We start from the raw sequence: 144,179 nt of genomic DNA on the forward strand, positions 1-144,179 counted from the left end.
AAGTTGGAGAGCGCGTCAAGGCCGACGTTTTGATCGGGGCCAATCTCCGTTTGGCCACCATTGGGAATTTTGAATTCTAGAGTTCTTGGGATGAAATTGGGGCTTTGCTTGACTTAATCTCCATTGAGGTAGGAGTCTTTTTAATGTGTGAAATTTTGCCTTTCAATTGAGTAAATTTCTATTACATTTGTTACATGTTATGAATCATGAAATTTGACATAAAAATTGTCTGAGTTATGAATGTCTATATGTGTAAATTATAAGTTGTTTCAATAATGAGTTAATGGCTTATTTTAACCTTGTTATATGAAAAATTCTGAGAATTCTTGAACATGCCTTACTTGAGAAAATGATGTCTTTGTTGTGTTGATCTTTTAAGTATGCCATGGATTTTTAATTGACTTTTATAAGATGAATTGATAATATTGTTAGTGCAATAGTGATGAACTTATGATTTAAGATTGAAAATCATTACATTGCATACCATGGCATAGAAATGAGATTTAGAGGAAATTTGAAAGGAAAGTTTGTTTTCTTAAAAAGTGGAGTTTCTTTTAAGGAAGGGAAGTCTTTTTTTTTAAAATGAACCGGATTTCGCAAGTCTGGGGATAGCTTGACCTAGAAGAAGCGCGGCCCGGTGTAAAAAGTTGATACTAGGCCCTTTAACGGTAGTCAGGTTTTGCCAGAATTGGAATAGGGGATAGTTATCAATCTCGCCTGAGTAAAGTCAGTTAGCGAGTTTTCAAAAACTGAAAGATGGGTCAGTATAGACTATGGGTGCTTCATATTTTATATCATGCACATCATTTTGTAGAATTGTGTTATGTGATGACTTTGGGATATATTTTTAGACGTACAGTTCTGGAACTACATGTCTGCTTCATCATGTTTAAAAGAATGTAATTATATTTATTTCCTGTAACCCAATTCAACAAAGCCTTTTCCAATTATTCGGATAGGTGACATGATACTGTTTAACCATGAATTATATTTGTTTCCCTTATTCAAAGTAAATTGATAGTTGTGCATGTTTCTCAGTGAAAGGTCTTGGCTTGATTCCTGGCTTAGTTGGACGTTTTGACTCGTCTAATGGTTACAGAGTACCTCATATTGGCTGGAATGCTCTGCAAATAGCAAAAGACTGAAATTTTGGATCATATTGGAAATCATCCTGTCTACTTTGTTCACTCATACTGTGCCATACTGGTATGTTTTTTCTTACTTTTGTAGTTGTTGCCGTGCCATCCCTCTGCTATATCTTTCCCTGATAAACATTTAAGTTGCTGATTCAACTTTGCCCGTATTTGCTATATAGTCAGATGATAACAAAGAGTGGGTTTCATCTACTTGCAACTATGGTGACAATTTTAAGCTTCTGTCAGCAAGGGAAATGTACATGCAGTTCAGTTTCACCCGGAGAAGAGTGGAGGCAAGATAATTTTTTACTTCAGCTCTCTTTTTATTATTATTTTAAAGTAAATTTCTTTGCGAGCTGTTTGGAAAATTTTAGTCAGGTGCAGATGAACCTGAGTGATCTAAAATTATTATTATTGATTCACTCCTCACTGAAAGTCACACTTTATTGTACCGGTTTACTCAATTGGCTTGTCTGCTGAAAAAATGCCTAAACCCTTATAGATTATATTTTACCAGTAACTAAAAGGTTACTATCCTATATTGGTCCTACCAATGTGGGGTGAGCCATATAACATATCAAAGTTATGGTTAGTGTTGTTCTATGACCCTGAGATCCAAAGTGAAACTTGAATGATAGGATGAAGAAAACATTCTCAAGTTAAATAATGGATGAAAGATGAACAATAAACAATTTTAATGTGCGTGATAGGTGCATTCGACTCATCCCTAAGTTGAACAAAAAATTGGAGTTGGACATGATTTATAAGAGGAAAATAAAGATAAAGTAGAACACATTTGATTAGTTGCTCCAGTATTAATAATCTATACTCAATTAGAGGGAATTGTAAGGACAATTCTTGGTATATGAACATTACTTTATTTATTTATTATATGTATAATGTAATTGAGTTTAAACTTTGGGTCAGTCCACACTGATTTAGTTGGACAGCCCGCAATACATGATCCTAATAGTGGGTTGCTACAAAACGGGCCTTAAACGATTGTACCATTTTTATTTGGGTTTGGTCTTACGCAGAGTCCATTAATTCAACAGCAAATAGCGCAAGTAATTGACAGGAAGATAGAGAGCAAATGGAGACACCTACATTTAGTTATGCACAATTCCTGACTGTTGGATCTTCAACGTCTTTCTCGTCCGGTACCAATTCTCTACAGTTCAGGCGTTTCGAGTACGATAAAAAGGCTCTCAAATTCAGATCCTCTTCAAGATTCTCAGTTCTCGCCTCCTCTGCTGGAGCCGGAGATTCTGGTACACACTCTCCGTAATATATGTATATATGATAATATTTACTTGTATTTTTATACGTGTCATTTGATCAAACATTTACTGTTTGTATTTTTTCTTAATTGCAGTGGTGACTCTTCTTGATTACGGGCTGGAAATGTTCGGAGTGTCCGAAATGCTATTCGTCGTCTTGGCTTTGACATCAAAGATGTAATAATTTTTTCTTATTTTATTGTTTTTGTCTTTATTTTCAGTATGTGAATGTCTAATTATTTATCAGGAATTGTAAGATTGAAAATTTATTTTATTTTACTTTTTTGTGGTCTCTCAGCAACCAAATTGAGCATTGTATCACTCATTTTAGGTTAAGTATGTGGAATTCTTTGAAATGAGCAGTTGTGTTGCATATTGAGCTTGAAACATGAAGGGGGTTATTCTTTTAGCTATACGTAAGCATATAATTAAGCAAGAGGGATGAGTAGTTTTATGTTGTTTGGAAGTATTATGAGTATGGCCTTTTGTGTTAATCCTAGTGACGATTTTACATGAGGCGACTGTAAAAAAGTGAATCCACAACTCAACTCTCTACTGACCTAAAAGAAATTCTTCAATCCCGAATATCCTAGGTGTGCTTGGATGCACCTTTGAAGCTTCTTCTGTATTTTCAAGATTAAAAAAGAAGACATATTAGATATCTGTTTTATATGTTGAGTTAATGAAAAACAAGATCAGTATGACTGGAAAAAAAAAAAAAAATCATCACAAGATTTTTAAGGAAGGGAACAAAAGTAATGAAACACGTTAAATATTGACTCCTTATTTTTATTGAGTTTTGTTTCTTTATTATTTTCCTATTTACTTTTTGTTTTTTTTGAAGGTGCAAACACCAGATGACATTTTAAATGCAAAAAGCCTAATTTTCCCTGGGGTTGGGGCATTTGCTGCAGCTATGGATGTGCTAAATCAGAATGGGTAAGCTTTGTATATATGTTTCTATATATTCTAGTAATATTTGTAATGGGAAGTGTTTTGGATATAATATTTGTAGGTAGTAGGGTTCTTCGTATAATAAAATAGGTAGTAAATAAGAGGTATCCAGAGAGTGATTCTGGTAGAAGGAGAAGTTGACCAACCAAAGGAATTTATGGTGAAGGTATGAATGTTTGTGCTAGTGATAGAGGGTGAATAGGCTAAGGTGGTTGTGATTCTCAATTGCTCGAGTCCTACCTTCAATGCTCCACCATGTCCATATTTATAGCCTCAGGACATTTGGTTATGCCTAGTGGTTCAAGGCTCAGTTCGGTATTAACCAATGCCTAAACCTTTAGGCTATTATGGACCCATTGCACGTTTGCCACCTAGGGTGTCAAGTCCACCTTACTGCCCCATGTCAGTGTGCCAGCGGCACATTAAATGGATACAACCGGTATTTAATGCAATTCGGCTAATGGACAACTTGCTCGAGATTTTGGGACTCAAGGAATGTCCTTCAAGGTTTTCCGGACTCAAGTCTTGTGGTTGAGGTTTTCTGGATTTGAGCTTTATACTCGAGGTTTTGAGACTCGAGAGTTGCCTCTCGTGGTTTATATTTTGACCTGAGGTTTCTGTAGAGTTTTCTTTGAGTATCAATGCTGACATGGTCACTGTTTTGACTTTTTTGCTGATATGGCTTTCGTTTGACTTTTTGTTGATATGGCTTTCGTTTGACTTTTTGTTGATGTGGCTTTTGTTTGACTCCACATAGTCAGCGCATGATCGTACCCACAATATTTATACAATGTTTATAAGACTTTTGTTTAACAACGTCATTTTTATTTTCCCTTATAGATGTTTGTAGATATTTGTTCGGGTTATAAGATTGAGGACACAATCTATGTATTTACACACAAAAAGTTATGAATAGGAAACACAACATGTCCCAACTGAGATTTGTTCCCTGCACCCTCCCCTTAAAATGGTGGCAGGAGATGCTATTTAGGATGGACAGCTGGTGGCAGGAGATACTATGGAACTGTATGCTTTTATTTAGGCGTCACATGTAGTAAAAGTATATTGCTGAAGATTCTATATAAGCAGGTCTTGTTAGGATCACTTGCATGTTTAGGAGGTTGACGTGTGTCTAGTGCAAAGAAGTGAGATGCAATTCTTGCGAAACTTTATTGTGGCAGTGGTTGGTAAAACTTTCACCTCAGCTTGGAATCACTTACAAGTATCATTACTAGCCTCACACAAACAATTCGGTTAAGTGCTTTATATTATTTTGGAGCACAATTTATTGATCTTGTATGGACATTTTGAGTAGTTTTTTGCTTACTGAATGTCTAAAACCAATTATGTTATTGTATATTTAAAAATATTTTCACCATTTATTTTTAGTTCATTGAGAAGCTGTTTTCAAGTCACTTTGTGCAAAACTAATGTTGGAAGTTAGGTTTGTCTCTGGCCTTCCCCTCCCAGTATTATGTGTAGGTTGGATTAACACTGTGTTTGCCCTTTGGATTTTTATGGTTCAGTGTGAAATATAGTCATGTTGTTGATCCATTTGTTCAGGCATACAAAGTTATCAGTTTGTCATTGACTTTCAGGAAACGGCATATTTTATTGTTATTTTACCTTTGGTTTTACTAATATGTTTGTTATTATTTAGACAACTTGTACAAAATTCATGCATGAAAGTTTATACATAATAGTGTTCTACAGGATGGCGGAAGCACTTTGTGCTTACATTCAGAATGATCGCCCGTTTTTAGGCATTGCTCTTGGATTGCAACTACTTTTCGAGTCGAGTGAGGAGAATGGACCAGGTATTTTCTGGATACCTGCTTTGATCACTCCTTATGGTTAGTGTTGTTCTTTTCAGATTACATTCATCACATATGACTGTAGAGTAAGCATAAGAAAGGGTGAATACTTCCTGTTCATAAACGCGACAGATGACATAAACACTTCTATATATTATTCTCATAGTATAATTGATCTTCGTTGCGTATCTCTAAGAACTTAAATCAAATATAATGACATGTATAGCACTATTGGCTAGAATGAATGTAGTTCACTATTATTGCAGTGTTTTGTTGTTGTTATTGTTTTTGCTGCTGTGTTCACAAGCTATTGTCATTATCTTCATTATGGTTGTCGGCATCATTGTCTTCATAATATTTATCATGTGATTAAAAAAAAAATGAAAGATTTGTATTTGTGAGAGAGAAGTGCAATAGTGAAGGAAGTAAAGAGAGTTTCCAAGGAAGAAGAGAAACTATGGTAGAGCTGTAACCAGATTAGTATGGAAGGTATGGTTGGTAGAGTTGCCCTTAGAAGTCCTTGTGAGTTGGGGAAATATTGAAAGGGGTGTGCTTTATTAGACAGGCTATGATTTGGCCATATTATCATATGATAGAAGAGAAAGAACAGTAAATGTTTGCATAAGTCAGAGGCAACTGGTGCATGATTTTGTTGGACAGGCTTTGATTGGCAATAGTATCATATGACAGAAGAGAAAGAACAGTAAACTTTTTGCATAAGTCAGTGACAAAGAGATGGCAAGGGTTCAATGACAACTGGTGCATGATTTTGTGCTGTCTTTCAGCCCGCCTGTACTGTGCCCCTCCTTCAAAGATAACCCCCTCCCCCCTCTTAATCCTCCTCTTACTTAATTACTAAACCTGAAAATTCCTTTTCTCCAACTATTAGGGACAGCTTCTTTCTTAAAAAAGTATGCCTATCCAAGGAGTCAGTTTTGTATGTTCTATTTGGAATTCTACCTAAGTTGGAAAGAACTTTAACATCTTTGCATTCTGGCAAGATTTATGTGTCAAATGATTTAGACCTTTTAGTCTGTAGGAGGGGCATGTTGAAGTTTATTCACACAGTATATCATCCTTTTCTAAAGCGAGTTGATGAATGGTATACAACAGTGGAGCTAATTGTTCTACTTGACTTTGTCGCAGTCATTTGCTGTCCTTCTGATCTCATGGGAAAGATTTGCATTGGATAGGTAATATTTTTGTATGCTTCAATACTTCTGATAGCATACTTGACTTTGCCCCAGTTATTTGGTATCCTTACTTTTTATATATTTTTTAGATGCGCAGTTCTGGAACTACATGTCTGCTTCATCATGTTTAAAAGAATGTAATTATATTTGTTTCCTGTGACCCAATTCAACAAAGCCTTTTCCAATTATTTCGGATAGGTGACATGAATACTGTTTCACCATGAATTATATTTGTTTCCCTTATTCAAATTAAATTGATAGTTGTGCATGTTTCTCAGTGAAAGGTCTTGGCTTGATTCCTGGCTTAGTTGGACGTTTTGACTCGTCTAATGGTTTAAGAGTACCTCATATGGGCTGGAATGCTCTGCAAATAGCAAAAGACTCTGAAATTTTGGATGATAATGGAAATCGTCTTGTCTACTTAATTCACTCATACCGTGCCAAACTGGTATGTTTTTTCTTACTTTTGTAGTTGTTGCCGTGGCATCCCTCTGCTATATCTTTCCTTGATAAACATTTAAGTTGCTGATTCAACTTTGCCCGTATTTGCTATAAAGTCAGATAATAACAAAGAGTGGGTTTCATCTACTTGCAACTATGGTGACAATTTTATCGCATCTGTCAGAAAGGGAAATGTACATGCAGTTCAGTTTCACCCGGAGAAGAGTGGAGGCAAGATAATTTTTTATTTCAGCTCTCTTTTTATTATTATTTTAAAGTAAATTTCTTTGCGAGCTGTTTGGAAAATTTTAGTCAGGTGCAGATGAACCTGAATGATTTAAAATTATTATTATTGATTCACTCCTCACTGAAAGTCACACTTTATTGAATTGCTTGTGCCGGTTTACTCAATTGGCTTGTCTGCTGAAAAAATGCCTAAACCCTTATAGATTATATTTTACCAGTAACTTAAAGGTTGCTATCCTATATTGGTCCTACTAATGTGGGGTGAGCCATATAAAATATCAAAGTTCTTTCTCCTCTTGGTTTTAATCTTGTTGGAAGGACCATTTTAACATGCTTTCTAGTTTTGTTTTATTTTCTACTTGATCGGATTATCCATGATTCCTAAATTGGTGGATTGCGAAATCTGGTTTGCTTTAGCATTATACTCAATATTGGTATTTGTTGCAGTGAAATCACAGTATATTCATTCCAATACTGATTGACATCTATAACATCAACAACTTCATTTTTTATTATACTTGTATCCTGGAAATGATTGACGTCTATAACATCAGCAACCTTATTTTTTTATTATACTTATATCCTGGAAGTGAATGTTTCAGATGTTGGTCTTTCTATATTGAGAAACTTCTTGTATCCAAAATCTCACACGACGAAGGTAGCCTTTGAACTTCTTGATTGCATAAATTTCTTTTGCTACTTAATTTCTTCACCAAACCATCTAATAAACAAAAGCTTCATGTGAAGACAGAAGCCAGTTGAAGGGAAGGCTGTAAAACTTGCAAAGAGGGTGAGTGTTTAAAGTTAAAGAGTTATTAATTATCTTAATTTTTTCTATATTTATTTATTTATTTATTAAATGCTTAATTTATTATATTCTGCAGTATAGGCGCTGAACCATATTGCAGCTTCATTAATTTTTCTGTTCTAATGCAATTGACTCCTGACTTATAGAAGCTCTATGTTGAATGATTTTACTTCAAGTCAGGTAATTGCTTGTCCGGATGTAAGGGCAAATGATGAAGCGACCTTCTTGTAACCAAAGGAGATCAATATGATGTCAGGGAGCATACAGAAGAGAACGAGGTATGCCATATATAGTAATTGTTGATCAAAGCATTAAATTTTTGTATGTTTTTTACCTTCATGGTTTTATAATTTGTGATGCATAGACAGGGTTGGATGTTGAGATAATCAATGTCACTTACCATTTTGCATCAATGCATTCAAAGGGAAAAAAAAAAAAAAAAACAACAACTTAATAATGATGAATGTAATAACTTCACAAAGCCCCTTCCTTAACAACACCCCCCTGTAACGACTCACTCAATCGTCCCCTTTGGGCCTGAGCCTGCACGGTTTTACTCTTGGGCTTTATCTCAAAATATATCATACCAATTGGAGTGACACACCTACATATAAGCACTTTACCTTTCCTTTGCCCAGACGATGTGAGATTGTGTACCCGTAACTCACCTAGTGTGGTAGCCTGTCAGTATCTCGCACCCGCCCACAGGGTCATCACAAACCACCTCCCTTGGAGGCCCAACGTCCCCGTCAGCACACTTCCAGTTGGGTCAGGCTCTAATACCATTTGTAACAACTCACTCCATCACATGATATGATATTGTCCGTTTTAGCCTGAGCCCGCACGGTTGGAAAATTATTTAAACCGATGGAGTATTAATGGGAAATTATTTCTGAGTGCGTAAACATAATTCATTAATAATTAGTGATGGAATGAGGTATATATACATATACATATATATTTATATATGTATATATATGGTTTAATTAATTTATGTTTTGTATGGAAGGAAGTATATGCATATATATATTTATATATATGTATATATGATTTTAAATAATCAACGATTATTATGTAAGGTCAAGGTGTTGTACATATATTTATAATATGTGTATATATGTATATCATTTAAGATAATTAATATTATTATTCTTGTTTGATATATCATGGTTGATAGGTAATATGATTGATATTACTGTATTAGGCTAGTTGTCTAAATTAATTATATGCATATGATATGAATGGAATGCCTAGGTATGAGTTTGTTTTATTATTTTATTAATTCTAAGGTTTGGTACATGGTTGAATTGTAGGTATGGATGAATTTTCAAAGACTTAAATATATTGTCTTATTATTTGTTTGAATAAAATACATACATAGGAAGTATGGATGAGTTGTTAATTTAAAAGTATAAATATATACTTAAGGATGCATGGTTGAGTTGTCAATATATAAATAAATATATTTATAATGGCATGGTTGATTTGCCAAAGCATAATTAAATTACTATGTGTTAGATGATTAAAATTTATCTATGGTTATTGTATGTATAGGTTGGATTATGATTAGATATTCTTAAATCAGAATAATCTAGTAATTACAAGTTAATGTATTATTTTATGTATATTAATAAAATAATATTGGTGGAGACATAGATGATTGATATTGACTGTGTGATTTAAATAATTAAATCAGGGTTTTGGATTAAATATAATATTCATTTAATTATATTATATTGTTTAAATGATTAAATAATTGTCTAGGATGGGATTAAGGTTAAAGGAGGTTTTTTTAAAAAGAAAATAAATTGTGAATTGGTTTAGGAATGATTATTGATTTAATCATTATTTAATGGGTTTGGAAATTTAATAAACCTATTAATGGGTGTGATTAGTGTAGTATATATAATTATTTATATACATGTGTATATTGTATTTTAAAGATAAAAACTTTAATAGGATTGGTTTTGATCAAAGATGATCTGCTCATTGGTTTTCAGAGGCCTGGTAAAGAGGAATTGCTCGTGGGTTTGACCCACTTATTTTTATCTTTCAGGTAATTAGAGGCTCAAGTCTCAAGATTGAGGATCCGCAATTGGAGGACTTATTATTTCAAAGTAGAATGGCCTTCCTTCCTATCACTCATTGCTTTAGGTTTCTTTTCTATTTGGCATGCCAGCGGATCTTGCTGAACAGTACTACACAAAAAAAAAGTACACCCACTGAAATAAAGTTCACCGAAAATAAGAAGCACACCCACTGAAACCCATCTAAAGGTTAAAGTTCATCGTGTTAAAGTTCACCATCGCCAGAACAGAAGCTTTCTCCACTGTTAATCCCTCTCTCTCTAAAAACCCCATCAAAATGTTTGTGTATATATATTACGATAACAAATTGAGGACATTTCAATAAATTAGATAGTTCTGTTAGTCCATATATTTGATGGTTCATCATTGCGAGAGGAGGTTCGTGTGGGTTAGTTTTATTTTAGTGGAGGTCCATGTAATTTTGCAAACCATAGGGGAAGCCCATGTAATTATGGCAAACCATAGGGAAACTAATGTAATTTACCTAATTTTTATTTTCTTATTATTTCTATCTAATCAAATGAAGCCTTAATGTAGTCATTATAGTTAGGACAAAATTATCACTCAATGTGGAGATGATGACACACAATAGCCACTTGAGGAAAAAAACTTAATTAAACAGCACCTCACTCACAACAGTGTGTGCGCCGAAGATATGGTGCACCTCACTCACAAAAAAAAGTGGACCTCACCAGTAAGTCCCACCACTGCGGTGTCCCATTCCTTAAGCTTAAACAAGTTTTTTTTCTTCACTTGTGACATTCCCAAAGCCTTGTACACCTTTCCTACGTTTAGTAAGACATCTAAAAATGTCGGTTTGAGCTTTACTACTTGAAGAGCCCCGTTTGGATCACCTACCTCCATGAAAAGGCCAGCAAAGATTGGACCATGCAATAACAGAAGTTTGTTGTTTGTAAAGAGCCTACATATGACTCTTGCACTATGATCACACATTTGCTCATGGATTTACAAACTTGGTGGACGAGTCTAGAAGCGGATAGTGTCTTTGATAGTCCCATTCATGACATTAATACATCCATATCCCTAATGAAAAAGCAACCATACAATAAAATAGGTTAATTTTTGTATTTTTTTTTAAGCCAATGGGTCTAATTAAGTAGTCAAAGTTGCTATTTACCAATTATCCGTATCGGGTGGTAATTAATGATTGACATAAATATTTATTAAAAATTTTATTTTTAGAAAATTAATAAGAGTCTTCATTTGCACTCTATTTATTAGAATCACTAACATTACTCAAATGAATATGATTTATTTTTATTGATTAGGTGCAATAATTTTGTAATAGTAGTGATAAAGACTGAATTGAACTTTTATTGAAATCAATTAGGTTAACTTCAGTTACACCCCCTGAGGTATGTCCTAACTTCAAGGAGACCCCCCCACGTTTACAAAATTTCAGTCAGACCCCCTGTTAGACATTGTCGGCTGGCAAAAAATAATAAGTGAATGAAATGACTAAATTGCCCTTTTGTCGTTTTCCTCTTTACACTTAACCAAACCAAAGTTTGTATAACTTTAACCCAATTTTGCTTTATCTTGTGAACCAAACACCTTGTAATCACAGTGGCCAAACACTTCAATCCACTTTACTTCGTTAACCCAAACTTAGGTTTTGGAAATTTCATTTTGTCGACTAACCCTAGATAGAGAGGTAGAGAGAAGAGATAACAGAGAGATATAACCCTAGGTTCGTATGTGAAGACATCGATTTTGGTTGATACGTACACCGAATACGCTTGATCAAACAACATATTTGCAGATAGTTGAAGGTTTGAAGGGGAAACATTTGTTTGATTTGAAGCTGTTGAGAAAAAATCGCGATTTAGAGGTATGGATTTTGTCTTTCTAAAAATTGATTTTGGTTTTAGTTGATAGGGAGTTTCGGGTTTGGAAAAATGGGTTTCTTTTTTACTGTTTCTTTGTTCGGTTGTTTTGGTTTGGGGGTTTAGGGTTTGTTAAATTTATATCTGTAATTTAGGATCTTGATTTGGGGGTTTAAGGTTAGTTTTTGAGTTTCTTTGTTGGGTTTGTTGAATTTGTTGAATTGTTCGATTGTTTATAAATTTAGGATCTTGATTTTTTTTCAATTTGTCTGTAAATTGTTCAATTTGGGGGTTTAATTTGAAAATGCATGAATTTGTTTAATTTATGTTAAAATGTCTGTAATTTGAAAATGTATGAATTTGTTCAATTTGTCTGTAATTTCTTTGTTTCAATTGGCCAGTGCCTTATTTATGCCATTTATTTTTATATTTCTTGTTATTTGAATTATTGACAGTGATGGGAGATATTTATCATAATTTTCACGTACACTACAAGTCAAAATGTAGAACTATTAATCATGTAGACCCTGATAAGTATGGTTTGTATGATTTCCTGGAAGACATAAGTAGAGCTGTTCTTGAGGATTATCCTGGGGGTTTGGGGTTTACTTATTTTATATACTGTGATGTTCCTGGTTCTTATTCTAAGATGTTGGTTGAGAATGAAGCTGATTTGTTGGACATGTTATACTTAAATAGTGAAAGAATTAACATTAATGTGTATGTTGAGATAGAAGAAGTTGAACCCTTAAATATATCAACTGATATGGATGACGCTTATGAGGATATGGATTATGGAGTGGATGCTGAAAATAGTGAGGGAGATGAAGAGGATAGTGATGAGGAAGTGGGTGATGAAAACAATGAGGAAGAGGATAGTGATGTGGAGAAAGATGGTGTGTATGATTTTAGGAAAGAGAATCAAAATTGGATGGCGGAAGGTGATACTGATTGTGTTGAAACTGACAGTGATAGCTCAGATGGTGAGTATGTTGGGTTTCAAGACAATGATGAAGACTACAATGTGGATTGTGAAGATGGCCTGTCAGATTATGAGTCAAATGATGAAGCACATTCTGATTCAAGTGTAGAGATTGGTGTGAAATATCCAAAGAGAAATAGATCAAAGAGCAAGGATTGGGATAAAAATATTAAAGGGAAGGAATATGTAAAGGTTAAAGGACAACCTATAAAACTAGAACAATATTTATTGTTTCAAAATGTGAAACATTTTAGAGAGGTGTTGACAGATTATACAATCCAAGAGGGTTTCAAATTAGAAAGACCAAAAATGAGAGTTCAAGGGTAACTTGTGTTTGCAAAGCCAAAGGTTGTCCATGGAGGATCCATGCCTCCCCACTGCCTTGTAAGACTTACATGATAAAAACATACAATAACAATCATTCTTGTGTGAGGGGTGATAAAAATCCATTAGCCAATTCTATATGGATTGCAAAGAATTTTTTTAAGAAACTCAAGCAAAACCCACAAATGACAGTTGAAAGTCTGAGAACTGCACTGCATGAAAAATATGGCATTAGGGCAAAGAAACAACAATGCTATAGGGCAAAAAGAAAGGCACTGGATGTGTTTGAGGGTAACCATGGGAAGTCATACAGTTTGCTGCCCTCCTATAGGAATGAAATTAGGAGGACAAACCTTGGCAGTTTGGTCACACTTGATTATTATGATGCAGAATTCAATGGAGTGAATAGATTCAGAAGGATTTTCATTGCTTTTGATGCTTTGAGGTCTGGGTTTATAAAAGGCTGCAGGCCATTCATTGGGTTAGATGGATGTTTTTTAAAGGGCCCACATGGTGGAGTGCTTTTGTCAACTGTGGCCTTGGATGGCAATAATGGTCTATTCCCTATTGCCTATGCTGTGGTAGAAAGTGAAGGGAATGAGACATGGACTTTTTTCTTAGATAATTTAAAGGATATTCTTGGTGCATATGCACATGCCAGACATTGGACAATTATGTTTGATATGCAAAAAGTATAATTTTTTTCTTTAACTGTTTATTATTACATAGTTCATTATTAAATTGTTCATAATTACTTTTAATTTATTTTATTTTGCATTTCAGGGCATTGAGGTTGCAATTTCTAACTTATTTCCTGAGGCAAGCCATATGATTTGTTGTAGGCACTTGTTTAACACTTTTAGGAAGGATAATCCTGGGTTGTTGTTGAAATTTTTTTTTCTAGAAAGCTGCAAGATCATGCAATGAACTTGAATTTAATGATGCAATGAATCACATGAATGAGTTTGTACAGAAGCTCATGATTGGCTAATGGACAGGCATTTGGAAATATGGTTTAGGGTGGGGTATGGTGAGACATCAAAGAGTGACCATATCACAAACAATTTAACTGAATCCTTCAACAACTGGGTTGGTCATTATAGGTCTAAGCCAATCTTGAATATGCTTGAGTGGATTAGGATTAAATTAATGGTGAGAATCCAGAAAAGGTATCAGAAAGCTTTAGCTTGGAAGGGAAATTTAATACCAAATGCCTTGAAAAAATTAAACAAATCCATTTAAGAATCAAGAGGGTGTAGAGTTTGTCCTGCTGGGAGGGAGGAGTTTGAAGTTCATGAAGTGGTGGGAGTAAGTGTGGTTAATTTAAACTTGAGGACTTGCTCATGTAGAGCATGGCAGATATCAGGGATACCTTGCAGGCATGCAGCTGGTGCTATTTCGTGGAATAGGCAGGACCCTGAGCATTTTCGTGATCCTCGTTACAGCAAGGACACATATCTACTTGCCTACAGTGGGATGATTCATCCTTTGATGGATGAGAAGATGTGGCCCAAAACTCCATCAATTGACTTATACCCTTCTAAACCAAAAAGATTACCTGGTAGACCAAGAAAAAATAGAAGAAGGGAACAAGGTCGGGACGGCCTAAGTTTTTCAACCCGGTGCGTCAGTGATGAACTGAAAGATGACCCGATAACGGATCCGAAATGCAGAACTAAAAGACAAAACAACGGTCTCTAGAGATACATCATGGCTCTAAGACACCATTATGACCCCCAACGAGGTCACGGAACCCAAAGGAATTAAATGGGGAAGCAACGTTTTAAAAACAAACAAGATTGAACCTAGGGGCAAAATTGTCATTTCCAGCTTAAAAGTGGATGCCACCGAGCACACCATTGGAAAGACAACGAAAAATTAATGAATTTAGACTCAAGAATCACTTGATTCGGAGTCCGGATGAAGAAAATATGGCTTACGGAAGAAGAATGGGCAAAACGGTCAAAAAGTGCAAACCCTAAATCATTTAACCGGTTACCAAGCCTTCCTAACCGGTTAGGAGACAAAAAAATTCGACCAAAACACTGCCCAAGCACATGTAACCGGTTACCAAACTTCTCGTAACCGTTTACATGTGAAGGAGGCAGAATGGGCAGTAAGAAATTCTGGCAGCAGGGGTTTTTTCGGAAAAAAAAAAGAAATTTGAAGACCTAGATGATATTTTCTGGAAAATCTCAAAGAATAAACCCCCCTCAAAATTGAGTTTTCTATGTGACTGGCGAGGAAAATCGAAAAATACACAATGTGAAATTCCCAAAATGCCCCACCATGAAAACTAGTCCAGAGGGTCCAAAAAGCTGCTAAATTTAAAAACTGAGAGCTGAACTTTGGATGCGATTTCTGATGCCAAGATGGCATTTTCTAGAAAAACGCAAAAAAGAAACCCCCCCTAAAATCACATTTTCTAAGTGACCATGTGAAGAACGGAATTTATTTCCCAAAGAAAATTTCCAAAATACCCTTAGGTCAGAATATGCAACAAAAGTGTAAAATGAGTCCGTTGGAGGCTCATTTCACCAAAGAAGAAGCTTTGCCCGGAAACGACCATGCACGCAAACGTAACTTACCTAGTAAGATGTGCTACAATTGTCCATGGTCCAAAAATATGGCCGATGCAAAAAATGACCCCCCAACGGCCAAAATGCCAAAAAATGAAGTTTGGAATGAAAACTTGAAACCTAAAATCATGAAATGATTTCAAAATGTCGTTTGGCCCTTGGCCACACTTCATGCGTGTTAAATGAATGCTAATGGAAGAAGTTCATACACAATGCATGCTCTGGTGCAAAATAGATACTAAAACGCATGGTTTTCCATATGTTCTCATCGAAGGCAAAAATGAACATCCTTGACATAAATGTAATTTCAAAAGGAGTTTGGCCATTGGCCTCATGTCATATACATAAAATGAGAATCAAAAAGTGTGCTTAGGCACACATTACAAGTCTAGAATCAAATATACACATTTGACATATAAGGTTACAAATGGCTTTTCAAGCTAACCTTCACAAGAATTGAACCCTTCAAGTTCCCAAATCATCCAAGCATGTTGAGAATCTCTAACCTTGAATCTTGTACCTGAAATATGCCCCAGTATCGTAGGGGTGAGTAACATAAAGCTACTCGTAGGAAATGAGCATGCATCGACCTACGTTTTACAAGTTTGCATGATTAATTATTGTGGTTCATTCCACTTAACGTCTATGTCAACGGTGAGACTCAAGGAGCATCCTAGCTATCTAAGATCATTTCTAGCATCAATCACCTCATTCATGCAATTTTAGCAACATAGGGTCATGCTTACACAAAGCAACAACATAGGAGCATGCTTACACAAAGCAACTAACATAGATTCTCAAAGTCATCAATTTGAAATCTAAAGAACGAAAACGACATAAGTGATCATGCCACCTAACGTCTATGTTCCAAATGAATCTATAGGATCATTCCTACTTTACATTTGAATAACACAACAAGAATGTACTTGACAACATCAAAAGCTTATAATGATTCATTAAAATCATAAAACAAGAATGTATTTAACAACATTAAAAGCTCACAATGATTTATTAAAAACCATGAACATGAATGTACTTAACAACATTAAAATGATTTATTAAAATCATAAAACATGGATGTACTTGGCAACATCAAAATCTACAAAGATCATAAAGTATGGATGTACTTAACAACATCAAAATCGCCGATAACCAAAATCACAAGTCACAATATAAACATGATTGCTAATTTGGAATTGAATGCGAAAATAAATAATGGAAGACTTGGACATTTAGACTCGGAATTCTGTCGAGATCAATGGTTGTTTCGGGCACTAACCCGCAGGGAAAACCACCCTAAGTGCGCACTATCTCAATTGGGGAGAACTCATACCTCCCGCACTAAAGCCGAACTTTAGCCATATCATAGTAACCATGTCCCAAGTGACTCCAAAATAAATAAGTTAACAACTTATATATATACGAAATCACATCCCATGCACAAGTAGTTTGTAACCACACATTACATGCTCTAAATCCACAACTACTATAGGATGACAAATGTCGAATCTTCAGAGCGCGATTCGTTACGCGCTATATAACATCACATGTCGAATCTTCAGTATGCGATTCGTTACACGCTATGGCAATATAATCTAATATTGAAATCACAAATTCATGAATCCATTACAAGTCAAAAAGTATGCTTTAAACATACAACCATTGTCAAATACATGATCAAATCATTAATGCAATAGAAACGAAAATTTATCAAATAACCAAATTAATTTCCCTAAGCTTCATACCTCAACCAAATGGTCCCTAATTAAAACATGTTATACAACATATCATGGTATCCACATATATTCACTAAAATCTCAAGTAGGACAATGGTACAACAAGGTAGAATTTAATTATATCATGATAATTAAACTTCTAAATTTCAAGCAACTTCAAATGGTCCCAATTTAATACATATTAATACACAAGTCCTAGTCCTCATGATTATTAAGTTAAAAGCTTAACTAGGCCTAGGGAACCATTAAATAGATTTTAATTAATCATTTAAGTTAAAATCTCTAGATTTTCATACTTGTCCAAATGCTCTCAAATTAAAGTATGTTGACAAACATGCTTAGACTTAATTTAAAAGCATACTACAAGTTCATTTCATGCAAGGTACGGCCATGAAATTTTATCTTTCACAAAAGAAAAATATTAAATAAAAAGCTCAACTCTTATTCAAATAATCCCTATTTAATATATGTTAACAAACATATTAAAGCTTAATTTATCATCATGCCACAATTCAAATCTAAGTTATACACATCCTTGAAATTTAAATCTTACGCAAAGAAATAAATAATACTAACTTTCTAGATTTGATACAAGGCATACATATGAGTTGTATAATCCTGGAAAACACTCAATACAACACACAAACAATCCTAAAACATTCTCTACCTCCATTTGAGATGAAATCTCAAATCCCCACCAAAATGAAACAGCTCCGAATCCGACGAAACTTTTAGGTTTTGTCGGGGACAACACGATCTACATGAGCCCCCAAGAAGCCCCATGAAAATCCAAACTTGACCTCAATCCCGAACTCAAAATTTGGTCAGAAATGGTTTCTAATAAGGGGGAAAGGTGCACGACATCAAGGCAAACATTAAACGTTAAGGCCGAAGACTTTTCATCAAGGAAAAGTGGATCAAAGGAGGAGAGGGAAAGTGGCAGCCATGGGAAGGAGCTTGGCCGGCCATGGGAGAGGAAGAAGAAGAAGAAATCTGATTTTTTTGTTCTTAAGTCTCATATTTATAGTAAGTCTCAAAAAGTGCCCCGAAAGGGCCTCGCTGGGTCCAGAAAAGTGGATTTTGAGCAAACGCGCCCAAACGGTGAAACTCCATGAACAAAAAAGATTCAAAATGAGAAAATATGAACAACAGAAAAAACAGCGTCGAAAACTGAATCCCGAGCAGAAAGTTATGCCCCGAACAAGTTCGGCGGCAATCGGGTCCAAAAACTCTGAAACTGGAGAAAAACGACTAGAACGGAATTCTAAGAGTCCATGACTCGACGAAATGTGAAAATGAATCCCGTACGAGAATCCAGGCGCAAAACAAGGCATTTAGCAATAACTTTCATTAATTGCACAATGGCCCCTCTAAAAAGTGAAAACTGCGAAACTGCCCCAGAATGAAAATATCTTCCAAAAGATATTTTCTTAGATGCCCCTGAAATAAAATATCTTCAAAAGATATTTATGAAAAACAACCCAAGAAATGAAAAAGATTATGAAGAATTGTGCACCCATGCCCCTATGGACACCGGGAGCAACCAGAGTACTTTCTTGCAAAAGTGAAGATACGTATTTCGAGGAAACCACTCAAGATGAAGACACGTGAAGTCAAAAACTAACTCCGAGCACGAAAAGTGAAGTTTTGCCAAACAAGCGACAAACGGGAAAAAGACAAAATAGGGAAAAAGACGAAACAAGGAAAAGGACGAAAGACGCATAGTGTCCGAAAAGTGAAAATGCAGAATTGACTCGGTCCTCAAAGGAAATTGTCAATCCACGGAAAAGAGTCTCGGAAACCATTTCCGAGCACTCGAGATGACACTAAGCGACAAGAAACCAAACTCAGAAGGGAAAAGACAACGGAAAAAATTTATCCGAAAAATTCGGGTCATTACAAAGGTGAATCTGCCCCTGCAAGTGCAAGTGGAGTACCTAAGATCTCATTAGTTGTAACATGAAAGTATTGCCTACAAACTGGTCCTAATATGAGGACTTGCCAGAGAGCTCAAACAGCAAGAGAAAGAGCTACAGCAGCAAGAAGGAGGGCTGCAAGTGCAAGAGGAAGAGCTCAAACAGCAACAGTGAGTGTTTCAGTCAAATTTAAACTTGCTATGTTTTGATAAATTTATTTTATTACTGATTTATATACCTTCTAATTATTAATTTAGGAAAACATAAGGTCTCAAACTCAAGGATCAGAAGGAGCAGGAACTTCTGGTGTTACACAACAGGTATAAGTCCTTACTTATGTTCACTATAATAATTTTTTAATTCTATGATTGCCCAATACTGTACTTAGCTAATTTTTTTTGTTTAAATTTTTTCCAGTCCCAAACTACTAGGAGAGGTGGAAGAAATGTAAGTGCAAGAGGTAGAAGAAATGTACGTGCAAGAGGAGCTTCTCAACCAAATGTGAGTGGCATTGGTGGTAGTTCTCAACAAAATGTGAGTGGTAGCAGAGTTGGAAGACAGCCAAACCAGAGTGGCATCAGAGGTGGAAGACAGCCAAGTGAGAGTGGTATTGGTGTTAATCCTCCACCATAGGTAAGCAATAAATTACCTAATATTTATCCTTATACATATTAATTTATTGTTGCATTAGTATTCTAACCCTAATATTCAATTACAGAGAAAGTAGCAAAAGCAGCAGTACCAAGGAAAGAAACACAACAGTGAGCTGGTTTTAGAGAGGGTAACTAGCAGTTGGAGGCTCCTTTGGGTTTTATTCACCATACAACAGTGATGATTTTTTTATGACCTACTTTGTTTGAAACTTGTAACTTGTGGTTGACAATGGTTATATTTGTAAGTTTGTGGTTGACAATGGTTATGGGTTTTTTTTTTTTTTTTGGTGGTTTCTCTGTAATAGATGATGCTTAATTTGTGGTTATATATGCATGTGCAATGATAATATATTGATGATGCTTCAATGGTAAATGTACTCAATATAGGTCAATATTCATTGCATAATTTTATTTCAAATAAATAGCAAAAACAGATAACAAGAAGCAAGCAAATACAACTATCTTCAAATACAAAATAGTTGTTTCAACAACTTGTAACCTTGAACCTATAGCTTGTCTCTGCAATCTCAATTCAGCAACAACCTCAAGCAAAAGTTGATTTGCAGGTGAATACTCCTCAGCAGCACCAACAGAACCATCTATAAGGTTACACCATTCCCAAAAACTACATGTTTCATTTTCACAAGTATAATACAGCCTTCCTTTGTTGCGATTTTTGTCATTCTCTGTAACCTTCACTATAGCAAAATCCCCACAGCGACAAATCTTGTTCCTATACTGTATATAGCCTCTACCTCTACCTTCATGACTATTTACGCTTGATTGAGACATCACTTTACATAGGAGAATATAAGAGAGGAAGAGAGACACTTTATATAGGAGAATATAAGAGAGGAAGTGCAAAAAAACATTGTGCCTATCTCCTATTTATAGAAGCCAAACATGACCGTTGGAGTTGAAGGGCAATCTGGGCATTTTAATTGCTTTATAACCTGAAGCCAAATATAACCGTTAATGTTTGTAAACAAACAGAACCGTTTAGGGGCAATCTGGGCATTAAAAGCTCATTTTTTGCTGACGTCGGTAAAAAGTATCTCTGACCAACTTTGACCGTTGACTAAGAGGGGAGACTGATGTGTGTTAGAAAAAGTAAGGGGTCTGACTGAAATTTTGCAAACGTGGGGGGGTCTCCTTGAAGTTAGGACATACCTCAGGGGGTGTAACTGAAGTTAACCCAAATCAATTTATGTGAGAGGAATGATGGATCTTATCACATGACGTCATGATAACATCACATTGTATGGTCCACCGGACCACCACCCTACTTACATAAATTGAATTCGATAATTATCTAATTCGGTTCTAAAATCATTATTCATGTTGTAGTACTCGTACACATCCAATCTATTTTTGCTTTAAAATTTTATTTAAAACAATATTTTTCTTGTTTTTAAATCATCAAACAGGTGACATGTTGGCACGGTATTAATATTAGAATAACTGTTCCTTTAACAAACATATTATTATTAAGATTAACCGTCACCTACAATCCTTTGTTTGATGTTTGTGGTTTAAGATAGGATAAAGATGTTGAGTAGTTTTGAGGCGACCAATCCACCACACGCAAGACTTGTTATTATTGGATTGGAAGCACGGGGCTTAGTAGTGAGTGTAGTGTGTCTACATTATTCAGGAATAATTACACTATCTATTTCTATAGATTGCTTAAATAACACTGACATTATTATGAATATTTTAATAAAAATAAAAATATTATTTAATATAATTATTTATAATAATGAAAATTATTATTTCAATAGTAATTTCTATCTTTAGTTCTATATATAAAGCATTCACATTTTGAGCAGTTAGAGAGATTATATACTTCTATCATATTTTTTTATTGCTAATATATGTATATACTCGAGTGATGATGTATGGATATGAGTGAGACTTTTAGAGAAGTTTTCATCTCTCTATTAATTTATATATCTATCCTTCACATTTCTTTCTTTTATGAGATATTATTATGTTAAATATTAAGTTTATGAGTAACGAGAGTTATATAGACTTGAACATAATTTTCTCGTGGCCGCGCACATGAAAGAGACTGTTGCAAATTGATTGAATTATATTTTCAATATCCGCATGAAGGGGATGTCAATATACTTGCACATATATATATCTCGTGATAACACTTTCTTTCTTATTTTATTATTGTTATTGCTATTTTATTAATGTCATGAATGGGACTATCAAAGACACTATCCGCTTCTAGACTCGTCCACCGAGTTTGCACTATGTACCATTTTTTATTTGGGTTTGGTCAGGTCTTACGCAGAGCCCATTAATTCAACAACAACAGCGCCAGCAGCCAGCAATTGACACCAATGTAACCCTAGCGAAAGGAAGATAGAGCAAATGGAGACGCCTACATTTAGTTATGCACAGACTGTTGGATCTTCATCGTCTTTCTCGTCCGGTACCAATTCTCTACAGTTCAGGCTTTTCGAGTTCGATAAGAAGGCCCTCTTCAAGATTCTCAGTTCGCGCCTCCTCTGCTGGAGCCGGAGATTCTGGTACACACTCTCCGTAATATATGTATATATGATAATATTTACTTGTATTTTTATACGTGTCATTTGATCAAACATTTACTGTTTGTATTTTTTCTTAATTGCAGTGGTGACTCTTCTTGATTACGGGGCTGGAAATGTTCGGAGGGTCAGAAATGCTATTCGTCGTCTTGGCTTTGACATCAAAGATGTAATAATTTTTTCTTATTTTGTTGTTTTTGTCTTTATTTTCAGTATGTGAATGTCTAATCATTTATCAGGAATTGTAAGACTGAAAATTTAATTTATTTTACTTTTGTGTGGTTTCTCATCAACCAAATTGAGCATTGTATCACTCATTTTAGGTTAAGTATGTGGAATTCTTTGAAATGAGCAGTTGAGTAGTTTGATGTTGTTTCGAAGTATTTTGTGTTAATCCTAGTGAAGATAGAGATCAAATGGAGCAGGGCCGGCCTGGGCCCAAGGCGGCCGCCTTGAGCCTCAAACTTTAGAGGGCCTCAAAATTGGATGGGAAAAAAAAATTGAAATTAGGACAAGCCTTGGTCGCCTTGGGCCTCAAAAATTTGAGGCCCATTAGTAATTTAAAAAAAAAACCAAAGGGTAAAGTCTATAAAACACCCTCCTTGTTTTTATTTTGTGCGGATTACACCCCTGCTGTTTATTTTGTGTATATAAGTCTTCACGAGATATACTACAATGTTGCAACTAACCCCTTCTGATCAGATTTCCGGTGAAGAAACTATTCTAAAACATTAAAATCCAAAATTGCCCTTTCATATTCCGTAATTGCCCCTCGCCGTTGCATAGCGTGAGATGTTGAAACCCGTCGGACGGCCGTGACGGGCGCGGCTGACTGACAGCGGCGGTGACGGACACGAGCAGCGAACCAGCGATGGGCTGTGGAAAGCTCTGGTCCGGCCGTGAGGACGATGGGCGGTGAGAGCCTAGAGGACGGCGGCGAAACGGCTACTGGATTTTGGGTTTGGGTACGGCTGGTGGAGAGCGAGGCACCGGCGGATGAACGGCGGCTGTGGACGGCTCGGCCGGTGGAGACGGCGAGGTCGGCGGGTGGAGGGCTCGGCTGGATTGAATAGGCAGATGGCTTGACTGATGGCGGAATGGACCGGCGAGGGACGGTCTAATGAACGCCGATAAGAAGGGATGGGCTCGGCGAGTTGAAGATCGGCGAGCAAAGACGGCCAGAATCGGCTGTGATGGAGCGACGGCAAGCAAGGTTCTGGACACGTTGATGGCTGCCGTGACTGGTTCAGAAGCTCAGTTCTGCATTTGTTTTATGTTTTTTTTGGAAAGGTTTTGTATGCATAATATGTACTTTTCTGTTTACATACGTATATATATATATATATATATATATATATTTTTTTATCTTCAATTTCACAAATCTTATTCTTCAATCACAGACACTGAGTTTAAACTTTGGGTCAGTCCACACTGATTTAGTTGGACAGCCCGCAATACGTGATTCTAATAGTGGGTTGCTACAAAATGGGCCTTATACGGTTGTACCATTTTTTATTTGGGTTTGGTCGGGTCTTACGGAGAGCCCATTAATTCAACAACAAATAGCGCAAACAGCGCAGCAGCCAGTAATTGACACCAATGTAACCCTAGCAAATGGAGACGCCTACATTTAGTTATGCACAGTTCCTGACTGTTGGATCTTCATCGTCTTTCTCGTCCGGTACCAATTCTTTACAGTTCAGGCGTTTCGAGTTCGATAAAAAGGCTCTCAAATTCAAATCCTCTTCAAGATTCTCAGTTCGCGCCTCCTCTGCTGGAGCCGGAGATTCTGGTGCACACCCTCCGTAATATATGTATATATGATAATATTTACTTGTATTTTTATATGTGTCATTTGATCAAACATTTACTGTTTGTATTTTTTCTTAATTGCAGTGGTGACTTTTCTTGATTACGGGGCTGGTAATGTTCGGAGTGTCAGAAATGCTATTCGTCGTCTTGGCTTTGACATCAAAGATGTAGTAGTTTTTTCTTTTCTTATTTTTTTTTTGTCTTTATTTTCAGTATGTGAATGTCTAAATTATTTATCAGGAATTGTAAGATTGAAAATTTAATTTAATTTACTTTTGTTTGGTTTCTCAGCAACCAAATTGAGCATTGTATCACTCATTTTAGGTTAAGTATGTGGAATTCTTTGAAATGAGCAGTTGTGTTGCATATTGAGCTTGAAACATGAAGGGGTTATTCTTTTAGCTATACGTAAGCATATAATTAAGCAAGAGGGGTGAGTAGTTTGATGTTGTTTAGAAGTATTATGAGTATGGCCTTTTGTGTTAATCCTAGTGACGATTTTACATGATGCGACTGTAAAAAAGTGAATCCACAACTCAACTCTGTACTGACCATTCTTCAATCCCGAATATCCTAGGTGTGCTTGGATGCACCTTTGAAGCTTCTTCTGTATTTTCAAGATGAAAAAAGAAGACATATTAGATATCTGTTTTATATGTTGAGTTAATTAAAAACAAGATTAGTGTGACTGCGGAAAAAAAAAATCATCACAAGATTTTTAAGGAAGGGAACAAAAGTAATGAAACACATGAAATAATGACTCCTTATTTTTATTGTGTATGCTTCTTTATTATTTTCCTATTTATGTTTTATTTTTATTTTTTGGAAGGTGCAAACACCAGATGACATTTTAAATGCAAAACGCCTAATTTTCCCTGGGGTTGGGGCATTTGCTGCAGCTATGGATGTGCTAAATCAGAATGGGTAAGCTTTGTATATATGTTCCCATTGCACCTTTGCCACCTAAGGTGTCAAGTCCACCTTATTGCCCCATGTCAGTGTGCTAGCGGCACATTAAATAGATACAACAGGTATTTAATGCAATTCGGCTAATGGACAAGTTGCTCGAGATTTTGGGACTCGAGGAATGTCCTTGTGGTTGAGGTTTTCTAGATTTGAGCTTTATGTTTGAGGTTTTGAGACTCGAGAGTTGCCTCTTGAGGTTTAACTTTTGACCTGAGGCTTATGCAGAGTTTTTCTTTGAGTATCAATGCTGACATGGTCTCTGTTTTGACTTTTTTGCTGATATGGCTTTCGTTTGACTTTTTGTTGATTTGGTTTTTGTTTGACTCCACATAGTCGGCGCATGATCATACCCACAATATTTGTACAATGTTTATTAAGACTTTTGTTTAACATCGTCATTTTAATTTTCCCTTGTAGATGTTTGTAGATACTAAGAAAAGACACTTGCATCGTCATTTTTATTTTCCATTGTAGATGTTTGTAGATACTAGGAAAAGACACGTGCATCGTCGTCATTTTTATTTTTTCTTGTAGATGTTTGTAGATACTAGAAAAAGGCATGTGCGATGTGCACGTGGTGAATGTTTTGTAACTTACAGAAATTTTGTTTTCATTTTTTTTTTTTTTTTTAATCGTTGATTTGGAAGCTTGTAACAATAAACCTTACAAAAAATAACAAAAAATATTTTTTGTAACTCTTTTTATATTAATTAATAAATATATTTTTGTATTAATAAATGAATAGTGAAATATTTTGAAATTGGTGGTAGAGTTTGAGTTTTTGTAAGGTAATAAATTCTTTTAGATTTTTATATAAATACTGAAATATTTATATTTAATTTTTTTATTAATTAATAATTTATTATTATTTTAATACTGAAATATTTGAGTTTTGCGAAGTAATAAATTCTTTTTGGTAATTTAAATTTTATTAGGTAATTTGTAATTTGAATTTTATTAGGTAATATTTAAAAAATTATACATATATAATAGTATAGATTTGAATTTTATTAGAAAATTTGAACTTTAGTATAATTTAAAATTTACAATAGAAATTCAATTATACTAATCATACATTAGATTTATATTGATATAAAAATTTATTATATGTAGTTTGTGGTTTTTCGGAAGACCCTAGGTTATATTTTATTTTCTTTAAATATATCCTTGTATAATGTGATAGATAAAATAGGTAATTTGTGGTAGAGTTTTATAGAAATTATTTCATTTTCTTTAAATATATCTTTGTTTAATTACATTTCCTTTTATTAATAAACTCATAATAAATAGATAAATACAGGTTATATATGATAGAGTTTTAAATAAAATAAAATAGTTAATTTGTGGTAGAGTTTAGGTAATTTGTGTTAGAGTTTTATAGAAACTCTTAAATATATCATTTTCTAATGTGATAGAGTTTTATTAAAAATAAAATATGTAATTTGTAGTAGAATTTTATATAAATTATTTATTTTCTTTAAATATATATATATATCCTTGCCTAATTATATTTTCTTTTATTAAAAAAACTCATAATAAATAGATAAATAGGTATTATGTGTTAGAGTTTTATATGAAATCTTTTAAAAACATTTTTTAAATGAATTAATAAATATTTTTATATATTAATAATTCTTGTCTAATTAGATTACCTTTTATTAAAAAAGTTCATAATAAGAGATAATTTATGGTAGAGTTTTAAAAAATATATTTTATTTTTTATATCAACTAAAAAAAATAATTTTTATATTAATAATTCATGTCTAATTAGATTTTCTTTTATTAAAAAACTCATAATAAATAAATAACTAAATTAGTAATTTATGTTAGAGTTTTATAGAAATCCTTTTAAAACCTCTTTTTATATCAATTAGTAAATAATTTTTTATAGTAATAATACTTGTCTAATTAGATTTATTTTTATTAAAAACTCATAATAAATAGATAAATAGGTAATTTGTGTTAGTGTTTTATAAAAACTCTTTGAATATATCTTTGTCTAATTTGATAGAGTTTTATTGAAAATAAAATAGGTAATTTGTGATAGAGTTTTATAGAAATTATTTTATTTGTTTAAATATATCATTGTCTAATTAGATTTAATTTTATTAAGAAACTTATAATAAAAGCTAATTTGTCGTAGAGTTTTGGAAAAAATATTTTATTTTATATATGAGTTAATAAATATTTTTTATATTAATAATTCTTGTCTAATTAGATTTTCTTTTATTAAAAAATTCATAATAATAAATAGATAAATGGGTTAATTTGAATTTTATTAGGTGGATTTTAGAGATTTTTTTTTTTAAAAAAAAAAAAAAAAAAAACTCTTTTCATATCAATTAATAAATATTTTTTTATATAAATAAATAAATACTGAAATACTGAAATTCTTTGCACATTTAATAATAGTATAGATAAAAACTCTTTTTATATCAATCAATAAATTTTTTTTTTTGTATAAATAAATAAATAAATATTGGCAGAGCTTCTGTATTGTGATGTTTTCAATTTTCGGCATTTTTCTTTTTTCGAAAATTTTGTAGCCGCAAAGGCATTTCCGTCTTTTACCATTTTGCGTACCGGACACTACGGGGTGTGCCGGTTGTGTCTGAGAGTTGTTTGGGACATTTCATTGAGTTCAGGACTCTTTGAAATGGAAGTGTGATCATTTTTCCATTTTTCAGTTTTTGGGTCGGACGGTCCCGTGTGGGACTTGCTGTCGGTATTGTTGCAATCGGGGATTTTGGTTGGGATTCATTTGCATCATATTTAATTTATTTAATGTGTTGCATATGGTTGAGATTTAATGTATGCACATATGTGTGTATGTGGTGTAAAATGGAGACAAAAGAAAAAGGAAAAAGAAAAAGAAAAAGGGTGGGACCCACCATTAGCACGCAAAAAGGCAATGAGACCTTGTTTTGGTCTCCATTCTCTCTTCCTCCTGTTAGTTTTCCCTTTCTCCCCTTTATCTTACTTTTTCTTTTTCATTTACAACTTCAATCATGGATCTCTCTCTCACTATTTGGAGATTTTGAGTGCCGTTTGCGGCAAATTAAAGAGCGCATCGAGGGCTTCGAGTCGATTGGAGCCAATCTATTTTTGGCCATCATTTGAAGGAGCTCTAAATTTTAGGATTTGAGAGAAAATTGGGGGTTTTGCACAATTTTAAGGTAGTGGTTCATAATTCATGTTTTTCTTATTCCTTTGTGAGTTATCCTTCATTAATTGTTGATTGACATGTTTAAATTTGAGTTATTTGCCTTAGAGATGATGTAAATGTTGTTTATGGAGTTTATAATCATATGTGCTAATTGAGTTATTTACAAATCATGCTTATGTGTTAATTTCTTTATTTAAACGTTGGATTTCTATGTGTATTATGTTGTAGACTTGCTAGAAGTGATACTTGAAAGCATGCGTAAACTTTCTTAAGATTCTAGTAAAATATGCTCATTTGTGTTGTATAAAATCCCCTCTTGCCATAGCATTGAAAGTATGATACATACAAGCATACCATGGGGCATGAATGGAAGAAAATGATTTGAATCAAGTAAAAAGGGGATTTTGGGGAAGCGTTTTTGCAAAAGTGGTTTTGAGAAAACCCGGTCGACGCGGAATCACCAAAGGGCCGGTGTGTTAATATAGCCTAGAGGGAATTAGGGAGATTGCCCTAGCGTGGTTGTGCTATCTGGGCCCAAAATGATGCTGCGGGGGTACCAAAGGTCAGGGACAGTAGCCAACCTTCTCTTGTGTCGCTGCGGAGTCACCAAAGGGCGAGTTATATTAACAGTTTGTGAAGTGATGCATTTGCCTGAAAATGGGGAGTGACATGCATAACATTGCATTCATGGCATGACATTTAATTGTTTTGAACTTGGGATTGATATGGTATTTTTACCCTGCTTTGTATGACCCCATTTCTATTGATCTATTCACTATTTGGATTTACGGGGCTACAAGAAGTGTGTCTTAGGCACCACCTACTGAGCTTTACGCTCACCCCATTACTTAATATTTTTTCAGGACCCGGAAAATAAGTAGTGGATGCCGACCTTCCACAAGCATGAGGATGACTAGGAGTTTATTTTATACTTTTTGTATATTTTCCCATTCTCTTGTAAATCATGGCTATGTAATATAATTAAGACATTTGACTATATTTTGATGTAAATCGAAACCATGTAATTGCTGTGTTGAATAGGAGAACGATAATGTATCATTGGCAAATTTAGTGACATCTATTCTTGTATATTGATGAGTATTTGCCATGAATGCGGAACTTCAGTACTTAATAGGTTCATTGTGGGTTTAGTATGCACTTCCAGTGGGTTAAATCCCAGGATAGCATGTTTCGGCCGACTGATCCTCACCATCAGCCGACCGAAACCCCAGGTTCGACCGACCGAACCCCATCGTCAGTGGACCGATGGCTTGCACAGTGAAAGTCCCGAGAGCTTTCAGTTTTGGGATTGTTTCGGCCGACCGATCCTACCTTGTCCGTCGACCGATCCTGCTTTGTCAGCCGGCCGACCTTGGGCTATTAGCCAGCTGACTGTCCCTTTTCCTGCCTTGTCAGTCGGCCGACCTTGGGCTATCAGCCGGCTGACTGTCCCTTTTTGACCTGAAATGTTGACTAGCCTTGTAAGCTTGTATCTTTGAGTATTCTGAGCTTCGGAGTGAGTCTTATGACAGGCTTGAACATAGGAAATGGAGTGTATGACCTAGTTGACCTAGGGTTCGGGTAAGGACACGGGTAACGGTTCGGATCCACGGATTCGAGTCGTTACATGTATGTTATAGATAAAAACTCTTTTTATATCAATTAATAAATATTTTTTATATAAATAAATAAATACTGTATTTTACTTTGGAATTCTGGATCTATGCCTCTCTGAATTTTTCTCTCGAATTCTGGATTTTTAGAATTTTCAATTTTTATATCCCTTCCTCCTTCCTCCTTCCCCCATGCCTCTATTTATAGACTTCTTGAATTAATATGATGATGATATGTGTCATCTCCTAATAATAACATAATCATAATTGGGCCGCCTGGTGACATTTACAAACCCGGATGTGTCAAAGTGACTCGAAAGTTGACCCGATAATAGATCTGGAGTGCGGAAGCGAAAACAAAGAAAATAAGGTTCCTAGAGATAAACGGCATCCCAATGACGCTATAGTGACTTTTCATGAAGTCACGGAATTTAAACGAAAACAAAATGCAGAAGCGAATTTTTTTTAAAAAGTTATAATATTAGCCCTTGGGGCAAAATGGTAATTTTCATAAAGCAATGGGTACTACCGAGCACACCATTGGATAGACGGCGAAAAATTAACGAAGTTAGACTCAAGAATCACATGATTCAGAGATTGGACAAAAGAGAAAAGCTAAAAACAAAAAATGGGCAACGTCGAGGCCAAAGGGGCACCCGGGGTCAAGCCACATGCGCACACTGGTTATATTGAGATAATTATCTATAAAAAATAACTATTCTTTTTATAATAGTTAATAATTATTTTCGTTTCGAAGTAAGATCCTTATTTTTATGTCTGTATCATTTTGTTAATTATGTTTTCCCGTGGAAAACTATTTGGCGATCCATGGCTCCAACTAGGGTGGCTTTCTTTGTTTGAACAACTGTTTGGGAACGATTTTGACAATTGATAATTTAAGGATCAGGGGCAACTGTATTGTTAATCAGTGTTGTCTATGCAAGAAAGATGGGGAGTCTGTTAACCACCTCCTTATGCATTGTCCTATAGCGAATGACTGTTGGAATCTTATTTTTGGGTTGTTTGGCATGTCTTAGGTAATGCCAAGATCTACTAAGGATTTGATTCATGTATGGAGAGGTTGTCGCGTGAGAAGGGATGTATGCGATTTCTGGAGAGTTATCCCACATTGTGTTTTGTGGTATATTTGGAAGGAGATAAATAGTAGAATGTTTGAAGATAAAGAGTCGTCTAGGGCAATGGTGAAACATCACATTCTTTGCTCTCTATTCTCTTATGTGAAGGGGAGTTCTTGCTCTTCTTCTAATGATTTAATTATTTTTTTGGATTCCTTGGGGCCTTAGTCCCGGTTCTATTTCTGTAGTAGAGACGCGTTTCCCTTTTGAGTGCCTTTTTTATATTATTATTACTAATAAAAAAAAATAATAATTAATAATTATTTTATTGTAATTGATTTTATTAGGTACTTTTTAGAGTTTTATAGAAACTATTTTTATAAAAATCAATTTATATCAATTAATAAATATTTTATAATAAATAAATAAATAGTTAATTTGTGTTAAAATTAAATAGAAACTCTTTTAAAAACTCTTTTTATATCAATTAATAAATATTTTTTTATATTAATAATTCTTGTCTAATTAGATTTTCTTTTATTAAAAAACTCATAATAAATAGATAAATAGGTAATTTGTGTTAGAGTTTTATAAAAATTCTTTGAAAACCTCTTTTTATATCCATTAATAAATAATTTTTTATATTAATAATACTTGTCTAATTAGATTTTCTTTTATTAAAAACTCTAATTTGTGGTTAAGTTTTAGAAAAAATAGGTAATTTGTGATAGAATTTTATAGAAATTATTTTATTTTCTTTAAATATATCTTTGTCTAATTAGATTTTATTTTATGAAGAAACTCAAAAAAAAGGCTAATTTGTGGTAGTGTTTAAGAATTTTTTTTTTTTTATATATATCAATTAATAAATATTTTTATATATTAATAATTCTTATCTAATTAGATTACCTTTTGCTAAAAAAAACTCATAATAACAGGTAATTTGTGGTAGAGTTTTAGAAAAATTATTTTATTTTTTTATATCAAATAGATTTTCTTTTATTAAAAAACTTATAACAAATAAATAAATAGGTAATTTGTGTTTGAGTTTAGTAGAAACACTTTTAAAAACTCTTTTTATATCAATTAATAAATATTTTTTATATTAATAATTCTTGTCTAAGTAGATTTCCTTTTATTAAAAAATTCATAATAAATAGATAAATAGGTAATTTGTGTCAGAGTTTTATAGAAATTAAATATATTTTTGTCTAGTGTGTTAGAGTTTTATTGAAAATAAAACAGGTAATTTGTGATGAAATTATTTTATTTTCTTTGAATATAGCCTTTTCTAATTAGATTTAATTTTATTAAGAAACTCATAATAAAAGCTAATTTATGAAAAAAATTTATTAGGTAGATTTTAGAGTTTTATAGAGGTTTATTTTATTTATTTTTTATTTATAAAAACTCTTTTTATATCAATTAATAAATATATTTTTTTTATATAAATAAATAAATACTGAAAATTCTTTGGCAGAGTTTCTGTATTTTAATCTGGAATTCTGGATTTCAGTCTAGAATTCTCAATTTCTATACGCCTTCGTCCTTCCTCTATGCATTTATATGCTTCTTGGATTAATAGGATGACGACATGTGTCCTCTCCCGATAATGACATAATCATAATTGGGCCGGGCCGGTTATATTGTGATAATTATCCATAAAAAATAAATATTCTTTTTATATCAATTAATAAATATTTTATTGTGATTGATTTTTGAAGATGTAATAAACAAACTCTCTCAATTTAGAAAGATAAGTCTTTACACTTTAAAATATCTCAACTCCTTTTCCTTCTATTTTCATTGTATTTATAGGCTTTTACAATTGTTCTAGAAGCTTTTTCTTTAGTTCTTCATGTTGGACCGATCCTTTGGGCTTGTCTTGGATATCGGCCCATTTCCTTTGCTCTGAGATTGGGCTTGAGGTTTGCTTTTAGTGGATACTGGGCCTGATAAGTAAATCTGATCGGGTCAAGTGTTATTCCTAGATCCAATTTCTAGTAATTTGGGTTGTGCCCAGCCCAGGTCATTTTTGTTATCTTCATATGCCCCCATAATCTCTCCCTAATTGATTAGGGTAAGGTATATAGATGGCAAAAATACAAAAGAAAGGAGGTCGGTACATCAGAAAGGTTCTAGCTAGAAGCATTTGCCCCGTCAGCTTCTTGATGGTGCTGAACGGCCTCCTCATCATTGTTGGCGTTACCATTCTCACGCGGAGGAGAATCGAGCTGAATGACAGAATCATTCTGTTGAGTTCTATCCTCAATAGCATTGGAAGAATCATCTTGTCGAGGGTTATCTTCAGCAGTAGTGACTAATGGAGTCACGGTGGACAGAGGAAGAACGTCTAAAGGCAAAGCGGTTGAAGGAGTAGGAGTGATCCTGAACGAGGCAATCTCTTGGTATTCATCAAATATGCCCGGGGTGGAGTCTGGATCGGCATAAACACCCGGAGGATCAATCTCCAACTCTCTGTTAACCTCATCAGGAGTAGAACCGGTCTGACCCTCTGTTAGTCACTAATTGACTCTAGAGGGGGGGTGAATAGAGTCAATGATCAATTTTTCAATTTAAAAATTGTATTTCTACCAAACTGTTAAATATCAGTTTATTGAAATATTCAAGCAAAATAAAGCACAAAATAAGAGAGATAGAGATAAGAGATTGCAAACAATGACTCGGTGATTTAGCGAGGTTCGGAAACTCCTACTCCTCGGCTCAAGATCCCCCTTGAGACTTCCCAAATTCACTAGAGCTTCTCCTTAATGGTGGAGAGCAAACCTTCACTTTTGAAACAAGATCTTGCTTCTCTTCTTTGCTAGGAGAACACCCTTCTCCTAGGCTTTCTTTTGGGTTACACCAACCCTTTACAATAGCTTTGAAATTTGAAGAAACAAGTGTACAAGAATCTCTCAAAGATAGATTACAGAGTTTCGCTCACAACTATAGAAAAGATTAATATACGTGAAGCTCAGAATTGCTACAGTGATATGAAATAACAGAGAGGGAATAAAAGCTCATAATACTTCTTTAATGCTTTTCAAGGAATGATAGAATGTTCTCTGTAAAAGTGTTTTTCTTTGGTTTGAAGACCAACCTCAGTATTTATAGAATCAACAGAGTTCAATATAGCTGTTAGAGGTTGTTGAGAACATTTAATGAAAATGTTTACGTTACAGTTCAAAACCCTAAAGAGAGCCGTCTCTTGAAAACCAAAGAGCCTGCTCTTTGTTCATTTTCCTTGGAAAGAGCCTGCTCAATAAAAACGTGAGCCTGCTCTTTATTTTGAAGATCCATTTTCGTAGCTTTCTTGGAACAAAAAGAGCCCTCTCTTTCTTTTGATTGAGCCATCTCTTTTTCTTAAATACTTCTCAAAGACTTACTGGAGTTAAAGAAAAGAGCCTTCTCAGAGCTCACTGGAATAAGAGAAAAGAGCCTTCTCTTTCTTTTATGGAGCCTTCTCCATCTCACATTATGATACTTAATATGAAATCATTTAAGTCCTGTGAATGTGATCATGAGCTGATTTTATTTTCTTTGAGAAATAAAATGGGAATGCAATGCATGGATTGAATTTTGAGCTTCAAATATATTCAAATTAACTTTGACATTAAATCTTAAGCTCTCACCATCTAATCTACTCTTTTCTTCAATCTTGACCATGATCGGTTAGCCTTTGATGGAGAACTTGAATAATCTTTGAATTCTTGCAACTTCAATGCTTCCTTGAATCCATTGCTTGAGTACTTGGAATGCTTCTGGCTCATTATTGAGGATTGAATTAATTGATCAACTATATAGCACTCAAGGAAAATATTAGTACATAAACATCATTAATGGTTTGTAATCATCAAAATATAAGATTGACCTTTAGATTAAATCCTAGGCCAACACCCTCATCTGGAACACGATCGGCATAACCTTCTCGGAACTCCTGAGCATATCTGAGGGCCCCAACCCTGGAAAACTGAGCGTGCGGAGCTAGCATACCACAATTTACTTTACTGATGGTGTCGAGTAAAGCATTGCGCTCATCTAGAGCCCTTTTCTCAAAGGCCATCCGAGCGGATTGCTCATCACCCAGGAGGCGTAGAAGTTCTTCCTTTTTAGCCCTAAGGGATTCTCGCTCGGTATGCTAGATGCTCTTCTCAAGCTGCAGAGCGTTCCTTTCATCCTAAAGAGAGTCCGTCTCCTTCCTCAGAGAGTCTCTCTCCTTTTCAACTTTATCGAACTGAACCATCAACCCGGTCTTCTGAGCAGCTAAAGCATCGTTCTCCTTATTAACTGCACCAAGGTTGTCAGAGAGCATGCGAACCTTGGCATTCACCAGCTCAACCTGCTTCTGCATGGCCATCATCCCTTACAGGGTCTGTATAGATATGCAGGACAACTGATTAAGCTGAGCAGATGGTTAAAAGAAATCAAATGTAAAGATTGAATAAAGATTCATTGATTAAGAGGCAGAAGTTACCTCCATGGCAGATAAGGGGAATCGGCTGAACACTTCCTTCTGAGACAGACCCTTAGCTACCTCAATGTCCTTAGGAGTCTACATGCTCCTATAGTATGCTATAGCGGTCTGACCATCCTTGAACATGGTCTCGTTCGGCTTTACAGACGATCCGTCTGTTCGAATGAAGCGAGGGTTCCATGGTGCCGTTCCAGAGGCAGAGGCATGCCCGGAAGGGGTAAGAGGCCTAGTCAGAGGAGGCCTGGTTAGAGGTTGCACGGACACATTCGGCCCAGAAGGCCTAACCCTCTGTGACAGAGGAACGTCATTGAGGCTGAGGGCACTATCAGGCTGATGCCTTTTTCCTCTTGTCTTTTCCCGTACGGAAGCAGTAGTAGAGCTGAGAAGGTTGCTGACAGAGGGGGTCACGTTCGGATTAACGGTCGTTGTGTTGGAGATCGGGTCGGTAGCCGTCACGATCGGATCAGTGGAAAGAGTGGTATCAGAAATGGTGGCAGAGGAAGATACTGAAACTGGAGAAGAAGTTGTTGCAGGGGCAACAACGGGCCTAGTGGCAGTTTTCCTCCTGCCAAAGGAAGGGATCTGGAGCTGACTTATTGTCTTGCCGAGGGCTGAGAGAGCAAGAAAGTTGTCTGAAGTAAGGAGATCCGAGCAGGAGGGAATGTTGGTCAGAACGTACTGCTTCAAGTAGTTATTCCTATCCCTGCACACAACATAGCTCAAATCATCACAAGGAATACCTAACGAATTGCACAAGAAAGTACAAAAACGAGGAATGCAGATCTCGCAAGGACAGTCACTCTTATGGGTTTTGTATTTTTTATAAGAAGAGACAGAGCACTCTTCAAAAGCGCTCGGGATAGGGAAATCCTCTGCGGCTGGAGAAAACCAGGCTCCCCTAATCCCAATTATATTTTTCCTCCAACCCTTCTCAGATTTGATCTTATGTTTGCAGATGGACCTCTTCTTAATGGGGTAGAAGTGGTAAAACGGTTCATCAGTTCTGATTTTACTAACCTTGTAACAGAGGAGAAGATCTACGAGGTCCAGATCTAGATTTCTGTCACGATTCAGAAGCAACATAACAGATAAAATCCTAAGGAAATTTGGGTTTACTTGCAAAGGGGAAAGTTTCAGTTTATTAAAAACATAGCAAAAGAAGGGATGCAGAGGGAACCTAAGGAGGTTAAGATGGAAGTGGGAAAATAGAACCTGACCGGGAAGAAGGCCAGCACCGGTTCTAACGTTCACCTCTTTAGGGCAATTTCTAATTTGTATATCGTCAGGAAGGTGAAGTCTCATGCGAAGAACATCTAGATCTACAGTCATAGTGAGAATGAATGAGGATTTTAAGGGAGAAAAAGAGGTCTTCCGAAAGAAAAAAGGCAAACGAAACTAACCTCAGAGAGTGAGAACGTCAAAGAGTACTGCAAGGTCGCTAGAAAAATGAGCTTTTGCAAGAAATTGCTGGAGAAGATTCGAGCAACAATAAAGTGAGATGAAGACGGTAAAGAGAATCGATGGAACATCTATAAGGCTTATAAAGACAAGGTAGGCCCGAGGGCCGAGGAGTCAGGAAAGCGAGGAGTTCTTTTTGAATCTCGAAGCGCCGACCCCCAAATCTAACCGTCCATTCTCCCATGCGATCTTCTCAAGCCGTCAAGTCATGATTAGCAGCCTCTAATAATTACCCCTTAATTATTAGGGAGTAATTATGGGGGCAGTTGAGGATACAATAAGTAATATGGGCCGGTTACAGCTTGCTGACGTAGGATCGGGGCAAACAATTGAAGTACAGCCCATACAAGAGCACCATGGAATGGGCCGAGCTTGGAGGACCCACTGAAGAGGACCGAGCCCATTGGAAAGAAGGCCCAAAACAGATAGTCCAGCAACACTTGTAATTGCCTATAAAAGGGCAGTGAAGAGAGTGAAAGAAGGGGGAAGATTGATTGAAAATGTAATGAGATTTTGTCAAAATAGAGATAGAAAATTCTTTGCATCTTCATATACATATTAATTTACTGTTGCATTAGTATTCTAATCCTAATATTCAATTATAGAGAGAGTAGCAAAAGCAGCAGTACCAAGGAAAGAAACACAACAGTGAGTTGGTTTTAAAGAGGGTAACTAGCAATTAGAGGCTCTTTTAGGTTTTATTCACCATACAACAGTGAGGATTTTTTTATGACCTACTTTGTTTGAAATTTGTAACTTGTGGTTGACAACGGTTATGTTTGTAAGTTTGTGGTTGACAATGGTTTTTTTTTTTTTGTGGTTTCTCTGTAATAGATAATGCGTGATTTGTGGTTGTATATGCATGTGCAATGATAATAGATTGATGATGCTTCAATGGTAAATGTACTCAATATAGGTCAATATTCATTGCATAATTTTATTTCAAATAAATAGCAAAAACAGATAACAAGAAGTAAGCAAATACAACTATCTTCAAATACAAAATAGTTGTTTCAACAACTTGTAACCTTGAACCTATAGCTTGTCTCTGTAACCTCAATTCAGCAACAACCTAAAGCAAAAGTTGATTTATAGGTGAATACTCCTCAGCAGGACCAACAGTAGCAGCACCAACAGAACCATCTATAGGGTTACACCATTCCCAAAAACTACATGTTTCATTTTCACAAGTATAATACAGCCTTCCTTTGTTGCGATTTTTGTCATTCTCTGTAACCTTCACTATAGTAAAATCCCCATAGCGACAAATCTTGTTCCTATACTGTATATAGCCTTTGCCTCTACCTTCACGACTATTTACGCTTGATTGAGACATCACTTTACATAGGAGAATATAAGAGAGGAAGTGGAAAAAAACATTGTGCCTATTTCCTATTTATAGAAACCAAACATGACCGTTAGAGTTGAGGGGCAATCTGGGCATTTTAATTGCTTTATAACCTGAAGCCAAACATAACCGTTAATGTTTGTAAACAAACAGAACCGTTTAGGGGCAATCTGGGCATTAAAAGCTCATTTTTTGCTGACGTCAGCAAAAAGTATCTCTGACCAACTTTGACTGTTGACTGAGGGGGGAGATTGATGTGTGTCAGAAAAAGTAGGGGGTCTGATTGAAATTTTGCAAACGTGGGGGTCTCCTTGAAGTTAGGACATACCTTAGAGGGTGTAACTGAAGTTAACCTAAATCAATTTATGTAAGAGGAATGATGGATCCTATCACATGACGTCATGATAACATCACATTGTAAGGTCCATCGGACCACCACCCTACTTACATAAATTGAATTCGATAACTATCTAATTCGGTTCTAAAATCATTATTCATGTTGTAGTAATCGAACACATCCAATCTATTTTTGCTTTAAAATTTTATTTAAAATAATATTTTTCTTGTTTTTAAATCATCAAACAGGTGACATGTTGGCACGGTATTAATATTTTTTTATTTCTAATATATGTATATACTCGAGTGATGATGTATGAATATGAGTGAGACTTTTAGAGAAGTTTACATCTCTCTATTAATTTATATATTTATCCTTCACATTTCTTTCTTTTATGAGATATTATTATGTTAAATACTAAGTTTATGAGTAACGAGAGTTATATAAACTTGAATATAATCTTCTCATGGCCGCGCACATGAAAGAGACTCTGTTGCAAATTGATTGAATTGTATTTTCGAGCTCACTAGATTCGTCAATATCCGCATGAAGGGGATGATTATCAATTCTAGGTCAATATACTTGCACATATATATACCTCATGATAACACTTTCTTTCTTATTTTATTATTGTTATTGTTAATGTCATGAATGGGACTATCAAAGACACTATCCGCTTCTAGACTCGTCCACCGAGTTTGCACTATGTACCATTTTTTATTTGGGTTTGGTCAGGTCTTACGCAGAGCCCATTAATTCAACAACAACAGCGCCAGCAGCCAGCAATTGACACCAATGTAACCCTAGCGGAAGGAAGATAGAGCAAATGGAGACGCCTACATTTAGTTATGCACAGACTGTTGGATCTTCATCGTCTTTCTCGTCCGGTACCAATTCTCTACAGTTCAGGCTTTTCGAGTTCGATAAGAAGGCCCTCTTCAAGATTCTCAGTTCGCGCCTCCTTTGCTGGAGCCGGAGATTCTGGTACACACTCTCCGTAATATATGTATATATGATAATATTTACTTGTATTTTTATACGTGTCATTTGATCAAACATTTACTGTTTGTATTTTTTCTTAATTGCAGTGGTGACTCTTCTTGATTACGGGGCTGGAAATGTTCGGAGGGTCAGAAATGCTATTCGTCGTCTTGGCTTTGACATCAAAGATGTAATAATTTTTTCTTATTTTGTTGTTTTTGTCTTTATTTTCAGTATGTGAATGTCTAATCATTTATCAGGAATTGTAAGACTGAAAATTTAATTTATTTTACTTTTGTGTGGTTTCTCATCAACCAAATTGAGCATTGTATCACTCATTTTAGGTTAAGTATGTGGAATTCTTTGAAATGAGCAGTTGAGTAGTTTGATGTTGTTTCGAAGTATTTTGTGTTAATCCTAGTGAAGATAGAGATCAAATGGAGCAGGGCCGGCCTGGGCCCAAGGCGGCCGCCTTGAGCCTCAAACTTTAGAGGGCCTCAAAATTGGATGGGAAAAAAAAAATTGAAATTAGGACAAGCCTTGGTCGCCTTGGGCCTCAAAAATTTGAGGCCCATTAGTAATTTAAAAAAAAAACCAAAGGGTAAAGTCTATAAAACACCCTCCTTGTTTTTATTTTGTGCGGATTACACCCCTGCTGTTTATTTTGTGTATATAAGTCTTCACGAGATATACTACAATGTTGCAACTAACCCCTTCTGATCAGATTTCCGGTGAAGAAACTATTCTAAAACATTAAAATCCAAAATTGCCCTTTCATATTCCGTAATTGCCCCTCGCCGTTGCATAGCGTGAGATGTTGAAACCCGTCGGACGGCCGTGACGGGCGCGGCTGACTGACAGCGGCGGTGACGGACACGAGCAGCGAACCAGCGATGGGCTGTGGAAAGCTCTGGTCCGGCCGTGAGGACGATGGGCGGTGAGAGCCTAGAGGACGGCGGCGAAACGGCTACTGGATTTTGGGTTTGGGTACGGCTGGTGGAGAGCGAGGCACCGGCGGATGAACGGCGGCTGTGGACGGCTCGGCCGGTGGAGACGGCGAGGTCGGCGGGTGGAGGGCTCGGCTGGATTGAATAGGCAGATGGCTTGACTGATGGCGGAATGGACCGGCGAGGGACGGTCTAATGAACGCCGATAAGAAGGGATGGGCTCGGCGAGTTGAAGATCGGCGAGCAAAGACGGCCAGAATCGGCTGTGATGGAGCGACGGCAAGCAAGGTTCTGGACACGTTGATGGCTGCCGTGACTGGTTCAGAAGCTCAGTTCTGCATTTGTTTTATGTTTTTTTTGGAAAGGTTTTGTATGCATAATATGTACTTTTCTGTTTACATACGTATATATATATATATATATATATATATTTTTTTTTTTTTATCTTCAATTTCACAAATCTTATTCTTCAATCACAGACACTGAGTTTAAACTTTGGGTCAGTCCACACTGATTTAGTTGGACAGCCCGCAATACGTGATTCTAATAGTGGGTTGCTACAAAATGGGCCTTATACGGTTGTACCATTTTTTATTTGGGTTTGGTCGGGTCTTACGGAGAGCCCATTAATTCAACAACAAATAGCGCAAACAGCGCAGCAGCCAGTAATTGACACCAATGTAACCCTAGCAAATGGAGACGCCTACATTTAGTTATGCACAGTTCCTGACTGTTGGATCTTCATCGTCTTTCTCGTCCGGTACCAATTCTTTACAGTTCAGGCGTTTCGAGTTCGATAAAAAGGCTCTCAAATTCAAATCCTCTTCAAGATTCTCAGTTCGCGCCTCCTCTGCTGGAGCTGGAGATTCTGGTGCACACCCTCCGTAATATATGTATATATGATAATATTTACTTGTATTTTTATATGTGTCATTTGATCAAACATTTACTGTTTGTATTTTTTCTTAATTGCAGTGGTGACTTTTCTTGATTACGGGGCTGGTAATGTTCGGAGTGTCAGAAATGCTATTCGTCGTCTTGGCTTTGACATCAAAGATGTAGTAGTTTTTTCTTTTCTTATTTTTTTTTTGTCTTTATTTTCAGTATGTGAATGTCTAAATTATTTATCAGGAATTGTAAGATTGAAAATTTAATTTAATTTACTTTTGTTTGGTTTCTCAGCAACCAAATTGAGCATTGTATCACTCATTTTAGGTTAAGTATGTGGAATTCTTTGAAATGAGCAGTTGTGTTGCATATTGAGCTTGAAACATGAAGGGGTTATTCTTTTAGCTATACGTAAGCATATAATTAAGCAAGAGGGGTGAGTAGTTTGATGTTGTTTAGAAGTATTATGAGTATGGCCTTTTGTGTTAATCCTAGTGACGATTTTACATGATGCGACTGTAAAAAAGTGAATCCACAACTCAACTCTGTACTGACCATTCTTCAATCCCGAATATCCTAGGTGTGCTTGGATGCACCTTTGAAGCTTCTTCTGTATTTTCAAGATGAAAAAAGAAGACATATTAGATATCTGTTTTATATGTTGAGTTAATTAAAAACAAGATTAGTGTGACTGCGGAAAAAAAAAATCATCACAAGATTTTTAAGGAAGGGAACAAAAGTAATGAAACACATGAAATAATGACTCCTTATTTTTATTGTGTATGCTTCTTTATTATTTTCCTATTTATGTTTTATTTTTATTTTTTGGAAGGTGCAAACACCAGATGACATTTTAAATGCAAAACGCCTAATTTTCCCTGGGGTTGGGGCATTTGCTGCAGCTATGGATGTGCTAAATCAGAATGGGTAAGCTTTGTATATATGTTCCCATTGCACCTTTGCCACCTAAGGTGTCAAGTCCACCTTATTGCCCCATGTCAGTGTGCTAGCGGCACATTAAATAGATACAACAGGTATTTAATGCAATTCGGCTAATGGACAAGTTGCTCGAGATTTTGGGACTCGAGGAATGTCCTTGTGGTTGAGGTTTTCTAGATTTGAGCTTTATGTTTGAGGTTTTGAGACTCGAGAGTTGCCTCTTGAGGTTTAACTTTTGACCTGAGGCTTATGCAGAGTTTTTCTTTGAGTATCAATGCTGACATGGTCTCTGTTTTGACTTTTTTGCTGATATGGCTTTCGTTTGACTTTTTGTTGATTTGGTTTTTGTTTGACTCCACATAGTCGGCGCATGATCATACCCACAATATTTGTACAATGTTTATTAAGACTTTTGTTTAACATCGTCATTTTAATTTTCCCTTGTAGATGTTTGTAGATACTAAGAAAAGACACTTGCATCGTCATTTTTATTTTCCATTGTAGATGTTTGTAGATACTAGGAAAAGACACGTGCATCGTCGTCATTTTTATTTTTTCTTGTAGATGTTTGTAGATACTAGAAAAAGGCATGTGCGATGTGCACGTGGTGAATGTTTTGTAACTTACAGAAATTTTGTTTTCATTTTTTTTTTTTTTTTTAATCGTTGATTTGGAAGCTTGTAACAATAAACCTTACAAAAAATAACAAAAAATATTTTTTGTAACTCTTTTTATATTAATTAATAAATATATTTTTGTATTAATAAATGAATAGTGAAATATTTTGAAATTGGTGGTAGAGTTTGAGTTTTTGTAAGGTAATAAATTCTTTTAGATTTTTATATAAATACTGAAATATTTATATTTAATTTTTTTATTAATTAATAATTTATTATTATTTTAATACTGAAATATTTGAGTTTTGCGAAGTAATAAATTCTTTTTGGTAATTTAAATTTTATTAGGTAATTTGTAATTTGAATTTTATTAGGTAATATTTAAAAAATTATACATATATAATAGTATAGATTTGAATTTTATTAGAAAATTTGAACTTTAGTATAATTTAAAATTTACAATAGAAATTCAATTATACTAATCATACATTAGATTTATATTGATATAAAAATTTATTATATGTAGTTTGTGGTTTTTCGGAAGACCCTAGGTTATATTTTATTTTCTTTAAATATATCCTTGTATAATGTGATAGATAAAATAGGTAATTTGTGGTAGAGTTTTATAGAAATTATTTCATTTTCTTTAAATATATCTTTGTTTAATTACATTTCCTTTTATTAATAAACTCATAATAAATAGATAAATACAGGTTATATATGATAGAGTTTTAAATAAAATAAAATAGTTAATTTGTGGTAGAGTTTAGGTAATTTGTGTTAGAGTTTTATAGAAACTCTTAAATATATCATTTTCTAATGTGATAGAGTTTTATTAAAAATAAAATAGGTAATTTGTAGTAGAATTTTATATAAATTATTTATTTTCTTTAAATATATATATATCCTTGCCTAATTATATTTTCTTTTATTAAAAAAACTCATAATAAATAGATAAATAGGTATTATGTGTTAGAGTTTTATATGAAATCTTTTAAAAACATTTTTTAAATGAATTAATAAATATTTTTATATATTAATAATTCTTGTCTAATTAGATTACCTTTTATTAAAAAAGTTCATAATAAGAGATAATTTATGGTAGAGTTTTAAAAAATATATTTTATTTTTTATATCAACTAAAAAAAATAATTTTTATATTAATAATTCATGTCTAATTAGATTTTCTTTTATTAAAAAACTCATAATAAATAAATAACTAAATTAGTAATTTATGTTAGAGTTTTATAGAAATCCTTTTAAAACCTCTTTTTATATCAATTAGTAAATAATTTTTTATAGTAATAATACTTGTCTAATTAGATTTATTTTTATTAAAAACTCATAATAAATAGATAAATAGGTAATTTGTGTTAGTGTTTTATAAAAACTCTTTGAATATATCTTTGTCTAATTTGATAGAGTTTTATTGAAAATAAAATAGGTAATTTGTGATAGAGTTTTATAGAAATTATTTTATTTGTTTAAATATATCATTGTCTAATTAGATTTAATTTTATTAAGAAACTTATAATAAAAGCTAATTTGTCGTAGAGTTTTGGAAAAAATATTTTATTTTATATATGAGTTAATAAATATTTTTTATATTAATAATTCTTGTCTAATTAGATTTTCTTTTATTAAAAAATTCATAATAATAAATAGATAAATGGGTTAATTTGAATTTTATTAGGTGGATTTTAGAGATTTTTTTTTTTAAAAAAAAAAAAAAAAAAAACTCTTTTCATATCAATTAATAAATATTTTTTTATATAAATAAATAAATACTGAAATACTGAAATTCTTTGCACATTTAATAATAGTATAGATAAAAACTCTTTTTATATCAATCAATAAATTTTTTTTTTTGTATAAATAAATAAATAAATATTGGCAGAGCTTCTGTATTGTGATGTTTTCAATTTTCGGCATTTTTCTTTTTTCGAAAATTTTGTAGCCGCAAAGGCATTTCCGTCTTTTACCATTTTGCGTACCGGACACTACGGGGTGTGCCGGTTGTGTCTGAGAGTTGTTTGGGACATTTCATTGAGTTCAGGACTCTTTGAAATGGAAGTGTGATCATTTTTCCATTTTTCAGTTTTTGGGTCGGACGGTCCCGTGTGGGACTTGCTGTCGGTATTGTTGCAATCGGGGATTTTGGTTGGGATTCATTTGCATCATATTTAATTTATTTAATGTGTTGCATATGGTTGAGATTTAATGTATGCACATATGTGTGTATGTGGTGTAAAATGGAGACAAAAGAAAAAGGAAAAAGAAAAAGAAAAAGGGTGGGACCCACCATTAGCACGCAAAAAGGCAATGAGACCTTGTTTTGGTCTCCATTCTCTCTTCCTCCTGTTAGTTTTCCCTTTCTCCCCTTTATCTTACTTTTTCTTTTTCATTTACAACTTCAATCATGGATCTCTCTCTCACTATTTGGAGATTTTGAGTGCCGTTTGCGGCAAATTAAAGAGCGCATCGAGGGCTTCGAGTCGATTGGAGCCAATCTATTTTTGGCCATCATTTGAAGGAGCTCTAAATTTTAGGATTTGAGAGAAAATTGGGGGTTTTGCACAATTTTAAGGTAGTGGTTCATAATTCATGTTTTTCTTATTCCTTTGTGAGTTATCCTTCATTAATTGTTGATTGACATGTTTAAATTTGAGTTATTTGCCTTAGAGATGATGTAAATGTTGTTTATGGAGTTTATAATCATATGTGCTAATTGAGTTATTTACAAATCATGCTTATGTGTTAATTTCTTTATTTAAACGTTGGATTTCTATGTGTATTATGTTGTAGACTTGCTAGAAGTGATACTTGAAAGCATGCGTAAACTTTCTTAAGATTCTAGTAAAATATGCTCATTTGTGTTGTATAAAATCCCCTCTTGCCATAGCATTGAAAGTATGATACATACAAGCATACCATGGGGCATGAATGGAAGAAAATGATTTGAATCAAGTAAAAAGGGGATTTTGGGGAAGCGTTTTTGCAAAAGTGGTTTTGAGAAAACCCGGTCGACGCGGAATCACCAAAGGGCCGGTGTGTTAATATAGCCTAGAGGGAATTAGGGAGATTGCCCTAGCGTGGTTGTGCTATCTGGGCCCAAAATGATGCTGCGGGGGTACCAAAGGTCAGGGACAGTAGCCAACCTTCTCTCGTGTCGCTGCGGAGTCACCAAAGGGCGAGTTATATTAACAGTTTGTGAAGTGATGCATTTGCCTGAAAATGGGGAGTGACATGCATAACATTGCATTCATGGCATGACATTTAATTGTTTTGAACTTGGGATTGATATGGTATTTTTACCCTGCTTTGTATGACCCCATTTCTATTGATCTATTCACTATTTGGATTTACGGGGCTACAAGAAGTGTGTCTTAGGCACCACCTACTGAGCTTTACGCTCACCCCATTACTTAATATTTTTTCAGGACCCGGAAAATAAGTAGTGGATGCCGACCTTCCACAAGCATGAGGATGACTAGGAGTTTATTTTATACTTTTTGTATATTTTCCCATTCTCTTGTAAATCATGGCTATGTAATATAATTAAGACATTTGACTATATTTTGATGTAAATCGAAACCATGTAATTGCTGTGTTGAATAGGAGAACGATAATGTATCATTGGCAAATTTAGTGACATCTATTCTTGTATATTGATGAGTATTTGCCATGAATGCGGAACTTCAGTACTTAATAGGTTCATTGTGGGTTTAGTATGCACTTCCAGTGGGTTAAATCCCAGGATAGCATGTTTCGGCCGACTGATCCTCACCATCAGCCGACCGAAACCCCAGGTTCGACCGACCGAACCCCATCGTCAGTGGACCGATGGCTTGCACAGTGAAAGTCCCGAGAGCTTTCAGTTTTGGGATTGTTTCGGCCGACCGATCCTACCTTGTCCGTCGACCGATCCTGCTTTGTCAGCCGGCCGACCTTGGGCTATTAGCCAGCTGACTGTCCCTTTTCCTGCCTTGTCAGTCGGCCGACCTTGGGCTATCAGCCGGCTGACTGTCCCTTTTTGACCTGAAATGTTGACTAGCCTTGTAAGCTTGTATCTTTGAGTATTCTGAGCTTCGGAGTGAGTCTTATGACAGGCTTGAACATAGGAAATGGAGTGTATGACCTAGTTGACCTAGGGTTCGGGTAAGGACACGGGTAACGGTTCGGATCCACGGATTCGAGTCGTTACATGTATGTTATAGATAAAAACTCTTTTTATATCAATTAATAAATATTTTTTATATAAATAAATAAATACTGTATTTTACTTTGGAATTCTGGATCTATGCCTCTCTGAATTTTTCTCTCGAATTCTGGATTTTTAGAATTTTCAATTTTTATATCCCTTCCTCCTTCCTCCTTCCCCCATGCCTCTATTTATAGACTTCTTGAATTAATATGATGATGATATGTGTCATCTCCTAATAATAACATAATCATAATTGGGCCGCCTGGTGACATTTACAAACCCGGATGTGTCAAAGTGACTCGAAAGTTGACCCGATAATAGATCTGGAGTGCGGAAGCGAAAACAAAGAAAATAAGGTTCCTAGAGATAAACGGCATCCCAATGACGCTATAGTGACTTTTCATGAAGTCACGGAATTTAAACGAAAACAAAATGCAGAAGCGAATTTTTTTTAAAAAGTTATAATATTAGCCCTTGGGGCAAAATGGTAATTTTCATAAAGCAATGGGTACTACCGAGCACACCATTGGATAGACGGCGAAAAATTAACGAAGTTAGACTCAAGAATCACATGATTCAGAGATTGGACAAAAGAGAAAAGCTAAAAACAAAAAATGGGCAACGTCGAGGCCAAAGGGGCACCCGGGGTCAAGCCACATGCGCACACTGGTTATATTGAGATAATTATCTATAAAAAATAACTATTCTTTTTATAATAGTTAATAATTATTTTCGTTTCGAAGTAAGATCCTTATTTTTATGTCTGTATCATTTTGTTAATTATGTTTTCCCGTGGAAAACTATTTGGCGATCCATGGCTCCAACTAGGGTGGCTTTCTTTGTTTGAACAACTGTTTGGGAACGATTTTGACAATTGATAATTTAAGGATCAGGGGCAACTGTATTGTTAATCAGTGTTGTCTATGCAAGAAAGATGGGGAGTCTGTTAACCACCTCCTTATGCATTGTCCTATAGCGAATGACTGTTGGAATCTTATTTTTGGGTTGTTTGGCATGTCTTAGGTAATGCCAAGATCTACTAAGGATTTGATTCATGTATGGAGAGGTTGTCGCGTGAGAAGGGATGTATGCGATTTCTGGAGAGTTATCCCACATTGTGTTTTGTGGTATATTTGGAAGGAGATAAATAGTAGAATGTTTGAAGATAAAGAGTCGTCTAGGGCAATGGTGAAACATCACATTCTTTGCTCTCTATTCTCTTATGTGAAGGGGAGTTCTTGCTCTTCTTCTAATGATTTAATTATTTTTTTGGATTCCTTGGGGCCTTAGTCCCGGTTCTATTTCTGTAGTAGAGACGCGTTTCCCTTTTGAGTGCCTTTTTTATATTATTATTACTAATAAAAAAAAATAATAATTAATAATTATTTTATTGTAATTGATTTTATTAGGTACTTTTTAGAGTTTTATAGAAACTATTTTTATAAAAATCAATTTATATCAATTAATAAATATTTTATAATAAATAAATAAATAGTTAATTTGTGTTAAAATTAAATAGAAACTCTTTTAAAAACTCTTTTTATATCAATTAATAAATATTTTTTTATATTAATAATTCTTGTCTAATTAGATTTTCTTTTATTAAAAAACTCATAATAAATAGATAAATAGGTAATTTGTGTTAGAGTTTTATAAAAATTCTTTGAAAACCTCTTTTTATATCCATTAATAAATAATTTTTTATATTAATAATACTTGTCTAATTAGATTTTCTTTTATTAAAAACTCTAATTTGTGGTTAAGTTTTAGAAAAAATAGGTAATTTGTGATAGAATTTTATAGAAATTATTTTATTTTCTTTAAATATATCTTTGTCTAATTAGATTTTATTTTATGAAGAAACTCAAAAAAAAGGCTAATTTGTGGTAGTGTTTAAGAATTTTTTTTTTTTTATATATATCAATTAATAAATATTTTTATATATTAATAATTCTTATCTAATTAGATTACCTTTTGCTAAAAAAAACTCATAATAACAGGTAATTTGTGGTAGAGTTTTAGAAAAATTATTTTATTTTTTTATATCAAATAGATTTTCTTTTATTAAAAAACTTATAACAAATAAATAAATAGGTAATTTGTGTTTGAGTTTAGTAGAAACACTTTTAAAAACTCTTTTTATATCAATTAATAAATATTTTTTATATTAATAATTCTTGTCTAAGTAGATTTCCTTTTATTAAAAAATTCATAATAAATAGATAAATAGGTAATTTGTGTCAGAGTTTTATAGAAATTAAATATATTTTTGTCTAGTGTGTTAGAGTTTTATTGAAAATAAAACAGGTAATTTGTGATGAAATTATTTTATTTTCTTTGAATATAGCCTTTTCTAATTAGATTTAATTTTATTAAGAAACTCATAATAAAAGCTAATTTATGAAAAAAATTTATTAGGTAGATTTTAGAGTTTTATAGAGGTTTATTTTATTTATTTTTTATTTATAAAAACTCTTTTTATATCAATTAATAAATATATTTTTTTTATATAAATAAATAAATACTGAAAATTCTTTGGCAGAGTTTCTGTATTTTAATCTGGAATTCTGGATTTCAGTCTAGAATTCTCAATTTCTATACGCCTTCGTCCTTCCTCTATGCATTTATATGCTTCTTGGATTAATAGGATGACGACATGTGTCCTCTCCCGATAATGACATAATCATAATTGGGCCGGGCCGGTTATATTGTGATAATTATCCATAAAAAATAAATATTCTTTTTATATCAATTAATAAATATTTTATTGTGATTGATTTTTGAAGATGTAATAAACAAACTCTCTCAATTTAGAAAGATAAGTCTTTACACTTTAAAATATCTCAACTCCTTTTCCTTCTATTTTCATTGTATTTATAGGCTTTTACAATTGTTCTAGAAGCTTTTTCTTTAGTTCTTCATGTTGGACCGATCCTTTGGGCTTGTCTTGGATATCGGCCCATTTCCTTTGCTCTGAGATTGGGCTTGAGGTTTGCTTTTAGTGGATACTGGGCCTGATAAGTAAATCTGATCGGGTCAAGTGTTATTCCTAGATCCAATTTCTAGTAATTTGGGTTGTGCCCAGCCCAGGTCATTTTTGTTATCTTCATATGCCCCCATAATCTCTCCCTAATTGATTAGGGTAAGGTATATAGATGGCAAAAATACAAAAGAAAGGAGGTCGGTACATCAGAAAGGTTCTAGCTAGAAGCATTTGCCCCGTCAGCTTCTTGATGGTGCTGAACGGCCTCCTCATCATTGTTGGCGTTACCATTCTCACGCGGAGGAGAATCGAGCTGAATGACAGAATCATTCTGTTGAGTTCTATCCTCAATAGCATTGGAAGAATCATCTTGTCGAGGGTTATCTTCAGCAGTAGTGACTAATGGAGTCACGGTGGACAGAGGAAGAACGTCTAAAGGCAAAGCGGTTGAAGGAGTAGGAGTGATCCTGAACGAGGCAATCTCTTGGTATTCATCAAATATGCCCGGGGTGGAGTCTGGATCGGCATAAACACCCGGAGGATCAATCTCCAACTCTCTGTTAACCTCATCAGGAGTAGAACCGGTCTGACCCTCTGTTAGTCACTAATTGACTCTAGAGGGGGGGTGAATAGAGTCAATGATCAATTTTTCAATTTAAAAATTGTATTTCTACCAAACTGTTAAATATCAGTTTATTGAAATATTCAAGCAAAATAAAGCACAAAATAAGAGAGATAGAGATAAGAGATTGCAAACAATGACTCGGTGATTTAGCGAGGTTCGGAAACTCCTACTCCTCGGCTCAAGATCCCCCTTGAGACTTCCCAAATTCACTAGAGCTTCTCCTTAATGGTGGAGAGCAAACCTTCACTTTTGAAACAAGATCTTGCTTCTCTTCTTTGCTAGGAGAACACCCTTCTCCTAGGCTTTCTTTTGGGTTACACCAACCCTTTACAATAGCTTTGAAATTTGAAGAAACAAGTGTACAAGAATCTCTCAAAGATAGATTACAGAGTTTCGCTCACAACTATAGAAAAGATTAATATACGTGAAGCTCAGAATTGCTACAGTGATATGAAATAACAGAGAGGGAATAAAAGCTCATAATACTTCTTTAATGCTTTTCAAGGAATGATAGAATGTTCTCTGTAAAAGTGTTTTTCTTTGGTTTGAAGACCAACCTCAGTATTTATAGAATCAACAGAGTTCAATATAGCTGTTAGAGGTTGTTGAGAACATTTAATGAAAATGTTTACGTTACAGTTCAAAACCCTAAAGAGAGCCGTCTCTTGAAAACCAAAGAGCCTGCTCTTTGTTCATTTTCCTTGGAAAGAGCCTGCTCAATAAAAACGTGAGCCTGCTCTTTATTTTGAAGATCCATTTTCGTAGCTTTCTTGGAACAAAAAGAGCCCTCTCTTTCTTTTGATTGAGCCATCTCTTTTTCTTAAATACTTCTCAAAGACTTACTGGAGTTAAAGAAAAGAGCCTTCTCAGAGCTCACTGGAATAAGAGAAAAGAGCCTTCTCTTTCTTTTATGGAGCCTTCTCCATCTCACATTATGATACTTAATATGAAATCATTTAAGTCCTGTGAATGTGATCATGAGCTGATTTTATTTTCTTTGAGAAATAAAATGGGAATGCAATGCATGGATTGAATTTTGAGCTTCAAATATATTCAAATTAACTTTGACATTAAATCTTAAGCTCTCACCATCTAATCTACTCTTTTCTTCAATCTTGACCATGATCGGTTAGCCTTTGATGGAGAACTTGAATAATCTTTGAATTCTTGCAACTTCAATGCTTCCTTGAATCCATTGCTTGAGTACTTGGAATGCTTCTGGCTCATTATTGAGGATTGAATTAATTGATCAACTATATAGCACTCAAGGAAAATATTAGTACATAAACATCATTAATGGTTTGTAATCATCAAAATATAAGATTGACCTTTAGATTAAATCCTAGGCCAACACCCTCATCTGGAACACGATCGGCATAACCTTCTCGGAACTCCTGAGCATATCTGAGGGCCCCAACCCTGGAAAACTGAGCGTGCGGAGCTAGCATACCACAATTTACTTTACTGATGGTGTCGAGTAAAGCATTGCGCTCATCTAGAGCCCTTTTCTCAAAGGCCATCCGAGCGGATTGCTCATCACCCAGGAGGCGTAGAAGTTCTTCCTTTTTAGCCCTAAGGGATTCTCGCTCGGTATGCTAGATGCTCTTCTCAAGCTGCAGAGCGTTCCTTTCATCCTAAAGAGAGTCCGTCTCCTTCCTCAGAGAGTCTCTCTCCTTTTCAACTTTATCGAACTGAACCATCAACCCGGTCTTCTGAGCAGCTAAAGCATCGTTCTCCTTATTAACTGCACCAAGGTTGTCAGAGAGCATGCGAACCTTGGCATTCACCAGCTCAACCTGCTTCTGCATGGCCATCATCCCTTACAGGGTCTGTATAGATATGCAGGACAACTGATTAAGCTGAGCAGATGGTTAAAAGAAATCAAATGTAAAGATTGAATAAAGATTCATTGATTAAGAGGCAGAAGTTACCTCCATGGCAGATAAGGGGAATCGGCTGAACACTTCCTTCTGAGACAGACCCTTAGCTACCTCAATGTCCTTAGGAGTCTACATGCTCCTATAGTATGCTATAGCGGTCTGACCATCCTTGAACATGGTCTCGTTCGGCTTTACAGACGATCCGTCTGTTCGAATGAAGCGAGGGTTCCATGGTGCCGTTCCAGAGGCAGAGGCATGCCCGGAAGGGGTAAGAGGCCTAGTCAGAGGAGGCCTGGTTAGAGGTTGCACGGACACATTCGGCCCAGAAGGCCTAACCCTCTGTGACAGAGGAACGTCATTGAGGCTGAGGGCACTATCAGGCTGATGCCTTTTTCCTCTTGTCTTTTCCCGTACGGAAGCAGTAGTAGAGCTGAGAAGGTTGCTGACAGAGGGGGTCACGTTCGGATTAACGGTCGTTGTGTTGGAGATCGGGTCGGTAGCCGTCACGATCGGATCAGTGGAAAGAGTGGTATCAGAAATGGTGGCAGAGGAAGATACTGAAACTGGAGAAGAAGTTGTTGCAGGGGCAACAACGGGCCTAGTGGCAGTTTTCCTCCTGCCAAAGGAAGGGATCTGGAGCTGACTTATTGTCTTGCCGAGGGCTGAGAGAGCAAGAAAGTTGTCTGAAGTAAGGAGATCCGAGCAGGAGGGAATGTTGGTCAGAACGTACTGCTTCAAGTAGTTATTCCTATCCCTGCACACAACATAGCTCAAATCATCACAAGGAATACCTAACGAATTGCACAAGAAAGTACAAAAACGAGGAATGCAGATCTCGCAAGGACAGTCACTCTTATGGGTTTTGTATTTTTTATAAGAAGAGACAGAGCACTCTTCAAAAGCGCTCGGGATAGGGAAATCCTCTGCGGCTGGAGAAAACCAGGCTCCCCTAATCCCAATTATATTTTTCCTCCAACCCTTCTCAGATTTGATCTTATGTTTGCAGATGGACCTCTTCTTAATGGGGTAGAAGTGGTAAAACGGTTCATCAGTTCTGATTTTACTAACCTTGTAACAGAGGAGAAGATCTACGAGGTCCAGATCTAGATTTCTGTCACGATTCAGAAGCAACATAACAGATAAAATCCTAAGGAAATTTGGGTTTACTTGCAAAGGGGAAAGTTTCAGTTTATTAAAAACATAGCAAAAGAAGGGATGCAGAGGGAACCTAAGGAGGTTAAGATGGAAGTGGGAAAATAGAACCTGACCGGGAAGAAGGCCAGCACCGGTTCTAACGTTCACCTCTTTAGGGCAATTTCTAATTTGTATATCGTCAGGAAGGTGAAGTCTCATGCGAAGAACATCTAGATCTACAGTCATAGTGAGAATGAATGAGGATTTTAAGGGAGAAAAAGAGGTCTTCCGAAAGAAAAAAGGCAAACGAAACTAACCTTAGAGAGTGAGAACGTCAAAGAGTACTGCAAGGTCGCTAGAAAAATGAGCTTTTGCAAGAAATTGCTGGAGAAGATTCGAGCAACAATAAAGTGAGATGGAGACGGTAAAGAGAATCGATGGAACATCTATAAGGCTTATAAAGACAAGGTAGGCCCGAGGGCCGAGGAGTTAGGAAAGCGAGGAGTTCTTTTTGAATCTCGAAGCGCCGACCCCCAAATCTAACCGTCCATTCTCCCATGCGATCTTCTCAAGCCGTCAAGTCATGATTAGCAGCCTCTAATAATTACCCCTTAATTATTAGGGAGTAATTATGGGGGCAGTTGAGGATACAATAAGTAATATGGGCCGGTTACAGCTTGCTGACGTAGGATCGGGGCAAACAATTGAAGTACAGCCCATACAAGAGCACCATGGAATGGGCCGAGCTTGGAGGACCCACTGAAGAGGACCGAGCCCATTGGAAAGAAGGCCCAAAACAGATAGTCCAGCAACACTTGTAATTGCCTATAAAAGGGCAGTGAAGAGAGTGAAAGAAGGGGGAAGATTGATTGAAAATGTAATGAGATTTTGTCAAAATAGAGATAGAAAATTCTTTGCATCTTCATATACATATTAATTTACTGTTGCATTAGTATTCTAATCCTAATATTCAATTATAGAGAGAGTAGCAAAAGCAGCAGTACCAAGGAAAGAAACACAACAGTGAGTTGGTTTTAAAGAGGGTAACTAGCAATTAGAGGCTCTTTTAGGTTTTATTCACCATACAACAGTGAGGATTTTTTTATGACCTACTTTGTTTGAAATTTGTAACTTGTGGTTGACAACGGTTATGTTTGTAAGTTTGTGGTTGACAATGGTTTTTTTTTTTTTTTTGTGGTTTCTCTGTAATAGATAATGCTTGATTTGTGGTTGTATATGCATGTGCAATGATAATAGATTGATGATGCTTCAATGGTAAATGTACTCAATATAGGTCAATATTCATTGCATAATTTTATTTCAAATAAATAGCAAAAACAGATAACAAGAAGTAAGCAAATACAACTATCTTCAAATACAAAATAGTTGTTTCAACAACTTGTAACCTTGAACCTATAGCTTGTCTCTGTAACCTCAATTCAGCAACAACCTAAAGCAAAAGTTGATTTATAGGTGAATACTCCTCAGCAGGACCAACAGTAGCAGCACCAACAGAACCATCTATAGGGTTACACCATTCCCAAAAACTACATGTTTCATTTTCACAAGTATAATACAGCCTTCCTTTGTTGCGATTTTTGTCATTCTCTGTAACCTTCACTATAGTAAAATCCCCATAGCGACAAATCTTGTTCCTATACTGTATATAGCCTTTGCCTCTACCTTCACGACTATTTACGCTTGATTGAGACATCACTTTACATAGGAGAATATAAGAGAGGAAGTGGAAAAAAACATTGTGCCTATTTCCTATTTATAGAAACCAAACATGACCGTTAGAGTTGAGGGGCAATCTGGGCATTTTAATTGCTTTATAACCTGAAGCCAAACATAACCGTTAATGTTTGTAAACAAACAGAACCGTTTAGGGGCAATCTGGGCATTAAAAGCTCATTTTTTGCTGACGCCAGCAAAAAGTATCTCTGACCAACTTTGACTGTTGACTGAGGGGGGAGATTGATGTGTGTCAGAAAAAGTAGGGGGTCTGATTGAAATTTTGCAAACGTGGGGGTCTCCTTGAAGTTAGGACATACCTTAGAGGGTGTAACTGAAGTTAACCTAAATCAATTTATGTAAGAGGAATGATGGATCCTATCACATGACGTCATGATAACATCACATTGTAAGGTCCATCGGACCACCACCCTACTTACATAAATTGAATTCGATAACTATCTAATTCGGTTCTAAAATCATTATTCATGTTGTAGTAATCGAACACATCCAATCTATTTTTGCTTTAAAATTTTATTTAAAATAATATTTTTCTTGTTTTTAAATCATCAAACAGGTGACATGTTGGCACGGTATTAATATTTTTTTATTTCTAATATATGTATATACTCGAGTGATGATGTATGAATATGAGTGAGACTTTTAGAGAAGTTTACATCTCTCTATTAATTTATATATTTATCCTTCACATTTCTTTCTTTTATGAGATATTATTATGTTAAATACTAAGTTTATGAGTAACGAGAGTTATATAGACTTGAATATAATCTTCTCATGGCCGCGCACATGAAAGAGACTCTGTTGCAAATTGATTGAATTGTATTTTCGAGCTCATTAGATTCGTCAATATCCGCATGAAGGGGATGATTATCAATTCTAGGTCAATATACTTGCACATATATATACCTCATGATAACACTTTCTTTCTTATTTTATTATTGTTATTGTTAATGTCATGAATGGGACTATCAAAGACACTATCCGCTTCTAGACTCGTCCACCGAGTTTGCACTATGTACCATTTTTTATTTGGGTTTGGTCAGGTCTTACGCAGAGCCCATTAATTCAACAACAACAGCGCCAGCAGCCAGCAATTGACACCAATGTAACCCTAGCGGAAGGAAGATAGAGCAAATGGAGACGCCTACATTTAGTTATGCACAGACTGTTGGATCTTCATCGTCTTTCTCGTCCGGTACCAATTCTCTACAGTTCAGGCTTTTCGAGTTCGATAAGAAGGCCCTCTTCAAGATTCTCAGTTCGCGCCTCCTCTGCTGGAGCCGGAGATTCTGGTACACACTCTCCGTAATATATGTATATATGATAATATTTACTTGTATTTTTATACGTGTCATTTGATCAAACATTTACTGTTTGTATTTTTTCTTAATTGCAGTGGTGACTCTTCTTGATTACGGGGCTGGAAATGTTCGGAGGGTCAGAAATGCTATTCGTCGTCTTGGCTTTGACATCAAAGATGTAATAATTTTTTCTTATTTTATTGTTTTTGTCTTTATTTTCAGTATGTGAATGTCTAATCATTTATCAGGAATTGTAAGACTGAAAATTTAATTTATTTTACTTTTGTGTGGTTTCTCATCAACCAAATTGAGCATTGTATCACTCATTTTAGGTTAAGTATGTGGAATTCTTTGAAATGAGCAGTTGAGTAGTTTGATGTTGTTTCGAAGTATTTTGTGTTAATCCTAGTGAAGATAGAGATCAAATGGAGCAGGGCCGGCCTGGGCCCAAGGCGGGCGCGTTGAGCCTCAAACTTTAGAGGGCCTCAAAATTGGATCGGAAAAAAAATTGAAATTAGGACAAGCCTTGGTCGCCTTGGGCCTCAAAAATTTGAGGCCCATTAGTAATTTAAAAAAAAAACCAAAGGGTAAAGTCTATAAAACACCCTCCTTGTTTTTATTTTGTGCGAATTACACCCCTGCTGTTTATTTTGTGTATATGAGTCCCTCCTGATCAGATTTCCGGTGAAGAAACTATTCTAAAACATTAAAATCCAAAATTGCCCTTTCATATTCCGTAATTGCCCCTCGCCGTTGCATAGCGTGAGATGTTGAATCCCGTCGGACGGCCGTGACGGGCGCGGCTGACTGACAGCGGCGGTGACGGACACGAGCAGCGAACCAGCGATGGGCTGTGGAAAGCTCTGGTCCGGCCGTGAGGACGATGGGCGGTGAGAGCCTAGAGGACGGCGGCGAAACGGCTACTGGATTTTGGGTTTGGGTACGGCTGGTGGAGAGCGAGGCACCGGCGGATGAACGGCGGCTGTGGACGGCTCGGCCGGTGGAGACGGCGAGGTCGGCGGGTGGAGGGCTCGGCTGGATTGAATAGGCAGATGGCTTGACTGATGGCGGAATGGACCGGCGAGGGACGGTCTAATGAACGCCGATAAGAAGGGATGGGCTCGGCGAGTTGAAGATCGGCGAGCAAAGACGGCCAGAATCGGCTGTGATGGAGCGACGGCAAGCAAGGTTCTGGACACGGTGATGGCTGCCGTGACTGGTTCAGAAGCTCAGTTCTGCATTTGTTTTATGTTTTTTTTGGAAAGGTTTTGTATGCATAATATGTACTTTTCTGTTTACATACGTATATATATATATATATATATATATATATATATATATTTTTTTTTTTTTTATCTTCAATTTCACAAATCTTATTCTTCAATCACAGACACTGAGTTTAAACTTTGGGTCAGTCCACACTGATTTAGTTGGACAGCCCGCAATACGTGATTCTAATAGTGGGTTGCTACAAAATGGGCCTTATACGGTTGTACCATTTTTTATTTGGGTTTGGTCGGGTCTTACGGAGAGCCCATTAATTCAACAACAAATAGCGCAAACAGCGCAGCAGCCAGTAATTGACACCAATGTAACCCTAGCAAATGGAGACGCCTACATTTAGTTATGCACAGTTCCTGACTGTTGGATCTTCATCGTCTTTCTCGTCCGGTACCAATTCTTTACAGTTCAGGCGTTTCGAGTTCGATAAAAAGGCTCTCAAATTCAAATCCTCTTCAAGATTCTCAGTTCGCGCCTCCTCTGCTGGAGCCGGAGATTCTGGTGCACACCCTCCGTAATATATGTATATATGATAATATTTACTTGTATTTTTATATGTGTCATTTGATCAAACATTTACTGTTTGTATTTTTTCTTAATTGCAGTGGTGACTTTTCTTGATTACGGGGCTGGTAATGTTCGGAGTGTCAGAAATGCTATTCGTCGTCTTGGCTTTGACATCAAAGATGTAGTAGTTTTTTCTTTTCTTATTTTTTTTTTGTCTTTATTTTCAGTATGTGAATGTCTAAATTATTTATCAGGAATTGTAAGATTGAAAATTTAATTTAATTTACTTTTGTTTGGTTTCTCAGCAACCAAATTGAGCATTGTATCACTCATTTTAGGTTAAGTATGTGGAATTCTTTGAAATGAGCAGTTGTGTTGCATATTGAGCTTGAAACATGAAGGGGTTATTCTTTTAGCTATACGTAAGCATATAATTAAGCAAGAGGGGTGAGTAGTTTGATGTTGTTTAGAAGTATTATGAGTATGGCCTTTTGTGTTAATCCTAGTGACGATTTTACATGATGCGACTGTAAAAAAGTGAATCCACAACTCAACTCTGTACTGACCATTCTTCAATCCCGAATATCCTAGGTGTGCTTGGATGCACCTTTGAAGCTTCTTCTGTATTTTCAAGATGAAAAAAGAAGACATATTAGATATCTGTTTTATATGTTGAGTTAATTAAAAACAAGATTAGTGTGACTGCGGAAAAAAAAAATCATCACAAGATTTTTAAGGAAGGGAACAAAAGTAATGAAACACATGAAATAATGACTCCTTATTTTTATTGTGTATGCTTCTTTATTATTTTCCTATTTATGTTTTATTTTTATTTTTTGGAAGGTGCAAACACCAGATGACATTTTAAATGCAAAACGCCTAATTTTCCCTGGGGTTGGGGCATTTGCTGCAGCTATGGATGTGCTAAATCAGAATGGGTAAGCTTTGTATATATGTTCCCATTGCACCTTTGCCACCTAAGGTGTCAAGTCCACCTTATTGCCCCATGTCAGTGTGCTAGCGGCACATTAAATAGATACAACAGGTATTTAATGCAATTCGGCTAATGGACAAGTTGCTCGAGATTTTGGGACTCGAGGAATGTCCTTGTGGTTGAGGTTTTCTAGATTTGAGCTTTATGTTTGAGGTTTTGAGACTCGAGAGTTGCCTCTTGAGGTTTAACTTTTGACCTGAGGCTTATGCAGAGTTTTTCTTTGAGTATCAATGCTGACATGGTCTCTGTTTTGACTTTTTTGCTGATATGGCTTTCGTTTGACTTTTTGTTGATTTGGTTTTTGTTTGACTCCACATAGTCGGCGCATGATCATACCCACAATATTTATACAATGTTTATTAAGACTTTTGTTTAACATCGTCATTTTAATTTTCCCTTGTAGATGTTTGTAGATACTAGGAAAAGGCACTTTCATCGTCATTTTTATTTTCCATTGTAGATGTTTGTAGATACTAGGAAAAGACACGTGCATCGTCGTCATTTTTATTTTCCCTTGTAGATGTTTGTAGATACTAGAAAAAGGCATGTGCGATGCGCACGTGGTGAATGTTTTGTAACTTACAGAAATTTTGTTTTCATTTTTTTTTTTTTTTTTTTTTAATCGTTGATTTGGAAGCTTGTAACAATAAACCTTACAAAAAATAACAAAAAATATTTTTTGTAACTCTTTTTATATTAATTAATAAATATATTTTTGTATTAATAAATGAATAGTGAAATATTTTGAAATTGGTGGTAGAGTTTGAGTTTTTGTAAGGTAATAAATTCTTTTAGATTTTTATATAAATACTGAAATATTTATATTTAATTTTTTTACTAATTAATAATTTATTATTATTTTAATACTGAAATATTTGAGTTTTGCGAAGTAATAAATTCTTTTTGGTAATTTAAATTTTATTACGTAATTTGTAATTTGAATTTTATTAGGTAATATTTAAAAAATTATATATATATAATTGTATAGATTTGAATTTTATTAGAAATTTGAACTTTAGTATAATTTTAAATTTACAATAGAAATTCAATTATATTAATTTTGATATGGTATTTTTTCCCTACTTTGTATGACCCTGTTTCTATTGACCTATTCACTATTTGGATTCATGGGGTTACAAGAGGTGTTTCTTAGGCACCACCTACTGAGCTTTACGCCTACCTCATTACTTAATATTTTTTCAGGACGCGGAAAAGAAGTAGTGGATGCCGACCTTCCACAAGCATGAGGATGACTAGGAGTTTATTTTATACCTTTTGTATATTTTCCCATTCTCTTGTAAATCATGGCTATGTAATATAATTAAGACATTTGACTATATTTTGATGTAAATGGAAACCATGTAATTGCTGTGTTGAATGGGAGAACGATAATGTATCATTGGCAAATTTTTAGAAATTTTTTATACCTTTTGTGGTAATGTTTTAGAAATTTTTTTTTTATATATCAATTAATAAATATTTTTATATATTAATAATTCTTATCTAATTAGACTACCTTTTGCTAAAAAAAACTCATAATAAAAGGTAATTTGTGGTAGAGTTTTAGAAAAATTATTTTATTTTTATATCAAATAGATTTTCTTTTATTAAAAAATTTATAATAAATAAATAAATTTTTAATTTGTGTTTGAGTTTAATAAAAACACTTTAAAAAACTCTTTTTATATCAATTAATAAATATTTTTTATATTAATAATTCTTGTCTAATTAGATTTCCTTTTATTAAAAAATTCATAATAAATAGATAAATAGGTAATTTGTGTTAGAGTTTTATAAAAATTAAATATATTTTTGTCTAGTGTGATAGAGTTTTATTGAAAATAAAATAGGTAATTTGTGATGAAATTATTTTATTTTCTTTAAATATGTCCTTGTCTAATTAGATTTAATTTTATTAAGAAACTCATAATAAAAGCTAATTTATAAAAAAAAAAAATTTAGGTAGATAATAGAGTTTTATAGAAGTTTATTTTATTTATTTTTTATTTATAAAAACTCTTTTTATATCAATTAATAAATATTTTTATATATAAATAAATAAATACTGAAAACTCTTTGGCAGAGTTTCTGTATTTTACTCTGGAATTCTGGATTTCAGTCTAGAATTCTCAATTTCTGTACCCCTTCGTCCTTCCTCTATGCATTTATAGGCTTCTTGGATTAATAGGATGATGACATGCATTTATAGGCTTCTTGGATTAATAGGATGATGACATGTGTCCTCTCCCGATAATGACATAATCATAATTGGGCCAGTCCAGTTATATTGTGATTGTTATCCATAAAAAATAACTATTCTTTTTATATTAATTAATAAATATTTTATTGTGATTGATTTTTGAAGATGTAATAAACAAACTCTCTCAATTTAGAAAGATAAGTCTTTACACTTTAAAATATCTCAACCCCTTTTCCCTTTATTTTCATTATATTTATAGGCTTTTACAATTGTTCTAGAAGCTTCTTCTTTAGTTTTTCATGTTGGACCGATCCTTTGGGCTTGTCTTGGATATTGGCCCATTTCCTTTTCTCTGAGATTGGGCTTGAGGATTGCTTTTAGTGGATACTGGCCTGATAAGTAATCATCTGATCGGGTCAAGTGTTATTCCCAGATCCAATTTCTAGTAATTCGGGTTGTGCCCAGCCCAGGTCATTTTTGTTATCTTCATATGCTCCCATAATCTCTCCCTAATTGATTAGGGTAAGGTTATCGAAGAGACTTAATCAAGACAAGATTGCTTGAGGCGGTGACGTGGGGAAGCGAACCGTTGGCTCAGAGACCCACGTTTTGAAATTTGAAGCACCATTATTGCCATGATTCTTTGGATATTGAGTTACTTTCTCTTTAAAACCAAACTTCCCATCTCTTGCCTTTTCTCTATCTTTCTCATCTTTTACTTCGAGCATCATCTCTTTTAGTCGCTTCTGTCAATAACCAGTCTTCTCCGGTGAGTTCTCCCTTCGTGATTCATCATTTTTCACTTTGCTGCGGTGTACTCTACAGATCTTCTTTCTAAGGTTAGTCTCAATCCCCTGTTATTTTTGAGGATTTTGCTATTTACTGCTTTTATAAAAGAAAGAAAACCTAAACTGAGAATCTCCTCCTCCATTGCAATGGCCCCTGACTTAAAAGCTCTTCGTTTGAAGAACGAAATCCCTAACGATGTTTCCATTAGGGTTTATCTCGAGGGCTTGGATGAGAGATCCGGTGAGGGTCTTCTTCTAGAGAGATCCTCTTCTCTGTTCTTTACTTAAACGTAATTAGATTCTTTTTGCATCCGTTCTTTTGTTATGTCTTTATTAAATTAGGGCTTTCCTCTCTTCAAGTTAACCCCAATTTCCTTAGGGTGATATCAGTTCTCTTGATCTTAAATCGTGATAGAAATCTAGAACTTGACATCCTAGATCTTCTTCTTTGCTATCGAGTCACCAAAATTAGAACCAATGACATGTACTTCCACTTCTTTCCCCTTGAAAAATGGTTTATATGCACGGACAAACTTGCCTCTGAAAAGGGTTGGAGAAGTAACTTGATTGGGGTTAGTGGGGCTTGGCAAACTCCAATCGGTCGGACTTTCCCTATCTCGACCACTTTTGGAGAGTGCTCTGTCCCCTTATACAAAAAGCATAAGAAACATAAGAACGATTGCCCCTGTGAAATTTGCCTTCCTTGTTTCTGCACTTTCCTTTGCCGTTGCCTTCGCATTCCTTATGATGAATTGGTTTTCAGTGTTTGCAAGGCTAGGCTTGATTATCTGAAGGAAAAGGTTCTGAACGTCATTCCCGCTTCCGATTTGCTTATTCCGGAAAACCTTTCTGACATATCAGTCCTTGGTGCTACTATGGAACGAATTCATATTCCTTCTTTCAGCAGAAGGAGGGCCCTTTCTGCAGCTGCTCTTGCGGCTACCCCAGCTGCTTCTGTGGCCATCCCAACTACTCCGGTTATTTCCCTGGCCAGCCTACTCCTGAACCTCTTGCATCCACTTCAACCGAGGCTCCTCCCACTTTGCCAACCGAGAATCCTTCTGAAACTCCAAACTAAATTTCTCCACCTATTGCTCTGAACACAGGGATCTTCTCCTGTCAAAACGATTGCTTCGGAGAAGAGCTTGGGTAAGAGACCCCAACCTGAAGGTGGTTTTAGCCAGGATGACATTCCTTTGTCTCGAAGGGCTAGGACTTGTAGGGTTACCACTACCCTTCCTTCATCACAGATATCCATTCCAGAAGGTGAATGGGCCAGAACTTCCGTCTCCTCCCCAGCAGTGGTTCCATGGCGCCCCATACTCAAACGGGAGGATGGGTCAATTATGGCTCCTACAGACTCTGTGATCAAGGATCCTGCCACTTTATTTGCTTTTTACAAGGGCATTTGGACCTACAGGACCTAAATGTCCAGAAAGAAATGTCCTTCAATGAAATGTTCAACCGCTTTCCTGCAGCTGCTATTGAGGTAGCCTTTTAATGCTTTTAAAACCAACTTTCATTCATTTTTCTCGTTCGGATCATCTTATACTTGTACTGATTGTATCAGAACGCTTGTGTCTTTGTGCAAACTTTATTCGGGATGATCACTTTTCAAAGGAATCTTGAACTGGCAAACAAGAGAGTTAAAACCCTCTCTCTTGGACTTGATAGATCTGTTAAGGAAATGAAAGTAGTTGAAGCCAAAAGCACAGAACTGTTGGTCAAGCTGGCTGAATCAGAGAGAGAAATAGACGCTCTGAAGGCTGAAAAGGATGCTCTGAAGAATGAGCAAGACTCTTTTCACGATGAGATGGATGTCTTGAAGACGAAAAGAAATGTTATGCAAACAGAGAAAGACGCATTGAAGTTTGAGAAGGGGAACCTCCAGTGCTCTTTAATTTTCGAACAACTTACCCGTTCTATCTTTGAAGAGAAATGTTCGAACGAGCGCACCGCTCTGCTAAATGTTATAGGCAGAGTTGATGGTGGCATGAAGGCTCTTCATGCTCGCTTTTCTTGGATTGGGGCTCTCAGATATGCCGAAGGGTATAGAGATGGTTTTATTAACCGTTCTTCCCCTGAAGTCCAAGCAAGCTCCTATGCAGGTCCAGATGATGTTGACACCTTTTTAGAGATTGACCCGCCGAGCGCTTACAAAGATCCACTTCTTGATCCTATCGAACATATATTCATAGAGTGCAATGAGATTGCAACCTCTGGGACTATCCCACCTGTTCGCTCTCTGAGTATCTCTCCCATCAATACTATTGTTCCTCCCGCCATGGTAACCACTGATAGAGCTCTGCCAAATGAGGAGGTCATTCACCTTGACTCTCTATCCATAGGCGAGGAGACGATCAATGATGGGGAAGGAGACAATGGACAGGCCGAAGATGATGAGGTAGCCAATGATGGTGGAACGGGCAATGGATCGGGTACAGGAGAAGATATGATAGATTAGAGTTCTTCTGGCTCCTGTACTTGTTTCATTTCATTCCAATGTCATTTTTGTATCTCCTGAACTATTTTGTAGTGATGAATGAAATGATAATTTTGTTTTGCCAAATATTCGTACTTTGGCCTGTGCTTAAATGAAATGATAATTTAGCTTTGCTAGTTGACTTTTATTTTGACAAGTCCTTGGCGATCGGCTCATAGTGCCACTTGCCACTTACTTGGATAAGTGCTTGGTGCTCTGCTAGAATGCCACTTGCAACTTGACTTTTATTTTGGCAAGTTTTTGGCGTTCGGCTCATAGTTCCACTTGTCACTTAATTGGCTTTTACTAAGTGTTTTTTGCTCAACCAATATTTGAAACAAAATGAACTCTCTTTATAAATCTTTAATGAATCGATACATTTGCATAAGCACAATTCTAAATGAACATCGTTCAGAATGGAATTTAATCTTTACTGGTAATACCTTTTAGAGACGTGGCATTTCATGGCTTATTGATCAATCTTCCAGCCATGGTCTCTAAACTGTATGCCCCCTTTCCTATGGCCTCTGCAACTCTGTATGGACCTTCCCAAGGTGACATCAAATTTTTGATGATTCTTATCTTCTTTATCGGAACTAAATCACCAGGTGCCAAATCTCTATGCTTCACCTTTTTGTTGTGACTATTTATAAGTGTTTGCTTATAAGAAGCAAGTCCTATCGCTGCTGTATCTCTTCTTTCTTCCAACAAATCAAGGTTAAAATTCAACATACTGTCGTTCTACTCTTGATCTCATGCAAACTCTGAACAGTTGGAACTAAATGCTCAACCAGTATTACTGCTTCAGTGCCATACGCCATAGCGAATGGACTTTCACTGGTTGGTTGCCTAGGGGTTGTTCTGTAAGCCCACAAGACGTTCGGAAGCTCGTCCAACCATTTATCCTTCTTGTCCTCAAGCTTCTTTTTGATACAAGTAAAGATTGTTCTGTTTGTGATTTCGGCTTGATCGTTTGCCTGCGGATGGCTAGCTGCTGCCAACTTTTGATTGATTCCATACTCTTCTAGCAGGTTCTTTACTTGCTTACTGTCCAGATTGGTTCCATTGTCCACAACAATTGATCTTGGTACATCAAGACAACAAATGATATTGCTCCAAATGAAGTGTCTCACTTGAGTCTGGGTTACACTAGGATATGGTTTGGCTTCTACCCACTTGGTGAAATAATTAGTTACAAGCAGAACGTATTTGTTCTGTGATCTCGCCTTCAGCAAAAGGCTAAGCACATCCATCCCCCATTGCACGAAAGGCCATGGTTTGGCCATTACGTGCAAATCTTTAGTTGGTTGGTGGATCAGTGGTCCAAACCTTTGGCACTTATCGCATCTTTTAGAGAATTCTTCTGTATCCCGTGACATGTTTGGCCAAAAATATCCTTGAGTCATTGCTTTGTGCGCCAAAGATCTCCCTCCTGAGTGATTGCCACACACACCCTCATGGATAGCTCGCAGGATCTGTCCAGCCTCTGAGGGGGTAACACACTTCAAATATGGACCCGAGAAAGATCTCATATACAGTTGATTATGGATAATGGCATATTTTGAAGCATTTAATTTGATTCTCCTTGCCCCGTCTTTCTGCTCGGGCAACACGCCATCTCGTATGAAAATCATGATTGGGTCAATCCAGCTTGGCTTATATGGTATGACATTTAGTTGCCGAGGACCCGAGCCGAATGGTTCCTCAAAGATAGAGGGTTGACATAACACATCAACTGGAATCACCCTTGCCAGTGTTTCTCCAGAACTTGACGCACTACAGGCTAACCGATCGGCATCCTCATTATATTCTCTTGGCAATTGGATGAACTTGATTTGATCAAAGCTTTCTGCTTCACGCATAACGGCAGAACGGTTTGCCTCCATTGTCTCATCTTTGGTACCATATTCCCCAGTCACCCGCCGAATGATCAACTGCGAATCGCTAAAAGCAATTAGCTCTTGACCTTCAGTTCCTTGGCCAGCCTCAGTCCTGCTAGCAATGGTTCATATTTTGCTTCATTATTAGTTGCTCTGAACTCAAGTCTGATCGCTTGACTCAGCGTGATGCCTTCTGGGCCTGCAGTTTGATCCCAATTCCTGCCCCCATTTGATTTGAAGATCCATCAACGAAAAGCTTCCATGATGAACTTCCGAGATCTTCCTCCATGTCTTCTACATCACATTCCAACAGGAAATTGGCCACCGCTTGTCCTTTTATGGCCGTTCGGGGTTCATACGTTATATCAAACAAGCTCAGCTCAATGACCCACTTTGTCATTCTTCTCAACAGATCTGGCTTATGTAGGATTACTCTTATAGGAAAGGTGGTAAGAGCGATGATAAGATGGGATTCAAAATAGTGCATAAGTTTCTTCTTTGCATTCACCAATGATAGGATCATTCGCTCGGCCTTTGAATACCTTCTTTCCGGTTCAGCCATTGTTTTGCTAACGTAGAACACTGGGAATTGTTTTCCCTCTTCACATTGCATCAGAACGGCACTTGTTGCAATGCTGGATACGCCAAGATACATGAAAAGCTTTTCACCTGGTTTTGGGGCAGATAAGACTAGAGGGTTCCGCATATACTCTTTCAACCTGGTCAATGCTTGTCGTTGCTCATCCCCCCAGGCTTGCCTTCCGTGGCCTCTTATTGTATTGAAGAATGGTTTGCAGCGATTTGATAGTTTAGAAATGAATCGACTTAGTGCTGCTATTCGTCCGGTGAGCGCCTGTACCTCCTTAACTGTTTTCGGTTTTGCATTTTTGATCAGGGCTTCGGCTTCGGTTGTGCTAACTTCAATCCCTCTGTTATTGACCACATGCCCTACACCGAACGAGCACTTGGTTGGGTTAAGCTTCATACCGTACTTCCTCAACACCCTGAACACATCTTGCAAGTGTTGCAAATGATGGTTCTTCTTTTTACTTTTTACTACCATGTCATTAATATAGGCTTCTATGGTTTTTGCCCATTTGACTTTTGAAAATCCTGCTAACCAACCTTTGGTAAGTGGCTCCAGCATTCTTTAGTCTGAACGGCATGACCTTGTATTGATAGATCCCTCGTTCGGTGATAAAAGAAGTTTGTTCTTCATCGTTCGGATTCATAGGAATTTGATTTTAACCTGAGTAAGCATCCAGAAAGGTCAGCCATTCATACCCAGTAGTGGCATCCACCATTTGATCAATCTTTGGTAACGGGAAACTATCCTTTGGACAAGCTTTGTTTAGGTTAGTGAAATCAATGCATACTCTCCATTTCCCATTCTTCTTCTACACTACAATCACGTTTGAGAGCCAAGATGGATACTGAACTTCTCTGATCAACTTTGCCTCCGGCAACCTGTCAATTTCATCAGCTATGATTTGATTGCGCTCTGGGGCGAACCTCCTCTGTTTCTGTCTAACAGGCTTGACGCTCAGATTTACATTGAGGGAATGATAAGACACAGCGGGATCGATTCCTGGCATGTCTGAATAGCTCGAGGCAAACACATCTGCGTTCTGAGACAAGAAATCAACTAGTTGCCGTTTCTCCTCCTCTGCAAGCCCTGACCCTACTCTTGTGGTTTTGTCTAGCCTCAGAGGATCAATCTACACATCCATGAGGGGTTCTTCAGTAAGGACCAAAGGTTCTTCCTCCTCCCCAACCCCTTTGGGTGGAGGTACCTATAATTGTTATCTCGAGCTATCAGATCGGACGAGCGCTTTTCCCTTCCCGCCAGCTTTCAAAGTTACAGAGTAACACTCCTTGGCTGCTACTTGGTCCCATGGATATCAATCACTTTGCTCCCATTTGGACTTAAGCATCTCGTTACCTGGTGCAAAGTCGAGGGAACACCTTGGACTTTGTGAATCCACCTTCTTCCCATCAAGAGATTATAAGACGGGTGAATCTCAACGACCACAAAGCTTTCTATCAATTCTCTTTCGGCAGCAAGTATTGGCAACTCGACCATACCGATAGGCTCCACCTGCTTCCCATCGAATCTAACAGTGGATTTCTTGTGGGTTTGAGCCTTTCTGGTTCAATCTCGAGCCAGTCAAACGTTACTCTTGTCATGACATTCGCGCTGCTCCCCGAATCAATCAAGACTATTCGAACCAAGCATCCTGCTACCATCAGGCTAATGACTAGGGGATCTTCATGAGGAACTTGAACTCGTAACAGATCTGTTCTGTCAAACCTTATCTGAACTGAGCTGTTTTGCTGGTGCAGAGCGTTTACACTGCCTATCCTCTTCTTCATTTGTGCTTGTCGAAGATGCGTTCGGAGCAGTTCTTCTGACTCTTCGGTCGGCTCAGGCCGGCCATGAATTGCATTTATTATACGAACAGGTTGAGCATTATGATAGTTTGGCTTCTGATTTCTTTTCACTTGGTTAGCCGGTCGGTTCTGCTCCACTGCTGGTCCTTGAATGTAACCAGCGAACTCTCTTTTTGCTATCAACATATCTTTGCTATCAACATCTCCACTTGTCTTCTTAGATTCTTGCATTCATTAGTCAGATGTCCAAAATCACTATGAAAAGCGCAATGTTTGGATTGATCTCTTTGTTCGAGCGGTTGTCTGATTGGCATGAGAGGGCGAAACTTATCTTTATTTTCTTGAAACAACCTCGCGAGGGTGACTTTGAGTGTAGTGACCGATTCTTCCTCTCTAGGCCTCTTTTCTACTTTCCAGGGGGTCGGATGCTGTGGTGCAGCTTACTTTTGTCTAATCTTCGTTCTAGTCTTTTCCTCCGTTGCAACCATGGACGTCTTCCTCGCATTGGCGGCTTCTTCTTCCTCCAAGCGCACAAAATCATCAGCTCTCTCGTTTAGTTCATCCATAGTCCTCGGCATATTCACCACTAGATTTGTGTGGAACGGTGTCCCTCGGTTCATGGCCAGTTTGAATGCTTGAACCGTCGTGGATGGATGGCACTCTATTACCATGCTCTTTACTAGGTTAAATCTAGTGAGAAAAGCTTGGAGACGTTTGCCTTCCAGCTGTTTCATTGTAAACAGACTTGATATATCCTTGGCCGGACGCTTGTTTCCATAATACTGGCTTATGAATCTGTCGCATAGGTTCCGAAAGCTTTCCACCGAGCCTCTTGCCAAGTTCTTAAACCAGTTGAGCACCGGTTCGGTTAGGCTTGTAGGAAAAACTTTGCACATTAGAGGATCATTTTCTGTGTTCAGAGCCATTTTCAGTTGAATATGATAAACATGCTCGATCGGACCGCTCGTTCCATTGAACAAAGTAAAAACTGGCATGGAGAACTTTCTTGGATTTGGAGATCGCATCTGTAAATGGTGAATCGACAGTCCGAGCTGTTGAACGTAGGGTTTCATTTTCCTTCGGTAGTATCTTTTGCTCAACAGATCTCTTGCCCGAACTTCTGTAGTCATACGTGGCCATTGCCGGACGGTAGAGCAGATCGAACGACCTTTCCTCCGTTAACTCCCTCTGCCACGATGACGTAACCTTATTGCGACCGAACTTAATGGCTTCTTCTCGCCTAATCCTTTCGTGATACGGATCGAACTCCATGGCTTCTTCTCGCCTGATCCTTTCGCGGTGCGGATCGATCTCCATGGCTTCTTCTCGCCTGATCCTTTCGCCAAATCCAAATGGACAGATCCTTCCCGATCTTCCAGATGATGGACATTTGATGGAAAATCATCCGGCCTGAAGTTTTCACGGCACGGATCTAGGGGAACGTTTCCTTCCTGTTCGTCCTGGTGAACATTATTTGGCGGCACGACTCTTTCTCCTGTTGGAGGCGGACGTGGAGGTACCGGACAGTCTTGTTGCTCCATTCCGGCTCTCAGTTCTGCATTTTCCCTCCTTAGAGCTTTAATTAAGCTCATCAATTCGTCTAGCTTTGCGTGTTGTTCGTGTTCTTGTGGATAGGAACTCTCACCTCCAATCATCATTCCTGATCGGAGCAAAGTCATCAACTGAAAGATCTTGATCGGATCTGAGCTCTGCTAACGTGAATGTACTAGATTTGGCCTTGGCCTTGGCTTGGCCGAATTCCGATCTCCGCCTGCTGGATCTGAATCTTTTTTGCTGTGAACTCGTCGGATTTGGCCTTCCTCAATCAGGATCAAACCTCCACAAAAGAGATCACGATCTTCTAGATTGGAATCCAATTTCCAGAAATCAAGCTTCTACTTCACAAATCAATCCTGATCCTCCGAAAGAATGATCAATTTGCTTGCAGCGAACTCGATGATCAACTGGATCCTTCCTTCGCTTCCCACAGACGGCGCCGTTGAAGATGCAATAAACAAACTCTCTCAATTTAGAAAGATAAGTTTTTACACTTCTAAATATCTCAACCCATTTTCCCTCTCTTTTCATTCTATTTATAGGCTTTTACAATTGTTCTAGAAGCGTATTCTTTAGTTCTTCATGTTGGACCAATCCTTTGGGCTTGTCTTGGATATCGGCCAATTTCCTTTGCTCTGAGATTGGGCTTGAGGATTGCTTTTAGTGGATACTGGGCTTGATGAGTAATCATCTAATCGGGTCAAACGTTCTTCCCAGATCCAATTTCTAGTAATTCGGGTTGTGCCCAGCCCAGGTCATTTTTGGTATCTTCAATTTTATTAGGTAATTTTTAGAGTTTTATAGGAATTATTTTTATATCAATTAATAAATATATTTTTTATATAAATAAATTAATACTGAAACTCTTTGCACATTTAATAATAGTATATATTAGTTGGGGTTATAAGATTGAGGACACAATATATCTATTTACACACAAAAAGTTATGAATAGGAAACACAACATGTCCCAACTGAGATTTGTTCCTTGCACCCTCCCCTTAAAATGGTGGCAGGAGATGCTATGGAACTGTATGCTTTTATTTAGGCGTCACATGTAGTAAAAATATATTGCTGAAGATTCTATGTAAGCCGGTCTTGTTAGGATCACTTGCATGTTTAGGAGGTTGACGCGTGTCTAGTGCAAAGAAGTGAGATGCAATTCTTGCGAAACTTTATTGTGGCAGTGGTTGGTAAAACTTTCACCTCAGCCTGGAATCACTTACAAGTATAATTACTAGTCTCACACAAACAATTCGGTTAAGTGCTTTATATTATTTTGGAGCACAATTTATTGATCTTGTATGGACTTTTGAGTAGTTTTTTGCTTACTGAATGTCTAAAACCAATTATGTTATTGTTTATTTAAAAATATTTTCACCATTTATTTTTAGTTCATTGAGAAGCTGTTTTCAAGTCACTTTGTGCAAAACTAATGTTGGAAGTTAGGTTTGTCTCTGGCCTTCCCCTCCCAATATTGTGTAGGTGGGACTAACACTGTGTTTGCCCTTTGGATTGTTCAGTCTGAAATATAGTCATGTTGTTGATCCATTTGTTCAGGCATACAAAGTTATCAGTTTGTCATTGATTTTCAGGAAACGGCATATTTTATCGTTATTTTACCTTTGGTTTTACTAATATGTTTGTTATTATGTAGGCAACTTGTACAAGTTTCATGCATGAAAGTTTATAAATAATAGTGTTCTACAGGATGGCGGAAGCACTTTGTGCTTACATTCAGAATGATCGCCCATTTTTAGGCATTTGTCTTGGATTGCAACTACTTTTCGAGTCGGGTGAGGAGAATGGACCAGGTATTTTCTGGATACCTGCTTTGATCACTCCTTATAGTTAGTGTTGTTCTTTTCAGATTACATTCATCACATATGACTGTAGAGTAAGCATAACAAAGGGTATATACTTCCTGTTCATAAACGCAACAGATGGCATAAACATTTCTATATATTATTCTCATAGTATAATTGATCTTCGTTGTGTATCTCTAAGAACTTAAATCAAATATAATGACATGTATAGCACTGTTGGCTAGAATAAATGTAGTTCACTATTATTGCAGTGTTTTGTTGTTGTTATTGTTTTTGCTGCTGTATTCACAAACTATTGTCATTATCATCATTATGGTTGTCGGCATCATTGTCTTCATAATATTTATCATGTGATTAAAAAAAATGAAAGATTTGTATTTGTGAGAGAGAAGTGCAATAGTGAAGGAAGTATAGAGATTTTCCAAGGAAGAAGAGAAACTATGGTAGAGCTGTAACCAGATAAGTATAGAAGGTATGGTTGGTAGAGTTGCCCTTAGAAGTCCTTTTGAGTTGGTGAAATATTGAAGGGGTGTGCTTTATTGGACAGGCTATGATTTGGCCATATTATCATATGATAGAAGAGAAAGAACAGTAAAGTGTTTGCATAAGTCAGAGGCAACTGATGCATGATTTTGTTGGACAGGCTTTGATTAGCAATAGTATCATACGATAGAAGAGAAAGAAGAGTACCCCCCCCTCAATTTCTGAACCTGAAAATTCCTTTTCTCCAACTATTAGGGACAACTTCTTTCTGAAAAATGTATGCCTATCCAAGGAGTCAGTTTTGTATGTTCTATTTGGAATTCTACTTAATTTGGAAAGAACTTTAACGTCTTTGCATTCTGGCAAGATTTATGCGTCAATGATTTAGACCTTTTAGTCTATAGGAGGGGCATGTTGAAGTTTATTCGCACAGTATATCATCCTTTTCTAAAGCGAGTTGATGAATGGTATACAACAGTGGTCCTTATGAGCTAATTGTTCTACTTGAATTTGTCCCAGTCATTTGCTGTCCTTAATTTCTCATGGGAAAGATTTGAATTGGATAGGTAATATTTTTGTATGCTTCAATACTTCTGATAGCTTACTTGACTTTGCCCCAGTTATTTGGTGTCCTTACTTTGGGATATATTTTTTAGATGCACAGTTCTGGAACTGCATGTCTGCTTCATCATGTTTAAAAGAATGTAATCATATTTGTTTCCTGAGACCCAATTCAACAAAGCCTTTTCCAATTATTCGGATAGGTGACATGAATACTGTTTCGCCATGAATTATATTTGTTTCCCTTATTTGAAGTAAATTGATAGTTGTGCATGTTTCTCAGTGAAAGGTCTTGGCTTGATTCCTGGTTTAGTTGGACGTTTCGACTCGTCTAATGGTTTGAGAGTACCTCATATTGGCTGGAATGCTCTGCAAATAGCAAAAGACTCTGAAATTTTGGATGATATTGGAAATCGTCATGTCTACTTTGTTCACTCATACCGTGCCATACTGGTAGGCTTTTTCTTCCTTATGTAGTTATTGCCATGGCATCCCTCTGCTATATCTTTCCCTGATAAACATTTAAGTTGCTGATTCAACTTTGCCCGTATTTGCTATAAAGTCAGATGATAACAAAGAGTGGGTTTCATCTACTTGCAACTATGGTGACAATTTTATCGCATCTGTCAGAAAGGGAAATGTACATGCAGTTCAGTTTCACCCGGAGAAGAGTGGAGGCAAGATAATTTTTTATTTCAGCTCTCTTTTTATTATTATTTTAAAGTAAATTTCTTTGCGAGCTGTTTGGAAAATTTTAGTCAGGTGCAGATGAACCTGAGTGATCTAAAATTATTATTATTGATTCACTTCTCACTGAAAGTCACACTTTATTGAATTGCTTGTACCGGTTTACTCAATTGGCTTCTCTGCTGAAAAAATGCCTAGACCATTATAGATTATATTTTACCAGTAACTTAAAGGTTACTATCCTATATTGGTCCTACCAATGTGGGGTGAGCCATATAAAATATCAAAGTTCTTTCTCCTCTTGGTTTTAATCTTGTTGGAAGGACCATTATAACATGCTTTCTAGTTTTGTTTTATTTTCTACTTGATCTGATTATCCATGATGCCTAAGATGGTGTGGATTGCGAAATCTGGTTTGTTTTAGCACTATACTCAATATTGGTATTAGTTGCAGTGAAATCATAGTATATTCATTCCAATACTGATCGACATCTATAACATCAACAACTTTATTTTTTATTATACTTGTATCCTGGAAATGATTGACATCTATAGCATCAGCAACTTTATTTTTTTATTATACTTATATCCTGGAAATGAATGTTTCAGATGTTGGTCTCTCTATATTGAGAAATTTCTTGTATCCAAAGTCTCACATGACGAAGGTAGTCTTTGATCTTCTTGATTGCTTAAATTTCTTTTGCTACTTAATTTCTTCACTAAACCATCTAATAAACTAAAGCTTCATGTGAAGACAGAAGCCAGTTGAAGGGAAGGCTGTAAAACTTGCAAAGAGGGTGAGTGTGAGTTATTAATTATCTTCATTTTTTCTATAGTTATATATTTATTTATTGAATGCTTAATTCATTATATTCTGCAGTATAGGCGCTGAACCATATTGCAGCTTCATTAATTTTTCTGATCTAATGCAATTGACTCCTGACTTATAGAAGCTCTATGTTGAATGATTTTACTTCAAGTCAGGTAATTGCTTGTCTGGATGTAAGGGCAAATGATAAAGGCGACCTTGTTGTAACCAAAGGAGATCAATATGATGTCAGGGAGCATACAGAAGAGAACAAGGCACGCCATATATAGTAATTGTTGATCAAAGCATTACATTTTTGTATGCTTTTTACCTTCATGGTTTTATAATTTGTGATGTATAGACAGGGTTGGATGTTGTGATAATCAGTGTCACTTGCCATTTTGCATCAATGCATTCAAAGGGAAAAAAAAAAAAAAAAAAAAACTGAATAATGATGAATGTAATAACTTCGCAAAGCCCCTTCCTTTACTACCCCCCAACACACACACACACCACAGCTCAAAAAGGGAGCAAAAAAAATTAATAATAAAAGGGAAAAAATAATTAAAAAAAAAAAAAAATTCCACACAAACTCAAGAAAAAATTAAAAAGAAGAAGAATTAAGCGACACATGCAAGAGCAAAAGGGAAAAGGAACTATGTAAAAAAGGTAGTATGTGAACATTCTTTTTGCACGTCTTAGAAACTAATAAAGGTAGACATGTAGTTTAAAATGTTCAACCCTCAAATTGGTGGTAAGAGGTGACCCACATTTTGTGGTGTTTGAATTTGCTTCTCAATTGATTTAGTTATAATTTGCTCCTTAAATGATGGTACACATGTATGGGACTTGTACAAAGTTCTGGTTAGTGCAAGGTTCTTTAGGTCTTGTGCGTCTAGCCAGCTACATTGGTAGTCCACGAGGCTATTGCACCGTTGCACAACATTTTATTTTCTAGGGTTAATTTCATCGACGCCCTCTCAGTTTTGGTCAAATATCACATAGAAACACACCTTTCGAAAATTACTATCACTCAGACCCCAAATACCTTTTCCGTTAATGATACCGTTAAAAATGTTTGAAAAGACAATTTTACCCTTAATTTTTTAAATAATTTTTATTGTAAAATATCGAAAAATTGAAGGACTAAATTCCCTTACCCTCACTACAAATTTCACACTCACGCTTTCTCTCACTACAAACCCTAATCATCATAAAAATGTTTTTTTGTCTTCTCTCTCCTTTTTTTTTGACGTCGGAGTCTCTCACTCCGGCGTTTGCCGTTTACATTTATGTTCTTTGCTGTTGGATTTTGGCTCTTCGGCAAGGAATTTTGTTATGCATCGTTCCTATCTTAGTGTTGCGACCTTACCTCATCTCAATTTCAATGGTGATATCAAAAGTTGCTCTGTAGGCGGTGACTCGGTCTTTAGGGTTGATCATCAAAGCATCAAGGAACGTGAGTCGGTCTTGTGATCAAGCTTGGTTGGTCGTTTTGACAGAGATGTGGGGTGTATTGAAGGGATTGAGGCGTGGGCAACGAAAGCTTGGAAGGTTTCAAACAGAGTGAAAGTTTCTTCCCTTCCCGACGATCTTTTTCTGTTCAGGTTTCCGTCGGAGCATGAGGCTTTAAGGGTTTTGGATGAAGGAAGGAAGAGATGGGGTAAAGCATTGTTATCCATCGACATCTGGTATTTCACGGTTGGATGTTCTGCAGTGAAAGATCGTAGCATACGGAGGGTAAGGTTATTTGGCTTGCCCCTTCACCTGTGGTGTCATAAGTTATTTGAAGTAATTGGAAATCTATGTGGTGGATTTAGAGGTGTTGAGGCTGATGTCGTGGTTAGTGGAGAGAGAATCCTTCTCTACGTCTCTATCGGAAAAATGATGCCGGAGTATGTTTTTGTTGAGGATCAAAGAGTGGCCTTAAAGGTCAATTTGATTGAGGAAGTTACACCTCGTATCCTTCCGAAGTCCTATTATGGCGCTGGGAGAGTTCCCATATGCCGCGTGCTGCAACAATTATTAAAAGTGGTCGCTGGAATTTACAAGTTCGTCAGGGCCTCAAAGGAAATAGCCAATTGCATGCCCACGCGCCTGAAGCACGTAGAAAGTGAAGATCCAGGAGTCGTGTCAATCATGCCCTTGATTAGTGCCCACCGTCTCGGTTCGCCCGTTTCAAAAATCACCAAACACGTGGTAACGATCGTGGCATTAATGGAGCCATTCATGCAATAGCCACTGATGGGCTTAAGTTTGGGCTCGATGCATGTTCTAGGCTTTCTTTGTCGAATGGGCTCACCCACAGCACTCAGAAGATTAAAAGGGTCGTTAATTGGGGACCAGCAACCAGCTATCAATATCAGTCCTGAATGAGAAGTCGAGTTCTCTTATCTTGGCAAAGCCTAAGCGTAATGGGCAACATTTGAGCAACCCAATGACCAAGGTTACGCGGGGGCCCATTTCTTTTCTTAAATCAAAGCCCAGCCCACCTCACTCTCATGTCATAAGTCTTCGCAGAGCCCACGCTTTAATGGCTTCTCCGGAACTGTCTGGAACTCGCCGGCGAAGAGGAGATGGATGAATCTCTCTGCTGTCGAGACTGGTGTAAGACCTGTTGATAAGGGGTTTCGACATTCTCAATGCTGCGCTGACATTTCTGTTAATCCATAACTGAAGGGAAGCATTAGATCTCTGTCTCAGGACTCTCATGGAGTTCGGTGGTCAAGAAAAGAAAAGCAGAAGTGGGTGTCTTCTAATGGTACAGGTATGTCTTCAGATCTTCAGAGCCCTTCTTCTGATCCACCCTCTTCTTCTACCCTTTCCTGCGAGGTGATGAGGGATGATGCAGATGTTATGGAGAAGATGGATGGGTTGCCACTTTTGAACTCTGAACATAATGTTCGGTTAAATGGCATGGAATGTTGTAAGCTTGCTTCTCCTAGACAGTTGGTTACCGTTGGCAGTGAAGTTAATGATCTGTTTGAAGGAGTAACGGTTTGTGTGGGAAGAGATTTGCAGTTTAAGTTGTCCAATGATGAGGCTGTGGCTCTGTTCAAAGAGCTACGATTAAATGTTGCATTGCAAGGTCTCAAATGTACGCCTTCTGCAACAAATGAGGAGAATGAGGTTGGCAGTATTGTTGGGTTGGGTGATTATGTTACAGATTCAGATTCTGTTTATGAGTATTACAGAAAGACTGAAGAGGAATTGACTGATGACTTGGGGTCTTCCCAATAGGTCTGTTCTAATGAGCTTCAACCCTGGCTGAAGGATGACTCTTAACATATCAGTGGTGGAACCCCTGGCAGTGGTGAGACCTGATGATGAGGTAACTGATTTGGGGAGGGACTGGGTGGTTGATAACATTGGAGCTACTAGTGAGCTGTTGGGAGACTTTATCTCTTCTTCAAGCAATTGTGACTGGAATTGCGATAGTAGTCACTAATGAAGTTATAAATACGAAGCCCATATCGTCTTGGAATGGGATTCACGAGATTAAGAATCTCATCTTTGACGTCAATTACGATAAAAAGAAAGGCGTGGTGATGGAAAGGGGCAGGACTAGGAGTAGGAGTTTGAAGAAGGGGGGAGGGGAGTTAATCTCAACTGGTTTTTAACGAAGCTACGAATCATTACATGGAATGTTCGTGGTCTCAATGACCCGAATAGAAGGAGGGTGATGAAGGTAGCTTTAAGGAAATGGGGGCCCAGGTTGTTTGTTTGCTAGAAACCAAGATGGCATCTATTACTGACGGGGTGGTTAGAAGTTTGTGGGGAGGAAGGTTTGTGGAATGGGAGGCTTTGGAGGCTATAGGTTCTTTGGGTGGTATTTTATTTATGTGGGACAGTAGGTGGTTGTCCAGAATGAATGTGTGGAAGGGGAGATTTTCTGTTTCCTGTGAGTTTAAGATGGAAGAGGATAATTTCAGATGGGTCTTTTTTGGGGTCTTTGGACCGGTTGTTGATATTGAGAGACTCATTTTATTGGAGGAACTAAGCCACGTTCAAGGTCTGTGCTCTTTACCCTGGTGTTTGGGTGGGGATTTCAATTCAGTCAGGTTCCCGTCAGAGAGGTCTACTGGGGGAAGAAGGTCCATAGACATGGATCAGTTTTCTGACTCCATTGATGAGTACCTTCCATTGATCTACCAATGGAAGGTGCAACCTATACTTGGTCTAATGGTAGAGACCTAATTACTCTCTCAAGATTGGATAGATTTTTGATCTGTAGAGAGTGGGAAGAAAAATTCCCGGATGTTGTTCAGGCGGTATTAGAAAGGGTTACCTCTGATCATGTTCCTTTAGTTTTGGATTGTGGGGGTTTGTGTTCTTGGAAAACCCCATTCCGTTTTGAGAATATGTGGCTGAGAGTGGAGGACTTCCAAGGGATAGTTCATTCATGGTCGGAGGGAGCGATCGTTATAGGTGCGTGCCCAGCTTATATTAAGAGCTCTCAAACTCGCTCTTAAGCAGTGGAATAAGGATGTTTTTGGGAACCTTGAATGGAGGAAGAACAGAGTCTTTGCTGATTTTTCTGAGATTGATCGGCTAGAGGAGGCGGGTGGGAATGTGGAGTCTCTTTGTACTAGGAGAGCTTCCTGTCAGGCAGTTCTTGCTGAGATTGCTTGTATGGAGGAGATTTCGTGGCGACAAAAATCCTGGGCTTTTTGGCTGAAAGAGGGAGACCGTAATACAAATTTTTTCCACAGACTTGCTAATGCCCATAGAAGGAGTAATCACATAGGACGTATACGAGTAGAAGGCGTGGGGCTGTGGAGGGAGGAAGAGGTGCATAGCGGGATCATTTCTTTTTATCAGAAGCTTTATACAGAACCTTTAGGTTGGTGACCCAAGCTTGATGGTCTTCCTTTTGAGGCTATTTCTGAGATGGAGAGAGATGGGCTAGAGCTTCCTTTTACTGAAGAAGAAGTTCTAAAGGCCTTATCCAGTTGTAATGGGGATAAAGCCCGAGGGCTTGACGGGTTTACTATGCGTTTTCTGATGGAAAGTTGGGCGGTTGTGAGAAATGAAGTGATGAATAATTGAGTATCTTTCAGGAGTTTCATTCTACTGGTGTATTTGAGAAATCGCTTAATGCATCATTTATTGCCCTCATCCCAAAGAAGGGAAACGCTTCAGATATTAAGGATTTTTGTCCTATTAGCTTAGTGGGTTGTATTTACAAACTCATAGCTAAGGTGCTTGCTCAAAGAATTCGAGAAGTTATGGATGGGATTATTTCAGATTCCTAGAATGCCTTTGTTGGAGGAAGGCAAATTCTTGATTTAGTTCTTATTGCCGGTGAATGTGTGGATTCAAGGTTGCGTAATGGTGTTCCTGGAGTTCTATGCAAACTTAATATTGAGAAAGCTTATGATCATGTAAATTAGAATTTCCTTCTCTACTTGCTTCAAAGAATGGGGTTTGAAAGTAGATGGACGACATAGATTGAGACATGTCTTTCGTCTGTTAAGTTCTCAATTCTTGTGAATGGTTCTCCATTTGGTTTCTTTGGGTGCTCTCGGGGCACAAGACAAGGTGATCCATTGTCATCTTTTCTTTTTCTCATTGTTATGGAGGGATTAAGCAGACTTATGCGCCAGGCAGAGAATCTTCATCAAGGGATTTCGGGTGGGAAGAGATATTGCAAATCAGGTAGAGATTTCTCATCTGTTATTTGCAGATGACACTCTGGTTTTCTGTGATGCAGATGTGTCTCAACTTAGATATTTGAGGTGCATTCTGGCTTGCTTTCAGGCAGTTTCCGGGCTAAAGGTTAACGTGGCCAAGAGTGTGCTTGTCCCGGTCGGGAATGTACAGGACATCTCTTCTCTAGCTGCAGTTCTTGGGTGTAGGGTGAGTTCCTTTCCTATCCCTTACTTGGGATTGCCCCTAGGAGTTTCTTCCAGATTAGTGGGGAGCTGGGATTCTGTGCTTGATAGGTATGCAAAGAGGTTGGCAGGTTGGAAGAAGCAATATTTTTCAAAGGGGGGTAAAGTTACTCTTATCAAGAGCACTTTATCAAGCCTTCCCACTAATTTTCTTTCTATGTTCCAAATTCCATGCTCCGTTGTTGATAGAATTGAACAAATTCAAAGGAATTTCCTTTGGGGAGGAAGGGGAGAAGAGTTCAAGTATCACCTTGTTAGATGGGAGCAAGTTTGCAAGCCTATAAAACTAGGGGGTCTCGGTATTAGACGATTGATTCCTTTTAATCAAGCTCTTCTGGGCAAATGGTTGTGGAGATACGGGAAGAAAAGACATCGCCCTTGGCGTAGATTATTATCTTGCAGGTATGGGGATGATGTTGGCGGATGGACTACATGTCCGGTTTCTATTGCGGGAGGAGTTAGGGCTTGGAAATCCATTCAAAAAGGATGGGATGCCTTTTCTTCTCATGTTAGATTTAGAGTTCATGATGGTAGTTTCGTTCGTTTTTGGGAAGATCTTTGGTGTGGGAATCAGCCTTTATGTTGTACTTTTCCCAGATTATATAGTATTGCAGTTAATAAACATGCCATCGTAGCTAACTGTTATCAGCTTGATAATAGTGGGATTACGTGGAATGTTCTTTTTCAACGTTCTTCTTAGGATTGGGAGTTAGAAGATGTGAACATTTTCTTGGATCAATTGTATCGGCAGGAAGGAATTGGCAGGGGTTATGACAATTTGGTTTGGATTCCCTCTTCTCACGGTTGTTTTGAAGTAAGGTCTTTGTTCTTATGTTTGTCTAATTTTGCACCCTATGATTTTCCATGGAAGACTATATGGCGCTCTATGGCTCCTACTAGGGTGGCTTTTTTTGTATGGACCGCCATTTGGGGTAAGATTCTGACGATTGATAATTTGAGGAAAAGGGGAAATTATTTTGTTAATCGGTGTTGCATATGTAAGCAGGATGGAGAGTCAGTCGATCATCTCCTAATGCATTGCTCTGTAGCGCATGCTGGAATCTTGTTCTTGGGCTATTTGGCATGTATTGGGTAATGCCACGTTCTACTAAGGAGTTGATTCATGCTTGGAGAGGTTGTCGTGTGAGTAGGAGAATTCGTGATTATTGGAGATCTGTACCACATTGTATGTGGTGGTGCATTTGGAGGGAGAAAATTAGTAGAATGTTTGAAGGAAAGAAATCGTCTACACTAACACTACAACTTTTTATTATTCGTTCTCTCTTCAGTTATGTGAACAGAAGTTCTTGTTCCTCTTCTGATGATTTAATTTCTTTTTTGGATTCTCTGGGGTCGTAGACCCCGGTTTCTCTTATGTCCATGGGACGCATTCCCCTATTGAACGCCTTTTTTAATTTATTATTACTTATAAAAATAAAAAAAAAATTAATGAAGAAGAAGAAAAAGAAATTAGAAAATAAAGAAAAAGAAAAGAAAAAGAAAAAGATATATGGATGTATATAAAGAAGAAAAGGTGGAGAAAGCTGGTGGTGTAGATGATGAGAAATATATATATATATATATATATATATATATATAAAGAATAATTATAAATTTATAATTATAATTTGGTTGGTGTACGGATCATATATATTGTAAATATATATAAAGAATAATTTTTAAAAATAATTATAATTTGCTTGGTGTAAATAATGAGAATTATATATATATATATATTTATATATAGAATAATTTTAAATTAGAGGTGGGTATACATGATATATATATATGTATGTAAAGAATAATTATAAATTTATATAATAAAGGTGAAAGGGTAATTCAAGTCATTTCAACACTTTTTAAAGTCAAGAAATAGTTAGAAGGGTAGCAATGTCATTTTACATACAAAAAGGTATCTGACACACTTGAAAAGTAACTTTTGGGGTGTAAGCGAAAAACGGGCTAAACGTTTATAATGTGAGTGATAGTTATTTTCGAAAGATGTTTTAATGTGATATTTGGCCAGACCTGAGGGGGTGTCAGTGAAATTAACTTTATTTTCTATATTGTGGATGGTTATTCTGATTTTTTTTTTAATTATCCGACCGGGACTATTTAGCAGTCTCCTTATACTCAGCTATAATTTGGAAGCTTTGTCCTCTTCCTCACCCCTTACCTCAGTTAGTGCACATCCTGTAATTATCTTAAGGTTGGAGTTTGGGCATCAAATCTGCTGTAGTCTAATTGAACAATTCATCTCAGTCACCGCATCTGTCTTTGAGATAATTCTCATCTTTGACTGCATCTTAAGATTCTGACTCTTATTTTGTTGAGGTTTTTTTAATGATAAATTTGAAACCATGCCATGTTGATGGTGATGTATAATCTGTGGACTAGAATAGGAACATTAAAATGGTTGTTTTTGATTAATTATCATGATTTTTGTAATATAGTGTCTTTAAAGTTTGATGTTGTTGATTTAGTATGGCCTTCCTTCCTATCACTCATTGCTTTTCGAGTTGGTAATGATTAATGTCATGATTTTTTTCTGAAGGTTAGAAACCTTGGCATGCCAGTGGATCTTGCTGGACAGTACTACACAGATGGGGCTGATGAGGTGTGCATTATTTTTGGATAGATTTGGTTTCTCTGTCTTACTCTCAGGACCCTCGATTTATGGGGACCTTACGGGTAAAGACCCTTTTTATATCTTACTATAGACCAATGATATTTATAGGTTTAAGCCTTAATGTTGCTTGTTAGGTTTGTTTCTTGAATATTACTGGTTTCCGCGACTTCCCTCTAGGTGATTTGCCAATGTTGCAGGTTTGTTATCTTGTACTTCCTGTAAATCTCCAACATTAATGTTCACATACGTCACAATAAGTTATTATATTTTTTGTTTTTGCATCATATTTCGTTTTCAGTTTATTTGGTTTTATTTTTCCTGTACTTGTTTTGGTTGTAGGTATTACGTTATGCATCAGAAAATGTTTTTGTACCATTGACAGTTGGTGGTGGTATCAGAGATTTTACAGATGGAAATGGCAGGTATGCACATACTTGACTGTAGTTTTGTGAACTATTACTTGTTTATTAATTTCAGTTTTTCTTAAAAGTGGTTGTCTTATGACATACTCGAGTTCCTACTTTTCAGAAAAATGTTTTTGGCATGTTCACATTGAGGGTATTTTTCAAATGATTATGTCTAACACATTCTTTCCCCAGGTACTATTCTAGTTTGGAAGTTGCTTCAGAATATTTCCGATCTGGTGCAGATAAGGTTTCAATTGGCAGTGATGCGGTTTATGCTGCAGAAGAATATTTAAGAACTGGAGTATGCAACACAACTCATAAGATGTTCTCATGACAGGTCTAGTCATTTGTTTATTTTTATAATTCTGTCTAATGTTTCTTGAACTTCCTTCTAAAGGTAAAAACCGGAAAGAGCAGCTTAGAACAAATTTCCCGAGTATATGGAAATCAGGTGATTTCCTCTGCAATTGTGGATCATTCCTTGCACCTATCCCACTGTTTTAAATGTTTTTTTTGAAGTTTTTGCGCATCCATCAGATGTAACAAAAGAATCCTGAGCGTGTAACTTATGTGGCTTTTTAACTGATCACTGAAATATTTTATAAAATGACGCATAAATTTTTTTATTTTTTTTATGTGTTTTAAAAGTGTAGACTGTTATGAGAATAGCCAATTCAGATTGTGGGCATTGAGAGTTGAGACAAGAGAATGCTGATAGATTGACAGATTATTATACTATACCAGGATATCTTTCGAAGCCCTCTATAGACCTTGATAGTCTCTTTCAGCTAATTATGTAGAACTTAACAGAAAAGAAGCGAAGATTGCTATTAACAAGTCAATTCAATTGGTTGGAACAAAAGATCAGCAATTATATAATCAAATTGCAACACTGCACTTGCCTAAATAATAAATCATCAAGCTTTAGAAGCCCTGTTCACTACAATTTCAGATTGTGGGGATTGAGTACAAGAGAATACTCTGATAGATTGAAACAGATTATAATACTATACCAGGACATCTTTCAAAATCCTCTATAGACCTTGATAGTCTCTTTCAGCTAATTATTTAACTTAACAGAAAAGAAGCGAAGATTGTTATTAACAAGTCAATTCAATGGGTTGGAACAAAAAGAGCATTGACTATTGAATCAAATTGCAACACTTCACTTAACTAAATAATTGTAGTATTACATCAGGCTAGCTGTAGAAGCCCTGTCCACAACAAATTCACCAAAAGTATCCTACTTAATTTTTCCGTTTAATTTTGCCCCAGTCGTAGCAGAACAATGGTTGGTATCACATTTACAAACGAGATGTAAGGAGGTTTGTTCAATTCTTACCTTTGATTGAAAAGGACATGTATTTATTTTATTTTATTAATTCCAAAATTAAACAATGGAAAGGGTTCATAGAGATATACTATAGTGGGTTTTAGATAGGAAAGGAACAATGTTAAATACAAGCAAGGAATGATATGTTAATTAAAAAAAACTAAAATCTACAGGGAACTGATCAAGCGAACTTCCTTAGACACCAATATTAGAGCCGTCATTTTTTTTTTTTTTTAATTTTATTTTTTTTTTTATATATATTTATTTTATTATTATTTTAATATGGTTCATCGTTAAAATTCTAGAATTCTTATACAAACCACTCACTGCCCCCTATAATTGGTTATCCATCTTATGCTCAAATGATAATATTTCTGATGGCTGTTGAGATCTTCCTCCTGAGTGTCAAAATGTTGGCAGAAGAGTCAAGCTCTTGGTTCAATAGATTCATAATTTCAGGCCCTGAAAAAGTTAAGAATCAGACAGCTTCTTTAGGTAGCAATGAACATGACCCCTTTACATTATTTTACTAATGTAAGTTATTAAGCGGACTACTGATTTAACGTAATTGTAACTTAATTCCTCCTCTGTATGATTCTTATGTTTAACTACTCCAATTGATAACCCTTCATTGGTATTATGCTAGAAAGACTAGATAACTCTTTTTTTTTGGCTTTCTATTTCAGTTTACTAAAACATTCTTTTGTTCATCTTCTAGAATTCAAGGCAGTATGATGTGGTAAATAATTTGAGCATCTCTGTGTTGGTATCTCAAGCATCTCATGGTTAAACTTGGTTTCCACTTGGGAATTTCGCATGTGTGGTGATGATACCTATAATTTATTCAATTCCGTTAAGCTGCTTCTGCTTACTCGACCTTCTGTTGTGCTTCTCTGCTTTCATATAAAATATCATATATATATATATATATATATATATATATTTGGTTCACACAATTGGGAAGAAGTGATGAAAGAAGGAAGTTGTTTTTTGCTGTTTATGTACAATTGTATCTGTGTGATGCCAGGATATATAGAATTATACACACCCTAAGTCGCAAAAGGCCAGCTTCTGCCTTTGCTTTTCTAACTAAATTGAGGTGATGCGGGGATTGTTGTCAAACTTTTATCTCTTATCCATTGCATAACTTTGATATTCATAAACCAAACCTACTCAGCTGTCATCGTTGCGTTTAATTCATTAAGCAAGAGATGTATTAGCCTCCAAGTTGATTTTCTTTTTTCACTCTTTTCTACCCTAAGCAATTTCTCCTATTAGATTTAATTTTTTAAATTGATTTATTTTTATTTCATTCCATTTTTGTTTTGGTCGACCTCTTTGTCTCTTAACATTACACAAATCAATCTTCTTTTTCCCACTGACACATATGGACTGCGTTGAATACATCCATACCACCTAAGTTTACTCTCTCTTGTTTTCTCACTAATAGGTGTCACTCTTGATTTCTCCCTTATATGTTGAGTATTAACCTTATCTCTTTTAGTTACTCCTAACATCCATCTCAGTATATATGTGTTTGTATATTGAGAGTTGTTAAGTTTTATTCTATTGCAATGGTTTGTGTGGGTACAAAACCCGACTCAGACATGGCATTTGTAGAACTTGATGACCAGGCATGGATCACTAACGTGGCAACCAACATCCACGTTGCATCTCAATAGAAAGATGAGGTGAAGGTGTTGTGAAAGAGGGGCCCTTAATATCCCCTGACCATGACTTAAAACTTACGCGTGGACTAATCTTAAAGAAGCAAGGACCATCACTCACTCATGAGTAAACTTGAGATACCATTAAATGACAGAAATCCAATAATTAGGATGTCCAGCTTTCTGAAGGCACTCATGTTTGTTCATACAAACGTGGCAAGGACTTCTTCTCCTTAGATAAGCCTTGCTAAATGATCTTAGTGATGAAGTCTTATCCTCATATAAACCTCGCTTGAAGACCATTGTGAGAAACTCTTCTTTTTGAAGACCTCAATGAGGACCTTTGCTCAGATAAGTCTTGCTGGAGAGTTTAGAAGGGCATCACTTCAAACACCACCTAGGTTAGACTGGGACGTAGTGGGATTACATTGACCCGGTGTACCAACAACCTGTGTAATCCTTTGACTGGGGTGAGATGGTTGCTTTGATGGGATCCTGTTAGTGATCTCATCAAGCTTCCCCTGTGTTATTCAACCCGACTCGAGAGGAGAGAGAAACCATTGACTTCTTGAAGTAGCATTTGTTCATACTTCCCCTGCATTGTCTTCTTGTGATAAATGGCCGTCACACCTCTTTAATTGGCTATCTGACTACCATCTCTCTCCCTCTCTCTCTCTCTCTATATATATATATATATATATATATATATAGTTGGCATGAGTTTCAACATAGCCCAGTCCACTTGGGACTGGGTAGTACCTGACTTCATCAGCATATCAAGCCAACACTTCGTATTTCTTCTGATCTGAATTCTGGTATTTCTGACCCTGTTTCTTTCTATTTGGGTGGTTAATATTTTCAGTTCGCTTAAGTGGCTTGTATAAAAAGGACAAATCCATTGCACGAGGCTCCTACCATTGCGGGGTTTGGGGAGGGTTAGATGTACGTAGCCTTACCTCCGCAGTCTAACTGCGTGCTTATAGAACTGCCTGCGTAATTTCCAAGCATGAACTGAACTGAACTGAACTATGTCATAACACACAAACACACACATTAATGGATTTGCGTACTCAGAAATAGTAGCACCCCTTGTCCTGCCTTCCCTTTCATTTACCATACCCAACACCGCTTTTTAATGCATATATTAGAGTCTGCAGTTTAGAGAAATTTTTGAATCTGTGGTAAGTAGTTTTATTATTCATATATTGCAGGCAGTGGTTGTAAGCATTGATCCTCGTAGGGTGTACTTGAAAAACCCTGATGATGTAGAGTTCAAGACTGTTAGAGTAAGAAACCCAGGTAAAAGGACTATTCTATATGTTGTAAACTATTTTGTTGCTTTGGAACTTTTTACTTTATGCTGTTAATTCTAGTCGTTAAAAATCCATATTTCAATTTCTGTTGTTGAGCACTTGGAGATTTCTGATTGTGCCCTGGTGACAAGACATACTGGTTGCAATTTCCTAATTACTTATCAAGTTCCAAATTGGCGTCCTTGGTAAGTTGCATATGATTTGAAAGTTGAGAGAACAAAATCAAAGATTAGAAACCAGTTTGATTGATCAAGAAATATTCAAAGAGACGTTTTGCAAATAGAAAGAGTTTTGATTTAAAAGGTCATCTTTGCACCTATTCTGAGCATTGATAATGGCAGGACTGTCATTGGGGAAAGGCATTTTTAGATGGAATTTCCAAATCTTAATCTTCCTTTAAGGTTTAGTGGAGGTGTAGAGATGACTGTTTGAAACAAGTTATTATTTTTTTTAACTGTATTTTCAATATTGGTTTCAGGTCCTAATGGAGAGGAATATGCATGGTATCAGTGCACGGTGAGCCTTCCATGGTTTCTATAAATCTGTTGTTATTTATGAGATATTTAATATTCTTGATTTAACTCTATTCTCTTGTCTGCCATCTCCTGTAAATTTCCTTCGAATTTCCTAGTCCCCCATGAATGTTTACCCTGTCCTTCTAGAACAGGTTTAACAAATAGAAAAATAGGGTAGAAAATAGAGAATGGATTTCCCAGATGTTTAGAAGGTACAGTTTGACTTGCTCCAGCAATAGTGACATAAATTGGAGTTGGAGTGCCGGTGTGGAATTCCACATGGTTGAAGCAGTGTAGCTTAACAAGTTCCATTGGTTCTCACATACAAGGCACTTGGAATAGTGTTAAGGTTAATACCAGTAGGTGTACAAACTTTACGAAAGGGAATTGTTAACCTGTGGGGATGGGAACATGACTATAGTGCAGTTGTCATGGGGTTGAAATGTGTGGTTGAAAACAGAATGAAGCTGTTACTAGGTGAGATTAGAGTGGCTTCCCAGAGTGGGTTGTTATGTTGGACATCCAGAGTGCATTTTAGTGGTATGTATAGTGGAAATACTTGTGTCAATTATTTGGTCTGAGATTTTGGTGCATTGGTTTCCATTATAATAGGCTAAAAAAACAATGGAAAAAGAAGAGCTTCAATTCCAAGCATAAAACACTCCCTTTACCATCCATGGAAGCAGATTGAAGGGATCCATGCATTATTGTGACCTAGTAATTCTTAGAAATTGTAGTTCTGCCAGAACTATTTGAAACTTCTGCTCTTCCAAATCAAACTTTGTGCTGCTTTTTCGGGCACTCTCTTTATATTCTATTGCTCAATGAGATCAGAGTTCTTGGTGAGCTGTGAGCTGGGTTTTACCTTTTATCTTTTTCATTTTTTATTTCGGGGTGGTTGGGGGACCTGATATAACCTTTCTTTACTGTTCTGAAGGTGAATGGTGGGCGCGAGGGTCGACCAATTGGAGCTTATGAGCTCGCTAAAGCTGTTGAAGAGTTGGGTGCTGGAGAAATACTGCTAAACTCCATTGATTGTGATGGTGAATACAACTTCCATTTTTTCTCTTGTTAGTTCTGGTTGCTTCATTCTATATATACATGAAGGTAACGTATGCTAATCTGAAGTGACCAGCATTGTCACTTACTAAAATTAATAATTGGTGCCTGTGAGAAGTTGGTTTCTTTTTGACATCTAACAAGACATACACCATTCTCACTCGTAGCATCTTGGGGATGCTTATACCTTGCCTCTTCTTCTATTTTATATTTTTACAATCACAAACTTAATGGTGCTTTCTTATTTCTGGGAAACATCCAAATACCATGAGACATGATCTATTCATCTGCCAAGGGGCATTGTTGTCAATTATTTCCATTAAGGAATAGTGCCATGTTTATTCTATTTTTTTTATTTTTTTCCTTGGGTCCAATTTGATGCCTTTTCAGGTCAAGGGAAAGGATTCGATATAGATCTGATCAAGTTGATCGCAGATGCTGTGACCATCCCTGTAATTGCAAGTAGTGGTGCAGGAGCAGTTGAACACTTCTCAGAGGTATTCAAGAAAACATGTGCGTCTGCTGCTCTTGCTGCTGGCATTTTCCATCGGAAGGAGGTATTTTCAGAAATTATCAAAATAACCACGAAATTCTATATTGATAATGTACTTAAGCTTCCATATGAGGGACATGATGAGCAGCATCAGTTGCTTCATCCGGCACTTCAGTCCATAGTGGGCTAGCTTTAATCAATTCACTATAATACCGCCCCTTCTTTTAATCTGAACTTCTATGTTTTTCCTCTTCTTGCACTGATGCATTTACTTCATCGTTGTGCATAATCAATCATCAAAATAGATCTCCGTTGTTTTTTGAATTTTAAGCGCAGGAACAAATCCAGTTCTGGTTATTTTCATTGCATCATCATTGCCGTCTTTGCCTTATCCCATTCAAATGGGATTGCCCTCTTGAATTCTCTTCTTCCACTCTGGAAATAAATTAGTTCTTTGAATGTGAGAAAAAGACAATTTTGGAGTCTTTATATTTTGTTTGAGAAAACTATTTTGACGATATTTTAATAAGTTTCATGGCTCTATAAATTATATGTTATATTTTGTTTTTGATTCTGATTTTCTGGTTGCAGGTTCCCATTCAGTCTGTGAAAGAGCATTTGTTAAAGGAAGGCATAGAAGTTAGAATGTAACCGGTTGCTGCTGCAAACCCGAGCTGTTAAGACTAGTAATTTTACTGCAGAACACTTCCTTTTTTAAGCAATGTTGAGACTGTCCGGGTATCTTGTAGACTGTTTGTGCGTTCTTTGCAGCTCTGTTATTAATTTTGAAATGCTTTCATGTTTAACTTAAGTCTCGTTCTCAGCAACGAGCTTAATCTCGTTCTCAACGGGTTCATTCAAACTAAGAAATAATATGTATGTGGTTTGAGTAAGTCTGTTGTTTTTCTGTTTTTTTATTTATTTATTATTATTTTTATTTTTATTATATCTTGACAAGAAACTCACACTAACATTGCCCCCCTGAGCACTTGAACCCTCCACAGGAAGTACTACAGGACTATTGCACCTTGGTGGGCGATTTGGAAAGGAGTTGGCTTGACGTAAAACTATAAATGTGTTGGCCACTTGAACTCTCCACAGGAAGTACCAACATTGTCCCTAAGATGTTTGTTCTAGCCATTCCTAATAAGAGAAAGGGCAGTCATAAATTTCAAGTAGTTTATTAATCCAGTTTAACACCCAAGTACCCACAACCCATCCCATATATGTACCTAGGGTTGCTTGGGCTCGATTTGCTAAAAACTTGGCTCGCGAATAAATGAACAGAGCCCGAACAAGATTTGGATATTTGATTAATATGCAAACCAAACCCGAACACTCTTCCACTCGGCTTGCTAGGTCACGAACAAATTCATGAACGTGCTCGTTATTGGGGCTTGTAAATATACTCACACATATTCATTAGTTTGGGTCCATTATTTTTTCCAGTTTAACTAAGAAGTAGTGCCCATTTCTATCCAACCCAACCCCACCATATTCAATATATTTAAAATATCAACCCAACAAAAACTCAAAGCCCATGTTTCCAGCCCATTCATATAAACACTACACAACTCACACCCCATTTCTTCCCCAACCCTATCTGTGGCATCCTTTGAAGAAAGCAACGACAATTCTGCAACACCACCACCAGTGACTCTGCAACACCACAACCGGCAATGGTACTACCGTGGCTGAAAATAAATGGGTTTTTTGGCTCTTTCCATTTGTCTTTTTCTCTTGATCGTATCTCTCTCAAATCTTGCACCTCCATTGTTTCTCATATTGGATGGAAGAATCGAAGTGAAGGTTGAACATTAAGCTGAAGATTGGAAGTGACACACATATATACAATAGAAACTTGCAAGGTTCGGCCCAATCTGATGTGGGATAATGCCTTTGTAACATTGTTACTCACCCAAACTCGTAATGCTCTCGTTGTGGTCGCGTAATCCTTTATACTTGATATGTTCATTTGGATGCCTTCGGGCAGGGCGTTCGGTGTGGTATTAGATCAAGAATTGAGTCTCTCTTTGATACCAATTGTAATGGGCCGAGTGTTTCGCTGACCCAAAAATTTAAGTTATTAAGTAGTGCTAACACTAAATTTATATATATCTATTTCACTTTCCATGTGGATCTTATGTGGGGAGAATGTTCCCTTGCAATAGATGAGTAAAGGACTATGTAACGACCCGAACTCGGGGGTCCGAATCGTTTACCAGGTCCTTACCCGAACTCGAGGTTATCTAAGGCATTACAGTCCTTTCCTATGTCAATGCATAAAATATATATATCATACCAAAACTCATAGTATATCATATCACTAACATCACATAAAACTCACAAATGTAAGTAGAATGACAGCAGCGTCTAAGTCCATGGACACAAGTTATACGTCCATACTCCTCCAGTTTCCTGAAAATGTTAAGATAAAGGGTGAGCTCAATAGCTCAGTAGGTAATGCCTAAAACATCGGTTTTGGACTCCCTTAAGCTAACAACCAAAGAACAGGAATAGAAAGAAGTCGGGGTTAAGCAATTGGAGTCTGTACAGCATTAATAACATAGCAATCAATACACGCAGTTACATATCATAATTCTTCAAAATCATGCACATGATATGAAGTGTGATGCATCCCATCCCAAACTTGGTCTATACCGACCCAACACTCACTTTTCAAAGACCCGTTAACTGATTTTACTGAAGCGAGATTGATAACTATCCACGATTCTAATTCTGGCAAAACCTGGCAACCATTAAAGGGCCTAGTATCAACTTTTTTACGCCCTACACTGGGTTGCGCAGCCTTTAAGTCAAGCTAACCCCGAACTCGCAAAATTCGGTTCATTTCAAAATAATTTCCTTACAATCCTTTCCAAACACATTTCTTTTAAAAAAATCATTTCAACCTCACTTTTCCCAAACCATGCCCATGCCATGAATGAAATCATGCATGAATGAAATTGACCTACAAATGCTTGCATTTCATCAATTTAACCTTACATACTCATCATCGTCATCATGTATATACATATAACCTGAAGAAAACATTTCAACGTAAGGCATGCTCTTTAAACACCATTGCAACCAAGCACACATATATATATACATACACAACTAACATCATCTAGAGCATGCTTTGCCACATAAACACATAATTAACAATTAAAATTCTAAATTTATCATTTTAATCATGCTTAACAAGAAATAAAGAAACGAACTCAACTAAAATCAAAACTTAATGGTTTAGACATCTCTACCTCAAAAGTAGCCCAAATGCATCCCTCGCGGGAAAAGTCAACGCGGTCAATGCCAGTCAACAAAAGTCAAAGCCGGTCAACGGCGGCGGAACAGAAAACTGTTTAGTGGGAACGTACCCATCGATGAGGAGATTTTACTGTTCCAAAGGCTCGGCTCCGGAATCCGAATCCAAGTGCCCCAAAACCCCCTCCGAAGCCTTAGATTCAAAAATTTCAAAAATTCGTAAAATAATCACCGCTCCTCTGAAAAATAAACCCTTTGAGTATGTGATAGAGAACAATGAGAGAAACATTTTCCGTCAAAGAACCAAGATCGGAAACCCTACCAATTGGCCGGAAAATGGGTGAGAAATAATGATGCTCAAAAGAAAAGAAAAATAACAGAAAATGAGGAGAGGAGAAGACAACAAATAGATTTTCCTAGAAAGTACTTTGGAAGTAAATACCAAGCGATACAAACAATCTTTATATATTATGTACAATCCATGACTCTGTTTTTTTCCCTTTCTTTAAGTGGTAGTTGGTAAACTCGGATCACAGCGAACTTTCGTGTGGACACATGAACGCGTGATTATGGACTAACGGCTAACATGGTGTAAAACGGACATATAATTCCATGAACAGCAATCCATCCGCGACCCATTCTTTCATGCAGTAGGTGCAATGTATTTTTCATAAGTATTATTAAATTTCTCTATGTTGAACAAGGAATAATTTTTATAATAATTTTTTTGAATTTGGTAAGTTGAGTTAGGTGATCAATTGATATTTAAAATTAGTAGTTTATAAATTGGTCTTGCTTTCTCTGGCTCACCAATCTGCTCTTTCTGTTTCTCATACGCAGCTTGTGTAGTTCGGAACCTTTAGGTGTCTCTCTATCTGTGAACTTCTCAATTTCATGGCAGTGACGTGTTCATAAGCTACAGAGGTGAAGACACGGCAAGAACTTCACTGATCACCTCTACTCTAAATTGAACAGTGCCGGAATCTCTACGTTCAGGGATAAAAATGACTTGAAAAGAGGCGAAAAAATCTCATCCGAGCTTTTTGAAGCAATTCATGAATCCAATTTGTTCTTGATTGTTTTCTCCCAAAAGTACGCGACTTCCAGATGGTGTCTGGATGAACTTGTGGAGATAATGAGATGCAAGAAACAATTCTCTCAATTGGCACTACCCATATTTTACAAAGTCCATCCATCAAATGTGAGGAAACAAATTGGGAGTTTTGGGGAAGTATTTTTGAAACATGAAAAGGTGGACATAAACAAGGTGTTAAAAGGCAGCTTTGGCTGAGGCAGGGGAATTATCCTGGTGGGATTTAGATGACACTGACGGGTAATCTTAATTAATGTTCGCCAATTAATTACTTTACTGTGAGCTTGTTTCGAACTGCAAATGCTTATTTTGATTTTTATTGCATAATCTCTGGTATATGCTTATATAAATTCAATTGCAGTGTCTCTTTGTAAAGCTAAACATGACATAATCCATAATTGATATAACAGCAATTGGATATTTTAGTGCACTTGCCATTCTATATTCTAGTTTGTCAGTTTGCAGTGGCTAGAGCCAAACTTCCTATCAATTGATTCGAGTTTGTTAAATTCTTTGTTCTCGAATTTTCACTTGTTTTTGACACAGTAAAAGTGATAAAAATGTTCACATGGAATGAAATTATCTTGAATTTACAAGATAAAATACTTTAAATCTATTAGATGGTAACTTTAAACCGTACATATTTTTATAATAGAATAAAATTCTAAAGCTTTTAAGGAAACTAATTCTTAAAAGAATATAAAAATACAAAGAAACAAAATAAAAAATACAAAAAAATTATCTAATACTAAAAACTCTTTAAAAATATAAAATAAAAATAAACAAATAAATTTAATTAAAAAATTACTAAAATATGTCTTACAACAGTCCCTTTACTTTAAAAAATCCATCCTCGAGTTGACTGCCAATGAAGTAAATTAAAATCTGCTCAGTTCCACCCTCATCAATGCTATCTTAGGTAATGATCTCCATTTTTCGCCGCTAGAGCTTCAGGATTAGGGAAAAAAACAGCATCCACAATATTCAACAATTTGTCTGACTGTGTCAATGGTGTCCCATCAGATAAGACTCCAATTTCACCCTTGTATGCTGCCTTAAAGGAATATTTTGTATTGGAAAACGAATCAAGGGATAAGTCCATCCCTTGCTGAACCATATCTTCATTTAAATATTAGATTAACTATAGTGGCAGATTTGTCTTATTGACAATTAGATAAAACTTAATTTTTTTTTTTTTTTTTTTTTTTAAGACAATGGCACTTCCTCCTCCCTGTCAATTGCATGCCTAAATAAGGATTGTGAAATGTCTAAATTGTCCCTTATTATTTAATTATTTTTTAATATAAAATATCAAACATGCTAAATTACTTAAATGCCCATATCATAAAGCCCTTGGATAGATGAACCCGATTCCACTCTCTTTTTTTGATCTTCTATGCCCGGTAATGCATTATTTTTCCTGTGGGAGGCCTAATAAGCTGTTGAGGGCGAGGAGCATGTGAGGTTGCTGATGTATTATTATTCATAATTTTATCTTGAATTTCATTTCCTTCTCTTCCACTGAATCCTTCTAATCCACTGAATTAACACACCTCTGCAAATACAAGGGTCTTTAGATTCTTATACGTATGTATTCCCAACCATATGCAGTGGAACACATGATAAACCCACTTGTATGAATTCATATTGGTATTGTTATAAAAATCGGAGAGAAAAATTCAAGCTACAAACACTAGATATTCACATCGTTTGCATCACACAATTAATATTGTTTTCTTAAAAAAATAATTAAATAAATAATCCAAATAAATCTCAGAAAACCCGAATTATTCCATGCTTTCTATCTCCCGGCCAATCATGGAGACCGATATTGTCTCATTGTAATAAAAACCTAAATCACAGACAACTATGGCCGCCCATCTCTCCCCCCCACCCCCCTCTCCCTACCCACCATCGCCGCCATAACCACCATCCCTCTCCTTTCCTTTCTTCCCCTCTCTGTTCTCTCTCCCCTCTCCACCCACCGTCGCCACCACCCCCAATGTCGCAGCCACTGCCACCATCACTCTCCTCTCTCTTCTTCCTCTATCTCTCCTCTCCTTCCCCCACTGCTACCATCACCATCTGGCTCTCGTCGTCGAAGTGGTGGATGTACTGGCTGAATGGAGAAGTTTTATTGTTTCGCTTCTTATCAGTTATTAATTCTGTTACACATAAAACAATTACCAATCCAATGGCTGTATTAGCCGAATCTATCCATGACATTATCTGGGTAAGACACCTATATGTTTGACAACAATGAAATTGATTGTTGTGCTTTAACATGGACAGATTCATTGGAGAACAAAATACATAAACGTATTTGTATATATATAATACACACACCCATTTACAAATAACAAAATCCAAATACACACACACTTAGGTTAATTCACACTTATACACACACATATTATATATACACGCCCATTTATTTATTTTTATTGCAAGAACTATGCATTTGTATATATTTTTGGCAGCATTGGCGATTTTTCTGGAGATTGATTCATTTTTCAAATGGTAATCAAATTAGATTGTTGGTTAGTGAAAGTGTATATATATGTGTATGTATTTGTGCTATACTATGTATATATGTATCTATAAATTGTCAAGGTTAAAAGGGTAATTGTATAATTTAAATAAGTCAATTCAAAAGTCAAAGAGCATCAAAGTCAATTTACATTGTGTCAAACCAGTTAGGGGGTGTCATTGTTAACTTAACATTTCAAGGGAGTGTCATTGTCCAAAAAGGGATCAAGTTTCATCTGTTGTTAATAGGACAAACCATAGGGGTTGTCACTATAATTAACCCTTAAATATTTATTTTGAAGCCCCAGTGCCATCTAAACTCTTTGTCATTAACTGAACCGAACCACCCAAAATTCTATTTAAATCTGGATGCACCTCCATAGAGATAAGACTCCCGTTAAATTCTTGGGCACTTATCTTTCACATATGAACACCATTATTGAAGGTGAAGATGCCAGAAAATACCATTCTATATTAGGAAAAGATTTTCTCACAATTCAAACAATTTGCTTCTTTCTTTATCTAACTTCTATTTATAGAAGTTTACACTTGTCCTAATTTTTTTTATTCTGCCCTAGGTTGTTGGTTGACGGACCTTCCTTCTTCATGGGGTGGTCCGTCTACACCAAAGAGGCCCTAGCCCAGGCCCGTTTTCATTATTTTCGACTAAGTACAATTTGGGCTTGAACCATGGACCTTATGGATGATGAGCAGTCTAGTCGGTCGGGTCTGTTTGGCTGCATCTAGCCCACCCAGGCCCGTCCATATCTCCCAAACTCTTCATCTGCCCCTTTAATTTTGCCATAATGATTTGGGTAAGATTAATGTGTAATGACAGCGACGAAGGCTATGATTGGATGTGACGGTGTGGGATGATGTGTACAAGCGAGAGTTGTGTTGGGTGCTTCGGTTTTTGAATCGCCATGATTGCTTTTTGACTCTTGACCGGCCTTAAGCTCCTATAAATTGAAGGCGCCTTTGTCCATTTCCCTCTCTTATCACTGTCAACCAATTGCTGACCATGCGATTGGCTCCACTCGCCATCTATATCAGTCATACCTGTAATGAAATACCAAACAATTGAACAAAAAATCACAGTTCCAAAAAAAAAATTTCGAACAAAATATGTCAAATCTCTTTGTCCTCAATTAGGTCTAAGCATACCAAGTGGTTTAGTGGTACAAGGATTCTATTTTTCAAAGGATGGTCAGAGAATCGAACTCAGTGGAGGTAATGTGTGTGAGTCCCCACTAAAAAAAAAAAAAAATTTAGGTCTAAGCATGAATCACTGGATGGTTCATTATGAGGGAATGATTGGTACTACATGGTTATCTATGTATTTTACAAGAGTACTAGTACAAGACATTTAGTGGCATGGAGGATTTAAATTAATTAAGCTAACCAACATACAAAATCAAGTCTCTTTGGTGGCTCAGATTTCGAATCTACTGCCTTAAATTTAGTCTGTCGAATGATCCACATTTTCAGATTTATTCATCACACATACTCCAATTTGATCATTCTCCATCTCCACAGCTGTTGTTTAGGATCAAAGCATGGCTGAAAAATCAAAGTATTAGCAAGAGTATCACAAAACATATTCCATCGCGCTTTAAGAAGCATATATCAAACAAGGAATCAAATACAGCCAATCCTAAAAGTCCCCTCGGGCAGCCACAGGGATGTTAAATATGCAGGAAGGGAGATCACCAAGAAGCTGACACGTACATTACGTTGTCTCTTGGTGTGTCTCAGCAACTAGAAGGTTTATATACTTGACCGTGACTGGATTACACACAACAACAGGGTCATTACAAAACGATGGATAAGACAACAAAGGATCCCAGAAACTATTGCATGAATTCAAAATTCCAATTTTTTTATGTTTGGGATTAGCTCTGATGAAGGGTTTCCTTTCAATCTCTGATCTAGTGGGGCAACTGATTGGGCACCACCATTTTTATTGTTGAGCACCATTTCAAAGTTGCGCAATGGGATCTTTAGTTTGGTTTCAAGATTCATGCCAGGTCTTTTCTTTGGTGTTTTCGTAATGAAAAAAATGACCCTGAGAAGATCGAAAGGTGTATTAGCCTAAATGAATCACAAAATAATAAAAATAATGAAGAGAAAATAAACATAATATCAAAACCTAAACTGTCAAAACTTCTTCTGGTAAATTGCTAATTCGATCTTTATAAGAGTACATGAGTGGACTCACAACTACTCTTTCATCTTCGACGTCATCTCCTTGCTCACCATCTAGTATGGGAACTTTGCTCTTCATAATCTATGTGAACTAATGAGGTGGTGTGATTTGTGAAGATGAAAACCTAGGAATCCAATACATGTCCATTTATAGCGTTTCTTTTAGGGTTTTTGCTTCCCTTTTTGGCAGACTGAGTATATATGGTAGGTCCGAAAATAAAAGTATATATGGTAGGTTGGTTAAACGGTATTAATTTGTCATTTATCTGCGTATTGAATGCCAGTCAAGCAAAATAATTAATTAATTATTTTTTTCTTATATATATATGGTAGGTTGGTAGAACATAGTTTGACTTCAATTATTATTGATAAAACGGTGGAAAAGAATTGTTTTTTGGCCAAAATATTTATTATTTTATATAGGCACCTTAAAATTTTTGGATGATATAATTTTTCAACGCCATTTATTAGCCATATTTTGATTATTAGTTTGGCTCTGTTGTCATTTTATTTATTTAGATATATAAAAGAATTTACTGTTACACAGTTAATTAAAAACAGTCTTTATTCGTCCTTATAGCCATGCAAATATTGAACTTTTTTTTTTTTTTTTTAATGATATAATTTTTAAATTGCAGCCGAGGATACCAAAGGCGGTATGGGCCGGATCAAACCCACATGGTGAAGAATGGGCCAGACAAATGGCCTGGGCCCAAATCAAGCTGTCGTGAGGCAAGCCCAATGTCGAAGAGTGAAGCGAAGGCCTAAAAGATGAATGGATCTATGGATACAAAAGCCTCGATGATGAGCCCAATGGAGGAAGTTAGTTAGGGATCTTCTAGAACATTGTAAACAATCTATAAATAGGTGAAAAGTGAAGGAAAAGGGAATCGAAAATTTTAAAGTGTAATGAAACTCTGTCAATTTAGAGAGAGAAAATTTCTTGCATCTTCAATGGCGCCGTTCGTGGGAATCGATGAGAATTCATTGACGATTCACTCAGATTGATTGGATCTAGTAGTGTAGCGCGTGAAGACGAAGCCTGATCGTTGAAGGCAGAATCAAGATCGATGAAATCGTGATCGGAGAAGTTGGCGTTCGATCTACGCAGTTCTGATTTGTGCTTGTTTTGGAGAGCTGTGCGGTCGAAAGTTGCTGAGATTGCTGAATTTGGCAAGTTCGTCGCCGGAGCAACTCAGATCTGGTTAATCACGATCAAAATTCAGTTGAGCTAGAATCCAGATCTAGAGCGTCAGCATTGGCAAAACTCAAATCTGATCAGAAATTTGTGGTTGATGACTTTGCTATGATCCAGAATGATGATCGGAGAAGAGAGTTCGAATCCAGTGGAGAATAACTAGCAGATGAAGCTTGATGAACTGATGAACTGATGAACATGATTGAGGCACTGAGAAAAGAAAATGCAGAGTTGAGAGCTGGAATGGAACGCCGAAAGGTTCCAGTTGCTCCACGACCGCCTCCGGTGGGAGAAAGACGCGTGCGACCTGATGACGCACATCAAGGTGAGCAAGAAGGAGATAACCACGTCAATCTCCATCGCGAGGAGGTTAGGTTTACCGCCAAAAGCTCGTCGAGCTGAGGATCGAGAAGGATCTGTACATCTTGATCCACATCGTGAGCATATCAGGCGGGACGAAAATACAGCTTTCAATCCGCATCAGGAAAGGCACAATCACGAACAGGATATGGAGTTTGATTGTCACAAGATTAACTCGCCATGGGAGAAAGAGTTCACTGAGGAAAGGTCGTTCGATCCACCTTATCAGCCTTCAATGGCCACATATGATTATAGGAGTTCGGAAAGAAGATCTACAGATCAAAGAATTGTCACGAGGTTTGAAAGAAAGAATGAGGCCCTCCATTCGGTAGCATGGACTATTGATTCGCCATTTATTGACAAGATCCTGAATGCTCCAAGCCCGAGGAAGTTTTCCATGCCTATTTTCATTCTGTTCGACGGAACGACTGATCCGATTGATCATGTATATCACATTCAGTTGAAGATGGCATTGAACACAGAGAATGATCCTTTGATGTGCAAATGTTTTCCTACAAGCTTAGCTAGACCGGCGCTCAACTGGTTTAAGAACCTGCCGAGGGGCTCAGTGGACAGCTTCCGTAGCTTGTGTGATCGGTTCATAAGCCAATACTATGGGAATAAGCGCCCGACTAAAGATATCTCTAGCTTGTTCGCCATGAAATAGCATGACGATGAGCGTCTCCAAGCTTTTCTTTCCAGGTTTAACCTAACTAAGAGTATGGTGATAGAGTGCCATCCTTCCACAGCAGTTCAGGCGTTCAAGTTAGCTATGACCCAAGGGACACCGTTCCATACCAGTCTGGTGGTGAACACGCCGAAGACAATGGACGAGTTGAATGAGAGAGCTGATGGTTTCGTGCGCCTAGAAGAAGAAGAAGCAGCTAATGCTAGGAAGTCATCTATCATCTCCACGGAAGAGAAGTCTAAAGCGAAGATACGACAGAAGCAAGGTCCTATGCAGCGTCAGACCTCCTGGAAGGCAGAGAAGAGACCTAGGGAGGATGACTTGGTTACTCCACTCAAAGTTACGCTGGCAAGGCTATACCAAGAGAACAAAGATAAGTTTCACCCTCCCTTGCCAATTAGACAACCTCTTGAGCAGAGGGATAAATCTAAACATTGTGCTTTTTTATAGTGATTTTGGTCATCAGACTAATGAATGCAGGAACTTAAGGAGACAAGTGGAGATGCTGATCGCTAGGGGAGAGTTTGCAGGGTATGCTCAAAGACCAACCCAAGAGCAGAATCGACCAATTGAGCAAGTCAAAAGAAATCAAAAGCCGAATCACCATAACATTCAGCCCGTTCGGATTATAAATGCGATTCATGGTCAACCTAAACGAGCCGAAGAGTCCGAAGAATTGACCCGAACGCGTCTTCGACAAGCACAAATGAAGAGAAGAATAGGCAGTGTCAACACTCTGTACCAGCAGAGCGCATCAACACAGATAAGATTCGATAAAGCGGACTTGATGCGAGTTCAGATTCCTCATGAAGACCCCCTGGTCATTAGTTTAACAGTGGCAGAATGTTTGGTACGAAGGGTGCTAATTGATCCAGGAAGCAGTGCTAATATAATGCCTAGAGTCACCTTCGATCGGCTGGAAATCAAACCAGAAGAGCTCAAGTGTACTGGGAATCCACTATTGGGATTTGATGGAAAACGAGTTGAACTGATCGGTACAGTAGAGTTGCTTATCCGGGCAGCCGAACAAGACCTTATCGAGAGCTTTGTGGTGGTGGAGATCCATCCTTTTTTACAATCTACTGATGGGGAGAGGGTGGATTCATAGGGTACAGGGAGTCCCATCGACCCTACACCAAGTGATGAGGTGCTTAGGTTTGGACGGGAACAAGGTGATTGACATCCATGGAGATCAGGTTGCCGTAAAGGAATGTTACTCAGTGACTTTGAAAGCTGCAGGGAAGGGGAAAGCTCCTATTCGCCCAGCTATCCCACAATAGCAATTAAAGAAACCTCCCTCAGGCACGAGTGGGGAGGAGCTTCCGGTGCAAACTGAGGAACCCCTAGTTGAAGTTCAAATTAATCATTTAAGGCCAGATCAAACCACAAAGGTAGGTTCTGGGCTTACCGAGAAAGAAAAACATCGATTGGTTGATTTCCTCTCCCAGAACGCCGATGTATTCACTTGGAGCCATCTCGACATGCCAGGGATCGATTCCTCAGTATCCTGCCATTCTCTTAATGTAGATCCGTATGTCAAGCCAGTGAGGCAAAAGCAGAGAAGGTTCGCCCCGGAACGCAACCAAATCATTGGAGACGAAGTTAATCGATTGCTGGAGGCTGGGTTCATTAGAGAAGTACAGTACCCGGACTGGTTGTCGAATGTGGTTGTAGTGCAAAAGAAGAATGGAAAATGGAGAGTTTGCATTGATTTCACTAATCTGAACAAAGCCTGCTCGAATGATAGTTTTCCACTTCCAAAGATTGGTCAAATGGTGGATACAACAACCGGGTATGAGCGACTGACCTTTCTGGATACATATTCAGGCTACAATCAAATCCCAATGGACCCAGGTGATGAGGAAAAGACCTCTTTTGTCACCGAACGAGGGATCTATTGCTACAAGGTTATGCCGTTCGGACTGAAGAATGCCGGAGCCACGTACCAGAGGTTGGTTAGCAAGATTTTTAAGGATCAAGTGGGTAGGACAGTAGAGGCTTACATCGACGACATGGTGGTCAAAAGCAGACAGAAGGACCATCACTTACAACATTTACAGGAGGTGTTAGGCGTGCTAAAAAAGTATAGAATGAGGCTGAATCCAACTAAATGCTCGTTCGGCGTGGGATCTGGGCAATTCCTTAGCCACGTGGTCAACAACAGAGGAATTGAGGTTAGTCCAGCCCAAGCGGAAGCTTTGCTAAAAGACGCTGAACTAAGTACTATCAAAGAGGTCTAAGCTCTCACCGGACGCATAGCGGCACTTAGTCGATTCATTTCTAAGTTATCCGACCGATGCAAACCATTCTTCGATACAATCAGGGGTCATGGAAAACAGTCTTGGGGGGATGAGCAAAGACAAGCGCTGATCAAGCTGAAAGAATATATGCGGAACCCACCAGTCCTGAACTCCCCAGTGCCAGGCGAAATGCTTTTCCTGTACCTTAGAGTTTCTAACATTGCGACTAGTGGTGTGCTGATACGATGTGCCGAGGGTAAGCAATTCTCAGTTTTTTATGTAAGCAAAACGTTGATCGAGGCAGAGAGAAGATATTCGAAGGCCGAATGAGTAATCTTATCTTTGGTAAATGCAAAAAGGAAGCTCAGGCATTACTTTGAGTCTCATCCTATAGTCGTCCTGACCACATTTCCTATAAGGGTGATCCTGTATAAGCCCGATTTGTCCGAACGAATGACGAAGTGGGTAATAAAGCTTAGTTCTTTCGACATAGCTTATGAACCTCCAACGGCTATTAAAGGGCAAGCTGTGGCTGATTTCTTACTGGAATGTGATATAGATGAGCTAGATGAATGCCTTGAAGAATCTTCATGGAAGCTCTTCGTTGATGGCTCCTCAAATCTGATGGGGGCAGGAATCGGGATCAAGTTACAAACACCAGAAGGCACTATGCTGAGCTAAGCGATCAGGCTTGAGTTTAGAGCAACCAACAATGAAGCAGGGTATGAAGCGCTGCTGGCTGGCTTAAGGTTGGTGAGGGAGCTAAAGGTCAAAAGTTTAGTTGCCTTCAGTGATTCGCAGTTAGTAATTCAGCAAGTAACTGGGGAATATGGAACAAAGGATGAGACAATGGAGGCATATCGCTCCGCTGTTATGCAAGAAGCTAGAAGCTTCGATCGGATCAAGTTCAATCAATTGCTGAGGGAGCATAATGAAGATGCCGATCGGTTGGCCTGTAGTGCGTCAAGTTTAGGTGAAACATTGGCAAGGGTAATTCCAATCGGGGCGCTATGCCAGCCATCTGTCCTTGAGGAACCGTCAAGTTCGGATCCCTAGCAGGTGAATGTTATACCATATGAACCGAGTTGGATAGATCCAATTATTACGTATATACGGGATGGTGTTTTGCCCGAATAGAGGGATGAAGCAAGAAGGATCAGATCGAATGCCGCAAAGTATGTCATAGTGCACAACCAGCTTTATAGGAGGTCTTATTTAGGACCATACTTAAAATATGTAACCCTTGCAGAAGCTCAGCAGGTACTGTCGACTATCCATGAAGGGGTTTGTGGCAATCATTCAGGGGGAAGGTCTCTAGCACACAAAGCGATAACACAGGGTTACTTCTGACCGAACATGGCACGAGACACAGAGGAATTTTTGCGAAGTTACGATAAGTGTCAAAGGTTCGGACCACTGATCCACCAACCACCAGAAGATTTGCACATAATAGCCAAACCATGGCCTTTCGCGCAATGGGGGATAGATATGGTTGGCCTGTTACCAACCGCCAGATCGCAAAATAAGTACGTTCTGCTTGCAACAAACTACTTTACCAAATCGGTGGAGGCAGAACCGTATCCCACTGTAACTCAGACCCATGTGAGACGCTTCATCTGGAACAATATCATTTGTCGATTTGGTGTGCCGAGGTCAATCGTCATAGATAATAGGACTAACCTTGATAGCAAGCAGGTGAGGGAGTTGCTGAACGAATATGGAATTAATCAAAAGTTAGCGGTGGTCAGCCACCCACAGGCGAATGGTCAGGTTGAAATCACAAACAGAACGATCTTTGCTTATATAAAGAAGAAGCTTGAAGAAAAGAAAGGGAAGTGGTTAGATGAACTCCCGAACGTCCTGTGGGTGTATAGAATGACTCCAAGACGACCGACCGGAGAAAGCCCATTCGTCATGGCGTATGGTACTGAGGCAGTAATACAAAAACAAAGAAAATCGTTCCAAGAATGAGGTTCCACATTATTCTGGATCAATGTCCTTCATCAGACGTTACGATGATTATGTGCGTAATATACGAAACAATAATTATAAATTTTTTATTTTATATTCTACGTTCTAAACCATATATTTGTCTAATAGTCACTATTACTTTGTACTATAGGTCAAACTCAAAGAAAGGCAGAGCCAAGAAGATAAGGACGGTGAAAGGGAAGAGGATCCTGCTATTCGTTTGTACAAGGACACACATTTTAAGGAACAAGGTGGATGGGCACATGAGAAAGCTAAGAGGAATTTTGTAAGTTAACTATAAGCTAGCATGTTAGATTATGAAATTTGGATCTCATAATATTGTCCACATTGATTGATTGTGTTGGATTTGTAATTTATCTGTTTTGCATAGTTCAAATATGTGTCTTATATCTAGGGTATAAATCTGGAGATTTAATAACAACTCATGCCAAATAAATGTTCTATCCCCTTACATTCCATAACTCCAAGATACTTCAAGTCTAGAAACCCCTCACCATCTCTGTCTTGACTCACATTCTTTAAAATTTCCACTTCTACTAAATACATACATGAGATCTTTGGATGTATCATGAAAATTAATGAATCAGTCCATTAATTGGGGTTTCTTGAATTAAAACTTGTTTAGAGTAAAGATTAATTTTAATTAGGGTTTCGTCAATCTTGGTTGTGACTGAAAATTATACCTATAGCAGGAGAGAGAAGAGAGAGAATGGAATAGCTTGTAAATGGAAGCCTCACTTTGCTCTAACAAGTAGTGACCCATTTATATATATATATGAATATATCTGTCTCTCTGTCTGTTTGTGTGTGGGGGTGTGGAGAAAGTGAGGTGATTTTCCATGAAGCAGCCCTTTTATGCATAAGGTTTATGTGTGGTTGTTACATATATATATATATACACACTTTTATGTTTTATGATTATCTAAATATATAGGGTAAAGTGCATTTAACCCCCCTAAACTTTCAGCAAAAAACACAAAACCCCCCTAAACTAAAAAATACCCCCTGATCTATTAAAAATGTACAATTTAAGGACAAAATGAATTGTCTCCGGCATAAAAGGTCACCGGAGATGTTTGATTACAAAATTACCCTTTTATAAAAGGACGTCGTTTTAGTGTTTGATGGGCTTCTATTGCGGATGTGTCAGACAAATTGTGAACAGCCAATGATATTTGAACAACTCATTATCACTTTACCAAAACTTCAACGCCAAACAGAGTCAGCGCTGAACCAACCAGTGAAAGCTAAGCTTTGAAACAGTAACTCATCTATTGCAACACCAACATAGCTACTATACGAACCTCCCCCCTCCTCCCTCTCTATCTCTCTCTTCTGTCTAACCTTCTCTTCCCCTCTCTTTCCTTTTCATGGCCGATGATGGAGGCACTGCTCCGGCAGTGGTCATCGGCGTCGCGAAAAAGCGACCGCAAGGTTGCGGCTACGTAAGTGCATCACAGCTTGGAAAGGTCGACTTCATGGCGACGCATGTCCAAATCTACTACTTGGCGACCTTGTGTCGCCGTGGTACAGGTCTCCAAGTCACCGGAATCGCCCGGCAGCCAGCTCACCACCGCCATCAACGTGGAGAATTTTCCTCCTACCGAGACCTCTGCATCAACAACTTCGGTGTAGCACCGCTCCTCTTTTGCAGGAGATTTTAGTGGTTTGGCCGCTGTTATTGCACCAATTTTTTGGCCGGAGACTTCACTTTGGCCGCTGCGATTGCACCGTTAATGCTTAGATCTTCTCTCTCTATGTCAATTCTCTTGTTTTATTATAGCCAAGAACTTGGGCCGGAACTGGCATACAATGAACCGGGACAAAATTCGGAAGTGGGTTCGAATCCCTGTGTGAGATCGTTCGAGCTATGGAGAGTCGCCGACGAAACGGCGGTTGTCAACATTGACGGTGATGGATTCAGTTGAGCCACAGTCGATGAGGTAGTGGTCGATCGGAGAGGAGGAGGCTGCGATTGCGAGGTTGATGAAAACAGATTCGGCGGTGGTGGATCGAGCTCGAAACGGATCTGGGGGAGACAAGAAGACGGCTGTGAGAACAAATCCGGCGGCTGTGTGTTGAGCTCTAGTCCGGCGGCTGTGTGATGAGCTTTTGGTAGGCGCGGTGAGCTTAGAGATGGAGAGCTCGACGATGGTTCACGGGTCCTATCCCGGACCTGTCTCAGAATCTCTTCGTTTTGCAGCTCTGGGACATTCAGTTCACCGGTGTCGTGCCTCCGACGCTGAGTTCTCTTCCCAAATTGGTGAATGTCTCATTGCAGAACAATAAATTGCAGGGTCCAATGTCTGTAATTTGGGAAAGAATTTAGACATAGAGAGAGAAAGAGGGTAGGATTGGCATTTTCAATTTACAGCATATGCACGTGACTATTTTACGGCCAAAATTTACTGGAACAGTGTCACCTGGCTTTTTTTGCAAAAAGTGTGATAGTTTAGGGGATTTTCTGTTAAAAAAATAGTTCAGGGGGCTTTTTTGGAAGAAAGAGTAAAGTTTAGGGGGGTTTTTTGCACATTACCCAAATATATATGTAGAGAAAGTGAGAAGTGATTTTCCATGAAGCAAGCACTTTAATGTCATAAGCTTTATGTGGGGTTGCACATATATATAATATATAATTATCCGTACTCTTTTATTATGTTTGGGTGGCTGTAACTTTGAAAATCCACCAAAAACATAAAATCCCATTTGTAGGAGTGTTAAAGAAAAGATGAATGTGACCTCTTTTTTTTGGTAAGTATTGTTGTTCCCTTTTTTATTCTCTTCCTTTTAGTTAGTTTAATTATGTGATATGAAGGCTTCAAGCTACTTTATCGATCAGCTCCTGTAGGAAGGTTATCTTATATATAAAGCATATTCCTCTATTTAGATGGGGTCAGCTGCAGATCCTGTTGTCATCCCACTATATCCTGAGTTGTATTTGTTCTCTCTCTCTCTCTCACACACACACAACTTCAGTAAAAGCTGTCCTAGATACTCTTGGAGCGTCATGTTATATTTTATTAGTTAATTTCTTGAATTAAATAGATGACAAATCAAAATCTGATTTATTGTTATAATTTAATAGCTTAGTTTTGGGATAGTAGAGAATCACTATTTACCTATTACATCAATATGTCTACCTATGACATTATTAGATCATCAAATATTTTTCAGACATTATTTTAGATCTTCAAATCTAAATTAACTGCATTTTATGAGATATCAAATCTCCTTTGTAGGACCCCTAAATTCATAAAGATTGGCATTGCCTGGTGTTCCTGGCTGGTTTCTCTTCTTTTTGAGAGCTGAATTTAGATGACAGAGAGGGAGGAGCTGAATTTAGATCACATATTTCTCCTCGAGTTTTCACCCTAGGCTCAACCATGTGATAGTAGAGAATGCCATATTTATTCAATGATTCAGCCATATAGAGGCCAAGAGCCTCTGGATTTGAGTCTCCGGATTCCATAAAATCTGCAAAGGGAGAGAGCCTTATTCCCAGTCTATTCGCTCCTATCTCATTAGCAATAACTTCAACTATTTCTAGACATGTCACTCCTACAAATGGGATTTCATTCTCATTCCAAGCACTACAGAAAAGACAATCTACAACTTGTTATAGCCTTGTATCAGGTTAACTACCTTTTTCTTTCTTTTCCTTTTCTTCGGACTACAAAATTGAGATTATAAAAACTCTAAATTGATTAATTTGCTCTGTAGATTCATCTGCACTCAATAATCTCAACTATCAAAATTTCTTCTATTTATGCGCATATGTGAGTTTATATATACATCACTGGTCTTGCATATTCTGAGAAGTGGCACACAAAATATATTCTTGATTAATTTGCTCTGCAGTTTCAACTACTCTGTGAGTCTGTAACCTCAACTATTATGACATTTTAACCTATATATCTATGTGAAATTATATATATACACACACATACACTTTTTGGAATTGCATCTATCAGAAAATTATATACATACGCACACATACACATTTTAGAGAGAGATGAGAGACTCACAGGGTTAATTCCTTGCTCCTCTTTGATCTGCGTCTCTGCACTCGGAATCAGAAGTTGTGGACTCTATTATATGTTATTCACATTACACATCAACTTAAAATTTGGGCAGCTCAATAATGGATTCCATTCATGTCAAGTTGTCATTTCAGACGCCCAGAGTGGCTTTTTTGCAGTAGATATAATCATTTCATTTATATGAATCAATGTTTGTACTAAAGGTCAAACTGAATTCATGTTGGGGCAAAACTGCTCGATCAAACCTTGGGACCTTGATAGAAAGAGTGGAAAACTTAAGTTCAATTCAATCCATAAGTCATTGGGTCTGTCTTTCCTAAACCAACCTTATCATAATTAGGTTGATGGGTTTAGCTTCTAAAATCAAGTTGACATGAAGATCTTGAAGTCGACTCAATTATTTTGGTGACTCTTGGAGCTTATAGGTCGTATGTCTCCAACCATATTGTGTTTGGTCGATTGACTTTATTATCATTAATAGTGATAGGAGATTCTAAGTTTATTATTCAATTAACGTATTTATATATATATATATATATATGACGAGCTAAAAGCTTTTTTTAGCTTTTATATATATATTCATATGACGAGCTAAAAGCTTTTTTTAGCTTATTAGAAAAATATATATAGGTTGATGTTCATCTTTTTCAGATTTATAAGGTCAATACATGGACTCCCAAATGCACTCATTCAAATACCTTCTTTTTTTTTTTTTTTTTGGTTATGCTAATATAAAACATTACGCTTATTCTTTTATTTTACCAAACAACTCCAGAGCACAAAAAGACTGGAAAAACAAAATTGGAACTTCACTGTGGCCCCAGAGCCCACCATTAGGATTTTGGAGAGATAGTTGGTTTCTACTAAATGTCAAAATGCATCATTCCTTTTTCATATCAAATTTGGCTATGTGGGTGATGGAATCGCACAACTTGCAACGGGGACAACATGGGCAGCCATTTACCATGTTTGAGAAAGTGCCTTAGAGTTGCAAGTTACAGAAAGTGCCTTGCGTTTTGGCTCCATTCTAATCTATTAAAATACCAGAACCTTAATGATTTGATCAGCCATTTTGCAGTGATGGATACTTTTTGTGTGTTAAACTCGTATCAGACCACATTATAATGATAATGGAGAGTTTTTGTGAAAAAATTAGCTCTGTCAAACCCGTAGTTTGTTTGCTAATATTTTTCTGGTGCACCAACTACCCACAAAGTTTCTAACAATAATTTCGACAGTAGTGAGCCTTAAATTTATTTAAATGTACAAATTTTTTTTCTATTTGTTGAGAAACAGCATGTCATACAAGAAATGCCATTGTTTACTGTATGCGCGCATGTTATAAACCGAATCACTTTAATCTCTCTATTTTTATGTGCTGGTGCATGTGTGATTACATTTTCTGTTATTACTTGATTTATTCCTATGCCATATTTTTTTAATTTGATAGCGAACTTAAATATTTTGCAGGATGCAATGAAAGAAAAGGCTGCACAAAATTCTCAAAACTCTGATGGTACGAGTCCATCCATAAATAATGTTGAGATAATACAAAACCAACTAGGCATAAGGAAGGGATATTACCGTGGATTCGGACATGGTTTCGTGGCTCCAAAGCGTCAGCGTGCCTCTTCATCATATGATGAGGCTTCTAGGAAAAGGGCCGAAATTGCTGAAGAAAGAAGTGTACAAATGGCGGAAAAAATAGAAAAACTTGAGAAGATGCTTGAGCAGTACCAACAACAGCCGCCACCATGGTTCCTCCAATATCAGCAGCAGCAGCAGCAGCCGCCACCATGGTTCCTCCAATTCCAACAGCAGCAGTAGTCGCCACCATGGTTCCACCAACAACAGTCTCCATCAGATTCCCAACAGCAGCAAACCGCACCAAATTGGCATCAACAACCACCGCCACCTCCAGCAGACTCGTATTTTCAGCAGCCGCCACCAACAACAAGATGGCAATATCAGCTGCCGCCACCAACATGGTCTCACCAGCAAGCACCACCACAACCACCAACAGAATGAATAATGGATCTTGAAGAGGATGGAACAATTTTTTGTGCTACCATATGGTTTTAGTTTTTGTTTAGAAAACTAGAGATTTTATATTTTATGGATCTTGAATATATATATTGTGGATTGATTTTATTCTATGGATAGTAATATTTTTTTGAATGTTATTGTGGATCTATTTTGTATATGTTTTGTATGTATGTATCCGGAATGGTTAAATTCACAAATTAAGCATACAATATATATATATATATAGACGGTTTAATATAATAATTATAATTAAAAATAATGTATTAGGGACGGTCCTGACCGTCCCTAATATAATAATATATTAAAATATATAATTAAATTAATGTATTAGGGACGGTCTGACCGTCCCTAATACAATATATGAAAATATATAATTAAAAATAATGTATTAGGGACGGTCCTGACCGTCCCTAATACAATAATATATTAAAATATATAATTCAAATAATGTATTAGGGACGGTCCTGACTGTCCCTAATACAATAATATATTAAAATATATAATTAAATTAATGTATTAGGGACGGTCTGACCGTCCCTAATACATTAATATATTAAAATATATAATTAAAATAACGTATTAGGGACGGTCCTGACCATCCCTAATACAATAATATATTAAAATATATAATTAAATGAATCTATTAGGGACGGTCTGACCGTCCCTAATATAATATATGAAAATATATAATTAAAAATAATGTATTAGGGACGGTCCTGACCGTCCCTAATACAATATATATTAAAATATATAATTAAAAATAATGTATTAGGGACGGTCTGACCGTCCCTAATACAATAATATATTAAAATATATAATTAAAATAATCTATTAGGGACGGTCTGTCCGTCCCTAATACAATAATTATAATTGAAAAATTATGTATTAGGGACGGTCTGTCTGTCCCTAATACTCTAGTTTTTGGGGACAGTCATTTAAACTGTCCCTAATTCGTACCTTATTAGTGACAGTCTTGGCCGTCCCTAAAAAGTTTTAGGGACGGTGTTATTTGGGACAGGTTGGACTGTCCCTAAAGGTCAAAAGTATTAGGGACGGTCAAAGTTGACCGTCCCTAAAGCTCTTTTGGCACGCAACTTTTAGTGACGGTCCAAACTGACTTTTAGGGACGGATTTGGTACTTTTAGGGACAGTTTCGACTGTCCCTAAAACCTGAATTTCTTGTAGTGTTGGATAGAACCAATGCTGCCATGGGAGAAAAGCATAAGATCATCAGCAAAAATTAAATGGGTAAGGGACATAGCTTTACATCTCCAGTGGTGCTTAAATGGCTTCTCCAAGGTGAATTTGTTGACAATTGAGGAGAACACTTGCATAACAATAACAAACAAGAAAGGTGACAAGGGATCTCCTTATCTCAGGCCTTTGATACTCCTGAAATGACCATTAAATTCACCATTTATAGAAATGGTGAATAAAGGAGAAGTGACACATGCTTAGATCTGGGCAATGAATTGAGTAGGAAGGCTAAAGAGCTTGAGAGAGTTAAACAAGAATTCCTAAGACACAGAATCAAATGCCTTCTGCAAGTCCACTTTAAGTGTACACCTTGGTGAGTGACCCTGCCTATGATAACCACTGAGGGGCTCATGAGCAAGCAGAATGCTGTCATCAATCACTCTTCCTTGAACAAAAGCAGATTACGATGGCCCAATGATATGAGGAAGTGTGTGCTTAAGTTTATTGGCTAGCAATTTAGAGATGCATTTGTAGATAGTTGAGCAACAATAGATTGGCTTAAAGTCATTGAGTGAGGTAAGATTAGATAATTTAGGCACCAAAGAAATGTAAGTTGAGTTAACCTCCTTGAGCAGCCTCCCAGTAAGGAAAAATTCCTTAATTGCTATTGTAACATCATGCCCAATTATGGACCAAGTATTCTTGAAAAAGAATGCATTGTATCTATCAGGTCCTGGTGCTTTGTCACTATTTAGTGAGAATATACACTTTTTGATCTCTGCTTCAGTAAGAATGGCATACAACATTGTAAAGAATTGTGAGGGAACTGTTGATTGGATGAAAGGTTCAAGTGATGCTGATCCAGGATAAGAATGGAGGTTCATTCCTAGAGTATTTTGGAAATATGAGACAGCTTCCTGCTTGATAGCTTTACCATCATCAAGGACTTCATCATTGACAGTAGTAATAGCAGAAATTTTGTTTCTGTTAAATCTGGAGGCAATAGAGTAATAGAAAAATGAAGTGTTTGAGTCCCCCTCCTTGAGCCACACCACCCTTGATTTCTATTTATAGGTAAGTTATTCTGAAGATCTAAGGCTGGTATATATGGAAATAAGAGCCTTTTCTTGTGCTCTAAGAGAGTGATCATCAGGATTAGCATCAAGTGCTAGCTGACATGCAGAGAGGGAGTACTTTGCAGCCTGAACCTCACCTTTGATTACATTGAAGTTCTTTAAAAATTCCTTCTTGAGGGGTTGCTTGAGCTTCTTAAGTTTGGTTATGACTTGAAACATGGGGTAGCCTTCAACATGAGATCTCCAAATAAATTCAACCAGTGGTAAGAAGGAGTAATTCTTACTCCAGTAGTTAAAGAACCTGAATGGAACTTTCCTATCTGGTCTAGGATTACCAAGGCTAATAATCATTGGGCTGTGGTTAGAAATTCCAGGTGGAAGAAATTGACAGTGGGATAGTGGGAAAGAATGGTTCCAATGTTCATTAATAAGAACTCTATCCAGTTTTTTTTGAGATGTTGGAGATACCTGGACTTTTGTTGGACCAAGAATGAAAAATACCTGAGTAGTTGAGGTCCTCAAGGTTGGAATTGTGAAGGCAATTATGAAAATCCAGCATAGCTTTAGTAGTTTTCACAGTGCCTCTATGGTTCTCTCCAACTGATTTGATGATGTTGAAGTCTTCTCCAAGGATCCAAGGTGTTGAGATGGTAGATAAGTGTGATTGAATATCAGCCCAGAGAGTCTCTCTCTCAATGTAATCATTTGCAGCATAAATGAAAGAAATATGAAAGGATGTTTTGCAGCTTAGAAGTGTGACTAGGCAATGCATAGCTTGTCTAGTACTCTGGAGGGCTTGGAGGTCAATTGCGAGAGGATTCCAGAGTACCCAAATTCTTCCCAAGTCTGAGTAATGGTAATTGTGAGCAAGTTTCCAATTTTTGGCAATGACTTTATGAACCATGTCAACATTACAGGCTTTGATTTTGGTCTCAATGATAGAAGCAATTTCTCTCTTATGTTCTCTGAGAAGTTGCTTTACTTCAGCTTGTTTTAAGGGGAAGTTAAGACCCCTTATATTCCAAATGGCTATTGATACCATTTAATGGTATTGATGAAGCTTCTACCTCGGATAATTTTCCCCTTCTGAGGTCCTGAGGGCCTTTTATTTGTTGCCTTCTTCTTGCTTCTACAATCTTTAGTAGCTTTGCCTTTGCTCAAAATAGGAAGACTAACTGTAGAGTTAGTATCTGAAAGACTGGAACAATCATCCTCAACATGAGGTGAGATGAGGCAGTTCATCTTGGAGGGACTTAGGTCAGCACTTGTAACTGATGTGTTCCTTGGGATGTGGATAGGTTTGTAGGGGCTGAGGTCAGTAATGAGTCTATCATTAGGTTGGAAGTAGTGAGTAATGATATTTTGGCCTTGATGGAGCACTGTGATGAGTTGAGAGTCAGGAACTATTTCTTCCTGGTCTTCTTGAATGCTGGGGGAAAGTTGAGAAGCTGAATTCAGTTCAGCAACACAAGGGGAGTGGTTGATTGGGTCACTATGGGGGATGGTCTGCCATTCAGAAGATGGGGCTACAACTTTGCTTCTGAGGGTTCTAAAGTAGCAGGTTTTGCTTGAATGTCTGAAGCAATTGCAAACACCATAGATTGCATGACAGTTGATATATTCAACTATGACATTAACCACTTTACCTGATTTGTGGTGGAGCTTAAGAACATTGGGGAAGTCAAAGGTAGTTTTAACCTCAACACAAACCTTGGCAAATTTGGTTCTGTGTTTCTTCACAGTGTAATGATCAGCAAATAATGGTTGGCCAATGCTACTTGTGGTGTAGCTTAAGCCAAGTCATGTCCAAAGGTGGAGGGGGAGGCCAAACATCTTGAGCCAGATGGGAATTGAGGAGTGTGCCTTCCTCTTGAAACATGGCTCCCAATGGTAGAGGAATAAGTGCATATTTGCAAAGAACCATGGTTCTCCTAAGAGAATGTCATTGCATTAGACTTTGGTTAAGAAATGAAATTCAAAGATACCGTTCTCTGCACTTATGACTCGTAAAAGACCTTTATCAGACCAAAGGTCAGAGGAGATAGATTTAACCAAACCAAAAGGCAGTGGTTTGTGCACAAAATAGCCTAGGAGGCTACATTTCAAATAATCTAGACCAGCATCTTCTACCTCTGGTGGTGGTTTCATGATATTGTCCACTAGGTTTGTATGTTCCATATAGGTTAAAGGTAACCTAACAATGTCAACCCAAGATGGATGAGTGTGACTAGTGGTAGCATATGGTAAAGCTGTAGTGGTAGCACATGGTATGTGGAGTTGGTCAGTGGTAGAGTGTGGTAGGGGCTCAGTAGGTGGAGGTGCAGTCTTGTCTTGGTTTACCGAAGTAGGAAAAAGCACACTGTGTGTGGGTGGAAGGTGAGGTAAGATTGTACCTAGAGTGGGTTAGACTAACTTTGAATTTGAATTCAAATTTGAACTTGGTTCCTCAGACCGTTGACTGATGTGATGGCTGGTAGTGTGGTTGTCGGAGTTGGAGCATTGCCATGGAGCCTATATGTAATACCCCTCAAATTAAAAAGGATATAATTGGGATTTTACTATTTATTTTAAGTGTTTATGTGTTTATGTGGATATGTGTTTAGGTTTAATTGATTAAATTATTTGTTCGTTCTTTATTTTATTTAATTGTTTAGTCTTTAATTGATTTAATTGTCATTTGGGTTGTTTTTGAATTGTTTTGTTGGTTAATTATTTTATGTAATTTAATTGGGGTTTTAATTGATTGAATAATTGGTTTTTTATTTTATTTAATTAAATAGGTTAAAGTATTAGGGTTTTGTCTCTTTACCATCACGTTTGATTAAAGCCGCCTTGTTTAATTAAGCCGCCTTAGAGATGTAAGGAATTGTTGATTTCTGTCTCTACGATTAAAGTAGAATTAGGGTTAATATCTTTTCCTAAGCCTATAAATAAAACAATAAGGGTCTGCTTAGGGTTGTAAGCACAAACCTTATTTACGAATAGTGAAAATACAGAGAGTGAAACAGAGAGTTTAAGGAAAAAAACTAAAGAAGAGGAAGGTAAGGTTTGAGCCAAGGATTATAAGCTGAACTAAGGAGGAAGCTTGAGAGCTGTTTGAGGGTTAGAATCGGAGCAGAGGAATCCTTGACGGCGGTCATGATCGCCGGAAAGTTTAGGAAGAAGACGACGTTGAAAGGTTTCAAACCGAAACCGAAAGGCAAGTTCTTCTACTTTCTCCTTCCCTTTGGCTCGTGTTCTGTGCACCTAGATAATCTCTAGGGTTTAATCAATCAGTAACTGGAATTTACATGTTGAATATATGTTATATTAATGATCTGGTTGTGTTGAAATCAAAACTGTTACAATTTCTACATGTCTCGTTTTAATTTTCAGTTCTTTAAGCATGTTGCTCTGTTGTAACTTTAGACTTTGTAATTTATTTCATCTACTGCAAATGAACCATGGGGATGTCATAGGGATTTATATAGGATCCTTAGGTTCAGTGGTGAAGAGGAACATAGGGTTTGGAAGAGAACTGAAATTTCTTAAATTAGTTTCAGGGTTGTTCTGCAAACATATTGGTTTAATGGCTTTGTTTAATCTCTGTAATTGATTTCAAATTATTGTTCTAAAACCATTGGGAGTCTATTTTGGTATTAATAAGACCTTAGGATAAGTTTTTTTAAACCAACTGAATGGCAGAAAAATGCCGGAGAAGAAGCAGAAAGTCAGAACGGAGCAGAACGGGGACAGGGCCTCTCAAAGGAGGTGAGAGCCGGCTCCATGGATGTGGGAGCCGGCTCCCATACTCATTGAGCCGGCTCTACATTCTTAAAGTCGGCTCCAGGCTTAAAAAAGAGCCTGCTCTTGGAATTTAGAGCAGGCTCTTTCAAATAGGGATTTTCTGAATTTTTTTTTTTACGATCTGTTTGCAACTGTTGGAGCATGGAAACTGTTTGGATGGGTCTGGGTCTACACAGAGGTATTAAGAAATTTATTTTGGGTGTAATTAAGACCTTAAGTTGATTAAAGTTGACCTCTAAGTCAATGGGACAAACAGTATAAAATTAAGGAATTTTCTATGCTGTTAACGGATGGAAGAGAAATAAATTGCTTAATTAAATTTCAGCAATTGTTATGAGATTTAGTAAGTTATTTAAACTTATTTTATATGCATGTTGAAGTATTTTTAATAACCAATTGGACTTGTGGCATAGTGTATGGCTCTGTGCTAAAAGATGAAACAGAATACGAGTGTACAACTTAGTACGTTGTTATCGGACGGAAGGAACTAAAATGCCTAGATTAGTTTAGCAATCAATTGGACTGTACTATGATTATAAAACTTATTTGTAATGCATGATAGAGTCATATATATATTAGATGTGATCTACGCATGCTTTGGATGCTAGTTGTTAAACTTTTAAACCGTTTCCTGCAAATACATGGTTTAACTCTTTGATTTAAATTGCTGAAACTATAAATAGTCTCCTGCAAGTATTTGGGACGGTTCTGGATTGTAAATTGCTAAACTGTTAATTATGTGTTGTAATTTACATGGGTTGGATGTTAATTGTGGAATCTTATATATTATTCTACAGTTAATTGGATTATGGTTTTGAACTGTAATTGTTGTGGCATTGTATAAACTATTCTGCAATGATATGGATAATTGGTTTTGGACTGTAAATTACTTGCTTATTATTTATATGTTGTAATTTACATGGATATGGAGGATCGTATGCACCGGTATGGGACGGTGACATACTAGGTATGGTTTAGCTCAAAACGCTCATTCCTACCTTATGGATTTTAATTGGTGAACAATTCTACCTGTTCAATCAATTATATGGATTTTGTGGATTGTATGCATCGGTATGGGACGGTGACATACTAGGGACAGACTGATTCAAAATAACTCAGTCCTACCTATTTTGGATTAAGGGTTCGAATTATAAAAACATAATTCTCCTTATATTTAAGTCTGTGCAGCTGAATAAGCTGAACGACTTATGGGATTTCCTATGGATGGATATGAATGGATTTTAAATATATGTTTATGGTACCACGAGATGAGCTTGAGTCTCAGACTCGTTGGTTAGGGTGCGTATATGCAGTGGATACGTAGCTGGTTATAGTAGGTTGAGGTGTACCCTGTTAGGTCTAGGTACTCATGCCCACCTTTGGGTGCGTTTTCGCATGTTGCCTTCTATTCAGGTTGAGACCCCTACTGTAGTCCAGTGAATGTCCCTTAGTGTGGATATAACTATATGTATGAACTAGATAGCTATTGTTGAGACATCTAGGGTGTATCTGCGTATCGAGTCACTGTTTGGATTGTAGTTAGAGAAGAATTTGTATGTGGGCCTGACCCACTCTTATTTTTACAGGTGTTCATTAGTTCTAGATTTAGAGCTGGATCGTGCTGAGCAGATACAGTTATTCACTCCACCGATGACCAGGGTTTTATTTCATATTTTAGACTTGGGATTCGTTTCCAATCTTTTGAGTTCAGTGAGATATTTTAGGGATCCACTAGATGGATTCCCGAATTGTAATAGAAATAGAGAAGTAGGATGTATCAGAATCATTCTTTGTTAATTAAATTTTATTCTGGGGTTTTTGGATTATGATTCTAGTTTCTTTTCAGCAATTTATTTATTCTTGTTTTTCTTATTTGTATTATGTGTTCGATTATTGCTAATTGATTTGATATCCTCGGGTTATCGGGCGTGGGCCTGGCCAACCCGCATCCGGGAATCCGGGGGTATCACACTATAGCACTTGGCAGCATTGATCTTCCTCATTAGCTATAATAGGGTGGAGTGGTGGATGTGGATGAGATACCTGCCGTGGGCTGCAATGGCCATCTTCAGCTAACAGTTGTGGATGAGTCTCCTGCCTTGGGCTACATTCACCTTCTTCAGTGTCCTCTTCCGGATCAACAAGAGGTCATGGTTTAAAGCAATGATAAAGTCACTGAGCTTGCTGTTTCTGGCTCTCAAATCAGCTTGACATTTGAGGCCATTCCCAATAATCTCTCTGAGCCACTCAACCTCTTCAAGAAGATATGAGTATTTGAAATTGCTTTTGTACTCAGCAAGTTCAACTCTCAGCCTAAAGATTTCTTCGATCATAGCTTGTTTATTGTTTGGGTCAATATCAGCGAGAATATTGTTGTGATCATCAATGAAACGAGAGGTACCAGGCTGATGAAAGGGAGTAGAAAATGTGACTTTCTTTGGATTAGGAGGCCGTGGTGGTTTACAGTGAGAGCTATTCTTTCGCCTTTTATAATTTCATATAGTTATCAAATATGTGCGACACACGTGCCCTTTTAGTATACCACAGTTGCTCTTTAATTTAAGTTTAATTCCCTGTGGGGGTAAATAGCACATGGTTTTGGGATTTTACTCCATTAATTGCAAAAGTTAAAATAGGCGAATTATTACCAATAAAGCACAACGTAATTTTTCACTTATTACTCTTTCTTATTTCTTTCTTTCAAAGATGGAAAAATAGTGTGCAAACCACAACTAAACCTATACCAGAGAGAGAGAGAGTATTGAAAAAAAAAAAAAAATTAATACCATAATAATTTATGGACAATAATTACATATTCATCAGTGAATGATTAGTCTCTAGTGTATGGATGTGGTCCAATTACAAATATACACATATTCATTAATTATAAAATTAAAAAATAAAATATTAAACTTAATTCGATTAACAAGGTTTCCATTACATTTTCTTTTCTAGTTTTAATTAATAACTAAAGCTGATGCGTTGGTATAAGATTGCATCACATCAGTTATTGAACAAATTAGGGTTGGAATCATGAAAAAGAAAAATTCCTTTAGATTATATTATCCTTTTAATTAGAGAGAAAATAATTTGTTGTATTACGCATAACTTTGTAGTGATTTTTATTTGTGCATACAACAACAAAAAAAATTGTTGGTATTAAAATTGTAATTGACCGCATTAAAGAAAGCGAAAGCTAGCTAGGGTTTCCCTTCAATTGTTAATAAAATAATTTATGAGAAAAAATCCAATAAAATTCTCGTTGGAGAAAGAATTATTCCTTCACCCTCTAATTCACCTGATATAGCTGAATGGTTACCAAGTCCTACACTCAAATTCTCCCTAGCACATACCATGGATTACTTCACCCACCCCCACCCCCCTTCAATAATCTTCCCTTGGTGCCACCTTCTCTGGTTCAAGCATCATATCCCTAAACATGGTATCATAACTTGGTTAGCAGTTAGAAACAGGTGTTACACTTTGGACTCTAAACCTATGTTGAACAAGCACAACACTAATGCTTGTTTCCTGTATAAGTCAGATTATGAGTCTTTCGACCATCTTTTCTTTAGCTGTACTTACAGTTCTCACATTTGGAAGTTTATCCAAGAGGTTACAAGATTTACATTCTAGCCTCAATCATGGACTGACCTGATTGCCTGGTGCTCTACTCATTGGATATCAAAGAATTTCCTTGTTCACAAGCTTCTTCTCTCTGCTGCAGTTTACTTCCTTTAGATGGAGAGGAATTCTAGGGCCTTTAGAAATAAATCTTGTTCTCCACAGACTTTAACTTCATAAATAAAATCATGTGTGCGAGTTAGACTTGCTTCTGTCACTTTAAGACATAGCTCAGACCTCAGTCAAATAGTGTCTCACAGTGAGCTGCAAAACCTCTACTACAAAGGAAGTACTATCACTGGTGGACACTCTTGGTTGATGTCCTAATATCTGGTGCTTAGTGGTTGTTATTACTCTCAGTGGATGTTGTTGGTGCTGACTTATTTGTGCGGTTGTAAATTCTAGCATTCAACCTTGTCACTTCTAAGCTTAGTTCCTAAGTGGTTGTTTATATGTCTAAATGTTGTGTAGGCATGTAGGTTATGGCCAGTTGTATTTGTTTTGTTGCCTAGTGTGGCACTCATTGTATTTGTTTTGGTGCTCATTGTAGCACTCCATGTACATTCTAAACTTTATTTCTATATACAAGCTTACCTTTAAACTAAAAAAAAAAAAAAAAGAATTATTCCTCCGAAACTCTTTATTATTCTAGTTAGGCACGTGAAAATATTGGGATGGAGTAATGATACTTATACCGATGGATTAGGCAGAATTGTTAGACCTACTAAATTTTATTGGTCATTAATACATTAAATAAGAAAGTAGAGGTCCCACTTTTTTATATTTAATATGTATTGACAAATCAAATGTAACAGGCCTAGCACTTATGCATAACTCATCGGTGTAAGTATCATTACTCATTCTGATGATATAATTTTTTAACAGCTTTTATTAGCCATCGGCTAATAATCGGTATATATTAGTCGTCATTTTAATTAGCTACATGTATAAAAGAATTTTTCATTACACAATTAACTTGAAATATTGTTTTTTCATGATAACGTAGAGCCATGCAAATGCTAACAAATTTGAGATGATCGATATAATGCTAACAAATTTGAGATGATCGATATAATTGTTATACCTCATTTTTTAGCTAGCTGTTAGCTCAATACTAGTATAGATCGATTGTCATTTAATAGCTAGATGTATTAAAGAATTTGTTGTTAAACATACAACTTGAAATTAAACATATAACTTGAAATATTATTTCTTCGTTATAATGTACAACCATACAAATGTTGACAAATTTGGGATGATCAGTATAATTTTTAAACAGTATTTAATAGCCATCCATTATTGATATAGATTGGTAGTCATTTTAGATAGATAGGTACAAAATTTTATTGTTATGCAGTTAACTTGAAACGGTATTTCTTCGTCATAACATAAAGCCATGTAATTGTTGTTATTAAAGTAGGATTAGCCAGAAGACATTACAGGTGTCCCAAAAACCAGAAAAGAAAAAATGAGAGGGGGAAGACTGTGAATATTTTCTTTCCCAATTAGTAAGGTAAGAATTTATAAGACAGAACTGAGTACAAGCCTAGCTTATGAGAGAAAAACAGCTAAGGAATAAAGCAATGAGCTACCAAATGAAAATGAATTAATGTAATATAGGGAAATAAATAGAACAACATCAACAAGCAAACAACCATAAAACAGTTCCCACACACCCTAGAGAAGGAAGACCTTAGCCAACTCTGCTATCTAAAGGCTTTCTTTAAGGGTGAATGAATGAGTTTGTGAGATGCCATGTAGAGTTTAGGCTATAGTAAACCTGTTATTATCTTAAAAGAGGGAGTTAAGAAGAAACCTTTTAATTTTTGTAATCGACTTGATGAGGAAATGTGGAGAATATAAGATATTTTTCAATATCCTTCAATTTCTTTCTCTACATATACAAAAAAAAAAAAGAAGAAGAAGAAGAAGAAAGTAACTAGGACTATTTTGTTGGAAAGAAATGCCTTGGGGTTATTCGAGTGGGGCGCCAACCCATTCAATGAAAGAGGTCTAGGAAAGAGGGGAGGTGTAAAAGCACAGAGGTTTTATGAGTGATTTCAAATAACTTGAGAGAATCGACAATGGAAGAAAATGTGGGAGTGATTCTCCATATAGCTCTAAGGCAATGAAAGAAAATGTTGGGAGTACTGTTAAGGAAGGCCATATGAGGGTTGTCTAAGGTTGGAGGCTTTTCCTGGAAAGGAAATGAAGATGCAAGAAACCTCTCTTCTTATTAGGAATGTCTTTTCTTACACTCCAAACAATCTGCCTCTTTCTTTCTATCTAACTTCTATTTATAGAAGTGTACATTTGCCCTAATACCTCTCTCTTGACTCTCAGGCCTGGGCCTTTCTTAGTTGGGTCTTCCCTTCGAGTCGTAATAGATGGAAGACCCTCTCGTAATACTGATGAGGTTAGGCTTGAAAATGGTCCAATAGAGTCTGACCTGGTGGATCAATATGCATGTGAGCTAACAACCTAACTACGTTCTTGGAATGGCGGATCGGCCTGAACGTGGCCCATTTACCATACCTTCATATGTCCCTTAATCTCTCCCTAATTAATTAGGGTGAAATTAACGATGGAAGAGACATTTAAGGTACGCATGTATAGAAGAAAGAAGAATCTACATGGAGCCCCCAAGAAGTAGGAAGAACTTGATACAACACCCCAAAGGCAACCAAACTGAGTCACCAAACCAAACCCTAAACCTAAAAGGAAAACCAGCTAGTACAATCGTTACAAATGAAACAAGCAAGCAAGGGCATAAATGAAGTAAAGTAAACCAACTCTGTAACATCTCAGCATATTGTAAATTTTTAACTCCATATAACTGTGGGATGAGTCAATCCGAGAGAAGCCAAGATTGTCCATGAGCAAATGCACATCCTTCCAAGAACATCTTCTGAATATCCTCAAATAATCCTTTTTGGTTCATCTCTGCCCATTCTTCAATGCCAGAGAGGCAAACCTTGCTCTAATGTAGCTTTTAATGAGATAAATGGTGTGTTACACAGTTGACGACTTATTCCTAAAGGCCCTAGCATTTCTCTCTTGCGAGATGAAATAGACAGCAGTAGAAAGCACAAGGTTGTGAGTGACGAAGTGTTTCACAGTCCAAGTGCTTGAACACTTGTTTTTCAAGTGTGAATTTGTCAAGCCCTTATGGACATTTTTACAAGCACATTGAGGGTATCACATCATTCCATCCTCTTGGTCTGACCTTATTCACTAGGCTGCCCACCATTAGAAAGGTACGTAAGATTATTTATTTAATTGTGCCCCACATGATTTGGACATGTGACATATTACTTAGTGGCTAAGTAAATAGATATTAATTAATATTATTTATTTTTAGTCAACTTATAATTACCTTTTTGGTAATTACTTATTGGAGAAGTGTTTTCCTTTCTTATTCCTTACTTTGATGGAAAGTAGAATTATGTTACTAAAAGGAAAATTGATCATCTCTCTGCCTTTATAAAAGTGCATATACTCCATCAATTATGTACAATTAATGATATAACACGTAAAAGTTTTATGTGTGCAAAAGGCCAAGAGAGAGAAACCAGTTTCCACGTTTTGCCAATTGATCAGAGTTGCAGTTTAGTTCGTGGCAGAAAGGATCTCGACGTTGGACTTGATCTCTGCGATATTTGCAATCACAGATCGAGGTATTTATATCTAACTATATTTATTTATGCATTATAGATATGTGAAAATCATGAAGTTTTAAGATATGAGATTCATGTAAATTTGTGATTAATGGCTTAACACGAATTAATTATACTTTATATGTTGAATCAGAACTTATAGTTTAGGAACTCGTTATTTTCCACTAAAGTTTGCATAAATAATATATATATATATAAATTAAATTTATTTTGAAATCGTGGGTGCATAATGGATTAGTATGATGGATCAGTTGATCAATTTATTTTGGTTTGCATGATCGATTTTTGAGCCTGTAAATTGATTTCCATAAATTGATTTCTTATCCTTATTGAATTGTCTGGTAGTTGAAGTATATGTATGAGTTTGTTTTTTTAATCCGTGTATGACTAGAATAGCAATTGGAATTGAAATAGTTGGTTTTGCTTTTTGCATAAATCGAGGTGATGAATTTTAATGCTAACTATTGGTTTTTGTACAAACTTATATATATACTTGTTATCATATATCATTAATTACATATATAATAAATTAATGGAGAATGATTTATTTTATTGTAGAAAATTAAATTTCTGGAATAATGTGTTAGTTTAGAAATTTAATTTAATTTTGTTAGACATACAAATAAATTATTGTTTTGTATCCAAACATACATATATATTGGAGAATCAATTTTAAATTGATTCAATTATGATCTTCAAGTCCGAAAAATTAAAAAATAATATATTTTATTATATATATAAAATAAAAAGATATTTTCTTTGAAATTTCGAACTATTAAGTTTTTGAGATCGAAGTTGCTTAAACTTTAATCAACAATTATAAGTATGTGTGTAATATTAAATGGGTAAATTTATGATTAATTATGTCTACTACAAAAATTAATATTCATCAATCATTATGATTGGGCCACTTTGGTAGCTACCAATCTTCACATAATATGAATATTAAATTAAACAGAGATTAATTCATCATTAAGTTATATTTACTATTAAAATTAATATTCATCGACCATTATGGTTAGGCCACTTTGGTAGCTACTAACCCTCACATAATATGAATATTAAATTAACTAGTAACTAATTAATCATTAATTTACCCATTTAATATCATACACATACTCATAATTATTGATTAAAGTTTAAGCAACTTCGATCTCAAAAACTTAATAGTCCAAAATTTCAAAGAAAATATCTTTTTATTTTATATATATAATAAATATATTATTTTTCTTTGAAATTTTGAACTATTAAGTTTTTGAGATCGAAGTTGCTTAAACTTTAATCAACAATTATGAGTATGTGTATGATATTAAATGGGTAAATTAATGATTAATTAGTTACTATCTAATTTAATATTCATATTATATGAGGGTTAGTAGCTACCAAAGTGGCCTAACCATAATGGTCGATGAATATTAATTTTAATAGTAAATATAACTTAATGATGAATTAATCTTTGTTTAATTTAATATTCATATTATGTGAAGATTGGTAGCTACCAAAGTGACTCAATCATAATGATTGATGAATATTAATTTTTGTAGTAGACATAATTAATCATAAATTTACCCATTTAATATTACACACATACTCATAATTGTTGATTAAAGTTTAAGCAATTTCGATCTCAAAAACTTAATAGTCCAAAATTTCAAAGAAAATATCTTTTTATTTTATATATATAATAAAATATATTATTTTTTAATTTTTCGGACTTGAAGATCATAATTGAATCAATTTAAAACGAAAATTATTAATTTATATCACTACTATATAATTTTGTTGGTACTCTTACCATGTATGTGTATGTTTTTTTTTAGATAACTAATGTTGCTGCAAAATAGAGAACCTTATGGATGATTGTGAATGAGAATTTTCTTATTCAATTTATTCTCAATTTCTTGTCTATTCAGTATGAGTCATTTAGAAAATTAACATTATTAAGACAAGTGGAAAGTGATTTAATTGACCATTATGTTAATTTAGGAGGAGATAAGGCTTAAGTAGCAAGATAATCATTATGTTCATCTGATAACTCAAGAAGTTATAAATAAATTTTGAGAATATGTTTGAAAAAGGCATTAAGTGAGCAACACCCTAAATTAAAAGATTTAAGTCAATCTATTAAAAGAAAGGAATGTAATAATGAAAAAGTGTCATTAATGTATTGAACACTTTTAGAAAGATTACATGAAATATAAAGAATGATTTGAAAAAGAATGATAAGTTTTTGGTTTTTGTATATTTCGAATTACTTATTGAAATTTTTTCTAATACATGATGGTTGACTTAAGTACTAATGTTTATGTTTCTAATAGATACAAGAATTTCTTATGGCCTAAACCACAAATTCAAATAAGAATTTCTTATTTATGATAATTAGGAAAAAGTTTTGTTAAAACCATTGTGACATTATGTTTAATGTTAGACAGTGGATTTTATTTAAATTATTTTAAACTTTTTATGTTTATTCAATTTCCTATAATTTGATTTTATTTCAAAACTTTTTGTTAATGGTTTTTCATTTAAATTTGATAATGATGTTTATTCAAGAAATTCTAATTTGTGAGTTATGGTATTATTGTTGATGATTTCTGTAAATTCAAATTTGATAGTTTATTTATTAAAAAACCTTTTGATCTTGCATCATAATGTTAGAATTAAGCATAACTCAATTAATAGAAAATTTATCTTTCTTGTGGCATAAAAGATTAGGCCAATATCTAGTGAAATGTTGAGAATATTAGTAAAGGATGTGATTATTCTGAATCTAAACTTTACTGATTTTGGTGTGTGTGTGGATTGTATTAAGGGTATACAAACCTAACACACAAAGAAATGAGCCACAAAAAGTAAATAGCTTCTTAAAATTATTCATACAGACATTTATAGACTCTTTTTTTGGAGGAGAAAAGTATTTTATCGCCTTTATAGTTGATTTTTCACATTATGGATATATCTATTTATTGTATGAAAAATCTCAAGCAGTGGGTACTCTTGAAGTATACATAAATGAGGTCGAAAAATAATTAGATATAAAGGTGAAAATCATAAGGTCATATAGAGGTGGTGAATATTATAGAAAGTATGATGAAACAGGTTAATACTCTAACCGTTTGTTAAACTCCTTGAAATATATGTCATTTGTGCTCAATACACTTTGCTATACATGCCACAGTAGAAGCGTGTAGCTGTAAAGCGTAATCGTACTCTTATGGAATTGGTTAGGAGTATATTAAGTAATTCCTCGTTACCAATAATGTTTTAGATATTAAGTAATCTAAAGGGTACAAATTTTACTATCCTAAACATAGTACGATAATTATTGAAATCGGTAATGACAGATTCATTAAGAATGGTGAAATCAGTGAGAGTGATAAAAATAAGAATTTAATTATTCCAGAAGTTAGGGTACAAATCTCTTTACCCATAACTTCTAAGGAAATAATTATTCCTTCAGTTGTTGAACCGTATAACAACGAAGAACAATTGAATGATCAACAACTCTATAATGAGATTGTCACCAATGAATAGATTGTAGAAGAATTATAAGGAATAACATTAAGACGATCTCAAAGAGAAAGGAGATCTGCTATTCTGGATGACTATGTGATATATCTGCAAGAATTTGAATTTGATATAGTGAGATATATACGGATCCGGTTACATATTTACAAGCCATTAACAGTAATGATTTTACTAATTGGATTAGTGCCATGAATGAAGAGATTATAAAGAAACCTTCTCTCCAGTATCTAAGAAGGAATCTTTTAAAAATATCATGGCATTAGTAACTTATTATGATTTAGAGTTACATTAAATGAATGTGAATACAACTTTTGTGAATGGGAGTTTATAAGAGAAAGTCCATATGGAACAACTTGAAGGCTTCACATTAGAGGGTAAAGAATTCATGGTCTGTAAACTTAAGATGTCAATATATGGATTTAAACAAGCTTTCTAACAATGGTATATTAAGTTTAATGATACCATTATTTCTTTTGGTTTTAAGAAAAACACTGTTAATCAGTGTGTATACTAGAAGGTTAGTGGGAGTAAGTTTATATTTCTATTCTATATATTGATGATATTTTATTTGCTAGTAGTGATCTTAGTTTATTATATGAAACTAAAAGTTATCTCTAAGAACTTTGAAATGAAATATATGGATGAGGCATCCTACGTGATAATAATAAAAATATTTCATAAGAGATCACGTGAATTTTTAAGATTAGCTCAGAAAACAAATATTGAAAGAGTTCTAGAAAGATTTGGTATGGAACATTATTCAATTAGTATTGCCTATAAATAAAAGGGGATAAATTCAACCTAATGCAATCCCAATGAATGAGTTAGCTAAAAGGTAAAGAAGCGAAAAATATTCCTTATACATATATTGTGGAGTTTGATGTATATACAAGTTGGTATATGATAAAAGATTATATGCTCACACTTAGCAAGATATTTTTTAATTGGTTATTTATTTCTTTTGGTTGGAAGAACAATATTATGAAAAAGTATAAAGTAATTTTTTATTACTTTGTTTATCATGAATTTTTAATTTGTAGCATGCTTTGAGGTTACAATTTATTATTGCTGATTTTTTTCAGGATTTGGAGTTATGGGTATCATTTTCAGATTGCTGAAAATTTATGCTGCAATTGTTGATCTTCTTGTATGAAAAATGATAGGTATTCTAAAGTTGAAATACTTTATCATTAAAGAAGATGTTTAAAAACAATGAATGTCTATTGAATATATAAGCACACAACTTATGATTGCAATCCATTAACGAATACACTACCACCCAAGACATTTATGGAACATGTTAAAAGAATGGGTCTTGAATGTAGTCAATGATGATTATTTTTAATTGTGGATTGCTTAACAGTGCTTATATATATTTGACAATTTGCACTCATTAAATGTGTTTATGATATTTCCTATTAGTTAATGTACATGTACGTATTGCTTTAATAAGTGGTAATAGGAATAGTCTTGGAAAAGACATTATTGTTATATCATTATTGATACTTCTCATTTATAAACTATGTTGAATAGGTTACTAGTGTTGTGGTACATGGAAAGGACTGTGTCATTTAGGGACATATAACCGCCATGACTCACATTGGTAGTTTGTTTACCATGGTATTTATGATGACCAACTTAATACTTTAATATGATTTATGGTGCACACTAATAACTATTTTACTAAACTACTACAGAAATAATCATATGTGCCAAGTGGGAGAATGTAAGATTATTTATTTAATTGTGCTCCACATGATTTGGACATGTGACATATTACTTGGTGGCTAAGTAAATAGATATCAATTAATATTATTTATTTTTGGTCAACTTATAATTACCTTTTTGGTAATTACTTATGGAGAAATGTTTTCCTTTCTTATTCCTTACTTTGATAGAAAGTAAAATTATATTACTAAAAGGAAAACTGGTCATCTTTCTACCTTTATAAAAGTGCATATACTCTATCAATTATGTACAATTAATGATGCAACACGTAAAAGTTCTATGTGTGCAAAAGGCCAAGAGAGATAAACTAGTTTTTACGTTTTGCCTATTGATCGGAGTTGCAGTTTAGTTCGTGGCAGAAATGATCTCGACGTTGGACTTAATCTCTACGATATTTGCAATCATAGATCGAGTATTTATATTTAACTGTATTTATTTATGCATTATAGATATGCTAAAATCATAAAGTTTTAAGATATATGATTCATGTAAATTTGTGATTAATGGCTTAATATGAATTAATTATAGTTTACAAGGTACCTCTGGAATTCATAGCAACTCAATCTCTAAATTAAGCCTTGCATCTCCAGTTTACAATATCTGGACTGAAAGGAATCATCGAATCTTCAAAAAGAAAAGCCTCTCTGCAAATTCAATCATGCACTTCACCTTAGAATCTATCAGAAACAAGCTAATTTCATACTCAATCTCTGACACCCTCAATATCAGAAGAATTGCAACCGAATGGGAGCTCCCCAAGTCTGTCATCCGACCGCCTGTAAAGCCACCGGATCACAGAAACAGAATCTGAGGAATGTAGGCTTCAGCGCCATTGACACCGGATTTGATAGTCTATAACGGCCATTTGTAACTACTCTTTAATTATGTTGAATCTATTGAGTCTGGGTTTTACCATTGGCTTGGTCTCACTTTGGCTGGGTTGGCCTAGGGGCCCTATAATTGAAGTTAGCTTGGGTTAACTACCATTATATTGCCTATATTTTGTGATTAATTTATAAAATTGAAATTTATTTTTCAAAAAAAAAAAAAAAAGAAGAAGTGCTTGAACACCGCAAAATGAGGTCCTTCCAACAATTAGATCTGATATAAAATCCAGCAGCATGTGTGATACCCCTCGGATCCGAGACACGGGTTGATCAGGCCCAGGCCCAAACCCGAGGGAGTATCAAACAATTAATATTTTATAGCGAACACAGAATACAAAATGAATTAAGAAATGAAAGTTTAAAGCTGAAAAGAAACTACAAGTTAATCCTTAAATAATTAAATACTTAAATTTGATAAACCAAATATCCATAATTTGAACAACTCGGGAATCCATCTCTAGTGGACCCCTAATAAAAGTCTCACACTAAATGAAAGTAAAATAAAAGATAAAACCCAAATCCAAGATCTGGAAAGAAACCCTACATCTTCGGTAGAATGGAAGATCGTCTCTGCTCTGCACGAACAAGCTCAAGCCTGGAACTGACGTACACCTGAAAAATAGGAGTGGGTCAGGCCCACGAACAAGTTCTAACCTACTACAATCCAAGCAGAGACTCGATACGCATGTACATACTAAATAGTTCAACAATAACTAATAATCCGTACATAAATATATCCACACTACTGGACTCTCGCTAGGCCATGAAGGGGGTCTCAACCTGGATAGAAGGCATCACACAATACGCACCTGAGTGGGTATGAGTACCTAAACCTAAACAGGGTATACCTCAACCTTCACAGTCAGCTACACATCCAACTGCATATACGCACCCTAACCGTCGACCCTGAGACTCAAGCTCATGACACGGTAACATAAAAATATATCTAAACTCCGTTTCTATCCATCCACCAGAAATCCAGTAAGTCACTCGGCGTAGTCAACCGTACCGACTTATATATATAAGGAGGATTGTAGTTTATAACCCGTGCCCTTACTCCAAAATAGGTAGGACTTAGCAATTTGAGCTAATCCAACCCAGCATGTCACCGTCCCATACCGGTACATACAATCCAATCCGTCCAATAGTTGATAAAGCATCGATAATTATAACAACAATACCAACAATTCCATACTAAACATAATAGAATGCATTAGCAACCATTCTTAAAAATACCAATAATTGATTCACATTGAAAATATAAATATCAATGTCAACTACTCCTTACTATGCATATTGAAATAGATAATCAACATGCTTATTTACATGCACAGTTGACAAAATAATGACCATATAAATGTCAATACCAACAGTCCAAACTAAACATGTTAGAACAGATTAACAAACATGCTTAAGTAAGCCAATTCAGAATCCATAATTTGATCATACAGGGCTTTCTTTACCTATTCCCAGTTTCCATAGAATTAACAGAGCCTAAATAGATATTTTCCCACTCACATCCATAGCATGCAGAATAAATATAAGTAATCTATTATACTTATAGTTTCCTGTCCAACAACTTGCCGCACCAACCGTTAAATTTAATCATCAACTAATTTTCAGTGAAATATAAATTTTTAGCATAGTTTCTATTGTCATGAACATATAATTCGAGTGGACAAGCTCTCACAGAAAATTTCTAATATAATTAAGAAATTAGAAACTCCAAATCTACACAGTCTACAAGACCTTCGTAATTAACTCCATGTAATCCTAATGGTTAACGCTTTGTGTCCAATTTTATATAATCTGGTCTTCGCATATTTATGTTTACCCTAGACCACTCCTAAATCACCCATTACAGTATTCAGTCACCAATAAACACATTAAAACAATCACTAGGAAGCCTAATCACTGGAAAAAAATTTGGAAAAACAACCCACAGAATCAAAACTCACGCATAAACAACCGGGAGCCGGCTCCAGAATATTGGAGCCGCCTCCAATGGCCCTGGAGCCGGCTCCTAGACCATTGGAGCCGCCTCCAGTCCAAGGGGAGCCGGCTCCAATCCAATAGGAGCCGGCTCTCCCCCTCCTCTTCTTCGTGTTCTCCTCTCCGGTCGCCGTTTACGCCTCCGACAATTCACAGTAGAGGTTTACAGAGAGGTTCACTTAATCCTAGAAGATTCCAGTCCTTAACTCAGTCCTTATTATGCTACTAATATGGATTAAACCATGAATTACATAAGACAGTTCAAAGTTAAACAGTTTACAAGTTTTAAACCAAATTCAGTCTCAGTTACACTCCAAGCATGAAACAGATAACGTTTGTTTTATTTTTTAAACATGTAATTCATCCTGGAACCATTGAGTATGCAAAGAACACGAGTATAAGGGAGAGAGTAAGGTTAGAACTTGCCTTGTGAGATTTTTGTTAAAATCTCTACGTTGTCGTCTACACTCGCCGGCGACTCCTACTGCAACTTCCTCTGTTCCTCGTTTCTAATTCCACAGACGTGTTTTGGTTGTATTATTTTGTTCCCTAAGCAGACTTATCTTATATATTTATAGGCAACCAAAACCCTAAGTCCAATTATACCTACAGTCTGAAACGAGGCCCATAAACTCAACCTAGGTTATAAACCTTGTCGGCTCCTTAACCTAAACAGAACTAAAACCCTAACCACACTTTTTTTTACCTAGTCACAAATTAAAACATGTAATTACTAATTTAACAATAAAAATTCCAAGTTAACTACTAATTCAATTAAAGAAACAAATAAAAATTCCAATTAATGTAAAGAATGCAAATAATTAATTAACCCAAAGAAAACAAATAAACTAACTAATTAATTCAAATAACACTGAACAGAAAACAATTAAACAAATTAATGAACCAAAAATAATTAATAAACAAATAAAAATTCCAATTAATGTAAAGAATGCAAATAATTAATTAACCCAAAGAAAACAAATAAACTAACTAATTAATTCAAATAACACTGAACAGAAAACAATTAAACAAATTAATGAACCAAAAATAATTAATAAACAGAAAACAATTAAACAAATTACCGAGACTATCCTTTCAAAAATTAGGGGTATTACATTCTTCCCCCCTAACAAAAGGAATTCCGTTCTCGGAATTCGCTCTTACTTTCTTCCAAAATATCAGGAAACTGCGAGCGAATGACATCTTCCCGTTCCCAAGTAGACTCAGCCTCATTGTGATGACTCCACTGAACACGAACCAAAGGAATAACCTTATTACGAAGAATCTGATCTCGTCGGTCGACAATACGACACGGTGGCTCTAAATAAGTTGCATCCGGTTGCAACTCAATTTCCCCAACATCGATATACTGATATCGATCCTCATCTCGCAGAAATTTTCGCAACATGGAAACATGAAACACGTTGTGAATGCGATCCAAAGTATCTGGAAGTGCCAACCGATAAGCGACAGCTCCAACGCGATCCGTAATCATGAATGGACCGACAAACCGCGGAGACAACTTCCCTTTCTTCCCAAAACGCATAACACCCTTCATAGGAGATACTTTAAGAAGAACCTGATCCCCAACTTGAAACTCCAAAGCACGAGTGCGACGATCAGCATAGCTCTTCTGTCTACTTTGGGCAGTACGCATGCGATCTCGAATAAGAGCAATCTTTTCAGAGGTATCCTTGATGAACTCAGGACCTAAGAATCGATTCTCTCCAACCTCCATCCAACAAACAGGTGATCGACACGGTCGACCGTATAACGCCTCAAAAGGTGCCATCCCAATAGTCTTCTGGAAACTATTGTTATAAGCAAACTCCACAAGTGGCAAATATTCCTCCCAGTGGCCCTTGAAATCCAGAACACACGACCGAAGCATATCTTCCATAATCTGATTCACCCTCTCAGTCTGTCCGTCAGTCTGAGGATGATAAGCAGTACTAAGGTGTAACTCCGTACCTAAAGCCTGCTGAAAACTCTTCCAAAATCCAGATACAAAGCTCGAATCCCTGTCCGATATAATAGACAATGGAATGCCATGTAGCTTCACAATCTCTGAAATGTAAAGCCTCGCCAACTGCTCCGAAGTGTAGTCAGTGCAAATAGGCAAGAAATGAGCTGACTTGGTCAACCTATCCACAACGACCCATATGGAATTATGCCCCTTGAAAGAATTTGGCAACCCTTCCACAAAATCCATAGATATGCTCTCCCATTTCCACTCCGGAATTGGTAGTGACTGTAGAGCTCCTGGCGGCCTCTGATGATCAATCTTAACCATCTGACAAGTACTACACTGAGAAACAAAAAGAGCAATGTCCCTCTTCATACCTGCCCACCAAAATTGCCGCTTCATATCTTGATACATCTTATCGCCTCCTGGATGAATAGAGAACTCAGAGTGATGAGTCTCAGTCATCACATCCTTCCTCAAATTATCAGCAGAAGGTACCACTAACCGTCCCTTGTACCTTAAACCTCCATCAGCCCCAACATGGTAGAATGGAACCTCTCCGGAAGCTATCTCTGTGACCTTGTCGACACATTGCTGATCAGTGAGTTGTGCTTGTAAAACCTTGCGAATGATGGAAGGTGTAACCACCATGCAAGCCATAAAAGCATCTGACAACTCATCTACATTCTTCAAAGCATTCCACTCAGTAGTGAATAGAGCAGAAAGACTACCAACGGGTCGGCGACTGAGTGCATCCGCCACCACATTCGCTTTCCCTGGATGGTACTGTATAGAGAAATGATAGTCTTTTACAAACTCCAACCATCTGCGCTGTCTCATATTCAGCTCCCGCTGAGTGAACAAGTACTGCAGACTCTTGTGATCACTGAATAATCTGAAAGACTCACCCAACAGATAATGCCTCCAAATACGCAAGGCAAAGACCACTGCTGCCAATTCCAAATCATGTGTCGGATAATTAAGCTCATGAGGCTTAAGTTTCCGAGATCCATAAGAAATCGGTCACTCCTCCTGCATCAATACACATCCAAGACCCTGCAACGATGCATCCGTGTAAACAAGATACTCTATCCCGCTTTGCGGAGTAGCCAGAACCGGTGCAGAAGTCAACTTCCTTTTCAGCTCATCAAAAGCCCGCTGACAGTGTTCATCCCACACGAACTGTACACCCTTCTTGGTCAAATGAGTGAGTGGTCCTGCTATCTTGGAGAACCCCTGGATGAATCTCCTGTAATATCCTGCCAGACCGAGAAAACTCCGAATCTCTGTAGGTGATGTAGGCTGTCCCCACTCAACCACCGCCGAAACCTTGGCCGGATCCACTGCGATCCCCTTTTCTGACACCACGTGACCCAGAAATTTCACCTCCCGCTGCCAAAATTCACACTTCTCGAACTTGGCATACAACTGGTGTTCACGAAGCGTCTGCAAGACTATGCGAAGATGTCTAGCATGATCGTCCTCCGACCGAGAATAGATCAAGATGTCATCAATAAAGACAATAACAAATTGATCCAAATAAGCCCGGAAGACTCTATTCATTAAATCCATGAACACTGCAGGTGCATTAGTCGTCCCAAACGGCATAACACGAAACTCATAAGAACCATATCTCGTGAGAAACGCTGTCTTAGGAACATCCTGCTCCCTAACCCTCAGCTGATGATACCCAGAACACAGATCAATTTTGGAGAAGTATGTGGCTCCCCTTAACTGATCAAACAAGTCATCAATCCTTGGCAAAGGATACTTGTTACGAATCGTAACCTTGTTCAACTCCCTGTAATCTATACATAGACGAAGCGAACCATCCTTCTTCTTCACAAACAGAACCGGTGCTCCCCAAGGTGATGTACTCCTACGAATAAAACCCTGGCTGAGTAACTGCTGAATCTGATCCCTCAGCTCTCTCATCTCCACCGGTGCCATCCTATAGGGTGCCCTAGCAATAGGCGCAGTGCCTGGAGCTAGGTCTATCACAAAATCGATCTCGCGACTAGGTGGCAACCCTGGAATATCCTGAAATACATCCGGGAAATCCTGTACAATTGGTATGTTATCCAATGACACAGTAATCCCCTCATCCTTTTCCTCCTCCACATGGAACAAATAGGTGCTACCGCCTCCTTTAGAACGTGGCATAACTACTACGTACATATCCTGACCAGGTATGGTAAAAATAATAGATCTATCAAAACAATCAACTTGGGCATGGTAGTGAGACAACCAATCCATCCCAAGTATCACGTCATAAGTGTGCATGTCCAGGACCAATAGATTGGCTAGAAATCTGAGTCTGCCAATATCTAGTGTCACAGGCCCATCACTCTCATGTATAATAGCTGTATCACCCAATGGTGTAGAAATACCCTGAGGTCTAGTGCATACCCTCGTCCTCATCCCAGATAAAGCAACAAAAGTCCTAGCTACAAATGAGTGTGTAGCACCCGTATCAAATAAAACACGTCCATATAAACCATGAATAGGAAACTTACCCTCAATAGTCTGAGGTGCCTGAACATCCTGTGGCTTGGGGTTATACACCCTGCCATAATGCAACTGCTGTGGCGCCTGTCCCTGAGTCTGCGGCGGTGCCGGTAAAGCCAGATGTGTCTGTCCCTGAATCCGTGGAACCTGTGGAGCTGGTAGAGGCACTGGCGCCCTCTGTCCCTGCTGCACATACTGTCCATGTCCCTGTCCCTGTCCTGCTTTAGGACACTGCCTGGTGGTATGACCATACTCTCCACAAGTGTAACAACTACCCTGGAAAGTACCAAATGGCCTCCTCTGTCGGTTAGCCTGTGGCTGACCCTGTCCTGCCTGTGGTCCCCCATTCTGTTGCCTCTGAATAGGTGCCCCATTCCGATGAGCATCTGAACCACCCTTGTGCTTCTTCCAAGGCTGTTGCCCTTAAAACTTGCCTTTGTCATTCTGCCGGTGACCATTGCCATTCCCCTTTTCAGCTGACTGATTAGTAGAGTCTTTATCTCCTCGCTTCTCACCACGAGCCTGTCTGATGTCCACAGTCAACTGATACTGTTGTAGAGCAGCGTCTACCACCTGAGCATAGGTAGTATAGGCTGGACTACCTGTAATAGCTCTCTTGATAGACCACATCAGTCCCTTGACAAAACTGTTGCGCTTCTTTTCCTCTGTATCCACCTCCTCCGGTGCAAAGAGAGACAAGCGTGTGAACTGCTGCTCATACTCCGCCACTGTCATGTTTCCCTGCTGCAGACTTAGAAACTCGGTCTTCATAGCTGCCCTGACTGCATAGGGAAAATATTTCTCATCAAAGCGAGCACTGAACTCATCATAAGACAATGTCATCCTCTCATCTGAGGTGGTAACTGACTCCCACCACTGTAGTGCATCCCCAACTAACTTGAAAGTAGCAAGCATCTGCTTCTGAACCTCCGTGCACTGAACCAAACGAAGATGACGCTCAATGTCCTGTTTCCACTGGTGAGCTGCTCTCGCATCGGTTGAGCCTGAGAACACAGGTGGGCTCCCCTTTGTGAAGGCGCTCCTAGCCTTTCCCCAAGAATCCGTCTGAACCACTGGTGCTGGTACAGGTGCCTGCTGAACCTGTGGTTGGTTTCGGAGTACAGCTGTTACCCCAGCCTCTATAGCCCGAGCAACGAGGTCATTGAGGTGAGGAGGAATCTCTGGATCTCTGTCCCGACCCTGAGTCTGTTGAACTTCCTCCTGCTCCTCCTGAAACCCTGGCATTTGCTGCTCTTCTTCTATTTGCTGACGCTGTAGGAGATATTGTTGCCTCCGTGCCGCTCTCCTTTCCTTCCTAGTTCCTTGCATGTTCTGTCCATTTCTAGCGTTAACCATCTGTTAACACGAAAAGACAGACATCAGTACTATTTCTATACGAATCATAAGGAATACAATGAATCCTAACTTAAGCTCTATTCAAGAGAACGCTACGCGGAAGACTTAATATGAAAACATCCTAGAGACACTTGAACCTGGAGTGCTCTGATACCAACTGTGATACCCCTCGGATCCGAGACACGGGTTGATCAGGCCCAGGCCCAAACCCGAGGGAGTATCAAACAATTAATATTTTATAGCGAACACAGAATACAAAATGAATTAAGAAATGAAAGTTTAAAGCTGAAAAGAAACTACAAGTTAATCCTTAAATAATTAAATACTTCAATTTGATAAACCAAATATCCATAATTTGAACAACTCGGGAATCCATCTCTAGTGGACCCCTAATAAAAGTCTCACACTAAATGAAAGTAAAATAAAAGATAAAACCCAAATCCAAGATCTGGAAAGAAACCCTACATCTTCGGTAGAATGGAAGATCGTCTCTGCTCTGCACGAACAAGCTCAAGCCTGGAACTGACGTACACCTGAAAAATAGGAGTGGGTCAAGCCCACGAACAAGTTCTAACCTACTACAATCCAAGCAGAGACTCGATACGCATGTACATACTAAATAGTTCAACAATAACTAATAATCCGTACATAAATATATCCACACTACTGGACTCTCGCTAGGCCATGAAGGGGGTCTCAACCTGGATAGAAGGCATCACACAATACGCACCTGAGTGGGTATGAGTACCTAAACCTAAACAGGGTATACCTCAACCTTCACAGTCAGCTACACATCCAACTGCATATACGCACCCTAACCGTCGACCCTGAGACTCAAGCTCATGACACGGTAACATAAAAATATATCTAAACTCCGTTTCTATCCATCCACCAGAAATCCAGTAAGTCACTCGGCGTAGTCAACCGTACCGACTTATATATATAAGGAGGATTGTAGTTTATAACCCGTGCCCTTACTCCAAAATAGGTAGGACTTAGCAATTTGAGCTAATCCAACCCAGTATGTCACCGTCCCATACCGGTACATACAATCCAATCCGTCCAATAGTTGATAAAGCATCGATAATTATAACAACAATACCAACAATTCCATACTAAACATAATAGAATGCATTAGCAACCATTCTTAAAAATACCAATAATTGATTCACATTGAAAATATAAATATCAATGTCAACTACTCCTTACTATGCATATTGAAATAGATAATCAACATGCTTATTTACATGCACAGTTGACAAAATAATGACCATATAAATGTCAATACCAACAGTCCAAACTAAACATGTTAGAACAGATTAACAAACATGCTTAAGTAAGCCAATTCAGAATCCATAATTTGATCATACAGGGCTTTCTTTACCTATTCCCAGTTTCCATAGAATTAACAGAGCCTAAATAGATATTTTCCCACTCACATCCATAGCATGCAGAATAAATATAAGTAATCTATTATACTTATAGTTTCCTGTCCAACAACTTGCCGCACCAACCGTTAAATTTAATCATCAACTAATTTTCAGTGAAATATAAATTTTTAGCATAGTTTCTATTGTCATGAACATATAATTCGAGTGGACAAGCTCTCACAGAAAATTTCTAATATAATTAAGAAATTAGAAACTCCAAATCTACACAGTCTACAAGACCTTCGTAATTAACTCCATGTAATCCTAATGGTTAACGCTTTGTGTCCAATTTTATATAATCTGGTCTTCGCATATTTATGTTTACCCTAGACCACTCCTAAATCACCCATTACAGTATTCAGTCACCAATAAACACATTAAAACAATCACTAGGAAGCCTAATCACTGGAAAAAAATTTGGAAAAACAACCCACAGAATCAAAACTCACGCATAAATAACCGGGAGCCGGCTCCAGAATATTGGAGCCGCCTCCAATGGCCCTGGAGCCGGCTCCTAGACCATTGGAGCCGCCTCCAGTCCAAGGGGAGCCGGCTCCAATCCAATAGGAGCCGGCTCTCCCCCTCCTCTTCTTCGTGTTCTCCTCTCCGGTCGCCGTTTACGCCTCCGACAATTCACAGTAGAGGTTTACAGAGAGGTTCACTTAATCCTAGAAGATTCCAGTCCTTAACTCAGTCCTTATTATGCTACTAATATGGATTAAACCATGAATTACATAAGACAGTTCAAAGTTAAACAGTTTACAAGTTTTAAACCAAATTCAGTCTCAGTTACACTCCAAGCATGAAACAGATAACGTTTGTTTTATTTTTTAAACATGTAATTCATCCTGGAACCATTGAGTATGCAAAGAACACGAGTATAAGGGAGAGAGTAAGGTTAGAACTTGCCTTGTGAGATTTTTGTTAAAATCTCTACGTTGTCGTCTACACTCGCCGGCGACTCCTACTGCAACTTCCTCTGTTCCTCGTTTCTAATTCCACAGACGTGTTTTGGTTGTATTATTTTGTTCCCTAAGCAGACTTATCTTATATATTTATAGGCAACCAAAACCCTAAGTCCAATTATACCTACAGTCTGAAACGAGGCCCATAAACTCAACCTAGGTTATAAACCTTGTCGGCTCCTTAACCTAAACAGAACTAAAACCCTAACCACACTTTTTTTTACCTAGTCACAAATTAAAACATGTAATTACTAATTTAACAATAAAAATTCCAAGTTAACTACTAATTCAATTAAAGAAACAAATAAAAATTCCAATTAATGTAAAGAATGCAAATAATTAATTAACCCAAAGAAAACAAATAAACTAACTAATTAATTCAAATAACACTGAACAGAAAACAATTAAACAAATTAATGAACCAAAAATAATTAATAAACAAATAAAAATTCCAATTAATGTAAAGAATTCAAATAATTAATTAACCCAAAGAAAACAAATAAACTAACTAATTAATTCAAATAACACTGAACAGAAAACAATTAAACAAATTAATGAACCAAAAATAATTAATAAACAGAAAACAATTAAACAAATTACCGAGACTATCCTTTCAAAAATTAGGGGTATTACAGCATGCTGGATGAAATCCCAAATTAAGCTACTAAATTTACATTTGAAGAAGATATGGTCAATTGATTTTTATTCAAGGAGGCACAGATAACATGCAATGGTGAAGTGCTTGTGCCTCATTGGTTTGGTATCCAGTGTGTAGAGTCTCTCTTTGATTGCTAGCCAAGTAATGTGTCTTTGCTTAGGGATGTGATGCTTGAACCAAATGAGCTAGTGTCTATGCTGTGGAAAATCCAATGTGTATACTTGGTAACCAATCAATCAAATCAGGTAACAATGATGAGAATTACAAGCTTTGAATTTGAGTAATGAAGGAGTTAGAGTGAAAGAAAGGAACCTGTTGTAGAAATGCTGGGACTGCCCATTGAGAGTTAGAAATTAGACTATTAACCTTGACACTTGTGTCAAGTTGAAAATTTTCCACCTTAAAGAGGCACAGTGTACAAAGTGGACCATTTGGTAGCCAAGAATCCAACCACATCATAGTGTCTGTTCCGGCTCCAATTATGTGCTTGATTACCCCTCTAGCATGTCTCTCAGCCTTAGTAATTTCCTCCAAAAACCATGATAATGTTGATAATTTTTTAATAACATAATTTTTACACGTCATTTATTAGCCATCGGCTCATTACTAGAATAGATTGGTTGTCATTTTAGTTAGGTATATAAAAGAATTTGTCATTATGCAGTTAACTTAAAACAATCTATTTTCCTTATAAAGTACGTGAAGCCATGCAAATGTTGAAATTTTTTGGATGACACAATGTTTACACGGTATTTATTAGCCATCAGCCCGTTACAGCCGGTACAAATAAGTTGTCATTTTGGTCAGGTATATAAATGAATTTGTCATTACTCAGGTACCAAACAGTTTATTTTTTGTTATACGGTAAAGCCATGCAAATGTTGAAATTTTTTTGATGATATAATTTTTAAATGGCATTTATTAGTCACTAGATCAATGTATGTATTGACCGGTTGCCATTTTAGTTAGATATATAAAATAATTTGTCATTACACAGTTAACTTGAAACAATCTCTCTTTGTTATAAATTAAAACCATGCATGAAAATTTTTGACTAATAATTTTTAACCATATTTATTGGTATAGATTAGTTGTCATTTTATTTAGATATATAAAGATTTTGTTGTTACACAATCAACTTGACAAAGGCTTTAGTCGTGGAAATGTTGTTTCTAAAGTTAACCTTACTCATAAGACATTATAAGTGTCAAAAAAAAAACAGGGGAAGAAGAAAATTGGAGGGGGTTTGCAAGGGTCCCTTTTTTTTTTTTGGGTAAGTTAATAATTTATAAAATAAAATTAGAGTTCAAGGCTAGCTTATGAGAGAA

At 36.6% G+C, this 144,179-nt stretch overlaps 6 protein-coding genes across 9 annotated transcripts; 5 read left to right on the top strand and 1 right to left on the bottom strand.

Moving 5' to 3' along the window:
* Positions 1-2,537: 2,537 nt before the first annotated feature.
* On the top strand, positions 2,538-20,430 carry LOC132306558 (imidazole glycerol phosphate synthase hisHF, chloroplastic-like). Its single transcript, XM_059803988.1, has 12 exons — positions 2,538-2,593; positions 3,261-3,355; positions 5,084-5,187; positions 6,656-6,825; positions 6,935-7,049; positions 7,667-7,722; positions 7,816-7,854; positions 8,053-8,150; positions 13,896-19,513; positions 19,601-19,663; positions 19,761-19,976; positions 20,062-20,430. Exons 2-8 carry the CDS (start codon positions 3,333-3,335, stop codon positions 8,101-8,103), a joined length of 558 nt encoding a protein of 185 aa, XP_059659971.1. The 5' UTR covers positions 2,538-2,593; positions 3,261-3,332; the 3' UTR covers positions 8,104-8,150; positions 13,896-19,513; positions 19,601-19,663; positions 19,761-19,976; positions 20,062-20,430.
* Positions 20,431-24,120: 3,690 nt separating this feature from the next.
* On the top strand, positions 24,121-25,621 carry LOC132306554 (imidazole glycerol phosphate synthase hisHF, chloroplastic-like). Its single transcript, XM_059803982.1, has 3 exons — positions 24,121-24,346; positions 24,451-24,533; positions 25,196-25,621. Exons 1-3 carry the CDS (start codon positions 24,169-24,171, stop codon positions 25,292-25,294), a joined length of 360 nt encoding a protein of 119 aa, XP_059659965.1. The 5' UTR covers positions 24,121-24,168; the 3' UTR covers positions 25,295-25,621.
* A 15,756-nt stretch (positions 25,622-41,377) lies between these two features.
* Positions 41,378-42,937, top strand: LOC132306555 (imidazole glycerol phosphate synthase hisHF, chloroplastic-like). Of its 3 annotated transcripts, none has more exons than XR_009482042.1 (3): positions 41,378-41,628; positions 41,711-41,793; positions 42,456-42,937. XR_009482042.1 is itself a non-coding variant. In XM_059803984.1 (3 exons), exons 1-3 carry the CDS (start codon positions 41,429-41,431, stop codon positions 42,552-42,554), a joined length of 360 nt encoding a protein of 119 aa, XP_059659967.1. In that variant the 5' UTR covers positions 41,379-41,428; the 3' UTR covers positions 42,555-42,928. The 3 variants fall into 3 exon arrangements, 1 of the variants encoding a protein (XP_059659967.1); XR_009482043.1 differs by having other exon boundaries at positions 41,378-41,619; XM_059803984.1 differs by having other exon boundaries at positions 41,379-41,606; positions 42,456-42,928.
* A 15,683-nt stretch (positions 42,938-58,620) lies between these two features.
* On the top strand, positions 58,621-91,708 carry LOC132306556 (imidazole glycerol phosphate synthase hisHF, chloroplastic-like). Of its 2 annotated transcripts, XM_059803985.1 has the most exons (19): positions 58,621-58,843; positions 58,948-59,030; positions 59,693-59,787; positions 72,851-72,954; positions 74,294-74,463; positions 74,573-74,687; positions 75,307-75,362; positions 75,456-75,494; positions 75,682-75,780; positions 83,954-84,016; positions 84,163-84,225; positions 84,368-84,450; positions 84,628-84,736; positions 84,833-84,886; positions 88,647-88,734; positions 89,227-89,264; positions 90,201-90,306; positions 90,713-90,879; positions 91,407-91,708. In XM_059803985.1, exons 1-19 carry the CDS (start codon positions 58,666-58,668, stop codon positions 91,464-91,466), a joined length of 1,770 nt encoding a protein of 589 aa, XP_059659968.1. In that variant the 5' UTR covers positions 58,621-58,665; the 3' UTR covers positions 91,467-91,708. The 2 variants fall into 2 exon arrangements, with proteins under 2 accessions (XP_059659968.1, XP_059659969.1); XM_059803986.1 differs by lacking the exon at positions 84,163-84,225.
* Positions 91,709-102,188: 10,480 nt separating this feature from the next.
* LOC132309323 (uncharacterized) lies at positions 102,189-103,263 on the top strand. The gene is made up of 2 exons (XM_059807638.1): positions 102,189-102,532; positions 102,636-103,263. The coding sequence occupies exons 1-2, from the start codon at positions 102,189-102,191 to the stop codon at positions 103,261-103,263; spliced, it is 972 nt and encodes a 323-aa protein (XP_059663621.1).
* Positions 103,264-132,358: 29,095 nt separating this feature from the next.
* LOC132306559 (uncharacterized) lies at positions 132,359-138,853 on the bottom strand. Its single transcript, XM_059803989.1, has 2 exons — positions 138,451-138,853; positions 132,359-132,588 (listed from the first exon to the last, which is right to left on the bottom strand). The coding sequence occupies exons 1-2, from the start codon at positions 138,826-138,828 to the stop codon at positions 132,517-132,519; spliced, it is 450 nt and encodes a 149-aa protein (XP_059659972.1). The 5' UTR covers positions 138,829-138,853; the 3' UTR covers positions 132,359-132,516.
* Between the last annotated feature and the right edge of the window lie 5,326 nt (positions 138,854-144,179).

The sequence above is a fragment of the Cornus florida genome, unplaced genomic scaffold (genome assembly GCF_030987335.1).
Source record: "Cornus florida cultivar Cherokee Brave unplaced genomic scaffold, ASM3098733v1 CherokeeBrave_3.0.0_Hap2_Chr05, whole genome shotgun sequence".
In the NCBI taxonomy this organism is placed as follows: Eukaryota; Viridiplantae; Streptophyta; class Magnoliopsida; order Cornales; family Cornaceae; genus Cornus; species Cornus florida.

Excerpts from the sequence above, each read along its gene's own strand:
- LOC132306558 (XM_059803988.1), top strand. The coding sequence starts at position 3,333 with ATGGATGTGCTAAATCAGAATGG. Across the intron at positions 7,050-7,666 it reads TCACCCGGAGAAGAGTGGAG|ATGTTGGTCTTTCTATATTG; the intron begins GCAAGATAATTT and ends TGAATGTTTCAG. Across the intron at positions 7,855-8,052 it reads CTGTAAAACTTGCAAAGAGG|GTAATTGCTTGTCCGGATGT; the intron begins GTGAGTGTTTAA and ends ACTTCAAGTCAG.
- LOC132306554 (XM_059803982.1), top strand. The coding sequence starts at position 24,169 with ATGGAGACGCCTACATTTAGTTATGCACAGTTCCTGACTGTTGGATCT. Across the intron at positions 24,347-24,450 it reads TGCTGGAGCCGGAGATTCTG|TGGTGACTTTTCTTGATTAC; the intron begins GTGCACACCCTC and ends TCTTAATTGCAG. Across the intron at positions 24,534-25,195 it reads TTGGCTTTGACATCAAAGAT|GTGCAAACACCAGATGACAT; the intron begins GTAGTAGTTTTT and ends ATTTTTTGGAAG.
- LOC132306555 (XM_059803984.1), top strand. The coding sequence starts at position 41,429 with ATGGAGACGCCTACATTTAGTTATGCACAGTTCCTGACTGTTGGATCT. Across the intron at positions 41,607-41,710 it reads TGCTGGAGCTGGAGATTCTG|TGGTGACTTTTCTTGATTAC; the intron begins GTGCACACCCTC and ends TCTTAATTGCAG. Across the intron at positions 41,794-42,455 it reads TTGGCTTTGACATCAAAGAT|GTGCAAACACCAGATGACAT; the intron begins GTAGTAGTTTTT and ends ATTTTTTGGAAG.
- LOC132306556 (XM_059803985.1), top strand. The coding sequence starts at position 58,666 with ATGGAGACGCCTACATTTAGTTATGCACAGTTCCTGACTGTTGGATCT. Across the intron at positions 75,495-75,681 it reads CTGTAAAACTTGCAAAGAGG|GTAATTGCTTGTCTGGATGT; the intron begins GTGAGTGTGAGT and ends ACTTCAAGTCAG. Across the intron at positions 89,265-90,200 it reads ATGCATGGTATCAGTGCACG|GTGAATGGTGGGCGCGAGGG; the intron begins GTGAGCCTTCCA and ends ACTGTTCTGAAG.
- LOC132309323 (XM_059807638.1), top strand. The coding sequence starts at position 102,189 with ATGGTGATAGAGTGCCATCCTTCCACAGCAGTTCAGGCGTTCAAGTTA. Across the intron at positions 102,533-102,635 it reads TACCAAGAGAACAAAGATAA|GAACTTAAGGAGACAAGTGG; the intron begins GTTTCACCCTCC and ends TAATGAATGCAG.
- LOC132306559 (XM_059803989.1), bottom strand. The coding sequence starts at position 138,828 with ATGCTCATCGGAATGGGGCACCTATTCAGAGGCAACAGAATGGGGGAC. Across the intron at positions 132,589-138,450 it reads GGCACCTCAGACTATTGAGG|GTGTACGTCAGTTCCAGGCT; the intron begins GTAAGTTTCCTA and ends CCTATTTTTCAG.